We start from the raw sequence: 121,400 nt of genomic DNA on the forward strand, positions 1-121,400 counted from the left end.
GGGCGAATACGCTACTTGGGGCGTTAAATTCCAAGTGCCAAATGGGGCGATTTGTTATGTGCCAAATGGGGCGAATACGCTACTTGGGGCGTTAAATTCCAAGTGCCAAATGGGGCGATATCCGGATCATGGTCTAGTTGCATTTCATGCATTATTAGTTTGTATAAATTGTTATTAAAAAGAGTTTCTTGCATCGATTTTATTTTATTACTTTTTATGGCCGAGTATTTTATTTTTAGTTTATAACATTTACCTTCCGTTCGGCATGATTCAATTTGGATAAGGAAATTGACCCTTACATTAAATATGGTTGTAGGTACCAAAGGTGAAATATGAAGTGATGTGTTGCTTGTAAGTGCGCGGGGCTAAACAAATCTGGGTTTTATAAATTTGTAATTTAAATGAAATATTCTTTTTATTGTACAAAGATTATTTATAAGCTTAAGTAATTATTATTCTTTAAAAAAAAATTAGTTAAACCTTTTTAAAGAAAAGAAGTTTTTATGAGTGAATTCTTTATTAAAAATATGGGTTGTTTCAATTGGTGAATTCTTTATTAAAAATATCGGTTGTTTCATATAGTTCATTCAAGCTTTGCAATCAATCAAAAACTTTGGATTTACATCATTGTTTACATGATTCAATGTGTTGCAAGTTCAAAATCAATCATTCATAATCATCAAAGAATCAAAGCATGAATTTGAAATAGTCTCAAAACTCAAGTAAGATTTCAAGCTTTCCAAATCAACAAGATAATCAACTAGAATCACAATCACAATTCTCACAAGTGTTTCAACTCAAGGGTGTAATGTTTCTCTCAATCCAAATAATGTGTTCACAACAAATCAATTCAAACATACATCTCAGCATAATCACAAAACATGTTTATCAATCTTGGATCACTAAGGTCTTTCTTAAGCTTGTAATTGGGCTAGACTACAAAAAATCATTGTTTTTCTTTGGATTAAAAAAGCTTTAAGGATAAGAGAGCATAAACTTGGAGTATCTTCATTACATAAGCTATTCATCCTCTTTCACTTTCCCCATTCTTTACTTTTGGTGATTCTTTTGTTTTGACATAATTTCTATTCATTTATTAGATTTTCAATTGTGTGTCAAATGACTTTCAATGTTTTTCTTTTTCAATCACCATCTTCAATCTCATATTTTTCAACTACTTTTTTTTTTACTTTAACAAATAACCTCTTTCTCCCCAACTTGTTTTCAACCCTACTTAAACTCAATGCTCAATCATCCTAAGACTAGGGTTAAGTCATTGTTTTTCTTTATTTTGGTTCAAGGGTTCAAAATCAAACAAAATTTCCAATATTTTGGCTCAAATGGGGTAGCAAAAGGATCACACAACTTACATGGTAGGTTATATTTGGCCAAAGTAGTTATCACTCAAAAAGAAACAAGACCTTGATCATATTCACAACTTCAAACACATCAAGTAATAGCAAGATTCAATTAAAATCAACAGAGTTAAACACAATTGCCGGCTCTCAAATATATAAACAATGGAAGGTTCACACAATCTCACCCGGCTAGGTCTAAGTGATTCATAATCAATCAATCATGTTAACAAGGAATGAATGAAATCAAATTGAATAAAGCTACTTAGTTCAAATTCATCCAATCATTCAAAGAAATTCACAAAGATTTGACCTCAAGCAATGTAATTTTAAAAATTTTAATCATGCATTTGCTTTTGATCAATCACAAACTTAAGTTTTTTTCAATTCATATGCACATTTATCAATCACAAAAGTTTAAACCATGTTTGTTCGCAAAATATGTCAGTCAAAATTTGCAATGAAACATAAAATATGAATTTAATGACTGAAACAATAAAATGTCACCGTATATGGCGTGCTTTAATCATCTGCTTCTGCTTTAATCATATTGTCCATGGCTTTTGCAAATTTTTCAAAGGTTCTGATATGCTTGCTTAGCAAGAAAAGTTCTTGCTTAGCAAGGATGGCAGAAACAGAATTTCAAGTTAAATTCACACCGATTCAAAAGGACTTTGTTTTCGAAAGTGGCTGGACATGTTCAAAAGCTATTATAACATATAAGAAATTAAAAATGCATTAAATAAAAGTTAAGGAAAGAAAATTGGGTTGCCTCCCAACAAACGCTTCTTTTATGTCACTAAGCTTGACGCCTTTTTGGTTAGGGTGGCCAAAATGAGACAGAAAGCACATCATCCGTCTTTTTCCTTCGGTTAGGGAGCAACTCCATGCATTTGAGATATAGATATTGTGGAGTCCATATCCTCCCCAATTGCTTCATATTGAACAAGGCACATATTTCATCTATCACCCAATCAATCTCCGCTTTCTTCTCATTCTCCCTCTTTTCCTCAATTGATATTTCGTTGTCAAGTAATCCCTCAATTTCTTCTGCAGCCATCATCACTACTTCATTATCAACAATGCTACTCTTCTCAATACATGGCAATTCTTAAGGAAGTTCTACGTCGTGTGGTGTCTCTATTTCTTTCACTATTTTCTCTACACCACATCCATCACACATTCATTCATACTCATTGTTTTCAACACCTTTCACACTCTCTCTACTTTCCTCATTTAGAATATTATCTTTCTCTTCAGGAGTTGTTTGAGTGTTGGTTTGAATTTCCATATTTTGCTTATTAGGCATTTGTTGTGCCAACTGACTAAGCTGATTTTCCAAGTTTTTGGCCCGTGCAAGACTGTTTTTCAGATATTGTTGGTGCTGGTCTTGCATCAGTTGCTGGTGTTGTTGGTTCTGTTGCTGCTACATGTCCATGAATTTAATCATGGTCTCTTCCAATCTAGCCTCTGAAGCTTGCCCATAATTATAAGGAGGACACTGTTGATATGATTCATACTCACCCATAATATAGAAGTTGTTATAACCACGATCAATCATGATTATGCTTGTGATGGAAATCTGAAAAAGGATTTAACAAACAAGAAAAACAACTTTCTTTGTCTAGCAGGGACTGGTGCGATATCGATGTTGTTTAACAATTAATATAATTTTAAGTAAAGTGATTGAAAGTGTTTGTTTGTGAAAAAGTACGAAACTATAACGATGGTAAATAAATGGTTGAAATCATAGAGAGGTAAGTTTGCTGGGATTAAATTTCATTAACTCATACATTTGTATTTCCCTAATCAGTTATATAGATTTTAGCCATCTACCAATATTATCACGTATCGCTCGTCGTACGTCTCCGTGTCCAGATAACGCCGAGATATCTATTATACCTATTAACCTCTGATGTCTCGGATGATCAATCAATACAATAACATTAAGATTCGATACAAAAAGTGAATATTAAACTGTTGGAACAAAACTGAGATTTAATTGTTCCCCCTATAATTATTAAAGTTTTGATGATAACAAAATATTAAATGTATAATTGGAGATACTAAAAATTTATTTGTAAGTATGCAGAATTATTTTGAAGATAAGTTCTGAACACATGCCAGAAGATGACCATTCAGAAATTCTTAAAGCTCAGAGGATATCAACATCAGAAGTTGTTAGTCTTAGAGGTTGGAAACCTCGGCAGTTGATAAGTCAGAAGATGATAAACCTCTGGATTGATCTTGATCTTTGTGAAGACTGGGTTATGAAGTTTGAATCATTGCATCAACACTTCTATCAACGAAGAAAGCGACCTCACAAGTGATTCAGAATGGTTTTCTTACATAATCCCTAGTCTTAAGGAAGAAACGTGGTTTGTCTGTCTTCTTAGCTTAGAATGGAAAGTCTTCTCTGCACCAAGCCAAAGTAGCTGAAACTCTTGTTCAGTTTTGGATGCTATTCAAATTCATGTCAAGACAAGTTCAAACTGACAATCTTATCTTCATCAACGATCATCTGCAACGTTTATATTTTTCATTGGCATATAAATACAAGACAAATTGCATTGTTGCATACAATAATCCTACGCGCACAATCAAATTGAAAGAACCTCTGCACAAAAGACTTAAAGCTCTGAAGCTCTTGTTCTGTCATAATCTGATGCTATTCAAATTCATGTCAAGACAAGTTCAAGCTGACAATCTTATCTTCATCAACGGTCATCTGCAACGTTTATATTTTTCATTGGCATATAAATACAAGACAAATTGCATTGTTGCATACAATAATCCTACGCGCACAATCGAATTGAAAGAACCTCTGCACAAAAGACTTAATGCTCTGAAGCTCTTGTTCTGTCATAATCTGATAGTTCTTTAAACACTTGTAAATTATCATACTTGTGTTTATTTAAGTCTTAGGTGTATTATATTATACTTTCATTTGTAAGAAAGCTTATGAGAAGGAATCGTCAGGGAATCATCAAGTTAGTTCACGCAATGAAGGCGATGTGGTGGCAAGAGCAAGAACAAAGTCAAAATCATTGTGATAAATAAACTACACAAAATCATTCATAAATTAAAATCTACTTATGAAATTGAAGCTACAATCACTGCTCTTAGAAATTGTGTTCTAAAGCCTGAAAATCAAGTCATGGTAAAAGTGAAGTTAGATAAATTCTGTAATATCTTGCAGTTAGGAACTAGGATTTGACAACCTATGTAGGAAAAAATTAAGAACAAAATAAAAATCACTTTGATTCCTCACGTTAATAAGAAATTAGTGCTTGATTGCTTATTAAAGAATACAAACAGAATAATTTCAGCCTTACACAGACACAGACGATCCACTAATTGTTGAAACAATTCTGATAACAGAATACTCCCTAACAAAATCAAACCTAGAAGGAGATGTCAAATCTAGAGATTCCATAGGGAGATCGAGTAATCATAATAGACAAATATAGTGGAAAAATAGAAGAGAGACCTAAAACCCTTGTTCCTGTGTTGTTCAGATAGAAAGAGAGTGGAAAAGAGAGAATCACACAAAAGAGGCGCACTGAATGAAAGGTAAGGAAAATTAACTCATTAAATTACGGTAGTTTGAAACCCCCGCTAAGTTGACATATGGTTTCCTCAGCAACTACCTTTTAACGGGTGTTATACTAAACCTCCGCTAAAAAACTGCCCCTATCCTGCTCATTTTTTGTAGTGATCATTTTTTAACATGGATTACACACTCCTATATGACATGACTCACTAAGTCAAATTGCACTATTAAGTTATGGATTGTTCAAATCTAATGATTTTTTGGTTACTAATTATTTCATTCCATGAACTACTATTATATGATGTATTATATCACGCAGCCACTGTTCACATCTTAATTCATAAACTTTATTTGCACATTGATAATTCCAATAAAATCCATGACGTTGATCAACAAAACCCAAAATTTATGACAATGTAGCATACTGTGCAATTTGTTTGTGGCTTCAGTACCTCGCCATTCACTCTCATCTAACCATTATTATTATGTTGTATACTATCCCAGAAAAAGCCCAAAATACACCCCCAAAAAATGAGAATCAAAAACAATTTTAAGGGTCAAAATTCAACAGAACAATTCAGGAAAATTATAAACTTACAATGGTGTGTTAGAAAAAGATCACAAAGGGTCAAATTAATGAGTTTTCTCAGGAGACAAACCTAATTATCAAGAGACAGGCCTTTAAAACACTAATCCACACATATCAGGAGAAACTAATACCCTAAGGTACAAAACATAGGCAAGAAGCAAAAACATCCAGAGCAGCAAAACTCAACACAACAGTCTCTCTAGCACAACAAAATACAAAAAGTAAAACCCAAGAAAGAACTCACTTAAGAGTTCCAGGAAAAGCAACCTTAAAGGGACAATCTATATATCCACATCACACAGAGACCAACAAAACAGTACTGACAAAAAAAAATCAAAAATAACCAGACCAACATAGCAGCAACAATCACATAACATAACACCAACCAGTTGAACACTGCATACCATTTGAACACCGCATACTAAACGCCGATCGTAAATTTGGAATGCAATAACAAATGAGTAGAACTCTCCAGTTGCGCCACACACAACTGCAATCCAATAACCTTATTCCCGTTAATATGTTCAAATGTCACGACTCAAAGTTGAAAATCCAAGAAACAGAAAAACATAAACTACAACTTTGGAACTTTTTCAAGATTAAAATAACCAAATAAAAAATTTGAAACAACCATTTTAAAATTGAATAATTTGATTAGAGAGCTATCAAATCAACAATAATTTTTCACCAAGCATTAGACACATTTTAAAATTCTACCAGATTCTAATTATCTATGGAGAACAATATCAGTTTATCATGAATTGGAGGCGTCTAGAATTCTCAAAATGAGTTTCAACTGTCAAATCAACAAGCAAGAAAGGGGAAATGGACAATAAAATCAAACACAATAGAAGCAAATAAAGGTTTCAAGAATGAAAATCGAATTTATGTTTTAGGAATAGCAAAAAAAAATAGTCGAACACAATTTCATAGGGTTCAAGGATAAAATAGCGAACCTTGAGAGACCTCAACAAAAGGGGCTGTTAGCGGCCAACACTCGGTGGAATTTAGTCCCACATCGGATAGATAGGACTCTTGAGAAGAGTTTATAAAGAGGAGGCAATCCTCACTTTACAAGCAGATTTTGTAAGTGTTGGATATTTGAATTGGCTTAATTTTGCTAAAACAAATATGCTAACAAGATGTTGGAAAACATGTTACAACATCCTATTTGCTAAAGGAAATCTCGCGCATTTAATATGAGCATCTACAATATATGGAAATCCACTTAAGAGCACGCTTATTGAAGATTTGATCTGATCAGGTGTTTTAAGGATAAGTCAGACTTAATGGAATAGCTGTATGACTTATCTTATCTTCTAAAGTCCTTTAAACACTTATGGAAAGTTTTGATATATCCTTGATGAAGATTAAAAATGTATCAGATCAACCTTTATGGCTCTCAAGGAGCGTCCTAGCATTTGTGAAGCAAGAGGAGCGTGCTATTATGCTATATATATGGTGTCTTGGTAAGTTGTTGCCACATCATTCCCAACATTGTATAAACAACACAGGTTGTGTTTTGTGAGTGGAAGTGAGATGGGATCTCATGTCTAGAAGTTCCTAGGCAGAAGTTGCATGAGTAGTGTCGAGGTTATACGACGTAAACCAGGGGTTTGCTGGAGGTCGTAGTGTAAGGCGTAAATCCTAGGGTTTGCTGGAGGTCTTAGTAACTAGAACTATTAGTGAATTTCCTTCATGGATTGGTATCCCCCAGAGTAGGCAGTTGGCTGAACTGGGTTAAGAATTACCTGTGTGATTTACTTTCTGTCAGTGTCTTTATTTATTTACATGTTATGTAAGATGTGCCAACAATCCATTCAACAATATTCATAAAGTTGTTGTTGGGACATCTTTGACAACATCATTCTAGTGATACCAGAATTTCAATTGGCATCAGAGCAGGCACCCAGTTCTGTTATTTTGGGTGAGCTCCAGGGAAACACTTTCTGGTACAATGGATAAAGAAGGAGGGTCAGTGTCTAAACCACCTTTACTGACAGGTCATGAGAACTATGATTATTGGAAATCTCGCAATGAGGCTTTCATAAAATCAATTGACAGCAGGACATGGAAGGCTGTGTTACGTGGATGGGAACCACCAATGGTTCTTGTTGGGTTTTTGTATGTTGGCTACATTTTGCAAAAACATATTTTAACCAAGTGTTGAGACATATGTGCTGACCCCAAGTGTTGTGACAAATGTTGGTACACTTTGGAACAACACCTGTCTGTCTGACTGTGCGCGCCAGCTAGCGGGTTTTAATTTCTACTCAATCTTTTGAAGATTTGATTGAAGAATTGTTTCAAGGTTTCTTACAGAGGAAGGCGCACGTGTTTAATGTGTTTCAGGAGGCAGCCGAAACCCTAGTTATATTTTCTAAAGGAATTATATTTTTGGAAAATATATTTTTGCGTTTCAAAAATATAACTATTATTTTCAGAAATATATCACTGCTGCCGCAATTCTAGAAGCCCTAATTTTGTCTTGAAGCCCAAGTCGTTCTACTACTATAAATACGAAGGCAAGCATATGGTTTCAAGCATCTAAAATCGTGTTCTTACAAAGCGTGTGTTTTTAGGGATTTTAGAGTGTTAATTGTGAGCCTTTCTTGTGTCTCATTGATGCAAGCTTAGGACCTGAGTGTTATTGAGTTGTAAGTGTGAACTTCTCCTAAGCTTTGAAGTACGGAGATTGTTCTAGTGTGTTGTGTGGTTTGCTCGCAAGCTTTTAAGCAAGAGTGAATCCTAGTTTCATAGGAGTGTGTCTCCACCTGTTGTAATCGTTAAGGTTTATAACAACGCTGTCTGTGTTGTTAAGGTGGGAATTGGGACGGGGTCTCATATCTAGGAGTTCCTAGGTAGAAGTGTCATTGGGTAGTGATTAAGTGGGAAGTTGTAAACGGGTGAGTTTAGCTTCGAAGTAATACTGCTGATAGTGGACTTCATTCCTGGATTGGTATCCCCCAGAGTAGGCTTTAGGCTGAACTGGGTTAACAACTCTTGTGTGTTATTTACTTTATTGTTTTTATTGTTTTATGTTAAGTACTCTGTTTATAGACAAGTGTTGGCGCACCGGTAACAACATCTGTCTACAACAGACAAGTGTTGATACACCTTGATCAACATCTGTCCACTGTGTGCCAGGATTTTCAATTGGCATCAGAGCTGGCACCCTGTTCTGAATTTTAGGGTGAGCTCCAGGGAAATCTTTTCTGGCAAGGATGGACAAAGAAGGAGGGTTTGTTACCAGACCACCTCTTCTGGTTGGTGCTTCAAACTATGACTATTGGAAGTCCCGCATGATGGCCTTCCTAAAACAAATTTATAGCAAAACATGGAAGGCAGTTCTGAGAGGGTGGACTCCACCTGTGAAGATGGACAAAGATGGTAAACCAACTCTTGAGTTGAAATCTGCTGAAGAATGGTCCAAAGAAGAGGATGAGCTTGCTCTTGCAAACTCAAAAGCATTATATGCACTATATAATGGTGTTGACAAGCACATATTCAGACTCATCAAAAAGTGTGTCTCTGCTAAGGAAGCTTGAACAATTCTTGAGATTGTTCATGAAGGTACCTCTAAAGTGAAGCTGTCAAAGCTACAACTCCTAACCACTAAGTTTGAGAATCTAAGAATGAATGATGATGAAACTATTCAGGATTTTCACATGACCATACTTTATTATGATAATCAATTTGATGCCTTGGGTGAAAAGATACCTGAAGAAAAGCTGGTAAGGAAAATGCTTAGGTCTTTACCTAAGAAATTTGACATGAAAGTCACAGCTATAGAAGAAGCAAAGGATATCACAGATATGAAGCTGGATGAACTGGTTGGTTCATTACAAACCTATGAGGTAGCTACAAATGAAAAGATGGATAAGAAAAACAAAAGCATTGCTTTTGTCTCAAATGCTGAGGAAGAAGATCAACAGAGTGACACAGAGTCTGAAAACAGCATCTCTGATGCAATGGTTCGTTTGGGAAAACAATTTAATAAGGTGCTAAAGAGAATGAACAAACGCTCTAAGACAGGTGCAGCTGACACTGGTCGCAACACTTACAGGAATTTCAGAAAACCTGTAACAGATGAGAAATCAGCTCCAAATAAAGGTGTTCAATGCCATGAATGTGAGGGGTATGGTCACATTAGAAGTGAATGTGGAACCTTCCTAAAGAAACAGAAGAAGGGGTTAACTGTAACTTGGTCAGATGAAGATTCTGAAGGAGAAGCTGATACTGCAAAGGCTATACATGCATTGACAAGTGTATGTACATCTGACACTGAATCATGTGAGGAAGAACTGACCTTTGATGAACTTGCTGAATCATATAAAAAACAGTGTCTGAAGAGTGAAGAAGTCTGCAGAGTTTCTGAAGAGCAAAAAGAAACAATTACTAAGTTGCAAACTGAGAGAACTGCCAATCTATCAAGAATCTCTGAATTTAGTGCTAAATGGGAAGAAAGTTTAAAGATCATCGAGGAACAGAAGGCAACTATCATCAACTTAGAAGCAGACAAGATCAAACAACTGACAGAGATAGCCCATCTGAATGAAGAGGTAACTGAATTAAACTCTCATCTTGAGAATTTAAAGAAGCATGTTCTTAGGCTATTCAAAGGAAGTGATCTAGATGAAATCCTAGAAACATTGCCTACTCCTAGTAGATCCAAAACAGGCATTGGATATGAATACAAAAATGTTAATAGGATTATGGATTACAACAAAGAAGGGAAATATATGCCTGAGATAAGTAAACAACCTTCTCCAAAAATGCATGACAGGATGTCGCCACACCTGGCTCCTAGACAGCAGAGACAAGTGTTACCACATGTGGCACCACATCAGCAAAGATGGCAGAGACCTAGATTTATACCTAGACCCAGAAGCAGGTACCACTCATGGAGATGTCATCACTGTGGAAGAAAGGGGCACATAAGGCCCTACTGCTACAAATTGTATGGGTATCCAAGTGAAATTCCTCAAGAGTCTGATCCATTCATTACTAAAACAAGGATGGAATGGAAGCAAAAGGATGATACAACCAATATCAAGGAGTATACAGCTGAAAGCAGTGGGAAAAGTTTGATTGCCCATACGTCTCTCAGAGCCTCATCAAAAGAAGATAGGTACTTTTGAAGGTGTGAAAACACAAGAAGGGGGGGTTGAATTGTGTTTTAGTCAAGTTTAAAACTTTTTCAAGTTCTTAACTTAACTACAACGGCAGCGGATAAATAACACAATAAACACGTTAAGAGAGAGAGAGAGATCACACAAACAATTTATACTGGTTCCTCTCACAAAACGAGAGTAGTCCAGTCCCCTTGCACTTCCAAGGGATTTCACTATAATCACACAAGATTACACCTGCTCAAGCACACAAGCAAGAGACTTCTCAACAATGCTCAAGCACACAAGCTTAAGACTTCACACTTAAGCACACAAGCTTAAGTTTCCTCAAGTAATAGTAAAGTATATGAAAATGGACAAAACTTACATGCATTTCCATACATGCATTTCTTACTTTTCCTCTCACAAAGAGGTAGTTTTTTTTATTAAAAAATAATTTTCTTTTATTTTTTCAAAATGAAAAAACACAAATAACCACCTCTTTGTGAGTGGAAAAGTAAGAAATGCATGTATGGAAATGCATGTAAGTTTTGTCCTATGAAAATATACAAATGCTCTTAGATGAACCTAAAGAGAGCAAATACAAATAATTCAGAGTATTTGACTAAAGTGCAAAAACACTTGATAAGAGGTTCAGAGCTTGTATACACAGAATTCAGAGTTTGTTCAGCACACGTTCAGTCCTTGATAATTGTATATATGTTGTAGCTGGTTCTTCTAGTATATATATGACTAGAAAAGAGTCGTTGTAAAAAGAACCGTTGGAGTTGATAATCTTTTGTCTTCAAGCAGTCTGTCTTGATGCAGTTTGTTTGTATCTAAACTGAGTAAGAGTTTCAGATACTTTGACTACTTGCAGAGTGGACTTTCCTTATTCAGCTAACAATTCTGAAGACCCACGTTCTCAAGTGAGGACAGACAAAACAAGAGTAGCTGAACTAATCAGGCTTGAAAGGTCCTTTTCTTCATTGGTAGAAGAGTTGACTTGCAAAGGGAATCTTCACAGATATCACAAAGATCTTCAGAGGTTGATGAGGCTTTAGTCACTCAAGAAGTTCTGAAGACTTCATCCTCTGAAGGTTGTAACTTCTGAAGTCCAACATCTTCTGAGCGCTTGTGAACTTCTGAATTCACATCCTCTGAGCTTCACTCAGAGCTTACCTGATGCTTATATCTGCACACTTAAAATAAATTTTTAGTCCTTCCAATTGTTTATTAATACTTTGTTATCATCAAAACCTTTATAGATTTAGGGGCTAACATCTTTAAATCAATTTTGTTCCAACAATCTCCCCCTTTTTGATGATGACAAACATAAGTATTAATTGACAATTGTTGTTAAATTAATTTATCATGTTTCTCTTAGGTTTATGAGGTTTGCAAGCTCCCCCTAAGATTGATACTCCTTAAAGCCAAAACTTTAAATTATATCCATGATATTTTAATTTAGTATAAGATTAAGATAATTTGAAATAAAACAAGTTTCATATCTTTCTTCAGAGTGAGAGGTTTGCAAGCTCTCCCCCTAAGTCTCATAAGGCTAAGTTAAAATTGCACTCTTAACTTATCCTTACTTATGAAATTTATTTTAGTTTCAACTAACTTAGTCTCCGCATTGAAATACGTAAAACAACTTAAAAGTAACAACTTTTAACATAACGGATAAAAGCGAGATAAAAGTGTGGTTTCAGTTTTTGGAACTTATCACTTATCAATTAATGCGTAACTACTTCCCCTTTTGTCATTATCAAAAAGTAAAAAAAATTTATAAAACCAAGACAGTCAAAGAAGAAGAGTGGTTGTTACAAAGGTGAATTAATTTCAAAAACAAAAAACCAACGCGCTCAAAGGTTTATAAAAAGGTGAACGAGTTAACATGCCTGCTTCACGTAAAAACAAGAATAAACGAGTGAAACAAGAGAGATTAGGAATAATGAAAAGGTTTAGTCCACGCATTGCAGAGTTTAGAAGAAAGAAAGAAGATGAGCAAGATAAAGAAGACAACAAGAAACCACAAGATGCTGAGATAATAATCATCTCATCAGATTCTGAAGCTGAAGAGAATGAAGATGATGCAGACTATGTTGAGTTCTTGGCTGGCTATGTTCCAGAAGAAGAACAAGAAGAAGAAGAAGAAGAGCAAAACCCAGATCCCATAGAAATTTCATCAGATGATGCTGAGGAGAAATCAGAGATTTCTTCTGAGTATTATCCATCTGATTAGGATTAGGTTGTCTTTTTCTTTTTCTTTTTACCAATGTACTCAACATGGTTAGATCATTAATAAAAAAATTTCCGTTTAAAAACATCTTGTGTTCTTATGTTCTTATTTATCAAAGAAAATTAGCACAAGCAAAACAAACAAAAATATAACAAAAATATAACAAACCACATAATCAAGAAAAACAAAATAGCTTAAAATAAAATTGTTCAGAAGATGATAAGAAAAAGAAACTTAAAGCAAGTGCATAGAATCCTAGGGTTTCTTAAGGAAAGCTAAGAGTTGGTCAAATTTGTCATTCAGCGATCCCACATTGGAAACTAAACCATCCACCTTGGTTTCCAATGTTTGGTGAGCAGCTCTTTGCCTTTCCAAACCTTCCTGCTGTTCCCTCAGGGCTTCTTGAAATATCTGCAACTGATTAACCACCGGAGCTTGATCTTGAACCAAAGGCGCTTGTTCTTCAACCAAAGGTGCCTTGCCTTTATCAGAGGGTTCACCTTCCTCTGGATAATCAATCATCAGGACATCATCCTGGTTCAGTACATTCAGTACATCCTCTTCTGTGGCATCCTCATGATGTAGCTCATTTGCCAACTGGGCAACTCTAGCAGCAGCTTCTTCCAGACGTTCCTTCTCAACCCTGTGAGCTTCAAGACTCTGAAAAAGCTTGGAATCAATCCAGCAAACCTTGAAAGCAGATAAACGCTGTTCAGCAGCAGCAATGGCTTCAAGCTTAGCACGCTCAGATGCTTCATGATTGAAAGACGTTAACCTCTTCAACTCAGCCCTAGCCAAACTGACCTTCATAAAGCTTATAACATCCAGATCCCTCTTACCAACAACAGCCTTAATCTCTTCAGCAGCATCATCCAAAGCATTGCAAATCCTTGCCTTAATGCTTGACACTTCTAGGTCCACATCAGAAGGACAAACTAAGAACCTGTCCTTTATCTTAGATAATCTAAGTAAGTCATCATGAAGCTGAGTGGATAGATTACTAAAAGGGTTAGATGATGAGGGTGAAGGATTGGGAATGGTAGAGAGGTTTGGTGTTTCAGTAGCAGGGTTGTCAATAATAACAACTTCTGCCTCTGAAGGCTTGGGAGCACAAGTGTGAATACGCTCAGGAGAAGCATGTTCAGCACTTGGGTTAGGATTGGGTTCAGGGGTTGCTTCAGATGATGAGATGTCAGAGGTTGATTCAGGATAAATGTGTTCAGGGGATGGTTCAGGAGTTTTGTGTTCAGCTGTTGGTTCAGGAGATTTATGTGGAGAGGGTTGTTTTGTGGGAGAGATTGGTTCAGTGATTGGAATATGTGATTTTGGTTCAGATGATGGAATGGTAGGTGTTTCTTTTTGTGATTGGGGTTGAGGTGAAAGTGGTTTAGGGGGTGATGAAGATTTCTGGGTGAAGGTTTGATTATTCAGAGGGTCTGGACTAAGATGTTTTTCTAGTTCAGACAGAGGGTTATCAGAGGTTGGAATAATTGTGGGTTCAGGGAGTATAGTCCTAAGAGGTTTTGTATAACCTATCCCAATTTCAGCTTCATTAAAGACAAACTTAGAAGACTTACCTTTACCTTTAGGAACAGGAACAGGTCTTCTACGAAGTCTTTCAGTCAGTGTCTCTTCATCAGACTCAGTCTCATCTTCAGATTCAGACTCTTCAGATGAGCTGTCAACTTCAACAACTATAGGCTCTTTGGAAGCTCCTTCAGCAGCCTTGGTTGCAGTTTCTTCATGCTTCTTCTTTGTTCTCTTTTCAGCATCAGCTTGCTCCACCTTAATCCTCTTCTGAGCCAAGAGATCTGGCTTAGGTTGATCAGCTTGAGCAACAGCCTTTCTCTTAGGTCTCCTTGTAGGATTATACAAATTTGCAGGAGCAGGAGGAACCATACTTCTATCAACAATGAATCCTTCTTTTCTGAGCTCTTCCAAATAGTCCTGAATGATGTGCTCAGCATCAGCTTCTGAGATAACTGGATATCCATCCACATACAGACGATCTTCAAGTTTAGCAGATAGCTCTTGTGGAGGTGCAACAGGCTTAGATGCAATAAGACGCATCTTAGTAAGGAAACTAGCATGTAGAATTTCAGGTGTGAACTTCTTCTCCACAAGTTCTGGGTGAAATTTCTTTAAGTTCTGAACAACATGACCTTGATGCAGAAGGTCTGACAACAACCTAGGATAAACTATAGTAGTTTTCCTCTGAGATTTACTTGCAAAAATGGCTTCACATATCCTTTCAAAGAAGTAATCTCCAAGATTTACCTTCTTTCCTGTCAGAAGGAAATACAGAAGATGACGATGAGTCCAGGAGATTGTATCAGTCCCACCAACTCTTGGACTGATAGTTGCTAAGATGATTTTGAAGAGAACTCTACATTCATCAGTCAATCCCTTTACTTTCCCTTTTAAGGAGAAGTCTGTGCAGATGAGATGCAGAAGATCATCTCTGTATCTTGTATCCTTTTCAAAAACATCTAACTCTATCCCAGAGTTAGGCAGACCAAGAAGAGCATTGAAATGAATGGGCGAGAGACTCATATTCATTCCACAGATGTTAGACCTAATCTGTACACCTGTATATTCCAGCAAACCCATTTCCTTCCTAGTTTTACCCTTCAGACTAGGATCCCTTTCTATTGCAGCAAGCTCTTCCTTCTTAGCTTCATGCTTATCAAACACCTTTGCTTTCATCCAGAATTTCTTCAACAAATCTGGGTAGATAGGACCGTTAAGCATGTCGAAGTACTTATCCCAACCTTGAGTGATAAAATACGGCTTAACGTCGAAACCATTAGCTTTCAAGCCATCGAAATCAACTATCTTCTCTGACAGAAACGTGAGTTCAGATTCTGGGAATTCCATCTCGTTCCCAACAATCTGAAGGTTCTTGAACAAAAATGGTGGAATCTTAGTTGACGAAGAAGACGAAGGTCCGGCCATTGTTGGAGATTAGGGTAGGGTTTGGAAACTAACGAGAGAGAAAGAAAGTTTGTTGAAGGTTTAGAGAGAAAAAAAAATGTAGGTTGTGAGAGTGAGAAGTGTGCAAGTGTATTGTGTAAGTTTTATTTAAATGCACACAGTTAACACGAAAATAGCAAATTTGGGAAGTTACGCTAATTGACAGAAAGTTGAATACCAAAAATCATCATTAACCACCCACTACCTGACACACGTAGACCACGTGCAGAAATTTACTCGGTAGCTGCTATTTTAATGGACAACTGTTCAGCAGTGAATACTAAACGTTTCCCACTTAAATAGTTCAGAGCCTCTGAGATATTTAAAATTCTCTATCAGAGTTAGGTACTTCAGAGCTTGTGTTTCAGATGATCTGAATCAGAAGTTCTGATATACATAACTTCTTACACTTTAAAAGCCAAAAAAAAAATTTTCATTCAGAGATTGAAAACATGTTCAGATGTTTCTTTATAAAATCAAATCTTTCAACAGGTAAGGCTTTAGTAAATATGTCAGCCCATTGATTTTCAGTATCAACAAACTTAATATCTATAATGCCTCTCTGAACATAATCTCTGATAAAATGGTGTTTAATTTCAATATGTTTGGCTCTAGAGTGTAGGATAGGATTTTTAGATAAATGAATGGCTGCAGTGTTATCACAATATAAAGGAATATTGTGACTGCTTACTTGGTAATCTTCTAACTGATATTTTAACCAGAGCAGTTGTGTGCAACATTTAGCTGCTGAAATGTATTCTGCTTCTGCTGTAGACAAAGCTATAGTAGTTTGTCTCTTACTAGCCCAGGAGATAAGGTTTTCACCAACAAATTGACAATTGCCACTTGTGGATTTTCTTTCAATTTTATCTCTAGCATAGTCAGCATCACAGAATCCATTTAGCACATAATCATTGGATTTCTTATAGAGAAGTCCAAGATTAGTTGTTCCTTTCAGATACCTAAAGATTCTCTTTACAGCAGTAAGATGAGATTCTCTAGGATCTGACTGGAATCTTGCACATAAGCATACACTGAATAAAATATCTGGTCTAGAGGCTGTCAGATAGAGTAAAGAACCAATCATACCTCTGTAGACCTTTTGATCTACTTTTCCTTCATCATCTGACTTGCTCATGTTGGTAGTTGAATGCATAGGAGTGTTCATTATCTTGCAGTCATCTAGATTGAACTTCTTCAGAAGTTCCTTGGTATATTTTGATTGATGAACATAAGTTCCTTCCTTCTTCTGATTGATTTGAATTCCAAGAAAGAATTTCAATTCTCCCATCATGCTCATTTCAAATTCATCCTGCATTATCTTAGAAAAATTCTTGCACAAGGAAGCATTAGTTGAACCAAAAATAATATCATCAACATAAATTTGAATGATTAAAATGTCTTCTTTGGTTGTTTTTCTAAAGAGTGTGCAGTCAACCTTCCCTTTCTCAAAACCCTTTTCAAGAAGAAAATTACTGAGTCTATCATACCAAGCTCTTGGAGCTTGTTTCAGACCATACAGTGATTTCTTCAATTTAAAAACATGTTCTGGGTTTGAGACATCTTCAAAACCAGGAGGTTGCTTAACATACACTTCTTCAGAAATAAAACCATTTAAGAAAGCACTTTTAACATCCATCTGATACAAGGTTATTCCATGATTAACAGCATAGGATAGAAGTAACCTGATTGCTTCAAGTCTAGCAACTGGTGCAAAGGTTTCAGTGTAGTCAATCCCCTCTTGTTGACTATAACCTTGTGCAACCAATCTAGCCTTGTTTCTTACCACTTCACCTTGTTCATTCAGCTTGTTTCTGAATACCCATTTTGTTCCAATAATGTTCTTGTGTGAAGGTTTGGGCACTAGAGTCCATACATCATTCCTTTGAAATTGATTCAGCTCTTCTTGCATTGCTACAATCCAAGCATCATCCTTCAGAGCTTCATCAATCTTTGAAGGTTCCATCATTGAGATAAGACCAACTAAAGATTCCTCATTTCTCAGTTGAGATCTTGTCTTTCTTGGACTATCCTTGTTGCCTAAGATCAGTTCCTCTGGATGTGATGATTTGTATTTGAAGGTATTTCTTGGGGGCTCATCATCTTCAGACTCATCAACATCAGGTTCAGCAGTTGCTTCAGCTCTTTGTTGTTCAGAGTCTGTAGGAACTGTTATGTTCAGAGGTTCTTCAGAGAATGGATGTTCTGAGTAGTTTGGAATATCTGAATATTGATCCTCTGATACCTGAAATCTAGACAAACCTTCCACAAGCTCTGACACTTGGTCAGGCTCTTTGTCATCAAATTTGACATGCATACTTTCTTCCACAGTGTGTGTTTCAGAAATATACAGTCTGTATGCTTTTGAGCGTTCAGAGTATCCTATAAAGATACCCTTATAACCTCTAGCATCAAATTTCTTTAGATGGACTTTGTTGTTTAAGATATAACATGTACATCCAAACTGATGAAAATAAGAAATGTCAGGTTTTCTTCCTTTGAACAATTCATAAGCAGATTTGTTCAATTTAGATCTGATATAGATTCTATTTTGAACATAACATGCTGTGTTTACAGCTTCTGCCCATAAAAATTTTGCTACATTAGTTTCATGCATCATGGTTCTGGCCATTTCTTGCAGAGTTCTATTCTTCCTTTCTACAACCCCATTTTGTTGAGGAGTTCTAGGAGAAGAGAATTCATGCAGGATGCCATATTTTTCACAAAAGTTTTCAAAAGGTTCATTTTCAAATTCTCCACCATGATCACTTCTAACTTTTAAAATGGTGTAGCCTTTTTCATTTTGAATTTGTTTGCAGAAGATGCTAAACTCATCATAAGCTTCATCTTTTGTTCTTAAGAATTTTACCCAAGTCCATCTACTGTAATCATCAACAATTACTAATCCATACTTCTTTCCATTGATAGAGGCAGTGTGAACTGGCCCAAAAAGATCAATGTGAAGAAGTTCCAATGGTCTTGAGGTAGAAACAATGTTTTTAGGTTTAAAAGAAGATTTTGTAATTTTTCCTTTTTGACAAGAACCACAAAGTGTGTTTGAGTGATATTTGATTTTTGGTAAACCTCTGACAAGGTCAAGCTTGCTAAGCTTAGAGATTAATCTCCAGTTAGCATGGCCTAACCTCTTATGCCAGACCCATTTTTCTTCACTCAAAGTCAAAAGACACAACACTTTTTGTTCATTCAAATCAGAAAGATTAATTTTATAAACATTGTTCTTTCTAAGACCTTTGAATATAATGGAATTATCAGATTGTTTGGTTACAGTACATGATTCCTTATTAAAGATGACTACATAACCATTGTCGCAAAATTGACTTATGCTCAATAGATTATGCTTAAGTCCATCAACTAACCAAACATCATTAATAGATAGGGAAGAATTACCTACTGTACCTGTACCTATTATCTTTCCTTTTTGATTACCTCCAAAGCCAACAGATCCTCCTTCTTTCATAGTCAGCTTAGAAAATAGTTGTTTGTCACCAGTCATATGCCTTGAACATCCACTATCCAGATACCATGAATGATTCATGATACTTCTTTGAGTGGCAGGCTGTATGAGAAACAACTTTAATCATTGCGATAGAACTCTTCATCAAGGTTAATGATAAAGTCATCCCAGTATTCTTCCTCTTCATTTTTCAAGTTCTGATTGTTAACTTGAGAACTTGTCAACCATTTGTCTAGGACATAAGCCCTTCTTCCTTTGCATAGGACTTGTTTCCATACTTTAGGTAGGACATATCCTTTCCTAGTTGGTAAATCTGAATGATACATTATTTCAGCTTTTGGTACCCATCTTCTGGGTCCACGCTTGTTAGTCCACACATGCTTACTATGTTGTCTAGTGTTAGAGAAAGATCTTGGTTTGGAATAATAACCTTTTTGAAATCTTTTCTTTGTTTGAAATCTGTTATTGTTCCAAGATTTGGATTGTTTATGATTCCAGGGTTTGTATTTATCATCAATCCCATGTTCTGATTGATTATATCTACTGACTCTAGAATCATAAATAATCTGAGTCTTGTACTTCATCTGAGATTTGGAGTTAGAATTTTTTCTTTTAGAAACTTCTGATCTTTTAGATTGACTAGCTTCAGGTACTGAAGTTCCTTTGGATCCAGAATTTGAAGTCTCAGATGTTGAAGCTTTCAGAACTTCTGAACTGATGTTCTCAGGTTCTGAACAACTTCTATCTTCTGAACTTTTCTTTCCAGATCCTGAGGAACTAGGTTCCTCTGAGCTGTCAGCTTCTAAATCACTCAGATCATCATTGTCATTTTCAACAATACCAGGATTCTTTCCCTCTTCACTTGGTGGAACAACATAATAAACCCAAGATTTTCCAACCTTTTTGGCAAAGGTCTTCAGCTTTGAATATGTTCTACCATATTCATAGCCAAGTCCTTCTCCTCTATGTCTCAAAACATTATAAATTCTATTAGCAGCTTTGCTCTTCCCAAGGTTGAGATGCACAAACTGTTGAAGAGCTATTTCCTGCTCATCAATAGGTTTGTGACAAACAGCACAACCCTTTTCAAAGTCATTTACTCTATTCAGAGTTTCTTGATATAGACCTTGAAAATGTTCTGCTTGTTCAGTCAGAGTGTTAAGCTTTTCTTGTAAAACTTTTTGTTTACTTAACACTCTGAGATGTTTCTCAATGACCTTGTTAAGTGCAGTTATAAGTTGAGATTTAGAGCAGTCAGAAAATACCTCATCAGTTACTTCAGAATCTGATTCTGATTCATCGTCTGAGTCTGCATCTGAGTCAGTTGAAGCCATCAGGGCTAGATTTGCCTCTTCTTCTTCCTCAACTTCTTCCTCAGATGATAGCTCTTCAAAAGTAGCCATCAGACTCTTTCTCAATTTACTCTTGAATTGTTGCTTCTTTGAGCTGTATCTTTTGCTTTTGTCTTTAGCAGACATTTCTGGACAATCAGCAATAAAGTGTCCTGGCTTCTTACAGTTGAAGCAGTTCTTCTGATCATCCTTTTTGCTGACAAAATTTCTGGAGCTGTTACCTCTGAAATTTCTTTTGTTAAATCTGTTCCATTGCTGAAACTTGGTGAATAAAGCAAACTCATCCTCATTCATCTCATCCTCTTGACCATCAGCAGAAGATTCTTCTTCAATATCAAAAAGCTGAGTCTTAAGAGCCTTAGAAGTAGTCCTAGTTGACTGTAAAGCCACTGACTTGGACTTCTTCTTAGTTTCTGAATCAGCATCCAGAACCATCTCATGGCTTCTGAGATTGCTTATCAGAGCTTCAAGACTCAGAGTCTTGAGATTTTGAGCTTCCTCTATTGCAGTGACCTTGGGTCTCCAAGCAATAGGAAGACTTCTCAGAATCTTCTGAACATGGTCATAGGTGGAATAACTTCTCTTAAGAGCTTTAAGACCAGATACAAGGATTTGAAACCTTGTAAACATAGTCTCAATGTTTTCATCTTGTTGCATAGTGAATAGTTCATATTGCCTTATCAAAAGACTAGCTTTAGCCTCTTGAACCTTTTCATTACCATCATAGGTAGCACACATAGAATCAAAGATAGATTTAGCAGTAGATTTGTTCTCTATTCTGACATAATCCTCATGTCTAATAGCACCAACAACAATGTCTTTTACTCTATGATGCTTAGTGTAGGTTTTTAAGTTAGCTGGTGTGAGTAACTTTCTATGCTCAATGGACAACCTTCCATGTTCATTTAAGTTTTCAAAAGTTACTCCCAGCTCAACCAAATCCCACAACTCATGATCAATAGCAGTAATATTGCTATACAGTCTTTCCTTCCACCACTCAAATAATGATGCATCACCATTGAATATAGGGGCTTTCCTATTGCCACTATGTTCATGTGATTCATTACTTAAGTAGTCAAAACCAAAAGCATTTCTAGGACCACCACCAGCACCACTGGCCTCACCGGCTTCACCGGTTGTTCTAGTGCTACTATCGTCTCCTCCAGACATAGTGTTCTCACAAGATCTTTACTGTCTCACTGTTAAGTGAAAGTAACAGACCAGAGCTCTAGATACCAATTGAAGGTGTGAAAACACAAGAAGGGGGGGTTGAATTGTGTTTTAGTCAAGTTTAAAACTTTTTCAAGTTCTTAACTTAACTACAACGGCAGCGGATAAATAACACAATAAACACGTTAAGAGAGAGAGAGAGATCACACAAACAATTTATACTGGTTCCTCTCACAAAACGAGAGTAGTCCAGTCCCCTTGCACTTCCAAGGGATTTCACTATAATCACACAAGATTACACCTGCTCAAGCACACAAGCAAGAGACTTCTCAACAATGCTCAAGCACACAAGCTTAAGACTTCACACTTAAGCACACAAGCTTAAGTTTCCTCAAGTAATAGTAAAGTATATGAAAATATACAAATGCTCTTAGATGAACCTAAAGAGAGCAAATACAAATAATTCAGAGTATTTGACTAAAGTGCAAAAACACTTGATAAGAGGTTCAGAGCTTGTATACACAGAATTCAGAGTTTGTTCAGCACACGTTCAGTCCTTGATAATTGTATATATGTTGTAGCTGGTTCTTCTAGTATATATATGACTAGAAAAGAGTCGTTGTAAAAAGAACCGTTGGAGTTGATAATCTTTTGTCTTCAAGCAGTCTGTCTTGATGCAGTTTGTTTGTATCTAAACTGAGTAAGAGTTTCAGATACTTTGACTACTTGCAGAGTGGACTTTCCTTATTCAGCTAACAATTCTGAAGACCCACGTTCTCAAGTGAGGACAGACAAAACAAGAGTAGCTGAACTAATCAGGCTTGAAAGGTCCTTTTCTTCATTGGTAGAAGAGTTGACTTGCAAAGGGAATCTTCACAGATATCAAAAAGATCTTCAGAGGTTGATGAGGCTTTAGTCACTCAAGAAGTTCTGAAGACTTCATCCTCTGAAGGTTGTAACTTCTGAAGTCCAACATCTTCTGAGCGCTTGTGAACTTCTGAATTCACATCCTCTGAGCTTCACTCAGAGCTTACCTGATGCTTATATCTGCACACTTAAAATAAATTTTTAGTCCTTCCAATTGTTTATTAATACTTTGCTATCATCAAAACCTTTATAGATTTAGGGGCTAACATCTTTAAATCAATTTTGTTCCAACAACTTTGATAGTGGTTGTTCCAGACACATGACTGGTGTTGAAAAGTATTTGAAGGAGGTAAAATCCTATGCCAGAAGTTTTGTGACATTTGGAGATGGAGCAAAGGGGGAAATTAAAGGTATTAGAAGACTGATTGACCATGGTCTACCAAAACTTGAAAATGTTCTCCTTGTAAAAGGGCTAACTGCCAATCTAATCAGTATAAGCCAACTATGTGATCAAGGCATGAAATTCAACTTTACAAAAAATGAATGTCTTGTCAGCAATAATGGAGGAGACATCCTTATGAGGGGTGTTAGATCAAAGGACAACTGCTACCTGTGGATCCCTCTTGAAGAAGCTAATGTATCTACATGTCTCTTAACTAAAAATGAAGAGGTTAAGCTGTGGCATCAAAAATTAGGACACCTTAACCTGAAGAGCATGAAGAGAGTCATATCTGAAGAAGCTATCAGAGGACTACCAAGTTTACAGATACAGGGAGGCAACATCTGTGGTGAATGTCAGATTGGGAAGCAAACCAAAGTGTCGCACCAGAAGTTGCAACACTTGTCCACTTCTAGAGTTCTTGAGTTACTACATATGGATCTGATGGGGCCCATACAAGTTGAGAGTCTTGGAGGTAAGAAATATGTTCTTGTTGTTGTTGATGACTTCTCTAGATATACTTGGGTCAATTTCATTAGGGAAAAATCTGAGACTTTTGAAGAATTAAAAAATCTTTGCTTACAACTTCAAAAAGAGAAAGATTGTGGTATTGTAAGAATCAGAAGTGACCATGGTAAGGAGTTTGAAAACTCTAAATTTGCTGATTTTTGTGCTGCTGAAGGAATAACTCATGAATTTTCTTCACCAATTACACCTCAACAAAATGGTGTGGTTGAAAGAAAGAACAGAACCTTACAAGAATCTGCTAGAGTGATGTTGCATGCCAAAAATGTTCCTTATAAGTTCTGGGCTGAAGCCATGAATACAGCATGTTACATTCACAATAGAGTAACATTAAGAAAAGGTACTGCTACAACACTGTATGAACTATGGAAGAATAGGAAGCCTACTGTGAAATATTTCCATGTGTTTGGGTCAAAATGTTACATTTTGGCAGATAGAGAACCTAGGAGAAAATTGGACCCCAAAAGTGATGAGGGAATATTTTTAGGTTACTCAACCAACAGCAGAGCCTACAGAGTTTTTAACTCCAGAACAAGAACTATGATGGAATCAATCAATGTTGTTGTTGATGATAGTGATACAACAAGTGCAGATCCAACTGAAGAGACAGATGTCATCACACCTGTCCCAACACTAGATGATGATCAAACTGAACCTGAACCTGATCAACATTCTGAATCTACTACAGAGGCTCCTAGACCAAACAAGGGACCATCTACTAGAACACAGAAGAATCATCCTCTGGAACTTGTCATTGGAAATCCAAATCAAGGAATTGCAACAAGAAGATCAAAAGAAGCAATCTCCAACTCATGCTTCATATCCAAGATTGAACCAAAGAATGTTAAAGAAGCTTTGACTGATGAGTACTGGATCAATGCTATGCAGGAGGAACTAACTCAGTTCAAAAGAAGTGAGGTATGGGATCTAGTACCTAGACCAGATGGTATAAATGTTATTGGTACAAAGTGGGTCTACAAGAACAAAACTGATGAAAATTGTGACATTACTAGAAATAAAGCCAGACTTGTAGCACAAGGATACACCCAGATAGAAGGAGTAGACTTTGATGAGACTTTCGCTCCAGTTGCTCGCTTGGAGTCCATAAGATTACTCTTGGCCGTGGCATGCATCTTAAAATTCAAGCTATACCAAATGGATGTAAAGAGTGTATTCCTAAATGGATATCTAAATGAAGAAGTATATGTTGAACAACCAAAAGGGTTTGTAGATCCAAGCTTTCCTAACCATGTCTACAAACTAAAGAAAGCTCTCTATGGATTGAAACAAGCCCCTAGAGCATGGTATGAAAGATTGACTGAATTCCTGGTCAGCCATGGATACAAGAAAGGTGGAAATGATAAAACCATGTTTGTAAGAGAGGAGAAAAGGAAGCTAATGATAGCTCAGATTTATGTGGATGATATTGTATTTGGTGGAATGTCGCGACAAATGGTGGAACATTTTGTGCATCAAATGCAATCTGAATTTGAAATGAGTCTTGTTGGTGAACTAACTTATTTTTTAGGTTTTCAAGTCAAACAAATGGAAGACACCATATTTATCTCTCAGGAAAAATACACAAGAAACATTGTGAAGAAGTTTGGAATGGAAGGTGGTAGTCACAAAAGGACACCTGCTCCTACACATTTGAAGCTTACCAAAGATGAGAAAGGGATTGATGTGGATCAAAGTCTCTACAGAAGTATGATTGGAAGCTTGCTATATCTCACAGCTAGCAGACCTGATATCATGTTTGCAGTAGGTGTTTGTGCTAGATATCAATCTGAACCCAAGATGAGTCATCTGACTCAAGTGAAGAGAATCTTCAAATATGTCAATGGGACATGTGGCTATGGAATACTGTACTCTCATGGTAATGATTCTACCCTAGTTGGCTATTGTGATGCAGATTGGGCAGGAAGTGCTGATGATAGAAAAAACACTTTTGGTGCATGTTTCTTTTTGGGAAGCAATCTAGTATCTTGGTTTAGTAAGAAACAGAATAGTGTGTCTCTATCCACAGCTGAGGCATAATATATAGCAGCTGGAAGTAGTTGCTCTCAATTACTATGGATGAGACAAATGTTGAAGGAGTATAGTGTTGAGCAAGATGTCATGACACTTTACTGTGATAATCTGAGTGCTATAAATATTTCTAAAAATCCTATTCAGCATAGTAGGACAAAGCACATTGATATACGCCATCATTTTATAAGAGAGCTTGTGGAAGAAAAAATTGTTACACTTGAGCACATTGCATCTGAAGAACAATTAGCAGACATTTTTACAAAAGCTTTGGACACAAGTCAATTTGAAAAATTAAGGGGCAAATTAGGAATTTGCCTTTTTGAAAATCAATAGCAGTTACTGCATGGAGAGCGTGCAGCAGTTGATTTCTCTCTCCCACTTTTGGTGCACGCTAACTTAAGGGAGTTATTATTGGTTTTTCAAAACCAACCTATCTTCACGCAAACTTCTCACCTTCCTCTCTCTTTCACGAAAATCAACTCAACTTCAACTTTGTACTTTCTCAGAGAACGATCAACTTCCATCTTCATCAACCACAAATTTCACTTCATTTCACTCACCATGTCTGATTCAACAAAATCAACTCCAATTAACGACGAAATCAATCAATCTCAGTCCGCTGTGGATATGGATTCTCTTGTCATCAATGTCATTCCACTTTCAAGTATACCACCTATTAGTCCTGCTAAAAAGGTGAAGAAAGCGTCAAAGAAGGAGAAGCTATCGCAAGTGAGCCTCAACTCTTCATCTCCCTCCGCTTCAATTAAGAAAACGAAGAAGAAAAGCAAGAAATCGCGAACTGAATCGAGAAGGACTTATACAATGTCTGAACTATATATTGATCCATTGCCATCGAGTGATGTTTCTACTCCTGTTGATAATGCTGCAGAGGATAATGTTGACGCATCTGGTAAGAATTCTCTTAATCAAAACCTTGATGTTCCAAATCCTGCTGAAACCCTAGGCTTAAAGGACCCTGCTGTGTCTGGAAATTTGGGGAAAAATGTTCCTAACTCCGCTATTGCTGTTGATGCTAATATTGGTGCTTCTACTGAGACCAATAAGGATGTTGCTGATGAGTCTCTCAAGAAAACTGCTCCTGAGACTCATGTTGCGCCAAGTGCTGCAACACATAGCGCTGCGCCAAATGTTGTGCCAGATGTTACCACATCTTTGGCACAGGAAAATATTGTGGACTATTCTGAGTCTGATGAGAGTCCCCAACCTAAGTCTGCTGATAAAGAGACTCCTGCTGATAAGGTTGTTAATGAAAATCCTGAAGTTATAATTGTCAATAAAACTACAGTTAGTGATAAGTTTGTTCCTACAAATTCTGAGGCTAGTGTGGCTAGGAGGACTAGAAGTAGGGCTGGTAAAGGTGTAGAAGCTGCTAACACACCTGTCCAAACACCCAAACCATCTAGGGCTGGAAAAAGTACTGGTAGAAAGCCCCTATATGGACCTCCAAAACCTGTGAGTAAGGTGGTTCCTAGATCTGAGGAAAAGGAAAAAGCTAGGAAAAGGAAAGCTCCACCAACCAGTGACTCTGACTTTGAGCCAGAGACAGATGTGGCTGCATCTGGCAGCACATCTAGAAAGAGTATAGGAAGAAAGAAAGTTTCTCAATCTGTTCCCTATGCTCCCTTGGATAATGTATCATTCCATCTGGAGAATGGGTCTGCTAGATGGAAATTTGTATATCACAGGAGGTTGGCACTAGAGAGGAACCTGAAGGAAGACATCCTCCAATGCCAAAGTGTTGTTGAAGCTATTGAGTATGCAGGTTTAATGAAGACTGTCTGTGGTTTGGACAAGTGCTATGACAGGCTTGTCAAAGAGTTTTTGATTAATGTGGCTGAGAATTGTAATGATCCAACGAGTCCTGAATATAGGCAAGTTTTTGTTCGTGGGAAATGTGTCAAATTCTCACCAACTGTGATCAACCAACATTTGCTAAGGAGTTCTGATGAGGTGGCTGCCTTAAAAGTCACAGACAATGAGGTCTGCAAGGTCCTCACAGGTGGCAGAATAAAGGTATGGCCTACCAAGGCAAAATTGGCTGCAACTTCTCTCTCTCCATTCTATGTTGTGTTAAATAGGATTGCTGCACACAATTGGGTGCCAACAACCCACTCAGGTGATGTGGCCAGAGGATTGGGAAAGTTCATTTATGATGTGGGTACAAAGGCAAAATTTGATTATGGGTCCTATTTCTTTCAAGAAACCTTAAGTCATGCCCTGACCTATGCTGTTGAGAAACCAGTAGCCCTTCCCACTCTGTTATGTAATATCATCCTTGAGCAACACCCAGATATTCTGAGAAGCACTGATGTTCCTTGTAAAAGGAAAGGGGTGTTGGTTATTGAGCAGAGGCTGCTTGAAGGGACAAATGTTGCAGCAGGTGTTGGCACATCTGTCCAAGCTGGTGTACTTTCAAGAAAGCAGATGATTGCAGATCTAACTGAGACTAGCAGAGCTCTTGAGGTCAGAAAATTAAAAATAGATCGTGTGATTGAGGCCCTTAAGGCTGAGGAAGCTGCTGAGAATTCTGAGGGTGAGCCTGATGGACAAGAAGGTGAGGAAACTAGTGGCTCTGATGATGACACTGAGGATTTGGAGGAGGACTCTGATGAAAGTTCTTCTATATGATCTCTGATGTTCTCTTATTTGTTTTTCTGATGTACTTTTGGTATTTCTCTTTTGTTCCTTTTATGGGCAAGGCCCCGGATTTCTAGCACCTGTGTGTGCTTTATGGTCTGTAATAATTGCACCCTGATACTTCTATTGTCTGCTACTCTACGTTTTCATATGCATGATCTTTGTCAAAATTGTGGCTAAAAAGGGGGAGTAGTGTGTGTGTGTGTGACAAGTGTGTGGACAGATGTTCTTACATCTGGTGACTATTTCTGCGCTAATGATCTATGCTCGTATTGAGGGGGAGTGTGAATAATATGCATGTGTTGAGGGGGAGTAGTGAATATTCTTTCTCTATCTGATGATTGTATGCATGAATTCAGGGGGAGTGTGAGTGATATTATCTCTTGATCGCCTGAATGTATTTGATGCCAAATGTTTTGCCAAGTGTTATGGCACCTGACTATTGAGTCCACTATCCACTATGACTGAGAATTTATTTCTCTCAGATGATTATGGGAATTTATTTTTCCCTGATGTTCTTATGTTGAAGAAATGCGCTTTACACTATTAGGAGTTTATTTCTCCTACTTCTTAGCATCTACTATGGGAGTTTATTTCTCTCTTGTGTTGTTCCATGAGGCTAGTTGTGTTTTTATTCCGCTGTTGCATTGCCTCTGATGCTACTTAATTCTTTTGGAAGTAGTTTTATTATGTGTTACTTTCCTTCCTAGTTGTGTGATCATGTTGACTCGAAGGAAAGGTAATACTGTATCTCTCTATATACTGGTCTAATATTGTTTTAGCCAAAATTTGCCAAAGGGGGAGATTGTTGGGTTTTTGTATGTTGGCTACATTTTGCAAAAATATATTTTAGCCAAGTGTTGAGACATATGTGCTGACCCCAAGTGTTGTGACAAATGTTGGTACACTTTGGAACAACACCTGTCTGTCTGACTGTGCGCGCCAGCTAGCGGGTTTTAATTTCTACTCAATCTTTTGAAGATTTGATTGAAGAATTGTTTCAAGGTTTCTTACAGAGGAAGGCGCACGTGTTTAATGTGTTTCAGGAGGCAGCCGAAACCCTAGTTATATTTTCTAAAGGAATTATATTTTTGGAAAATATATTTTTGCGTTTCAAAAATATAACTATTATTTTCAGAAATATATCACTGCTGCCGCAATTCTAGAAGCCCTAATTTTGTCTTGAAGCCCAAGTCGTTCTACTACTATAAATACGAAGGCAAGCATATAGTTTCAAGCATCTAAAATTGTGTTCTTACAAAGCGTGTGTTTTTAGGGATTTTAGAGTGTTAATTGTGAGCCTTTCTTGTGTCTCATTGATGCAAGCTTAGGACCTGAGTGTTATTGAGTTGTAAGTGTGAACTTCTCCTAAGCTTTGAAGTACGGAGATTGTTCTAGTGTGTTGTGTGGTTTGCTCGCAAGCTTTTAAGCAAGAGTGAATCCTAGTTTCATAGGAGTGTGTCTCCACCTGTTGTAATCGTTAAGGTTTATAACAACGCTGTTTGTGTTGTTAAGGTGGGAATTTGGACGGGGTCTCATATCTAGGAGTTTCTAGGTAGAAGTGTCATTGGGTAGTGATTAAGTGAGAAGTTGTAAACGGGTGAGTTTAGCTTCGAAGTAATACTGCTGATAGTGGACTTCATTCCTGGATTGGTATCCCCCAGAGTAGGCTTTAGGCTGAACTGGGTTAACAACTCTTGTGTGTTATTTACTTTATTATTTTTATTGTTTTATGTTAAGTACTCTGTTTATAGACAAGTGTTGGCGCACCGGTAACAACATCTGTCTACAACAGACAAGTGTTGATACACCTTGATCAACACCTGTCCACTGTGTGCCAGGATTTTCAGTTCTTGACAAAGATGGCAACAAAACTGATGTAAAGAAACCAGACGATGAATGGACAAAAGATGAGGATGATCTAGCACTTGGCAACTCCAAAGCCTTGTATGCAATTTTCAATGGTGTGGATGCTAATATGTTCAGGCTTATCAAGAGATGTACTACTGCTAAGAATGCCTGGGAAATTCTGAGAAAAGCTCATGAAGGAACATCTAAAGTAAAGCTATCTAAGCTTCAGATGCTCAAAACCAATTTTGAAAATCTCAGAATGAAGGAAGTAGAAAGCATTCATGACTTTCAAATGAATGTGCTTGATTTTGCAAATTCGTTTGATGCACTTGGAAAACCCATTTCAGATGAGGAGCTAGTTGGGAAAATACTCAGATCTTTGCCTAAAAGATTTGATATGAAGGTGACAGCCATTGAAGAGGCTCATGATCTCTCAAGTCTAAATATTGATGAACTCATAGGTTCACTTCAAACTTATGAGATTGGCTTGAATAGGAGAAATGAAAAGAAAGATAAGAATCTAGCCTTTGCTTCAAAAAGTGTTGCTGATGATTCACAAAATGAATCTGAAAGTGAAGAAAGTTTATCTGAGTCTATGGCTATGCTAGGGAGACAGTTCAACAAGTTAATGAAGAAGATGGACCAGAGGCCTAAGTCAAATGGTCGTTTCAACAACAACAAACAGTCCAACTTTCATAAGAAGACAAATGAAGATGAAAGAGGAGTAAGATGCCATGAATGTGAAGGTTTTGGCCATATCAGAACATAATGTCCAACTTTTCTAAGAAAACAAAAGAAAAGTCTTGTAGTTTCATGGTCTGATACAGATTCAGAGGAGGAGGAATCAGCTAAGTTTGTTAATGCTTTAACTGGAGTGTGTGTATCTGACTCAGAATCATGTGATGATGAGATAACTTATGAAGAACTAACTGCTACTTACAAAGATCTCCATAGTAGAAGCATAGAGGTTTGCAAAGCATTGGAAAAACAAAAGAAAATTAATGGGAAACTGCAAGCTGAAAGAAATGACTTACTCACAAACATTGATAAGCTCAACAGTAAGGTTGAAGATCAGAGTAGTCAAATCCATCAATTGCTAATGGAGAAATCAAATCTTCTAGGTAAAATTGCTGAACAAGGTGAAGAAGTGACCAAGTTAAATGCTGACTTAGATCAAGTCAAAAAGGTAGCTAAAATGATGACCAAAGGGACTGATGCCTTTGAAGAAATGATACAAAGACAAAACTATGGGAAACCTAAACCCATTGGTTTTGAACATGAAAGAGTAAAGCAGAAGATGAAGTTCAACAGTGCCACCATACATACTCCCATCAATAGCACGTTTGTGTCAGGAGGATTGTCGCAACATCCTATGGGACATCCTATGCCAAGGTTCTATAACTGGACATGTCATCACTGTGGAAGGAAAGGACATATTAGGCCTTTCTGCTATAGGCTGCACGAATACCCAAGAAGAGTTCATCAAGAATTCCATACTCCTGCCTTTTCTAATGTTGCAACAAGAAAGGAATGGAGAGAAAAGAAGAAGATCACAAGTCTAATAGCTCATACATCCTTGAGAGCTTCCTCAAGAGAAACCTGGTATTTTGATAGTGGCTGTTCTAGACATATGACAGGAGTTGAAGATTATCTTGAAAATCTGAAGTCATATGCTACTAGTTTTGTGACCTTTGGAGATGAAGCAAAAGCAGAGATTAAGGGAATTGGTAAGCTTACAAACAATGGTTTACCAAAGCTAGATAATGTGTTGCTTGTAGAAGGTCTCAAAGCAAATCTAATCAGCATAAGTCAACTCTGTGATCAAGGCATGAAGGTTAACTTCACAAAAAATGAATGTCTAGTCACAAACGATCTAGGAGAGCTGTTGATGAAAGGAATAAGGTCTAGAGATAACTGTTATCTTTGGATTCCTAAAGAAGAAGACAATTTGTCCACATGTTTAATTAGCAAAGAAGATGAGGTAAAGTTGTGGCACCAAAAACTTGGCCACCTGCACCTCAAAGGCATGAAAAGGGCAATAGCTAAAGAGGCAATCAGAGGTCTTCCTAAGCTCAAAATTGAGGAAGGAAGTATATGTGGAGAATGCCAAATAGGGAAGCAGACAAAGATGTCGCATCCAAAGTTGCAACATCTTACCACAACAAGGGTGTTAGAATTGCTGCATATAGACCTTATGGGGCCAATGCAAGTGGAGAGCCTTGGAGGAAAAAGGTACGCATTTGTCATGGTAGATGACTTTTCAAGGTACACATGGATTGAATTTCTGAAAGACAAATCTAAAAGTTTTGATGCATTCAAAGAACTTTGCCTTCAACTCCAAAGAGAAAAGAACTCTGTTATTGTGAGAATACAGAGTGATCATGGCAAAGAATTTGAAAATGCAAACTTCCTTGAATTTTGCATCTCTAAAGGAATCAAGCATGAATTCTCAGCTCCAATCACACCCCAACAAAATGGTGTGGTTGAAAGGAAGAACAGAAAAATTCAAGAGTCAGCCAGAGTAATGTTGCATGCAAAACATCTTCCATATCAATTTTGGGCTGAAGCTATGCATACTGCCTGTTACATTCACAATCGTGTCACTCTCAGAACTGGAACCTCCACTACACTATATGAACTGTGAAAAGGCAGAAAACCAACTGTGAAACACTTCCATGTGTTTGGAAGCAAATGCTATATTCTATCTGACAGAGAACACAGAAGAAAAATGGATCCTAAAAGTGAAGAAGGGTTATTTCTTGGATACTCAACAAACAGCAGGGCCTATAGAGTTTACAACATGAGAACCAAGGTAATTGTAGAATCTATCAATGTTGTGATAGATGACTTAACATCTGCAAGAACATCAGACAATGAAGAAGATGTTGCAACAACTTTGCCAACATCTGATGAAGCTGTAGCAGAGGAAGAATCAGATTCAGATGATGAATCAAATGTTCCTACGCCTGGTCCTGTTAGCAAAGTTCCTTCAATAAGAATACAGAAGAACCATCCCAAGGATCTCATCATTGGAAATTCTAATCAGGGAATTGCCACAAGAAGGTCAAATGAGGCTGTTACAAATTCATGTTTTGTCTCCAAAATTGAGCCTAAGAATGTAAAAGAAGCTCTTACATATGAATTTTGGATAGAAGCCATGCAAGAGGAACTAACTCAATTCAGAAGAAGTGATGTGTGGGATCTTGTTCCTAGACCTAATTGTGTTAATGTCATTGGCACAAAATGGGTGTTCAAGAACAAATCCGGTGAAAATGGTGTGGTTACAAGGAACAAGGCAAGACTAGTGGCTCAAGGGTATACTCAGGTGGAAGGACTTGACTTTGATGAAACATTTGCTCCAGTAGCAAGATTGGAATCTATTAGGCTACTTCTTGGTATAGCATGCATCTTTAAATTTAAGCTATATCAAATGAATGTCAAGAGTGCCTTTCTTAATGGGTACTTACATGAAGAAGTTTATGTAGAGCAGCCAAAAGGATTTGTAGATCCAGCCAACCCTGATCATGTGTACAAGCTAAAGAAAGCTCTATATGGGCTAAAACAAGCTCCTAGGGCATGGTATGAAAGACTGACAAATTTTCTTGTTAGTCAAGGGTACAGAAAAGGAGGTCATGACAAAACTTTGTTTGTTAAAGAAAAGGAAGAGAAGCTGATAATTGCCCAAATTTATGTTGATGACATAGTATTTGGAGGAATGTCTGAAAAGATGGCGCAACATTTTGTCCAACAAATGCAGTCAGAGTTTGAAATGAGTTTGGTAGGTGAATTAACCTATTTCCTTGGTCTGCAAGTCAAACAGATGGAAGACACCATATTTGTTTCTCAAAGCAAGTATGCAAAGAATATGGTCAAGAAGTTTGGAATGGACACTGCAGCACACAAAAGAACTTCAGCTGCTACTCATTTGAAGTTAACCAAAGATGAGAAAGGCATTGATGTTGATCAAAGCCTATACAGAAGCATGATTGGCAGTCTCTTGTATCTCACAGCAAGTAGACCTGACATCACCTTTGCTGTTGGTGTATGTGCAAGATATCAGGCCAAACCAAAGATGAGTCACCTTGTGCAAGTCAAAAGAATTCTGAAGTATATTAATGGCACCAGTGACTATGGAATTCTGTACTCACAAACAAAGAACTCTACCTTAGCAGGGTATTGTGATGCTGATTGGGCTGGAAGTGCTGATGATAGAAAAAGCACCTCAGGAGGTTGCTTCTTTTTGGGTGACAATTTAATCTCATGGTTCAACAAGAAGTAGAATTGTGTGTCTCTATCTACTGCAGAGGTTGAATACATAGCTGCAGGTAGCAGTTGTTCCCAGCTAATGTGGATGAAACAGATGCTGAAAGAATATAATGTCGACCAAGATGTCATGACATTATATTGTGACAACTTGAGTGCAATCAATATATCAAAGAATCCAGTTCAACACTCAAGAACCAAACATATAGACATCAGGCATCATTTCATTAGAGACCTTGTGGAAGAAAATTGCGTGGAACTTAAGCATATTGGTACAAGTGAACAGTTAGCTGATATTTTTACAAAGGTGCTTGATGCAAATCAGTTTGAATTTTTAAAGGGCAAATTAGGAATTTGCCTGCATGAAGAAGCATAGCAGTTACTGCAGTTATGGCGTGCAAAAGGAAACCGCTCTCTCTCCAATCCATCAATGCACGCTAATTTAGGGAAATCATTACACACTTCTCTTAAATATGTCTTCACACGCAATCAATGCACTTTCTTCCAAATTCTAACTTTTGATCGTGAACCCTATGTTGGGAAATCGTTTCATAAAACACTTTTATAAACGCAGCGGAATTTTAAAATTAAGATTTCCCATCAATGGATTCTTGCGAATGAGCATGATCAGGTCTAGAATATTACCTTTGAAGAACAAATCTGTGGCCGCCTTTATCGATCACAAGCACCGCACTTGCAGCACCTCCACTTAGTCCACACGAACAGGAACCTTCGATCTCACAGTGCTAGCTGTTCTTGGATGAAGGCTGAGGGAATTTTGTGCGGTTTAGGGTTTAGAGAAATTCAGAATTTTTCTAAACTCAGTTAGGGTTTCAAAAGTGTAACTTCTGAACTTCATAAGGCTCTATTTATAGAGTTTCTTATGAGGTCTTTAGTTTACACGAAATTGGGCTTCTCAAGCCCAATAACCGTTTTTCACTAACTGCACCCCCACAATAAGTCTTACTTATTTTTCCCTTCTTAACTGTCCTTATGTGTGTGACCCTGTAGGTTCTTATGACGTTGGCAATAATATTAATCGTAGTATTATAAACAGTGAGCGGTATCTAGCAACACATCACTGTTACCCAAGTCATAGGAATGTCACGTGATCTGACTAACCTTTCCGTGATAAATATCTTGTGCACAATTACCCTTTTGTCCTCATGTCTATATTGAACACAAGGCATAGTATGTCATCCTTGTCTAGTTCAATATTGGGCCCATAGACATATCTCCCGTTATGTAGGAGGGACAAATTCCATCTAGGTCACTCATGTCCCTCAGCATGATTCGTGGGATACCCATCAATCATCTTTATAATTATCCAGTTACGGATAACGTTTGAATGACAACAAGGTATTACACTCCTGCATCTAGGGTACATAGTGGTTTCAGGTCGAAGGGTGGAATACACCTTTTATCACTATGAGAAAACTTATGACATTTCATAACACTCTATGTAGTATTCTCATGGTGGGTCAATCCGATATAAAGTTACCCTTAACATTTATATCTATGTGTAGACTTGATAACTCATTATCCATGATCAGTGAGATATGATCATCAGTCTACCAACATAATAGTCTTTATGCTTTATCGTTATCCCATTTCACAATAAAACTTGACTATGGATATGTTTAAGAATAGTGTTCTTATATTTAATGGAATCTCACGATTAAGTCATACTTAACGTTCCATAAGTGAACTGACTATTCTAGGGACTTTATCATTTTATCATATATAAAATAAATAAAGAAAAGCCTTTTATTTGATAAGTAAATTATTCAATACATCTATTATTCAATTATAAGTAATTGGCCTCTAGGGTTTACACCAACACCCTATTCTTCTACTTCTCACTACAACTCTCATCTGTTCATCTTCTCAAACCTCAAAAACCATCATCCAAATATGTCTGAATCATCACAAACTACAAAGTCTGCTCGTTCTACTCGATTAATGGCAAAGATCGAATCTTCTCAGATCATCAAGGACGCCGTTCCTGTTACAACCATACATCCCAGCAATCTCAAGCCTGTAACTGCTGCCGAGAAGAAGGGAAAGATGAAAACTGCTGAGAAAAAGAAGGAAACTATCAAAGTAAGTGATACTATCTCTCCCTCTGTTAATAAATCTGAGAAAGGGACCTCTAAAAGGAAAAGAAGGGATTATAAGTCTAGGATCCCTCTTTCTATGTCTGATTTGGTGTTTGAGTCCAATGTCAACACATCTGAGAAAACATCTTAAACCAACGAAGGAGAACCTCAGAACCCTAAACCTGCGTCTGAAGTTGTTGAAACAACCGCTGATAACCCTAGTTCTGTGAATTTGGGATCTGATGCTGAAAAGAAGGATCTTAATCCTAAATCTGTTGAAACTGAAATGGAGGACACCCCTACAGAAGTTGAAACAGAAATTGCTGATAAATCACCAATAATTGTTGAGATGGTGACTGAAAAATCAACCCATGTTGTTACTGAAGAGGTTGTCATGCCAGATGTTGAGACATCCTTGAATGAGCATGAAGAGGTTGAAACTGCTGACAAGGAAACTATGAAGGAAGTTGCTGCTGAAAAAGATGTTGAGACAACTGTCACAGCATCTGAGTCTTCTGATGAAGAAACTGGAACTGCTCAAGAGGATACCTCTGATGATGAAGAGGATACTCAGTCTGAAGAGAGCAACCAGTCTATGCCCACAAATGAAAAGGAGAAGGAAGCTGAGAAGGCTGTGGAAGCTGAGAAGGAGAAAGTAGAAACTGTTGTTGATGTTGACACTTATGAAACCACCAAACCTGCAGAAAGATCAACTGGTGGTATAACTAAAAGGCTGAGGAGCTGTACAGGCAAGGCTGTGCCCACTGCAAGCAAGACTCCTGCACCAAGAGTGAAAACAAAAGGTGTTGGACCAGTCAAAGGTTGGAGTAAAGTTTTCTCTCCTCCCAGCAAGAAGAAGGAGACCCTGAAAAGGAAGAAGGAGTCATCTAGTGACTCAGATTATGATGCTGCTGAAGATGTTGCTAACATCTCATCTCCCACCCCTAAAACAAAGGCTACTGCAAAGAAGATTCCTCAAGGTATTGAAGAAGCTCCCTGTGACAACATCTCCTTTCATCGTGCTGCCTTTATACTGAGATGAGATTACATCTACCAGAGGAGATTAACTGTGGAGAGGGAATTGACCAGAGATGCTCTGAAATGTCAAGACATCCTGGACTACATCAAGGAAGCTGGTCTACTGAAGACAGTCTGTGACTTCAGTCCCTGCTATGAGATGCTGATGAAAGAGTTTCTTGTGAACATTCCTGAAGAATGTGATAACCCACTGAGCAAGGACTACCACAAAGTTTTTGTCAGAGGTAAATGTATCAATTTTTCTCCTGTTGTCATCAATAATTACTTAGGAAGATCTGTAGAACCTAAGGCTGAATTAGAGGTTGCAAATGATGTTGTAAGTGCTGAAATAACTGCTGGTAAGGTTAAGGTCTGGCCCAAGAAAAAGCTGATACCCACTAGTAAGCTGAATGTGAAGTATGTCATCCTCAATAGGATATGATCTACTAATTGGGTACTGTTGGTGTAAGCCCTAGAGGCCAATTATTTATAATTGCATGATACTTGTATTGGATAATTTACTTATTAAATAAAGGTTTTTCTTTATTATGTTTATGTGTTAAATAATAATAGAGTCCCTAGAATAGTAAGTTCATTGAATGGAACGTTAAGTGTGACTTAATCGTGAGAGTCCATTACACATAAGAACACTATTCTTAAAACATCCGTAGTCGAGCTTTAATGTGAATTGGGATAACATCAAAACATAGAGACTATTATGTTGGTAGACTGATGATCACATCTCACGGATCATAGATAAAGAGTTATCAAGTCTTCACATAGATATAAATATTAAGAGTAATATTTATATCGGATTGACCCACCATGAGAATACTACATAGTATGTTATGAAATGTCATAGGATATTCTCATAGTGATAAGTGGTGTATTCCACCCTTCGACCTGAAACCACTATGTTCCCTAGATGTAGGAGTGTAGTACTTTGTCGCCATTCAAAGTTATCCGTAACAGGATGACTATAAAGTTGGTTGATGGGTATTCCACGAATCATGCTAAGGGACATGCGTGACCTAGATGGAATTTACCCCTCCTACATAACAGGAGATATGTCTATGGGCCCAATATTGAACTTAACAAGGGTGACGTACTATGCCTTGTGTTCAATATAGACATAAGGGTAAAAGGGTAATTATACACATGAGTTTTATCACGGAAAGGTTTGTCAGATCACGTGACATGTGCTAGAAGTTGTGCTCCCATATGTCACAACATCTTTGATGACATATGACATATGTTATGATTGATCATATTTTGCTCTGATGCCACGCTAAGATAGACATGTTAAAACATCTTTGCTAAACATGTTTTATTTTGCTCGAGGCTATTTGATGATAACTCCGCTGCTGCTGCCTCTAATGCATATATTTTTCACCATTGTGAATTTTATTTGAGATGCTCTAACATCCTTCTTTTGTGTGATCATGGTGACTTGAAGGGTTGCGCTTTTTTTATCTCTCAAAGGTGATTAACTGGCCTGAAATTGTTTTAGCCAAAAATTGCCAAAGAGGGAGATTGTTGGATATTTGAATTGGCTTAATTTTGCTAAAACAAATATGCTAACAAAATGTTGGAAAACATGTTACAACATCCTATTTGCTAAAGGAAATCTCGCGCATTTAATATGAGCATCCGCTATATATGGAAATCCACTTAAGAGCACGCTTATTGAAGATTTGATCTGATCAGGTGTTTTAAGGATAAGTCAGACTTAATGGAATAGCTGTATGACTTATCTTATCTTCTAAAGTCCTTTAAACACTTATGGAAAGTTTTGATATATCCTTGATGAAGATTAAAAATGTATCAGATCACCCTTTATGGCTCTCAAGGAGCGTCCTAGCATTTGTGAAGCAAGAGGAGCGTGCTATTATGCTATATATATGAAGACCAAGTTCAAGACTAAGCATCTCATTGAAAAATATTAGAAACACATATTGAGTCTTTGTTGAGTCTTTGTTTGTATTTGTTAATTGTGATTCTTACTTATGGATTCTATAACACGAGTTAAGAACTGAGTTTATTATTGTAAGGTTACTCCTAAGCTTTGAAGTACGGAGTTTACCGTGTGTGATTCACTTGAAGCTTTTAAGCAAAAGTGAAGTAGTGTCTTGGTAAGTTGTTGCCACATCATTCCCAACATTGTATAAACAACACAGGTTGTGTTGTGTGAGTGAAAGTGAGATGGGATCTCATGTCTAGGAGTTCCTAGGCAGAAGTTGCATGAGTAGTGTCAGGGTTATAAGACGTAAACCAGGGGTTTGCTGGAGGTCTTAGTGTAAGGCGTAAATCCTAGGGTTTGCTGGAGGTCTTAGTAACTAGAACTATTAGTGGATTTCCTTCCTGGATTGGTATCCCCCAGAGTAGGCAGTTGGCTGAACTGGGTTAACAATTACTTGTGTGATTTACTTTCTGTCAGTGTCTTTATTTATTTACATGTTATGTAAGATGTGCCAACAATCCATTCAACAATATTCATAAAGCTGTTGTTGGGACATCTTTGACAACATCATTCTAGTGATACCAGAATTTCAGTAAGGATGAGTTATACCTCAATATTCGTGACATGGTATCAGAGCCTATCGGGTCTATCGTTGGGCTTCCGACATCGTTCACGCTACAGGCCTATTGGGTCGGGCTGGAGCATAAGGGTGTGTGTTAGCGGCCAACACTTGGTGGGATTTAGTCCCACATCGGATAGATATGACTCTTGAGAAGAGTTCATAAAGAGGAGGCAATCCCCACCTTACAAGTCGGTTTTGTAAGGATGAGTTAGGCCTCAATATTCGTGACAGGGGCATGTGTTGCAGCTGTAAGCTGATGAAGACTGTGTGGGGTGCTAACCGTTCTCAGTGCAGGAGCGATGAGGGATACTGTAATCCAAGACTCCTCTCAAGGATCGCCACCATTCCATCCTTTCAGCCCTTGTGGGTTTTTACGCTCCTGTAGATATCCTTGAGAATTGTGACTGTTTAACAAGTTATACAACAAATATATAGTTTAGTGAGAGAGCTGGGAAAGGCTATACATGCTCAATCAAAGTGTGACCAATAACAACATTAATTCAATTTGATTTGATTTTATTTGAGGTTACGTTCATGCAACCCCAAGCAACCCTCTGTTTCCGCTTTTTATCCTTCATGTCAGTCTGGAATAGCTCTCGCATTTCCTCTGTCCTGGAAGAGGAAGGTTTTCTCAAAGGATTAGATTTATTAGAAAGAAGACCTTCTTCTGACATCAGTTTTTGTATGAAAATGTATAAAAGATAATAGTTTGATCAGTATTCTTACCTAGAAATAAATAATTCAGAAACTGAAAAAGAAAAAACAACTTATTTATACTTCTATTTATGCTACATTATTAAACAGCCACAATTATATTTATGTCTTCGCCAGAAATAAGTAGCACATAGTAATAGCAACAAAAAAAAAACGAAAATAACAAAAACTGATCCACCAATGAAAATTTGTTCAAAACAAGTACTTGATTCCAAAGTTTGAAACTTTGGTAGATAAAGGAGTAAAAGATTGTTTTTATTTTTGGGAAATAAGTTTGATGCTTTTTTAGTTGAGTTGAAGATATGAAGAAGAGTGAGAGTGGTGGATATGTGAGGGCATATCAAATAGATCCGAAAATTTTAGATGAACAATTACAAAGACATCTTAGTAGAGCATGCACTATGGAGATGAAGGATAAGGAGAAAGAAGAACACTTAAAGAACAACATACCATAATAGTCTCATTGTCAACTTTTGACAAAGACATGGCGCTTTAACATTTATTAGCTAACAGAGGATGCAACTCCAAAACAAATTTGATTTCAGCTGGTCAGACAAAAACAGTTTCCTTTTTACCAATTTTCTCCGTCATACATGAAAATGGAAACAAAGAATAGGTGTTAGATATTCAAGTAATTTGTTGAAGCACAATGTTGAGCAGTTAGATAAGATTAGTACCTACCTATCAATTAGCATCATCAACAAAGTTCAAACATTGGAACCAAATAGAAAATCAAACACTATTGTGTAAAACAGAATATCATATATCCAACAGCAGCAGAGAAAGATAACAATAACAAATAAACACATATGAGAAACAAAAACATTCATCTTGTTTCAAAAATATAAAATAAATTGAAATTTAATTGTCAATCAAATATACTTCTACGCTAGTTCCGTATCCCATGAATAATGTATTGACCATTAAGCGAAAAACTGTAGTAGACAAATAAACTACTAGTTTTTATTTGCATGCTAACATCATATTTTCAATTGAAATGGTAATTTAAATTAGAAGTCAAAACAATATACCTCTTTGAACACTAATATGCAGAGGGAACATATAAAAGATGATATGGTGAAATTATTATAATTATTAAAAATGTAAATATAATAGATGATAGCGCGCACACATATATATAACAAAAGAAAAAATGTAAATATAATAGATGATAGCGCGCACACATATATATAACAAAAGAATTATCATACACAAAGTATATTTCTCATACATCATTCTTGAAGAGTATTTTGATCTTTTTCTCTAAGTGGAAATGTGTATTCATGACTCGTGACAAAGGACCATATTAATTGACCAAATCATAAAACAAACAAAAAAAAATGGTGCTCTAATTTTATAAGGACCATATTGATAGACCAAAGAACCCAATTACAATTAGCCAAAGTTTTATAAAGTGGGGTGTAGTAATTAGAAACAAGAAACTCTATAAAAAACAAATACATAAAACAACTACCAAAGACGGTTTCAACTAGGTAAAGTGAACTACATGTTACACACAACCATCTAGTTGATAAAAATTCACAAAACAATTTTAGTATAATAATTGCTTTTAGGCTTAATTAATAAAATGGTCCCTTAAAGACATTTTTGGTTTCATATTGGTCCCTTAAAGAAAAAAAGGTCCAAATAGGTCCCTTAAAGAAAAAAAAGTCCGAATAGGTCCCTTAAAGACATCTCTGTTAATCAGTTTGGTCCCTAAAAAGAGGTCTAAATAGGACCAAACTGATTAACGGATATGTCTTTAAGGGACCTATTCGGACCTTTTTTTCTTTAAGGGACCTATTTAGACCTTTTTTTCTTTAAGGGACCAATATGAAATCAAAAATGTCTTTAAGGGACCATTTTATTAATTAAGCCTTGCTTTTAAAACCAGTTCTCATCATTCAAAAGAAATCACCAACAACAACAAAGACAAAATCATTGTGTTAAATAAACAGCATAAAATCATCAATAAATTAGAATCCACTCGTGAAACTGAAGCTACTAATTTCTCACTATATAATAAACAACCAAAAGATTAACCTAAAACAATAAATCCTAATAATAAAAGGAAAGAAATTAGAATTGAAAGAAGAATAGCTACGAGTTGAAATCGAAAACCCATATGAGAAACATTGAAAACAATTGAAAAGAAAATAGAATCCAAAAAAACCCAAGAAGTTGGAAGAAGATGCCTACATATTATGAGAGGGAATCATCTAAGTCGGTCACACGAAACGAATCATGTCGATCTTGTCGAATACCTTATGAAAGGGAATCATCAGGGAATCATCAAGTTAGTTCAGGCAATGAAGGCGATGTGGTGGCAAGGGCAAGAACAAAGTCAAAATCATTGTGATAAATAAACTACACAAAATCATTCATAAATTAGAATCTACTCGTGAAATTGAAGCTACAGTCACTGCTCTTAGAAATTGTGTTCTAAAGCCTGAAAATCAAGTCATGGTAAAAGTGAAGTTAGATAAATTCTGTGATATCTTGCAGTTAGGAACTAGGATTTGACAACCTATGAAGGAAAAAATTCAGAACAAAAAATCCACCTTGGATTAGATCAACTTGATTAGAAGAGCAGTTGTTTATATCTAGCTTGCAGCTATGCTAGATTGTCAGTACCCTTGAGGATTTGATATATATAATCAACACGAGCCTATCACATATAATCAACACGATTAAAAGCAATTGTGACAAGGATTCAAGACAATAAGTTTTAACAAGGATCCAAACCAAGATTGAGAAAATAAAATGGTTTGCCATTAACAAGAAATGCAATAATGCAGGTCCATATATGAAAGAAGATAAATCTAAAATCACACACTCACTAGAAGGTCATGTGACTAGTCTGTATGTTACCCTTGTCAATGACTGGACCATGGCAGTAGTAAGTTGCAGCCAACAAACATAATAAAAAAATTGATCAGGATTTGATCATTCCTATTGTTGGATATTTTCAAGGTTTATCGTTTCATTCGTTTGGTGGAAATTATTATTTAATCAATCTTGAAAGTGTTACTAACCTGAGATGCTTCTTTGCATGCTCTTGTATTAATTGTTACAAAGTTGCAGATTCTTAGGCGTACAAAAAGGTCATTTCTACAAATTATAATCTCTTTGTTATTACATATTCATGAACAAATGAAAAGTCAATAGAAGTTAGATGAAAATAGTACATCACTAGTTGTTTTGAAAATTTTACCTTGATCTGTTCCAAACTCCGTTGTATGCTTTTGGAAGTTTGAATGTTCCAAGGCTTATCAACACCTTGAATTAACACACCCTGTTATACATGGAAATTAAACAACACGGGCATACAACAAGTTTTAATTAAACCAAAACCTTAACCAAAAGAGAGAATCTATTACTATTATATTAAAATCGATTACCACTAAAGTTACTAATTTATCCTTAATGCTTTTAACCACATTGCAAGTTTTATATTCTTCATTGTAATTACACAAAAAAAAATATTGAAAGAATATAAGATAAATATAAAAAAAATATAGAAAGAATATAAGATAAATACAACAAAACGTGCTTAAAAATAGGAATAAAACATATTATAGATAGGAACAAAATAGGACAATATATTTATGCTTAAAATACGAATAAAAAACGATAGAAAAAATAAGATGAATACGCATAAAAATAGGAATATAGAAATAGAATCATAAACAATATTTTTTCATTAAAAAAAATAAACGTAAACAATATTTCTTATAAAAAAAATTACCACCAAATTTACTACTAATTTTTTATAATAATATAATAAAGTTATTATAAAAAATATATAATAATAATATAGTTTTTTTAGCAATATAATAATAAAGTTACTATAAAAAATATAATAAAGTTAATTATTATCGAATTTACTAAATTACGCTAAATATTCCTAATCAAATTTCTAATTTTTGTATAAAAAAATATACACGGGACCATTATTTGTGATTGATAATTTATTCATTTAATAAGTTTTAGTAATATTATATAAAAAACTGTTTTACAAGAAATAACACAACACAATAGTTTCATTTATATTTTAACAATATTATATAATAAACTTTTAAATATTTTATTCTAAATAAATTTTTACCGTAATATAATGACAAACTTAAATATCAAATAAAATTTGCACGGGTCTTTTAACTAGTTAAAAATTAAAAAGTGAACACCGACACGATAAAAATGTTATAATTTATTTAATTATTATAGTATTCACATCTGTATTGGTATAATTCAAAAAATCAATGTGAAATTGTTTCTACTCCCTTAATCTTCTTTAACTTTCAATCCTACTAGCACACTATATGAGATGCAAGACAATCATCTCGTTAACCTATTATCTTACATTTTATTCTTTTCTCAAGAAGCATTGCAAATTCATCCAATAAACTAGTAAGTAAACCATGACATATTCTACAATTCCAATAAAAGCTTACAATGCAACCACATACTCACCTAGACCTTTGTATCAAAAGCTTGCCACTAGAGACTGTCAAAATTAATGCGTTTAATTCCAGTTGCAGCTCTCTACGTCAACCACTGCATATTATAGAAGAAAGGCAAAGTTAACTCATTTAATTTCATATAGATTTTTAGAGAGTCTGAGAGAACATTGAAGGGTAAACAACACGACTTTGATAAAGACTTGTTGTATATCTCATTTATTCAGAGCTAACACCAAAAACATCAATTACTAATTTATATTGGGCAACAAAACAATCTAACCTGCCATGAGTCATATGTCGCATTTACAAAGAAGATTGGTGTGGTGATTTGTGATACAACATATTGAGGGAAAAATCACTGCAACATAGTTCAGAAGTCGGAAGTATTAGTAACACCAAAAATGAAATCGCAATGATAAGAAAATAGAACTATAGTTCACAAACTTACCAGCCTTGGACTGAGCCTTGAAGTACATGATCTAGGCAAATTCTTTGTAGAGCCCTATTAGAAAGAAAAGAAAATGAAAATCAGACAATAATATTTAATATTTTAGATAGAAAGTTTCATTCAAATGAAAAGGTAGAAAAGATGTGTGGCAGTTTTTTGTGTGTAGAACTGCTAGTGTTATAATATTGCAAATGATTAGAGTTAAGAAGGTTACATGTGTTGTAACAAATTGACTGAAGAATTGTTCAATGTGTTGTGTTCCAGAAAGCAACGATATATTTATTGTCAAGCTGCCACATCAAATAAAGCAACTAAAAAACAGCAGAAAATTAGAACAAGTATAGTCCATATGAATTGTTACATAGTCTCATGCTTGCTTACCATATGGTTAAAGCCACTACAAAAGTCTTTGCAATATGTAGATTTTCAGTCATCATTGTGAGTAGTTTGTCATACAAAACCTCCAAGATGTAAGAGATCCAGCCACACAACAACTCCAGTAGTACCATCACTTTGAAGCATAATAGCATATATTGAATACCTGGAATGGCTGAAACCCATAAAAAACAAGGATACTAATGAATTTCTCTCTATGTTTTTCACCCACTGCAAGTGACTTGTTAACTTGTTGTACAAGCTATTCAAACAAGCTTGCATAAATAAATTTGGCAATTGTATCTCTTGTTTCAATTGCCTGAGAATAGAATGTGAAAAAGATAGATAGATAGATAGATAGATGAGAATAGATAGATAGATAGATAGATAGATAGATAGATAGATAGATAGATAGATAGATAGATAGATAGATAGATAGATAGATAGATAGATAGATAGATAGATAGATAGATAGATAGATAGATAGATAGATAGATAGATAGATAGATAGATAGATAGATAGATAGATAGATAGATAGATAGATAGATAGATAGATAGATAGATAGATAGATAGATAGATAGATAGATAGATAGATAGATAGATAGATAGATAGATAGATAGATAGATAGATAGATAGATAGATAGATAGATAGATAGATAGATAGATAGATAGATAGATAGATAGATAGATAGATAGATAGATAGATAGATAGATAGATAGATAGATAGATAGATAGATAGATAGATAGATAGATAGATAGATAGATAGATAGATAGATAGATAGATAGATAGATAGATAGATAGATAGATAGATAGATAGATAGATAGATAGATAGATAGATAGATAGATAGATAGATAGATAGATAGATAGATAGATAGATAGATAGATAGATAGATAGATAGATAGATAGATAGATAGATAGATAGATAGATAGATAGATAGATAGATAGATAGATAGATAGATAGATAGATAGATAGATAGATAGATAGATAGATAGATAGATAGATAGATAGATAGATAGATAGATAGATAGATAGATAGATAGATAGATAGATAGATAGATAGATAGATAGATAGATAGATAGATAGATAAACATACTGAATATAGAGCATTTAGAGCCACAAAAAATTGAACGGACATGTTTGAGTAATAAACAAAACTGCAATAATGTCAAACTTTATGGCTATATAATGCCGTTATTAATTCCTGGGAACTGCAACCCATCAGCATGTGAGCTCTGGTCACAGCTGCAAAAAGAACGAGATAAATTTACTCTAAGTTCTGTGTAAAATTCCAAGTATATCCTCTTAAATTAATATGTTAGCCACAGTTCAATATAACTGGTTCAAAATCATCTCCCACACAATTCAAAAATATTTTTTGTTCCGTATACGTTTAAAATATAGTAGAAGTAGATCAAACATTGTAAACCATAGACAACATAATATGCAAAACAACTTGAGTTAGTGAGCAGATTTTGGGTTCTCAATTTGAGAACAGAGGCATATACAATAAAGTGAAAGTTTACTGAAAAGAAATATTGACATCACAAAAATTATATGAGACATGCATTGCAACCCTACCACAGTGTTATGAAACTTGTGATTGATAAAAAAAACCACTTTTATGGTAAAAATGAAAACAAAGTAAAGTTAGAAGAATGAAATGCAATAGAAATTATGTCAATTTTCCACACTGAAAATGGAAAAAAAATAACAATATAATGGGAACGCGATGAATCTCACCGTTAAATGTAGTATCTCAGATCACCTTTTTCAAATCACAAGTCACCCTCCTCTCTCTCAATCCCTCTCTTCCCCTCAAAATTCCTTCAAATTGAAGTCTCATCTTTCTCAATTTTCAGCAACCGAATTTTCAGCCTAGAGGTTAATATGTTACGTGGGATGTTGTTTTGAGTGGAGGGGTATGGAAGTATTTCAATTTACATAAAAGGGTAAAGTAGGAAAAACAAAGCAGCATCTCCTAGATGGGGACAGACAAAAATAAAACCCAAAACACAGGGAAACTACAACTATGAACATCATAGTTACTATAGGCACATAAATACAAGGGAGAGTTATGGAAGTGAATTAAATGATAAACCATATTTTTTTACACTTGAAAAGAAAGAAAATATCACAAATTTATTAACTGATATGTTCTGCTTTCTATTTAGAAGAAGATATTAAGTAAAAAATATTTTGACATTTTTTTAGCACCAAGAAAATGAAAAGGATTATATCATTATTTGTTAAGTTTCCCTATAGAAAGTCTCATTCCACAACTCCACATTAATCACAGAACAGAAACAAAAGACATTTTTATGAGTTGATCAAGAACGAAATTAATATTTCTATTGGTACCTAAAAAGATCAGATAAGAGTTTCAAAAATGAGATAGATTTTTCAATTGATACCTTGCTTTTGAATGACTTCTTCGCCTTCTTTCATGTTCCAGAACCTCTCTGTTTCGGCTTTTTATCTTTCACGTCAGTCTGGAATAGCTCCCGCATTTCCTCTAGCCAGGAAGAGTAAGGCTTTCGCAAAGGATTAGATTTATTAGATTTCTTTTGAGGCTTCTTCACAATCTTACTAGAGTCTAGTGCCCTCTTGGTGGCCTTAACTGCTTTAGCACGTTGGTAAGCAAGATCGGCAAGTGTCAATCCAGCCTTTTCATTCTTTTAAATAGGCTCAAAGTGGGCAACTAAGGATGATTTCAAAACAATAAAAGAAATACCTACAAATGCCCCAACAATTTTTTCACATGATGCAAATCAATTTTCTCTTTGACATGGTCACAAGACAAGTTCTAGAATGTAATCCCATTATAAAGGCTCAAATCTCACATTTAGAAGTTAGTTCACAAAAAGATAGTCAACATAGCACATTATCAACATTGAACAAGTCTGTCAAATAAATTTTCAAGGGTCCCTTCGAAGACATAATCTCTATTTTTAAGAAAAACTTAATTAAAACAAGCCAGAAAATTCAATCACTGAGGCGAACGACATACCCCACACTAGTTCAGAGCATGGTCTTCAATGTAAAATATTCAACCAGGCACAAAAGTAAATAAGTGAGAGTAAAAGTGACTTCCCTGAGAAAGCTTTCAATCACTGAGGCGAACGACATATCTCACTTGGAGCAACCCTTCCTCGTAATGTTTTGCATGTTGTCCCTTAACTATGAAAGTGGTGCCACCTTCTTTAGAAGCTTCAAGTGCTCCATCAAGAAAGACTTGACTAACAGTATAAGGTCAAAGCCATCTTGAGCACAACTTTCTGGGAAAAAGACGTTGAATTTCCTAAAAACGAAATCAAACATGCCAACATAATAATAAAATTATAATGATAAACTAAAATATAAAACAATGGACACGGGCTGCCACCCGCGAAACGCTTATTATTTAACGTTGTGGGCCTGACGAAAGCCAAATAATCAATCAAGGGGATCTCCAAGGGCAAAGCGTTTTTAGATGCAAAATCTTAGTAATGGAGCTATATTATATTTGAGAAAAGGAGTGTGTAATAAATGTAAAGTATTTTATTTATATTAATAAGAAAACAGAGCAGCATCTCCTAGGTAGTATAATATATATATATATATATATATATATATATATATATATATATATATATATATATCCTCATTCTCCTGCACAGTAGAAACAGTCAAGGTGATAAGGATGCGATAAATCAATAACAAAAACTTGTACGAATGCCTAAGAAATTGAAACAAAAAAAAAAAAAGTTAAATGCAATTACAATCTAATTACCTGAAAGTCATAAGAAACTTTTTATGTTTCAAGGTTACATTCTAAGTTTAAAAACATAGGTGAAACTGAGAATGGTCAATGAGAATTGAAAGAGATAGAGTATATGAAGCAAAGCAGTTAAAGTTGAGAAAGGGAAATAGAAAGGAAAAATATTTGAGAACTAATTTGCATATTCACCAAAAAAAAAATGATAAACTAAATAGAGATTGGAATATAAAAAGGAAAACTATATATGTGTTGTGTGAAAAGTAAGAAAAACAAAATATGTAAGTTGAAAAACAAAGGAAAAAATATACATACAGAATTGTGAAAAATACCTAGAGCAAGTCGACATGCCATCATTCCCACCGTACTGTTTGCAGTATAACTAGTACGTTCTACCAAAATATCATCGGCGACCTTCTTTTCATCAGTCCCATAAATATTTTTCCAGATCCCACCCCCCTTCTTTAGGACTTTCTCTAAACCGAATGCTTTTTGCATCTGCCAGCAAAATCACAAGAAATCAATTTCAAAATGGAAAAAAAAAAAATAGACATATCCGAGGATAAGACAAATGATGGAAATCTGAATTATGTCAAGACATATTATATTGATGTCTCCATGCAGGCTAGAATTGCTTCTATGGCTAGATCAATGGCTTATGACAACTAAAACCCACTGGCAACTTCATTCATGTCGTATGACAACTAAATGTTGGTTTTCCAATGCTTATCAAGATCTCCTAAAGCAAGAAGAAGATCATAATAAAACCTTCCCAAAAGATCAATTCAGCAAGTGTCGGGATATAATAGAGTAGATACTCTCCAGAAAGATTATTGTTTATTGGCTAGTGTGAAAATTGTAACTTTATAATACTTAAACCTTATGTATATCAGTCCTGATTGAATTACAACATGAAACCAGAATAGGGGGCCACAACTTAAAAAATATATCGTATGTCTAAGAACATTTCAATATTATGTTGGAGTACCAATCGCTAAATGGCCACCGAAAAAATTTCTTCAATTGTGCCATTTGCTTCCAAAAAAAGTAACAATAATTCCTAAAGTAATTAATTTCCTAGATTTATAAGCATTCACAAAGATTGAGAAACATTCTCTTCAAAAGATCTCAAATCACTCTGCCAAAAGACATTTTCAGTTACCCTGGAAAAAAACTGTCTCAAGCTCCTCTAATATTTGTTTCACATATTTACTATCAAAGAAAAAGAAACACATTCAAAAGCAAACAGACCAAAACTTTTTTCAGTTCATGTCAGAGAGTAAAGATAAACTAAACTTCTTATTTTAAGATTGAAGTGGAAAATATATTATGCAATTATCTATTGTAAGCCTAAATACACCGCAAAAACTTTAAAAATTGATGAAATACATTAAAAAAATTATATGAAGCATTGATACATGGATACCTTGGCAAACATTGAATGTTTAATCACTTTATATTTGGCGTAGTCGTGATAGATAAGGGGAGATTCTATGAAATATGACAGAGTGTGTAAAATAATTAAGAGATACATATCTTATCGCTAGAGGCCGTTCAGGATGTCCCAAGATGTGAATTGTTGATATAGTCTCAAAAATCGCCTGCCCCAATCCCTGGAAGGAAACATTGTTTTGATGAGTCTTCAATCTGTTTTGATGACTCTTCAATCTAAATGCTATTCTACTTTCTCACATCAATCTGTTTTGAAAAAATAATAAACACCACAATTTCTTAATGAATAAATAATAAATTTTATTAGGCTTTAATGCACTTTTGATCCATCTTTTTTGAAAAATCTGAACTTTTAATCCTCCTATTTTGAAAAACCTGAACTTTTGATCCCCTATTTTAAAAGCCAACTTTTTGACTCCCTATTTTGAAAAACTTTAACTTTTGATCCTCTATTTTAGATTTTTCTGAATTTTAGTCTCCGAACTCAATTTGGTCAATTTTTTGCTGATGTGTCAAGCTCATTAATGACGTGGCAGTGTCCATGTTGACAAAACATTTTCATGTCTTTAATTTTTTTACACCAAATTTTTGTTAAAGTATTAAAAAAATAAAAAATTTAATTAATTAATAATAATTGAAAAAACAGTAAAATTAACCTCTATACATATATATAATTAAAAATCCTTACCAAAAAATATATAGTATATAATTAAAAATCATTAAATTACCCAAAAGAAATTAACGATTAAGAACAAAGTCAATGAACGATTGAGAGGGAGCGAACAAAGACGAAGGATGTTAACACGAGCGTGATGATTTGTGTTTCTGAATTCTTAGGGTTCCATGATTTTCCTTTTCTGACTTCTTTGAGGAATTTACTGATTTTCAGTTATATTAATATAATGTAAAGAAGTTTATTTTAGTTATTATTATATAATGTAAAGAGGTTTATTTTAAAATATTTGATTTTTAAAAAAGATTAATGACATGGAAATGTTTTGTCCACATTGAAACTGCCACATCATTAATGAGCTTGACACATCCACAAAATTTTGACCAAATTGAGTTGGGGATTAAAATTCAAAAAAATAAAAAATAAGGGGATAAAAAAGTTGGCTTTTAAAATAGGGGATCAAAAGTTCAGGTTTTTCAAAATAGGGGATCAAAAAGTTTGCTTTTAAAATAGGGGGATCAAAAGTTCAGGTTTTTCAAAATAGGGGGATCAAAAAGTTACTTTTAAAATAGGGGGATCAAAAGTGCATTAAAGCCATTTTATTATGAATATCATTACTATGTTTATGTGTCTGACTTTTTATTAATCAGTTAATTATTGAGAAAAAAAAAAGAAATTAATTTGTATTGTAGAAGACAATAGAAAGCAAAGTGTATACCAAAAATTATAGAAAGCAATGAAAAGAAATCAACACCGAACCGATCTGCAATAGCGCCTGCAACCCCAACAGCTCCCACCGCATCACTCGTCTGCGCCGCTCCGACACGGCTAGTAGCAGTGACCTCGATTTTTCCACGCCACGCCACAATAGCGGCCGCTTTTAACAACAGAGTTCGCAACTATGCAATATGAATCTGTTCGCAACTAACAACAGAGTTCGCTTTTAACCTCGATTTTAAGTTTTGCTTTTAGTTTTACTCTAAAAATTGGTTGTATTCAAGGGTTGTCTGACAGCATATACATACATTTGACTTAAAGTTGAAAATTTAGTATTGCCTAGCTACTAACTCATGTTTAAAATAGTGCTAACTTATCTTTTTGTATACAAACCGCATAAGTGAGAATTTCAAGGAGTATACATACCTGAGGAGAGAGTCCAAGGAGTATATCTTCAAGCTACTAATTTCAATTCAAAGTCTAACACTTATTCAATTCCTAAACACTCGAGCCTAAAAGTTACAGCGCCAAAGACAAGAAAAGAAAAATAGTTGACTACGAAGTGCAGACTCAGAACAGCCACCGAACTAAATGAAAATGAAAAATGCTTGTAGTATACATTACCCAAACACTTAATTCAGATACAGGAAAATTTATTTAGTTTGAACTGAAAAGTATAAAATAGTTTAATAAGTATAGGACAAGGCAAATAAGTATGGTTAGGCTATTCAGAATTCGACCACTGTCAGCTCTATCCCTTAAAACACATTAAATACATGGCATAGCTGAGTTGAGGTGCAAGTAGATTAGCTGAGTTGACGTTCAAATAGATCTAAGGGTTACATCCCTACAAAAAAATTAACTAACAAGATGTAGCCAACAAAGGACTAGCCGTTGTCTCTTTCAGCCAAAACTTATTTCCCCTAAGTTTTAACGTTTTTCAAAGTAGGCTATACTTGACCAAAAAAAAAAAAAAAACCAGTTCACACACCTCAAAGAAAGAACAATAAACATGATTCCAATTCAAAAAACATGGCTTACCAAAAAACGGAGCAGTAGCTGCCAAAATGGCCAGAGTTGAAGCCTTGCTAGCTAAGAAAGCTGCACGTAACGAAACTGTGCTTATTAGGAATGAATGAATGAATGATAGCTCAAATATAAATGTTGTGGATATGCATTGTTCACTTGCTTCATATCCATGGAAACAAGGACTTCTAGATAAACAAGTGATCAAATTCATTCTCACTGTGATCTTATTCCCCCATAAAAATTCATCAGCCTCAATTTCTTCCGCCCTATGATCTTACCCACTGATACTATTCTGTCTCCATCTTAAGCCAGGTGTGTAATGGTTGAACTCTAGCACCACTGTGTCTGCAACATTCAACATATTTATCATCATATAAACTATAATTAAATCTTAAGAAAACCATTTCAGGGATTGGATATAAATATAACAAGGCTCGTACGATAATTCTTTAAATTTTCATCTTAGCATCCTATGTAAATTTTTTATAAAACTACACCAAAGGTCCTTTCATTTAATTTAAAGTTTCAAACAGGAAAGTGTCCACTGTGTTGGCGGAAAAGATGACATACAATAATAATGTTCTAGGCAATTATATTCTCCCCTATAAAGTAATAATAGTGGTCAATCTAGAATAGCAAGTAGTCCACATTTAGACATATTCTCCAGAATATAATAATAATAGCGGTCAATCTCAAATCAGCATACGATAATAATGTTTATTCTATCATCAAAATTCCTAGGCAATTACTTTATTAACTCACCACTACTATGCCAGCGGCTAGAATTTTCATTTGATTCCAAGTGACCAACACCAGATCACCAACCTGCCATAACGGTAGAAATTCATTTCAGGTTAATAAAATCATACTAATATGAAGTCTACAAAGTCTCTTTTACTGATCAAGGTATTGGAGAATGGAGATTAAAATTTAGAAGTGTACAAAACCAGAAGCAGAAGCATTTAAACGTGCAAAACCAGAACGTATAATTATGCAAAAATGCAATGTGCACAACCAGATACCAGAACTAAATGAATTTAAATGTGCAGAACCATAACGCAATTATGCATAAACAAGAACTCAATGAAGAACATTACTCATGCAACCAACACAACTTCATTAGAACAAAACCTTGAAGCTAAAAGGATGTTGACAGTGATAATGAGGATTGTACCTTTCAGCATGCAAATCTTTCTTTCAATTCTTAAATGTGGTTCTGCACTTCAGGGAGCACAAAAGCTAGTCAATCTAAATAGAAAAAGACAGAATTAGAAAGTATCGAACTTACAAACTCTATTTTGGGAATCTACTATATTGAAATTTGCATATACACTAAAAAATCCAAATGTGAAAATTTGAGTGAGGATATAAACGAACCAATACCAATCAATACAATAAGAGTGAAAAAAGAAATGACTTCGAGGAGGCTGAACATGCAGTATTTCTTCCTTACGTAAACACCTGAAAACATAACCATATTGTTTTTAAAGAAAAGATATATATAATCTTATCTGTTCTAAGTGGAAAGAAATAACACCAATTCTCAAAACTCGAAAATAGCAAGTATTATTCAAAGATACCCACTCTAGCTTATAAATTATGTTCAAAGTCAGAGTATTACAGCCCTATATCGATATAGAAAAAAACACACCATTTTAGTGGGCTTTTTAAGCCATTTAGCGGGGGTTTACAACCTGCGCGGATGGTTTTGCGGGAGTTTTGAAATCTGCCGCTTATTAGAATCCCATAGTATATCTGCAGGGGATTTCAAATCCAATAAAACTCGTTGAAAAAAAATCCAATCCATCCATTATGGTATTTTAATGGATGGATATTCATCCGATCCATCTACTAATTTTTTTTATTTTTTAATAGCATATTAATTTATTAATTAAATAGATTATTTCATATTTTAAAAACAAATTTTGTCATTTTTTAATGAAATGGTGTAAAAAGTAAAACAACCCAAAGACTAAGCCCAAACATTATTTAGGTAAGCCCAAATCTTTTTTCCCCCTATTTTTATTTATTTAATAATAGAATTTAATAAATAATAATTTAAGGTGGTGGTGGCAGCCGATCAACGGCCAGGTCAACGGCGGACCTCTGGCGCAGGCACGGCAGGCCACAGCGGCGGTGCAGATTTTCAGGCAATCCACGGCGGCGGGCGGCAGAGCTCCGGCGGCCAACCACCACCTTCCACCTCTCTTTTTTATTTTAATTTAATAATAAATATAATACATCAATTATTATTTTGTTTTAAAATTTAAAAAATCTGTTTTTTGTTTTTTTTATAATAAAAAATTCTGATTTTTTTTAATAATTAAAATCAGTATTTTATTTTAAACAAATAAATTAGTTTTAAAATTTAATCCTTTTTTAAATAATAAAAAAATTAAAATAAACCAATCCATTGGATTTTAAAATTAAGGTGGATGGATTCAATCCAATCCATTAACTAAATGGATGGATTTGATCCGATCTATTAACTAATTTTTTTACTTATGGATGGATTGGATGGATAATGGATAAATGGATTTTTTTGACACCCGTAGGGATTTGGATAACCGCTGGTATCCTGTTCCAACTGCGGCGGTTGGGGTCGCGGAAGTTTCAAACCCCTGCAATTGATAAATTTGTGTAAAATATTACAAAACCAGATTTGCGGTGGAAATGGTTAAATTTGTGTAAAAAAATATATATCACAACCAAAACATTGATTACAAATATAATCTCAATGACATAAAAATTAAACACTTACCAAATGATGAAGGAAAATTGAATCATTATATGGTGGTGTGTCTTCTAAGTATCATAATAAATAAAAGTATATATAACATGTACGATTTTTAACTTAAATCAAACATACCAACATAAGCAAAGAATGGTCCTGTCAAAAAAAAAAAAAAACATAAGCAAAGAATGGCAGCAACAATTGCAGGTGGGATAGATGCGAAAACTGTTCCAAATTTTCCTAAATCGTGAAGGAGATGTTAGTAATTACTGAATCAAATTACAAACTTATCGTGTTTAACTGACTCACCAAAAAATGAAGAGAAAATCATGAATCCAGCAGACATCTGCACAACTCTTCTACTGCGGTAATGGTGTTGCACTTGCTTACCTATATACAAAAATTAAAGCTCCACTAGACTGTGATCCAAAAACACAGAATATACAATTTAAGAAAATCATTTTCACAATAAAGAATAACAATTAATCAGAAACCAAATCCCATTCCAATTTTAAAAAGAGAAAATCAATGAACGGATATAATTCAATCTCATTCGCTAAAGTATAAAGACACTAGGTGGATGCAACTTGAAGGAACTCTGTCTGGGATACTAATACTAGAATATAAGCTCCGGCAGACCAATCTCTATACACTTAGCAACCTACACCCACACAAGCATCAATGTTGAAATTTTAGTTGATCAATGTTGAAATTCTAGTTGATCAATGTTGAACATGACCAGTGTAAGTGTAAATACGAGTAAAAGGCTTACCCCTGGAAAACCAATGGAACTCGTGTCACCATCCAATCACAGATACGGTAAAGCTTTAGTTCCACTCTTTACCACAGTCACTGTAAACAAAAACCAATTTCCAATAATCATCTGAAATTCAAAAGGTTATCAAAATTTTCATCTTTATTACCTTTGCAATAAGTAAATTTGAGCAGGAGTTAACAAGAGTTAAAGGCTGCTAAGAGTTACCAGGTTTGCCAATTGTCTGACACCAAATATTATTAACTTGAAAACCAATCACAAACTCAATCCTGATTCAAAATTAAACTGAACTATTAATCTATATAAAATGTGAACATTATTTAACATCTTCCAAGCAAAATCATGTTAACACAACATTATAATAACTCACCGTTCTCATGGCATGACCGAAACTTCTTTGAGAAACAACTGTTCAAATAAGGTTTGTGTAACAAAATATCTTTGTTAATAGGGGGATGACTCAGGTGAGAACACTTTGTTATTGTGAGAAATGAAAACAACTGTTCAAAGATAAGAAGTTTCTCACAATAACTTCTTTGAGAAGCAACTCGGAGACCCTCATTCCTGTTAACAAAGATAAGGTTTGTGTAACAAAATATTTTTTCAAAATACTTTTTAAAAAAAAAAAAGCAATGACAAGGAAATTATGTTTTCTAAACGCTATGTAACTATGAAATAAAAGCTAATTGAGAAAACTCAGCAATAGCAGCTTCACCTAAATATGTACCAGCGTCACATTTTCTAATCTACAATGCCACAAATGAGATGGCACTCATCAACATCCCCCCGAGTTATAGCGGCATTTACATCACAGAAACCATAATACAAACAAATTAACAACCTCAATGGCTTCCAGTGAACACCACAGGAAGGATATAATAAAAATGATTTCCACGAAGAAAAAAAAAAATTAGGTTAATGTATGCGCTGCACTGTTAAAGGTCAATGAATCTTCTGAGATTCTAGAATTTATAATAATTCTCAGTTAGCACTTCCCAGTAGAACTATAACTGACTACCCAACAGTTTTTTGACTACTCTAACAATTATAGCACATGCAAAAATATCACAGCAGAAAAGATACAGCAAAAACATGCAATACACTATCAAATACACACACAAAGATAGATACCCTCAAATTTCAAATATACAATTCATATTTGACATTAGGTAGCATCTAAAGCACACTTCAGTTCTATAATTTTTTATGCAACATTCTATAAAATATGCAGGAAAGCAGTAATGCTTGACTACCATACATACTAAGCTACTATCACACAGATGCCCATATAAAATGCAATATAATATTGTCAGTCTTGACTAGGGGTGTCAAAATGGATGGATTTGGATTGGATTGCTCTTGGATGGATCAAAGTAACCCATTAATCCATAAAAATCCATCCATTAGAGATGAAATACATTATCATCTTTCCAATGGATGGATATCCAATCCATCCAACAAAATTAATTTAAATAATTTCATAAAAAACTAATAATTGGAATTTGTAATTAAATATCATTGTTTAATTTATTTGTGCTGTTTTATTAGAAAGAAGACCTGCTTCTGACATCAGTTTTTGTATGAAAATGTATAAAAGATAATAGTTTGATCAGTATTCTTACCTAGAAATAAATAATTCAGAAACTGAAAAAGAAAAAACAACTTATTTATACTTCTGTTTATGCTACATTATTAAACAGCCACAATTATATTTATGTCTTCGCCAGAAATAAGTAGCACATAGTAATAGCAACAAAAAAACGAAAATAACAACAACTGATCCACGAATGAAAATTTGTTCAAAACAAGAACTTGATTCCAATGTTTGAAACTTTAGTAGATAAAGGAGTAAAAGATTGTTTTTATTTTTGGGAAATAAGTTTGATGCTTTTTTAGTTGAGTTGAAGATATGAAGAAGAGTGAGAGTGGTGGATATGTGAGGGCATATCAAATAGATCCGAAGATTTTAGATGAACAATTACAAAGACATCTTAGTAGAGCATGCACTATGGAGATGAAGGATAAGGAGAAAGAAGAAAACTTAAAGAACAACATACCATAACGGTCTCATTGTCAACTTTTGACAAAGACGTGGCGCTTTAACATTTATTAGCTAACAGAGGATGCAACTCCAAAACAAATTTGATAGCTGGTCAGACAGAAACAGTTTCCTTTTTACCAATTTTCTCCGTCATACATGAAAATGGAAACAAAGAATAGGTGTTAGATATTCAAGTAATTTGTTCAAGCATCAATGTTGAGCAGTTATATAAGATTGGTGCCTACCTATCAATTAGCATCATCAACAAAGTTCAAACATTGGAACCAAATAGAAAATCAAACACTATTGTGTTAAACAGAATATCATATATCCAACAGCAGAGAAAGATAACAATAAAAAATAAACACATATGAGAAACAAAAACATTCATCTTGTTTCAAAAATATAAAATAAATTGAAATTTAATTGTCAATCAAATATACTTCTACACTAGTTCCGTATCCCATGAATAATGTACTGACCATTAAGTGAAAAACTGTAGTAGACAAATAACCTACTAGTTTTTATTTGCATGCTAACATCATATTTTCAATTGAAACGGTAATTTAAATTAGAAGTCAAAACAATATACCTCTTTGAACACTAATATGCAGAGGGAACATATAAAAGATGATATGGTGAAATTATTAAAAATGTAAATATAATAGATGATAGCACACACATATATATAACAAAAGAATTATCATACACATATAGTATATTTCTCATACATCATTCTTGAAGAGTATTTTGATCTTTTCTTAAGTGGAAATGTGTATTCATGACTCGTGACAAAGGACCATATTAATTGACCAAATCATAAAACAAACAAAAAATAATGGTGTTCTAATTTTATAAGGACCATATTGATAGACCAAAGAACCCAATTACAATTAGCCAAAGTTTTATAAAGTGGGGTGTAGTAATTAGAAACAAGAAACTCTATAAAAAACAAAAACATAAAACAACTACCAAAGACGGTTTCAACTAGGTAAAGTGAACTACATGTTACACACAACCATCTAGTTGATAAAAATTCACAAAACAATTTTAGTATAATAATTGCTTTTAAAACCAGTTCTCATCATTCAAAAGAAATCACCAACAACAACAAAGACAAAATCATTGTGTTAAATAAACAGCATAAAATCATCAATAAATTAGAATCCACTCGTGAAACTGAAGCTACTAATTTCTCACTATATAATAAACAACCAAAAGATTAACCTAAAACAATAAATCCTAATAATAAAAGGAAAGAAATTAGAATTGAAAGAAGAATAGCTACGAATTGAAATCGAAAACCCATATGAGAAACATTGAAAACAATTGAAAAGAAAATAGAATCCAAAAAAACCCAAGAAGTTGGAAGAAGATGCCTACATATTATGAGAGGGAATCATCTAAGTCGGTCACACGAAACGAATCATGTCGATCTTGTCGAATACCTTATGAAAGGGAATCATCAGGGAATCATCAAGTTAGTTCAGGCAATGAAGGCGATGTGGTGGCAAGGGCAAGAACAAAGTCAAAATCATTGCGATAAATAAACTACACAAAATCATTCATAAATTAGAATCTACTCGTGAAATTGAAGCTACAGTCACTGCTCTTAGAAATTGTGTTCTAAAGCCTGAAAATCAAGTCATGGTAAAAGTGAAGTTAGATAAATTCTGTGATATCTTGCAGTTAGGAACTAGGATTTGACAACCTATGAAGGAAAAAATTCAGAACAAAAAATCCACCTTGGATTAGATCAACTTGATTAGAAGAGCAGTTGTTTATATCTAGCTTGCAGCTATGCTAGATTGTCAGTACCCTTGAGGATTTGATATATATAATCAACACGATCCTATCACATATAATCAACACGATTAAAAGCAATTGTGACAAGGATTCAAGACAATAAGTTTTAACAAGGATCCAAACCAAGATTGAGAAAATAAAATGGTTTGCCATTAACAAGAAATGCAATAATGCAGGTCCATATATGAAAGAAGATAAATCTAAAATCACACACTCACTAGAAGGTCATGTGACTAGTCTGTATGTTACCCTTGTCAATGACTGGACCATGGCAGTAGTAAGTTGCAGCCAACAAACATAATAAAAAAATTGATCAGGATTTGATCATTCCTATTGTTGGATATTTTCAAGGTTTATCGTTTCATTCGTTTGGTGGAAATTATTATTTAATCAATCTTGAAAGTGTTACTAACCTGAGATGCTTCTTTGCATGCTCTTGTATTAATTGTTACAAAGTTGCAGATTCTTAGGCGTACAAAAAGGTCATTTCTACAAATTATAATCTCTTTGTTATTACATATTCATGAACAAATGAAAAGTCAATAGAAGTTAGATGAAAATAGTACATCACTAGTTGTTTTGAAAATTTTACCTTGATCTGTTCCAAACTCCGTTGTATGCTTTTGGAAGTTTGAATGTTCCAAGGCTTATCAACACCTTGAATTAACACACCCTGTTATACATGCAAATTAAACAACACGGGCATACAACAAGTTTTAATTAGACCAAAACCTTAACCAAAAGAGAGAATCTATTACTAATATATTAAAATCGATTACCACTAAAGTTACTAATTTATCCTTAATGCTTTTAACCACATTGCAAGTTTTATATTCTTCATTGTAATTACACAAAAAAAATATATATTGAAAGAATATACGATAAATATAAAAAAAATATAGAAAGAATATAAGATAAATACAACAAAACGTGCTTAAAAATAGGAATAAAACATATTATAGATAGGAACAAAATAGGACAATATATTTATGCTTAAAATACGAATAAAAAACGATAGAAAAAATAAGATGAATATGCATAAAAATAGGAATATAGAAATAGAATCATAAACAATATTTTTTCATTAAAAAAAAAAACGTAAACAATATTTCTTATAAAAAAAAATTACCACCAAATTTACTACTAATTTTTTATAATAATATAATAAAGTTATTATAAAAAATATATAATAATAATATAGTTTTTTTAGCAATATAATAATAAAGTTACTATAAAAAATATAATAAAGTTAATTATTATCGAATTTACTAAATTACGCTAAATATTCCTAATCAAATTTCTAATTTTTGTATAAAAAAATATACACGGGACCATTATTTGTGATTGATAATTTATTCATTTAATAAGTTTTAGTAATATTATATAAAAAACTGTTTTACAAGAAATAACACAACACAATAGTTTCATTTATATTTTAACAATATTATATAATAAACTTTTAAATATTTTATTCTAAATAAATTTTTACCGTAATATAATGACAAACTTAAATATCAAATAAAATTTGCACGGGTCTTTTAACTAGTTAAAAATTAAAAAGTGAACACCGACACGATAAAAATGTTATAATTTATTTAATTATTATAGTATTCACATCTGTATTGGTATAATTCAAAAAATCAATGTGAAATTGTTTCTACTCCCTTAATCTTCTTTAACTTTCAATCCTACTAGCACACTATATGAGATGCAAGACAATCATCTCGTTAACCTATTATCTTACATTTTATTCTTTTCTCAAGAAACATTGCAAATTCATCCAATAAACTAGTAAGTAAACCATGACATATTCTACAATTCCAATAAAAGCTTACAATGCAACCACATACTCACCTAGACCTTTGTATCAAAAGCTTGCCACTAGAGACTGTCAAAATTAATGCGTTTAATTCCAGTTGCAGCTCTCTACGTCAACCACTGCATATTATAGAAGAAAGGCAAAGTTAACTCATTTAATTTCATATAGATTTTTAGAGAGTCTGAGAGAACATTGAAGGGTAAACAACACGACTTTGATAAAGACTTGTTGTATATCTCATTTATTCAGAGCTAACACCAAAAACATCAATTACTAATTTATATTGGGCAACAAAACAATCTAACCTGCCATGAGTCATATGTCGCATTTACAAAGAAGATTGGTGTGGTGATTTGTGATACAACATATTGAGGGAAAAATCACTGCATCATAGTTCAGAAGTCGGAAGTATTAGTAACACCAAAAATGAAATCGCAATGATAAGAAAATAGAACTATAGTTCACAAACTTACCAGCCTTGGACTGAGCCTTGAAGTACATGATCTAGGCAAATTCTTTGCAGAGCCCTATTAGAAAGAAAAGAAAATGAAAATCAGACAATAATATTTAATATTTTAGATAGAAAGATTCATTCAAATGAAAAGGTAGAAAAGATGTGTGGCAGTTTTTTGTGTGTAGAACTGCTAGTGTTATAATATTGCAAATGATTAGAGTTAAGAAGGTTACATGTGTTGTAACAAATTGACTGAAGAATTGTTCAATGTGTTGTGTTCCAGAAAGCAACGATATATTTATTGTCAAGCTGCCACATCAAATAAAGCAACTAAAAAACAGCAGAAAATTAGAACAAGTATAGTCCATATGAATTGTTACATAGTCTCATGCTTGCTTACCATATGGTTAAAGCCACTACAAAAGTCTTTGCAATATGTAGATTTTCAGTCATCATTGTGAGTAGTTTGTCATACAAAACCTCCAAGATGTAAGAGATCCAGCCACACAACAACTCCAGTAGTACCATCACTTTGAAGCATAATAGCATATATTGAATACCTGGAATGGCTGAAACCCATAAAAAACAAGGATACTAATGAATTTCTCTCTATGTTTTTCACCCACTGCAAGTGACTTGTTAACTTGTTGTACAAGCTATTCAAACAAGCTTGCATAAATAAATTTGGCAATTGTATCTCTTGTTTAGATAGATAGATAGATAGATAGATAGATAGATAGATAGATAGATAGATAGATAGATAGATAGATAGATAGATAGATAGATAGATAGATAGATAGATAGATAGATAGATAGATAGATAGATAGATAGATAGATAGATAGATAGATAGATAGATAGATAGATAGATAGATAGATAGATAGATAGATAGATAGATAGATAGATAGATAGATAGATAGATAGATAGATAGATAGATAGATAGATAGATAGATAGATAGATAGATAGATAGATAGATAGATAGATAGATAGATAGATAGATAGATAGATAGATAGATAGATAGATAGATAGATAGATAGATAGATAGATAGATAGATAGATAGATAGATAGATAGATAGATAGATAGATAGATAGATAGATAGATAGATAGATAGATAGATAGATAGATAGATAGATAGATAGATAGATAGATAGATAGATAGATAGATAGATAGATAGATAGATAGATAGATAGATAGATAGATAGATAGATAGATAGATAGATAGATAGATAGATAGATAGATAGATAGATAGATAGATAGATAGATAGATAGATAGATAGATAGATAGATAGATAGATAGATAGATAGATAGATAGATAGATAGATAGATAGATAGATAGATAGATAGATAGATAGATAGATAGATAGATAGATAGATAGATAGATAGATAGATAGATAGATAGATAGATAGATAGATAGATAGATAGATAGATAGATAGATAGATAGATAGATAGATAGATAGATAGATAGATAGATAGATAGATAGATAGATAGATAGATAGATAGATAGATAGATAGATAGATAGATAGATAGATAGATAGATAGATAGATAGATAGATAGATAGATAGATAGATAGATAGATAGATAGATAGATAGATAGATAGATAGATAGATAGATAGATAGATAGATAGATAGATAGATAGATAGATAGATAGATAGATAGATAGATAGATAGATAGATAGATAGATAGATAGATAGATAGATAGATAGATAGATAGATAGATAGATAGATAGATAGATAGATAGATAGATAGATAGATAGATAGATAAACATACTGAATATAGAGCATTTAGAGCCACAAAAAATTGAACGGACATGTTTGAGTAATAAACAAAACTGCAATAATGTCAAACTTTATGGCTATATAATGCCGTTATTAATTCCTGGGAACTGCAACCCATCAGCATGTGAGCTCTGGTCACAGCTGCAAAAAGAACGAGATAAATTTACTCTAAGTTCTGTGTAAAATTCCAAGTATATCCTCTTAAATTAATATGTTAGCCACAGTTCAATATAACTGGTTCAAAATCATCTCCCACACAATTCAAAAATATTTTTTGTTCCGTATACGTTTAAAATATAGTAGAAGTAGATCAAACATTGTAAACCATAGACAACATAATATGCAAAACAACTTGAGTTAGTGAGCAGATTTTGGGTTCTCAAATTGAGAACAGAGGCATATACAATAAAGTGAAAGTTTACTGAAAAGAAATATTGACATCACAAAAATTATATGAGACATGCATTGCAACCCTACCACAGTGTTATGAAACTTGTGATTGATAAAAAAAAACCACTTTTATGGTAAAAATGAAAACAAAGTAAAGTTAGAAGAATGAAATGCAATAGAAATTATGTCAATTTTCCACACTGAAAATGGAAAAAAAATAACAATATAATGGGAACGCGATGAATCTCACCGTTAAATGTAGTATCTCAGATCACCTTTTTCAAATCACAAGTCACCCTCCTCTCTCTCAATCCCTCTCTTCCCCTCAAAATTCCTTCAAATTGAAGTCTCATCTTTCTCAATTTTCAGCAACCGAATTTTCAGCCTAGAGGTTAATATGTTACGTGGATGTTGTTTTGAGTGGAGGGGTATGGAAGTATTTCAATTTACATAAAAGGGTAAAGTAGGAAAAACAAAGCAGCATCTCCTAGATGGGGACAGACAAAAATAAAACCCAAAACACAGGGAAACTACAACTATGAACATCATAGTTACTATAGGCACATAAATACAAGGGAGAGTTATGGAAGTGAATTAAATGATAAACCATATTTTTTTACACTTGAAAAGAAAGAAAATATCACAAATTTATTAACTGATATGTTCTGCTTTCTATTTAGAAGAAGATATTAAGTAAAAAATATTTTGACATTTTTTTAGCACCAAGAAAATGAAAAGGATTATATCATTATTTGTTAAGTTTCCCTATAGAAAGTCTCATTCCACAACTCCACATTAATCACAGAACAGAAACAAAAGACATTTTTATGAGTTGATCAAGAACGAAATTAATATTTCTATTGGTACCTAAAAAGATCAGATAACAGTTTCAAAAATGAGATAGATTTTTCAATTGATACCTTGCTTTTGAATGACTTCTTCGCCTTCTTTCATGTTCCAGAACCTCTCTGTTTCGGCTTTTTATCTTTCACGTCAGTCTGGAATAGCTCCCGCATTTCCTCTAGCCAGGAAGAGTAAGGCTTTCGCAAAGGATTAGATTTATTAGATTTCTTTTGAGGCTTCTTCACAATCTTACTAGAGTCTAGTGCCCTCTTGGTGGCCTTAACTGCTTTAGCACGTTGGTAAGCAAGATCGGCAAGTGTCAATCCAGCCTTTTCATTCTTTTAAATAGGCTCAAAGTGGGCAACTAAGGATGATTTCAAAACAATAAAAGAAATACCTACAAATGCCCCAACAATTTTTTCACATGATGCAAATCAATTTTCTCTTTGACATGGTCACAAGACAAGTTCTAGAATGTAATCCCATTATAAAGGCTCAAATCTCACATTTAGAAGTTAGTTCACAAAAAGATAGTCAACATAGCACATTATCAACATTGAACAAGTCTGTCAAATAAATTTTCAAGGGTCCCTTCGAAGACATAATCTCTATTTTTAAGAAAAACTTAATTAAAACAAGCCAGAAAATTCAATCACTGAGGCGAACGACATACCCCACACTAGTTCAGAGCATGGTCTTCAATGTAAAATATTCAACCAGGCACAAAAGTAAATAAGTGAGAGTAAAAGTGACTTCCCTGAGAAAGCTTTCAATCACTGAGGCGAACGACATATCTCACTTGGAGCAACCCTTCCTCGTAATGTTTTGCATGTTGTCCCTTAACTATGAAAGTGGTGCCACCTTCTTTAGAAGCTTCAAGTGCTCCATCAAGAAAGACTTGACTAACAGTATAAGGTCAAAGCCATCTTGAGCACAACTTTCTGGGAAAAAGACGTTGAATTTCCTAAAAACGAAATCAAACATGCCAACATAATAATAAAATTATAATGATAAACTAAAATATAAAACAATGGACACGGGCTGCCACCCGCGAAACGCTTATTATTTAACGTTGTGGGCCTGACGAAAGCCAAATAATCAATCAAGGGGATCTCCAAGGGCAAAGCGTTTTTAGATGCAAAATCTTAGTAATGGAGCTATATTATATTTGAGAAAAGGAGTGTGTAATAAATGTAAAGTATTTTATTTATATTAATAAGAAAACAGAGCAGCATCTCCTAGGTAGTATAATATATATATATATATATATATATATATATATATATATATATATATATATATATCCTCATTCTCCTGCACAGTAGAAACAGTCAAGGTGATAAGGATGCGATAAATCAATAACAAAAACTTGTACGAATGCCTAAGAAATTGAAACAAAAAAAAAAAAAGTTAAATGCAATTACAATCTAATTACCTGAAAGTCATAAGAAACTTTTTATGTTTCAAGGTTACATTCTAAGTTTAAAAACATAGGTGAAACTGAGAATGGTCAATGAGAATTGAAAGAGATAGAGTATATGAAGCAAAGCAGTTAAAGTTGAGAAAGGGAAATAGAAAGGAAAAATATTTGAGAACTAATTTGCATATTCACCAAAAAAAAAATGATAAACTAAATAGAGATTGGAATATAAAAAGGAAAACTATATATGTGTTGTGTGAAAAGTAAGAAAAACAAAATATGTAAGTTGAAAAACAAAGGAAAAAATATACATACAGAATTGTGAAAAATACCTAGAGCAAGTCGACATGCCATCATTCCCACCGTACTGTTTGCAGTATAACTAGTACGTTCTACCAAAATATCATCGGCGACCTTCTTTTCATCAGTCCCATAAATATTTTTCCAGATCCCACCCCCCTTCTTTAGGACTTTCTCTAAACCGAATGCTTTTTGCATCTGCCAGCAAAATCACAAGAAATCAATTTCAAAATGGAAAAAAAAAAAATAGACATATCCGAGGATAAGACAAATGATGGAAATCTGAATTATGTCAAGACATATTATATTGATGTCTCCATGCAGGCTAGAATTGCTTCTATGGCTAGATCAATGGCTTATGACAACTAAAACCCACTGGCAACTTCATTCATGTCGTATGACAACTAAATGTTGGTTTTCCAATGCTTATAAGATCATAATAAAACCTTCCCAAAAGATCAATTCAGCAAGTGTCGGGATATAATAGAGTAGATACTCTCCAGAAAGATTATTGTTTATTGGCAGAGTGTGTAAAATAATTAAGAGATACATATCTTATCGCTAGAGGCCGTTCAGGATGTCCCAAGATGTGAATTGTTGATATAGTCTCAAAAATCGCCTGCCCCAATCCCTGGAAGGAAACATTGTTTTGATGAGTCTTCAATCTGTTTTGATGACTCTTCAATCTAAATGCTATTCTACTTTCTCACATCAATCTGTTTTGAAAAAATAATAAACACCACAATTTCTTAATGAATAAATAATAAATTTTATTAGGCTTTAATGCACTTTTGATCCATCTTTTTTGAAAAATCTGAACTTTTAATCCCCCTATTTTGAAAAACCTGAACTTTTGATCCCCTATTTTAAAAGCCAACTTTTTGACTCCCTATTTTGAAAAACTTTAACTTTTGATCCTCTATTTTAGATTTTTCTGAATTTTAGTCTCCGAACTCAATTTGGTCAATTTTTTGCTGATGTGTCAAGCTCATTAATGACGTGGCAGTGTCCATGTTGACAAAACATTTTCATGTCTTTAATTTTTTTACACCAAATTTTTGTTAAAGTATTAAAAAAATAAAAAAATTAATTAATTAATAATAATTGAAAAAACAGTAAAATTAACCTCTATACATATATATAATTAAAAATCCTGACCAAAAAATATATAGTATATAATTAAAAATCATTAAATTACCCAAAAGAAATTAACGATTAAGAACAAAGTCAATGAACGATTGAGAGGGAGCGAACAAAGACGAAGGATGTTAACACGAGCGTGATGATTTGTGTTTCTGAATTCTTAGGGTTCCATGATTTTCCTTTTCTGACTTCTTTGAGGAATTTACTGATTTTCAGTTATATTGATATAATGTAAAGAAGTTTATTTTAGTTATTATTATATAATGTAAAGAGGTTTATTTTAAAATATTTGATTTTTAAAAAAGATTAATGACATGGAAATGTTTTGTCCACATTGAAACTGCCACATCATTAATGAGCTTGACACATCCACAAAATTTTGACCAAATTGAGTTGGGGGTTAAAATTCAAAAAAATAAAAAAATAAGGGGATAAAAAAGTTGGCTTTTAAAATAGGGGATCAAAAGTTCAGGTTTTTCAAAATAGGGGATCAAAAAGTTTGCTTTTAAAATAGGGGGATCAAAAGTTCAGGTTTTTCAAAATAGGGGGATCAAAAAGTTACTTTTAAAATAGGGGGATCAAAAGTGCATTAAAGCCATTTTATTATGAATATCATTACTATGTTTATGTGTCTGACTTTTTATTAATCAGTTAATTATTGAGAAAAAAAAAAGAAATTAATTTGTATTGTAGAAGACAATAGAAAGCAAAGTGTATACCAAAAATTATAGAAAGCAATGAAAAGAAATCAACACCGAACCGATCTGCAATAGCGCCTGCAACCCCAACAGCTCCCACCGCATCACTCGTCTGCGCCGCTCCGACACGGCTAGTAGCAGTGACCTCGATTTTTCCACGCCACGCCACAATAGCGGCCGCTTTTAACAACAGAGTTCGCAACTATGCAATATGAATCTGTTCGCAACTAACAACAGAGTTCGCTTTTAACCTCGATTTTAAGTTTTGCTTTTAGTTTTACTCTAAAAATTGGTTGTATTCAAGGGTTGTCTGACAGCATATACATACATTTGACTTAAAGTTGAAAATTTAGTATTGCCTAGCTACTAACTCATGTTTAAAATAGTGCTAACTTATCTTTTTGTATACAAACCGCATAAGTGAGAATTTCAAGGAGTATACATACCTGAGGAGAGAGTCCAAGGAGTATATCTTCAAGCTACTAATTTCAATTCAAAGTCTAACACTTATTCAATTCCTAAACACTCGAGCCTAAAAGTTACAGCGCCAAAGACAAGAAAAGAAAAATAGTTGACTACGAAGTGCAGACTCAGAACAGCCACCGAACTAAATGAAAATGAAAAATGCTTGTAGTATACATTACCCAAACACTTAATTCAGATACAGGAAAATTTATTTAGTTTGAACTGAAAAGTATAAAATAGTTTAATAAGTATAGGACAAGGCAAATAAGTATGGTTAGGCTATTCAGAATTCGACCACTGTCAGCTCTATCCCTTAAAACACATTAAATACATGGCATAGCTGAGTTGAGGTGCAAGTAGATTAGCTGAGTTGACGTTCAAATAGATCTAAGGGTTACATCCCTACAAAAAAATTAACTAACAAGATGTAGCCAACAAAGGACTAGCCGTTGTCTCTTTCAGCCAAAACTTATTTCCCCTAAGTTTTAACGTTTTTCAAAGTAGGCTATACTTGACCAAAAAAAAAAAAAACCAGTTCACACACCTCAAAGAAAGAACAATAAACATGATTCCAATTCAAAAAACATGGCTTACCAAAAAACGGAGCAGTAGCTGCCAAAATGGCCAGAGTTGAAGCCTTGCTAGCTAAGAAAGCTGCACGTAACGAAACTGTGCTTATTAGGAATGAATGAATGAATGATAGCTCAAATATAAATGTTGTGGATATGCATTGTTCACTTGCTTCATATCCATGGAAACAAGGACTTCTAGATAAACAAGTGATCAAATTCATTCTCACTGTGATCTTATTCCCCCATAAAAATTCATCAGCCTCAATTTCTTCCGCCCTATGATCTTACCCACTGATACTATTCTGTCTCCATCTTAAGCCAGGTGTGTAATGGTTGAACTCTAGCACCACTGTGTCTGCAACATTCAACATATTTATCATCATATAAACTATAATTAAATCTTAAGAAAACCATTTCAGGGATTGGATATAAATATAACAAGGCTCGTACGATAATTCTTTAAATTTTCATCTTAGCATCCTATGTAAATTTTTTATAAAACTACACCAAAGGTCCTTTCATTTAATTTAAAGTTTCAAACAGGAAAGTGTCCACTGTGTTGGCGGAAAAGATGACATACAATAATAATGTTCTAGGCAATTATATTCTCCCCTATAAAGTAATAATAGTGGTCAATCTAGAATAGCAAGTAGTCCACATTTAGACATATTCTCCAGAATATAATAATAATAGCGGTCAATCTCAAATCAGCATACGATAATAATGTTTATTCTATCATCAAAATTCCTAGGCAATTACTTTATTAACTCACCACTACTATGCCAGCGGCTAGAATTTTCATTTGATTCCAAGTGACCAACACCAGATCACCAACCTGCCATAACGGTAGAAATTCATTTCAGGTTAATAAAATCATACTAATATGAAGTCTACAAAGTCTCTTTTACTGATCAAGGTATTGGAGAATGGAGATTAAAATTTAGAAGTGTACAAAACCAGAAGCAGAAGCATTTAAACGTGCAAAACCAGAACGTATAATTATGCAAAAATGCAATGTGCACAACCAGAAACCAGAACTAAATGAATTTAAATGTGCAGAACCATAACGCAATTATGCATAAACAAAAACTCAATGAAGAACATTACTCATGCAACCAACACAACTTCATTAGAACAAAACCTTGAAGCTAAAAGGATGTTGACAGTGATAATGAGGATTGTACCTTTCAGCATGCAAATCTTTCTTTCAATTCTTAAATGTGGTTCTGCACTTCAGGGAGCACAAAAGCTAGTCAATCTAAATAAAAAAAGACAGAATTAGAAAGTATCGAACTTACAAACTCTATTTTGGGAATCTACTATATTGAAATTTGCATATACACTAAAAAATCCAAATGTGAAAATTTGAGTGAGGATATAAACGAACCAATACCAATCAATACAATAAGAGTGAAAAAAGAAATGACTTTGAGGAGGCTGAACATGCAGTATTTCTTCCTTACGTAAACACCTGAAAACATAACCATATTGTTTTTAAAGAAAAGATATATATAATCTTATCTGTTCTAAGTGGAAAGAAATAACACCAATTCTCAAAACTCGAAAATAGCAAGTATTATTCAAAGATACCCACTCTAGTTTATAAATTATGTTCAAAGTCAGAGTATTACAGCCCTATATCGATATAGAAAAAAACACGCCATTTTAGTGGGCTTTTTAAGCCATTTAGCGGGGGTTTACAACCTGCGCGGATGGTTTTGCGGGAGTTTTGAAAACTGCCGCTTATTAGAATCCCATAGTATATCTGCAGGGGATTTCAAATCCAATAAAACTCGTTGAAAAAAAATCCAATCCATCCATTATGGTATTTTAATGGATGGATATTCATCCGATCCATCTACTAATTTTTTTTTATTTTTTAATAGCATATTAATTTATTAATTAAATAGATTATTTCATATTTTAAAAACAAATTTTGTCATTTTTTAATGAAATGGTGTAAAAAGTAAAACAACCCAAAGACTAAGCCCAAACATTATTTAGGTAAGCCCAAATCTTTTTTCCCCCTATTTTTATTTATTTAATAATAGAATTTAATAAATAATAATTTAAGGTGGTGGTGGCAGCTGATCAACGGCCAGGTCAACGGCGGACCTCCGGCGCAGGCACGGCAGGCCACAGCGGCGGTGCAGATTTTCAGGCAATCCACGGCGGCGGGCGGCAGAGCTCCGGCGGCCAACCACCACCTTCCACCTCTCTTTTTTATTTTAATTTAATAATAAATATAATACATCAATTATTATTTTGTTTTAAAATTTAAAAAATCTGTTTTTTGTTTTTTTTTATAATAAAAAATTCTGATTTTTTTTAATAATTAAAATCAGTATTTTATTTTAAACAAATAAATTAGTTTTAAAATTTAATCCTTTTTTAAATAATAAAAAAATTAAAATAAACCAATCCATTGGATTTTAAAATTAAGGTGGATGGATTCAATCCAATCCATTAACTAAATGGACGGATTTGATCCGATCTATTAACTAATTTTTTTACTTATGGATGGATTGGATGGATAATGGATAAATGGATTTTTTTGACACCCGTAGGGATTTGGATAACCGCTGGTATCCTGTTCCAACTGCGGCGGTTGGGGTCGCGGAAGTTTCAAACCCCTGCAATTGATAAATTTGTGTAAAATATTACAAAACCAGATTTGCGGTGGAAATGGTTAAATTTGTGTAAAAAAATATATATCACAACCAAAACATTGATTACAAATATAATCTCAATGACATAAAAATTAAACACTTACCAAATGATGAAGGAAAATCGAATCATTATATGGTGGTGTGTCTTCTAAGTATCATAATAAATAAAAGTATATATAACATGTACGATTTTTATCTTAAATCAAACATACCAACATAAGCAAAGAATGGTCCTGTCAAAAAAAAAAAAAAACATAAGCAAAGAATGGCAGCAACAATTGCAGGTGGGATAGATGCGAAAACTGTTCCAAATTTTCCTAAATCGTGAAGGAAATGTTAGTAATTACTGAATCAAATTACAAACTTATCGTGTTTAACTGACTCACCAAAAAATGAAGAGAAAATCATGAATCCAGCAGACATCTGCACAACTCTTCTACTGCGGTAATGGTGTTGCACTTGCTTACCTATATACAAAAATTAAAGCTCCACTAGACTGTGATCCAAAAACACAGAATATACAATTTAAGAAAATCATTTTCACAATAAAGAATAACAATTAATCAGAAACCAAATCCCATTCCAATTTTAAAAAGAGAAAATCAATGAACGGATATAATTCAATCTCATTCGCTAAAGTATAAAGACACTAGGTGGATGCAACTTGAAGGAACTCTGCCTGGGATACTAATACTAGAAAATAAGCTCCGGCAGACCAATCTCTATACACTTAGCAACCTACACCCACACAAGCATCAATGTTGAAATTTTAGTTGATCAATGTTGAAATTCTAGTTGATCAATGTTGAACATGACCAGTGTAAGTGTAAATACGAGTAAAAGGCTTACCCCTGGAAAACCAATGGAACTCGTGTCACCATCCAATCACAGATACGGTAAAGCTTTAGTTCCACTCTTTACCACAGTCACTGAAAACAAAAACCAATTTCCAATAATCATCTGAAATTCAAAAGGTTATCAAAATTTTCATCTTTATTACCTTTGCAATAAGTAAATTTGAGCAGGAGTTAACAAGAGTTAAAGGCTGCTAAGAGTTACCAGGTTTGCCAATTGTCTGACACCAAATATTATTAACTTGAAAACCAATCACAAACTCAATCCTGATTCAAAATTAAACTGAACTATTAATCTATATAAAATGTGAACATTATTTAACATCTTCCAAGCAAAATCATGTTAACACAACATTATAATAACTCACCGTTCTCATGGCATGACCGAAACTTCTTTGAGAAACAACTGTTCAAATAAGGTTTCTGTAACAAAATATCTTTGTTAATAGGGGGATGACTCAGGTGAGAACACTTTGTTATTGTGAGAAATGAAAACAACTGTTCAAAGATAAGAAGTTTCTCACAATAACTTCTTTGAGAAGCAACTCGGAGACCCTCATTCCTGTTAACAAAGATAAGGTTTGTGTAACAAAATATTTTTTCAAAATACTTTTTAAAAAAAAAAAGCAATGACAAGGAAATTATGTTTTCTAAACGCTATGTAACTATGAAATAAAAGCTAATTGAGAAAACTCAGCAATAGCAGCTTCACCTAAATATGTACCAGCGTCACATTTTCTAATCTACAATGCCACAAATGAGATGGCACTCATCAACATCCCCCCGAGTTATAGCGGCATTTACATCACAGAAACCATAATACAAACAAATTAACAACCTCAATGGCTTCCAGTGAACACCACAGGAAGGATATAATAAAAATGATTTCTACGAAGAAAAAAAAAATTAGGTTAATGTATGCGCTGCACTGTTAAAGGTCAATGAATCTTATGAGATTCTAGAATTTATAATAATTCTCAGTTAGCACTTCCCAGTAGAACTATAACTGACTACCCAACAGTTTTTTGACTACTCTAACAATTATAGCACATGCAAAAATATCACAGCAGAAAAGATACAGCAAAAACATGCAATACACTATCAAATACACACACAAAGATAGATACCCTCAAATTTCAAATATACAATTCATATTTGACATTAGGTAGCATCTAAAGCACACTTCAGTTCTATAATTTTTTATGCAACATTCTATAAAATATGCAGGAAAGCAGTAATGCTTGACTACCATACATACTAAGCTACTATCACACAGATGCCCATATAAAATGCAATATAATATTGTCAGTCTTGACTAGGGGTGTCAACATGGATGGATTTGGATTGGATTGCTCTTGGATGGATCAAAGTAACCCATTAATCCATAAAAATCCATCCATTAGAGATGAAATACATTATCATCTTTCCAATGGATGGATATCCAATCCATCCAACAAAATTAATTTAAATAATTTCATAAAAAACTAATAATTGGAATTTGTAATTAAATATCATTGTTTAATTTATTTGTGCTGTTTTATTAGAAAGAAGACCTGCTTCTGACATCAGTTTTTGTATGAAAATGTATAAAAGATAATAGTTTGATCAGTATTCTTACCTAGAAATAAATAATTCAGAAACTGAAAAAGAAAAAACAACTTATTTATACTTCTGTTTATGCTACATTATTAAACAGCCACAATTATATTTATGTCTTCGCCAGAAATAAGTAGCACATAGTAATAGCAACAAAAAAAACGAAAATAACAACAACTGATCCACGAATGAAAATTTGTTCAAAACAAGAACTTGATTCCAATGTTTGAAACTTTAGTAGATAAAGGAGTAAAAGATTGTTTTTATTTTTGGGAAATAAGTTTGATGCTTTTTTAGTTGAGTTGAAGATATGAAGAAGAGTGAGAGTGGTGGATATGTGAGGGCATATCAAATAGATCCGAAGATTTTAGATGAACAATTACAAAGACATCTTAGTAGAGCATGCACTATGGAGATGAAGGATAAGGAGAAAGAAGAAAACTTAAAGAACAACATACCATAATGGTCTCATTGTCAACTTTTGACAAAGACGTGGCGCTTTAACATTTATTAGCTAACAGAGGATGCAACTCCAAAACAAATTTGATAGCTGGTCAGACAGAAACAGTTTCCTTTTTACCAATTTTCTCCGTCATACATGAAAATGGAAACAAAGAATAGGTGTTAGATATTCAAGTAATTTGTTCAAGCATCAATGTTGAGCAGTTATATAAGATTGGTGCCTACCTATCAATTAGCATCATCAACAAAGTTCAAACATTGGAACCAAATAGAAAATCAAACACTATTGTGTTAAACAGAATATCATATATCCAACAGCAGAGAAAGATAACAATAAAAAATAAACACATATGAGAAACAAAAACATTCATCTTGTTTCAAAAATATAAAATAAATTGAAATTTAATTGTCAATCAAATATACTTCTACACTAGTTCCGTATCCCATGAATAATGTACTGACCATTAAGTGAAAAACTGTAGTAGACAAATAACCTACTAGTTTTTATTTGCATGCTAACATCATATTTTCAATTGAAACGGTAATTTAAATTAGAAGTCAAAACAATATACCTCTTTGAACACTAATATGCAGAGGGAACATATAAAAGATGATATGGTGAAATTATTAAAAATGTAAATATAATAGATGATAGCACACACATATATATAACAAAAGAATTATCATACACATATAGTATATTTCTCATACATCATTCTTGAAGAGTATTTTGATCTTTTCTTAAGTGGAAATGTGTATTCATGACTCGTGACAAAGGACCATATTAATTGACCAAATCATATAACAAACAAAAAATAATGGTGTTCTAATTTTATAAGGACCATATTGATAGACCAAAGAACCCATTTAGCCAAAGTTTTATAAAGTGGGGTGTAGTAATTAGAAACAAGAAACTCTAAAAAAAAAAAAAACATAAAACAATTACCAAAGACGGTTTCAACTAGGTAAAGTGAACTACATGTTACACACAACCATCTAGTTGAAAAAATTCACAAAACAATTTTAGTATAATAATTGCTTTTAAAACCAGTTCTCATCATTCAAAAGAAATCACCAACAACAACAAAGTCAAAATCAATGTGTTAAATAAACAGCACAAAATCATCAATAAATTAGAATCCACTCGTGAAACTGAAGCTACTAATTTCTCACTATATAATAAACAACCAAAAGATTAACCTAAAACAATAAATCCTAATAATAAAAGGAAAGAAATTAGAATTGAAACAAGAATAGCTAAGAATTGAAATCGAAAACCCATATGAGAAACATTGAAAACAATTGAAAAGAAAATAGAATCCAAAAAAACCCAAGAAATTGGAAGAAGATACCTACATATTATGAGAGGGAATCATCAAATCCGTCACACGCAACGAATCATGTCGATCTTGTCGAATACCTTATGAGAGGGAATCATCAAGTTAGTTCACGCAATGAAGGCGATGTCGTGGCAAGAGCAAGAACAAAGTCAAAATCATACTGTATCTCTTGTTTCAATTGCCTGAGAATAGAATGTGAAAAAGATAGATAGATAAACATACTGAATATAGAGCATTTAGAGCCACAAAAAATTGAACTGACATGTTTGAGTAATAAACAAAACTGCAATAATGTCAAACTTTATGGCTATACAATGCCGTTATTAATTCCTGGGAACTGCAACCCATCAGCATGTGAGCTCTGGTCACAGCTGCAAAAAGAACGAGATAAATTTACTCTAAGTTCTGTGTAAAATTCCAAGTATATCCTCTTAAATTAATATGTTAGCCACAATTCAATATAACTGGTTCAAAATCATCTCCCACACAATTCAAAAATATTTTTTGTTCCGTATACATTTAAAATATAGTAGAAGTAGATCAAACATTGTAAACCATAGACAACATAATATGCAAAACAACTTGAGTTAGTGAGCAGATTTTGGGTTCTCAATTTGAGAACAAAGGCATATACAATAAAGTGAAAGTTTACTGAAAAGAAATATTGGCATCACAAAAATTATATGAGACATGCATTGCAACCCTACCACAGTGTTATGAAACTTGTGATTGATAAAAATAAAAAAAATAAAAAAAAAAACCACTTTTATGGAAAAAATGAAAACAAAGTAAAGTTAGAAGAATGAAATGCAATAGAAATTATGTCAATTTTCCACACTGAAAATGGAAAAAAAATTAAAATATAATGGGAATGCGATGAATCTCACCATTAAATGTAGTATCTCAGATCACCTTTTTCAAATCACAAGTCACCCTCCTCTCTCTCAATCCCTCTCTTCCCCTCAAAATTCCTTCAAATTGAAGTCTCGTCTTTCTCAATTTTCAGCAACCGAATTTTCAGCCTAGAGGTTAATATGTTACGCGGGATGTTGTTTTGAGTGGAGGGGTATGAAAGTATTTCAATTTACATAAAAGGGTAAAGTAGGAAAAACAAAGCAGCATCTCCTAGATGGGGACAGACAAAAATAAAACCCAAACACAGGGAAAGTACAACTATGAACATCATAGTTACTATAGGCACATAAATACAAGGGAGAGTTATGGAAGTGAATTAAATGATAAACCATATTTTTTTACACTAGAAAAGAAAGAAAATATCACAAATTAATTAACTGATATGTTCTGCTTTCTATTTAGAAGAAGATATTAAGTAAAAAATATTTTAACATTTTTTTAGCACCAAGAAAATGAAAAGGATTATAACATTATTTGTTAAATTTCCCTATAGAAAGTCTCATTCCACAATTCCACATTAATCACAGAACAGAAACAAAAGACATTTTTATGAGTTGATCAAGAACGAAATTAATATTTCTATTGGTGCCTAAAAAGATCAGTTAAGAGTTTCAAAAATGAGATAGATTTTTCAATTGATACCTTGCTTTTGAATGACTTCTTCGCCTTCTTTCTTGTTCCAGAACCTCTCTGTTTCAGCTTTTTATCCTTCACGTCAGTCTGAAATAGCTCCCGCATTTCCACTAGCCAGGAAGAGTAAGGCTTTCGCAAAGGATTAGATTTCTTTTGAGGCTTCTTCACAATCTTACTAGAGTCTAGTGCCCTCTTGGTGGCCTTTACTGCTTTAGCACGTTGGTAAGCAAGATCGGCAAGTGTCAATCCAGCCTTTTCATTCTTTTATGTCCCCTTACCCTGCAATTTTATGCATTTCAATGTCAGTGGAACCGAAAGTGAGGAATAACAAATACAGTTAACAAGTAAGGAGTGTGTAGAAAATAATAGATGAATAATGCTCTGTGTTATTCCTCAGCTCAAAGCTGGTTTAAATAGAAAAAGTAAAATTAATTCTCTCCTTGAATTCAGGAGAAAATAGTTAATGACAAATAAAATGAAATAATAGATAAGTTTAGAATCTCCTAGAAATAACTAACTAGGAAACTAAATATTTTCCAACAAAGTGCTTACTTTTGGTTTGTCATCTTGCTCGTCATCCTCCAACATCTCTCTAGCTGCTTCCAACTTTCTGCGCTTCTTTCTTGGCAAATTTTTCTGCATCAAAAATATTTCCATCAAATAAACACAGTGTACATACAACCTTATGTACATTTTATATGTAACAAAACAAACTGATCTGTAAATGCACAACAAGATTGGGAAACACTACTTTGCACAACAAGATTGGGAAACACTTCTTACCTATCGTTCCAGCTTCCTCTTTTCCTTCAATTTTAGGTCTGCAGCTTGCTGGGCAATAACCACCTTATGAGAAGAACAGTCTTCCTTATCCAAGGATGCCTGTTAACATTCATTTTGTTTCTTATTAACACCAGACGTGAAATATAAAACAAAAACCAAGGAAATGCATAATAAATAGGCTCAAAGTGGGCAACTAAGGATGATTTCAAAACAATAAAAGAAATACCTACAAATGCCCCAACAATTTTTTCACATGATGCAAATCAATTTTCTCTTTGACATGGTCACAAGACAAGTTCTAGAATGTAATCCCATACAAGTTCTAGAATGTAATCCCATTATAAAGGCTCAAATCTAACATTTAGAAGTTAGTTCACAAAAAGATAGTCAACATAGCACATTATGCTAATTATTAGCTTTCAAAAGACAACCCCATTATTAACATTGAACAAGTCTGTCAAATAAAATTTTCAAGGGTCCCTTCGAAGACATAATCTCTATTTTTAAGAAAAACTTAATTAAAACAAGCCAGAAAATTCAATCACTGAGGCGAACGACATACCCCACACTAGTTCAGAGCATGGTCTTCAATGTAAAATATTCAACCAGGCACAAAAGTAAATAAGTGAGAGTAAAAGTGACTTCCCTGAGAAAGCTTTCAATCACTGAGGCGAACGACATATCTCACTTGGAGCAACCCATCCTCGTAATGTTTTGCATGTTGTCCCTTAACTATGAAAGTGGTGCCACCTTCTTTAGAAGCTTCAAGTGCTCCATCAAGAAAGTTCAAGTGCTCCATGAAGAAAGACTTGACTAACAGTATAAGGTCAAAGCCATCTTGAGCGCAACTTTCTGGGAAAAAGACGTTGAATTTCCTAAAAACGAAATCAAACATGCCAACATAATAATAAAACTATAATAATAAACTAAAATATAAAACAATGGACACGGGTTGCCTCCCACGAAACGCTTATTATTTAACAATGTGAGCCTGACGAAAGCCAAATAATCAATCAAGGGGATGTCCAAGGGCAAAGCGTTTTTAGATGCAAAATCTTAGTAATGGAGCTATATTATATTTATTTATTTATATATATATATATATATATATATATATATATATATATATATATATATCCTCATTCTCCTGCACAATAGAAACAGTCAAGGTGATAAGGATGAGATAAATCAATAACAAAAACTTGTACGAATGCCTATGAAATTGAAACAAAAAAAAAAAGTTAGATGCAATTACAATCTAATTACCTGAAAGTTATAAGAAACTTTTTATGTTTCAGGGTTACATTCTAAGTTTAAAAACATAGGTGAAACTGAGAATGGTCAATGAGAATTGAAAGAGATAGAATATATGAAGCAAAGCAGTTAAAGTTGAGAAGGGATTATAGAAAGGAAAACTATTTGAGAACTAATTTGCATATTCACCAAAAAAAAAAAAATGATAAACTAAACAGAGATTGGAATATAAAAAGGAAAACTATATATGTGTTGTGTGAAAAGTAAGAATAACAAAATATGTAAGTTGAAAAACAAAGGAAAAAGTATACATACAGAATTGTGAAAAATACCTAGAACAAGTCGACATGCCATCATTCCCACCGTATTGTTTGCAGTATAACTAGTACGTTCTACCAAAATACCATCGCCGACCTTCTTTTCATCAGTCTCTTAAATATTTTTCCAGATCCCACCCTTCTTTAGGACTTTCTCTAAACCGAATGTTTTTTGCATCTGCCAGCAACATCACAAGAAATCAATTTCAAAATGGAAAAAAATAGACATATCCGAGGATAAGACAAATGATGGAAATCTGAATTATGTCAAGACATATTATATTGATGTCTCCATGAAAGCTAGAATTGCTTCTCTCCTACTAAGTCTGAGGATTCATATATCATGATACTATAAATCTACTTCTATGGCTAGATCAATCGCTTATGACAACTAAAACCCACTAGCAACTTCATTCAAGTCTTATGACAACTAGAGCTGTAAAAAGGGCCTTAAGGGGCCGGCCCTTTAAGGGGCGGACCCACTAGCAACTTCATTCAAGTCATTGACAACTAAATGTTAGTTTTCCAATGCTTATCAAGATCCCCTAAAGCAAGAAGAAGATCATAATTGCAACATTCCCTAAAGATCAATTCAGCAAGTGTCGGGATATAATCAAGTAGATACTCTCCAGAAAGATTATTGTTTATTGGCTAGTGTGAAAATTGTAACTTTATAATACTTAAACCTTATGTATATCAGTCCTGATTGAATTACAACATGAAACCAGAATAGGGGGCCAAAACTTAAAAAATATATCATATTTCTAAGAACATTTCAATATTATGTTGGAGTACCAATCGCTAAGTGGCCACCGAAAAAATTTCTTCAATTGTGCCATTTGCTTCCAAAAAAAGTAACAATAATTCCTAAAGTAATTAATTTCCTAGATTTATAAGCATTCACAAAGATTGAGAAACTTTCTCTTCAAAAGATCTCAAATCACTCTGCCAATAGACATTTTCAGTTACCCTGGAAAAAAAACTGTCTTAAGCTCCTCTAATATTTGTTTCACATATTTACTATCAAAGAAAAAGAAACACATTCAAAAGCAAACAGACCAAAACTTTTTTCAGTTCATGTCAGAGAGTAAAGATAAACTAAACTTCTAATTTTAAGATTGAAGTGGAAAATATATTATGCAATTATCTATTGTAAGCCAAAATACACTGCAAAAACTTTAAAAATTGATGAAATACATTAAAAAAATTATATGAAGCATTGATACATGGATACCTTGGCAAACGTTGAATGTTTAATCACTTTATATTTGGCTTAGTCGTGATAGATAAGGGGAGATTCTATGAAATATGAAAGTGTGTGTAAAATAATTAAGAGATACATATCTTGTCGCCAGAGGCCGTTCAGGATGTCCCAAGATGTGAATTGTTGATATAGTCTGAAAAATCGCCTACCACAGTCCCTGGAAGGAAACATTGTTTTGATGAGTCTTCAATCTGTTTTGATGACTCTTCAAATCTAAACGCTATTCTACTTTCTCACATCAATCTGTTTTGAAAAACTAATAAACACCACAATTTCTTAATGAATAAATAATAAATTTTATTAGGCTTTAATGCACTTTTGATCCCTCTATTTTGAAAAATCTGAACTTTTGAGCCCCCTATTTTAAAACTCAACTTTTTAATCCCCTATTTTGAAAAACCTGAACTTTTGATCCCCCTATTTTAAAAGCTAACTTTTTGACCCCCCAATTTTGAAAAACTTGAACTTTTGATCCTCTATTTTAGATTTTTCTGAATTTTAGTCTCTGAACTCAATTTGGTCAATTTTTTGCTGATGTGTCAAGCTCATTAATGACGTGGCAGTGTCCATGTTGACAAAACATTTTCATGTCTTTAATTTTTTTACACCAAATATTTTTAAAGTATTAAAAAAAAAAAAAAAATTAATTATTTAATAATAATTGAAAAACTAGTAAAATTAACCTCTATACATATATATAATTAAAAATCCTTACCAAAAAATATATAGTATACAATTAAAAATCATTAAATTACCCAAAAGAAATTAACGATCAAGAACAAAGTCAATGAACGATTCAGAGGGAGCGAACAAAGACGAAGGATGTTAACACGAGAGTGATGATTTGTGTTTCTGAATTCTTAGGGTTCCATGATTTTCCTTTTCTGACTTCTTTGAGGAATTTACTGATTTTTAGTTATATTGATATAATGTAAAGAAGTTTATTTTAGTTATTATTATATAATGTAAAGAGGTTTATTTTATTGTTTTAATACTTTTAAAATATTTTATTTTTAAAAAAGATTAATGACATGGAAATGTTTTGTCCACATGGAAACTGCCACATCATTAATGAGCTTGACACATCCACAAAATTTTGACCAAATTGAGTTGGGGATTAAAATTCAGAAAAATGTAAAATAAGGGGATCAAAAAGTTGGCTTTTAAAATAGGGGGATCAAAAGTTCAGGTTTTTCAAAATAGGGGATCAAAAAGTTGACTTTTAAAATAGGGGGATCAAAAAGTTGACTTTTAAAATAGGGAGATCAAAAGTGCATTAAAGCCATTTTATTATGAATATCATTACTATGTTTATGTGTCTGACTTTTTATTAATCAGTTAATTATTGAGAACAAAAAACGAAATTAATTTGTATTGTAGAAGACAATAGAAAGCAAAGTGTATACCAAAAATAATAGAAAGCAATGAAAAGAAATCAACACCGAACCGATCTGCAATAGCGCCTACAACCCCAACAGCTCCCACCGCATCACTCGTCTGCGCCGCTCCGACACGGCTAGTAGCAGTGACCTCGATGTTTCCACGCCGTGCCACAATAGCGGCCGCTTTTAACAACAGAGTTCACAACTATGCAATATGAATCTTGTGTTTGGAATAGTACTTTAGCATAAATGCTATGTGACAATTTTTAAGTTTTGCTTTTAGTTTTACTCGAAAAATTGGTTGTATTCAAGGGTTGTCTGACACCATATACATACATTTGACTTAAAGTTAAAAATTTAGTATTGCCTAGCTACTATATGTTTAAAATAGTGCTAACTTATCTTTTTGTATACAAACCGCATAAGTGAGAATTTCAAGGAGTATACATACCCGAGGAGAGAGTCCAAGGAGTATATCTTCTAGCTACTAATTCCAATTCAAAGGCTAACACTTATTCAATTCCTAAACACTCGAGCCTAAAAGTTACAGCGCCAAAGACAAGAAAAGAAAAATAGTTGACTACGAAGTGCAAACTCAGAGCAGCCACCGAACTAAATGAAAATGAAAAATGCTTGTAGTATACATTACCCAAACACATAATTCAGATACAGGAAAATTTATTTAGTTTGAACTGAAAAGTTTAAAATAGTTTAATAAGTATAGGACAAGGCAAATAAGTATGGTTAGGCTATTCAGAATTCGACCACTGTCAGCTCTATCCCTTAAAACACATTAAATACATGGCATAGCTGAGTTGAGGTGCAAGTAGATTAGCTGAGTTGACGTTCAAATAGATCTAAGGGTTACATCCCTACATAAAAATTAACTAACAAGATGTAGCCAACAAAGGACTAGCCGTTGGCTCTCTCAGCCAAAGCTTATTTCCCCTAAGTTTTAACGTTTTTCACAGTAGGCTATACTTGACCAAAAAAAAAAACCAGTTCACACACCTCAAAGAAAGAACAATAAACATGATTCCAATTCAAAAAACATGGCTTACCAAAAACAGGAGCAGTAGCTGCCAAAATGGCCAGAGTTGAAGCCTTGCTAGCTAAGAAAGCTGCACGTAACGAAACTGTGCTTATTAGGAATGAATGAATGATAGATCAAATATAGATGTTGTGGATATGCATTGTTCACTTGCTTCATATCCATGGAAACAAGGACTTCTAGATAAACGAGTGATAAAATTCATTCTCACTGTGATCTTATTCCCCCATAAAAATTCATCAGCCTCAATTCCTTCCGCCCAATGATCTTACCTACTGATACTATTCTGTCTCCATCTTAAGCCAGGAGTGTAATGGTTGAACTCTAGCACCACTGTGTCTGCAGCATTCAACATATTTATCATCATATAAACTATAATTAAATCTTAAGAAAACCATTTCAGGGATTGGATATAAATATAACAAGGCTCGTACGATAATTCTTGAAATTTTCATCTTAGCATCCTATGTAAATTTTTTATAAAACTACACCAAAGGTCCTTTCATTTAATTTAAAGTTTCAAACATGTTCATGTTTTATTTTTCATTTAAAATTCAGGTCCTTGACATAGTTGGGACTGGAAAGTGTCCACTGTGTTGGCGGAAATGATGACATACAATAATAATGTTCTAGGCAATTATATTCTCCCCAATAAAGTAATAATAGTGGTCAATCTAGAATAGCAAGTAGTCCACATTTAGACATATTTTCCAGAATATAATAATAATAGTGGTCAATCTCAAATCAGCATACAATAATAATGTTTATTCTATCATCAAAATTCCTAGGCAATTACTTTATTAACTCACCATTACTATGCCAGCGACTAGAATTTTCATTTGATTCCAAGTGACCAACAACACCAGATCACCAACCTGCCATAACGGTAGAAAGTTATTTCAGGTTAATAAAATCATACTAATATGAAGTCTAATAAGTCTTTTTTACTGATAAAGGTATTGGAGAATGGAGATTAAAATTTAGAAGTGTACAAAACCAGAAGCAGAAGCATTTAAACGTGCAAAACCAGAACGTATATTTATGCAAAAATGCAATGTGCACAACCAGGAACCAGAACTAAATGAATTTAAATGTGCAGAACCATAACGCAATTATGCATAAACAAGAACTCAATGAAGAACATTACTCATGCAACCAACACAACTTCATTAAAACAAAACCTTGAATCTAAAAGGATGTTGACAGTGATAATGAGAACTGTACCTTTCAGCATGCAAATCTTTCTTTCAATTCTTAAATGTGGTTCTGCACTTCAGGGAGCACAAAGGCTTGAGTAAATCCACCGGAGTCAATCTGAATAGAAAAAGACAGAATTAGAAAGTATCGAACTTACAAACTCTATTTTGGGAATCTACTATATTGAAATTTGCATATACACTAAAAAATCCAAATGTGAAAATTTGAGTGAGGATATGAACGAACCAATACCAATCAATACAATAAGAGTGAAAAAATAAATGACTTTGAAGAGGCTGAACATGCAGTATTTCTTCCTTACTTAAACACCTGAAAACATAACCATATTGTTTTTAAAGAAAAGAGATATATAATCTTATCTGTTCTAAGTGGAAAGAAATAACACCAATTCTCAAAACTCGAAAATAGCAAGTATTATTCAAAGATACCCACTCTAGTTTATAAATTATGTTCAAAGTCAAAGTATTACAGCCCTATATCGCTATAGAAAAAAACACGCGCTTTTAGTGGGCTTTTTAAGCCATTTAGCGGGGGTTTACAACCTGCGCGGATGGTTTTGCGGGAGTTTTGAAAACTGCCGCTTATTAGAATCCCATAGTATATCTGCGGGGGATTTCAAATCCAATCGTTGATAAAAAATCCAATCCATCCATTATGGTATTTTAATGGATGGATATTCATCCGATCCATCTACTAAATTTTTTTTATTTTTTAAAAGCATATTAATTTATTAATTAAGTAGATTATTTCATATTTTAAAAACAATTTTTTTTTCATTTTTTAATGAATTAATGTAAAAAGTAAAACAACCCAAAGACTAAGCCCAAACATTATTTAGGTAAGCCCAAATCTTTTTTAAGCCCCTATTTTTATTTATTTAATAATAGAATTTAATAAATAATAATTTAAGGTGGTGGTGGCAGCCGGTCAATGGCGGGACCTCCGGCGCAGGCGCGGCGGGCCACGGCGGCGGTGCAGATTTTCAGGCAATCCACAGCGGCGGCCGGCAGAGCTCCGGCAGCCAACCACCACCTTCCACCTCTCTTTTTTATTTTAATTTTATAATAGATATAATATTTCAATTATTATTTTGTTTTAAAATTTTAAAAAAACCTGTTTTCTTATATTAAAAAATCTGTTTTTTGTTTTTCTTTTATAATAAAAAATTATGATTTTTTTAATAATTAAAATCAGTATTTTATTTTAAACAAATAAATTAGTTTTAAAATTTAATCATTTTTTAAATAATAAAAAAATAAATAAAAAACCAATCCATTGGATTTTAAAATTAAGGTGGATGGATCCAATCCACTCCATTAACTAAATGGATGGATTTGATCCGATCCATTAACTAATTTTTTTACTTATGGATGGATAATGGATAAATGGATTTTTTTGACACCGGTAGGGATTTGGATAACCGCTGGTATCCTGTTCCAAATGCGGCGGTTGGGGTCGCGGAAGTTTCAAACCCCCGCAATTGATAAATTTGTGTAAAATAATACAAAACCAGATTTGCGGTGGAAATGGTTAAATTTGTGTAAAAAAATATATATCACAACCAAAACATTGATTACAAATATAATCTCAATGACATAAAAAATAAACACTTACCAAATGATGAATGAAAATTGAATCATTTTATGGTGGTGTGTCTTCTAAGTATCATAATAAATAAAAGTATATATAACATGTACGAGTTTATCTTAAATCACACATACCAACATAAGCAAAGAATGGTCCTGTCAAAAAAAAAAAAACATAAGCAAAGAATGGCAGCAACAATTGCAGGTGGGATAGATGCGAAAACTGTTCCAAATTTCCTAAATCGTGAAAGAAATGTTAGTAATTACTGAATCAAATTACAAACTTATCGTGTTTAACTGACTCACCAAAAAATGAAGAGAAAATCATGAATCCAGCAGACATCTGCACAACTCTTCTACTGCCAACACACGTCAAAGCCAATAGACCTGCATTTTCACTGTTGGGAAAACAAATAAAAATCACTTTGATTCCTTTACGTTAACAAGAAAGTAGTGCTTGATTGCTTAGTAAAGAATACAAACAGAATAATTTCAGCCTTACACAGACACGGACGATCCACTAATTGTTCCAAACAATTCTGATAACAGAATGCCGACTCCCTAACAAGCATAAATAAGATACTTGAAAGTGAAAGTTCTACTTTGATTACTAGGTGAAAATCATCATTACAATCAAATCAATTATGAACTTTTATCATTATTAGTTATCAAGATTATCATTTATAAAGCAAGATTTAGTCATATATTTGTACCTACCAACCAATACCCCGACTAAGAATAGAAGGCAGTAATGGTGTTGCACTTGCTTACCTATATACAAACATTAAAGCTCCACTAGACTGTGAACCAAAAACACAGAATATACAATTTAAGAAAATCATTTTCACAAGAAAGAATAACAATTAATCAGAAACCAAATCCTATTACAATTTAAGAAAATCATTTTCACAAGAAAGAATAACAATTAATCAGAAACCAAATACTATTCCAATTTTAAAAAGAGAAAATCAATGAATGGATATAATTCAATCTCATTCGCTAAAGTATAAAGACACTAGGTGGATGCAACTTGAAGGAACTCTGCCTGGGACACAAATACTAGAAAATAAGCTCCAGCAGACCAATCTCTATACACTTAGCAACCTACACCAACACAAGCATCAATGTTGAAATTTTAGTTGATCAATGTTGAAATTCTAGTTGATCAATGTTGAACATGACCAGTGTAAGTGTAAATACGAGTAAAAGGCTTACCCCTGGAAAACCAATGGAACTCGTGTCACCATCCAATCACAGATACGGTAAAGCTTTAGTTCCACTCTTTACCACAGTCACTGTAAACAAAAACCAATTTCCAATCAAATCAATTATGAACTTTTATCATTATTAGTTATCAAGATTATCATTTATAAAGCAAGATTTAGTCATATATTCGTACCTACCAACCAATACCCCGACTAAGAATAGAAGGCAGTAATGGTGTTGCACTTGCTTACCTATATACAAAAATTAAAGCTCCACTAGACTGTGAACCAAAAACACAGAATATACAATTTAAGAAAATCATTTTCACAAGAAAGAATAACAATTAATCAGAAACCAAATCCTATTCCAATTTTAAAAAGAGAAAATCAATGAATGGATATAATTCAATCTCATTCGCTAAAGTATAAAGACACTAGGTGGATGCAACTTGAAGGAACTCTGCCTGGGACACAAATACTAGAAAATAAGCTCCAGCAGACCAATCTCTATACACTTAGCAACCTAAACCAACACAAGCATCAATGTTGAAATTTTAGTTGATCAATGTTGAAATTCTAGTTGATCAATGTTGAACATGACCAGTGTAAGTGTAAATACGAGTAAAAGGCTTACCCCTGGAAAACCAATGGAACTCGTGTCACCATCCAATCACAGATACGGTAAAGCTTTAGTTCCACTCTTTACCACAGTCACTGTAAACAAAAACCAATTTCCAATCAAATCAATTATGAACTTTTATCATTATTAGTTATCAAGATTATCATTTATAAAGCAAGATTTAGTCATATATTCGTACCTACCAACCAATACCCCGACTAAGAATAGAAGGCAGTAATGGTGTTGCACTTGCTTACCTATATACAAAAATTAAAGCTCCACTAGACTGTGAACCAAAAACACAGAATATACAATTTAAGAAAATCATTTTCACAAGAAAGAATAACAATTAATCAGAAACCAAATCCTATTCCAATTTTAAAAAGAGAAAATCAATGAATGGATATAATTCAATCTCATTCGCTAAAGTATAAAGACACTAGGTGGATGCAACTTGAAGGAACTCTGCCTGGGACACAAATACTAGAAAATAAGCTCCGGCAGACCAATCTCTATACACTTAGCAACCTACACCAACACAAGCATCAATGTTGAAATTTTAGTTGATCAATGTTGAAATTCTAGTTGATCAATGTTGAACATGACCAGTGTAAGTGTAAATACGAGTAAAAGGCTTACCCCTGGAAAACCAATGGAACTCGTGTCACCATCCAATCACAGATACGGTAAAGCTTTAGTTCCACTCTTTACCACAGTCACTGTAAACAAAAACCAATTTCCAATCAAATCAATTATGAACTTTTATCATTATTAGTTATCAAGATTATCATTTATAAAGCAAGATTTAGTCATATATTCGTACCTACCAACCAATACCCCGACTAAGAATAGAAGGCAGTAATGGTGTTGCACTTGCTTACCTATATACAAAAATTAAAGCTCCACTAGACTGTGAACCAAAAACACAGAATATACAATTTAAGAAAATCATTTTCACAAGAAAGAATAACAATTAATCAGAAACCAAATCCTATTCCAATTTTAAAAAGAGAATATCAATGAATGGATATAATTCAATCTCATTCGCTAAAGTATAAAGACACTAGGTGGATGCAACTTGAAGGAACTCTGCCTGGGACACAAATACTAGAAAATAAGCTCCGGCAGACCAATCTCTATACACTTAGCAACCTACACCCACACAAGCATCAATGTTGAAATTTTAGTTGATCAATGTTGAAATTCTAGTTGATCAATGTTGAACATGACCAGTGTAAGTGTAAATACGAGTAAAAGGCTTACCCCTGGAAAACCAATGGAACTCGTGTCACCATCCAATCACAGATACGGTAAAGCTTTAGTTCCACTCTTTACCACAGTCACTGTAAACAAAAACCAATTTCCAATAATCATCTGAAATTCAAAAGGTTATCAAAATTTTCATCTTTATTACCTTTGCAATAAGTAAATTTGAGCAGGAGTTAACAAGAGTTAAAGGCTGCTAAGAGTTACCAGGTTTGCCAATTGCTAAGAGTCATTAATAAACTGAATTTCCCTATTTCATCTCAGTATTATTCTCTTCAACATACTTTACTTTAGTTTTCAATATTATTCTGCCATAAACCATCAGATAGATAAACATACTGAATATAGAGCATTTAGAGCCACAAAAAATTGAACGGACATGTTTGAGTAATAAACAAAACTGCAATAATGTCAAACTTTATGGCTATATAATGCCGTTATTAATTCCTGGGAACTGCAACCCATCAGCATGTGAGCTCTGGTCACAGCTGCAAAAAGAACGAGATAAATTTACTCTAAGTTCTGTGTAAAATTCCAAGTATATCCTCTTAAATTAATATGTTAGCCACAGTTCAATATAACTGGTTCAAAATCATCTCCCACACAATTCAAATATATTTTTTGTTCCGTATACGTTTAAAATATAGTAGAAGTAGATCAAACATTGTAAACCATAGACAACATAATATGCAAAACAACTGGAGTTAGTGACCAGATTTTGGGTTCTCAATTTGAGAACAGAAGCATATACAATAAAGTGAAAGTTTACTGAAAAGAAATATTGACATCACAAAAATTATATCAGACATGCATTGCAACCCTACCACAGTGTTATGAAACTTGTGATTGATAAAAAAAAACCACTTTTATGGTAAAAATGAAAACAAAGTAAAGTTAGAAGAATGAAATGCAATAGAAATTATGTCAATTTTCCACACTGAAAATGGAAAAAAATAACAATATAATGGGAACGCGATGAATCTCACCGTTAAATGTAGTATCTCAGATCACCTTTTTCAAATCACAAGTCACCCTCCTCTCTCTCAATCCCTCTCTTCCCCTCAAAATTCCTTCAAATTGAAGTCTCATCTTTCTCAATTTTCAGCAACCGAATTTTCAGCCTAGAGGTTAATATGTTACGTGGGATGTTGTTTTGAGTGGAGGGGTATGAAAGTATTTCAATTTACATAAAAGGGTAAAGTAGGAAAAACAAAGCAGCATCTCCTAGATGGGGACAGACAAAAATAAAACCCAAAACACAGGGAAACTACAACTATGAACATCATAGTTACTATAGGCACATAAATACAAGGGAGAGTTATGGAAGTGAATTAAATGATAAACCATATTTTTTTACACTAGAAAAGAAAGAAAATATCACAAATTTATTAACTGATATGTTCTGCTTTCTATTTAGAAGAAGATATTAAGTAAAAAATATTTTGACATTTTTTTAGCACCAAGAAAATGAAAAGGATTATATCATTATTTGTTAAGTTTCCCTATAGAAAGTCTCATTCCACAACTCCACATTAATCACAGAACAGAAACAAAAGACATTTTTATGAGTTGATCAAGAACGAAATTAATATTTCTATTGGTACCTAAAAAGATCAGATAAGAGTTTCAAAAATGAGATAGATTTTTCAATTGATACCTTGCTTTTGAATGACTTCTTCGCCTTCTTTCCTGTTCCAGAACCTCTCTGTTTCGGCTTTTTATCCTTCACGTCAGTCTGGAATAGCTCCCGCATTTCCTCTAGCCAGGAAGAGTAAGGCTTTCGCAAAGGATTAGATTTATTAGATTTCTTTTGAGGCTTCTTCACAATCTTACTAGAGTCTAGTGCCCTATTGGTGGCCTTAACTGCTTTAGCACGTTGGTAAGCAAGATCGGCAAGTGTCAATCCAGCCTTTTCATTCTTTTATGTCCCCTTACCCTGCAATTTTATGCATTTCAATTTCAGTGGAACCGAAAGTGAGGAATAACAAATACAGTCAACAGGTAAGGAGTGTGTAGAAAATAATAGATGAATAATGTTCTGTGTTATTCCTCAGCTCAAAACTAGTTTAAATAGAAAGAGTAAAATTAATTCTCTCCTTGAATTCAGGAGAAAATAGTTAATGAGAAATAAAATGAAATAATAGATGAGTTTAGAATCTCCTAGAAATAACTAACTAGGAAACTAAATATTTTCCAACAAAGTGCTTACTTTTGGTTTGTGATCTTGCTCGTCATCCTCCAACATCTCTCTAGCTGCTTCCAACTTTCTGCGCTTCTTTCTTGGCAAATTTTTCTGCATCAAAAATATTTCCATCAAATAAACAGAGTGTACATACAACCTTATGTACATTTTATATGTAACAAAACAAACTGATCTGTAAATGCACAACAAGATTGGGAAACACTACTTTGCACAACAAGATTGGGAAACACTTCTTACCTATCGTTCCCGCTTCCTCTTTTCCTTCAATTTTAGGTCTGCAGCTTGCTGGGCAATAACCACCTTATGAGAAGAACAGTCTTCCTTATCCAAGGATGCCTGTTAACATTCATTTTGTTTCTTATTAACACCAGACGAGAAATATAAAACAAAAACCAAGGAAATGCATAATAAATAGGCTCAAAGTGGGCAACTAAGGATGATTTCAAAACAATAAAAGAAATACCTACAAATGCCCCAACAATTTTTTCACATGATGCAAATCAATTTTCTCTTTGACATGGTAACAAGACAAGTTCTAGAATGTAATCCCATACAAGTTCTAGAATGTAATCCCATTATAAAGGCTCAAATCTCACATTTAGAAGTTAGTTCACAAAAAGATAGTCAACATAGCACATTATCAACATTGAACAAGTCTGTCAAATAAAATTTTCAAGGGTCCCTTCAAAGACATAATCTCTATTTTTAAGAAAAACTTAATTAAAACAAGCCAGAAAATTCAATCACTGAGGCGAACGACTTACCCCACACTAGTTCAGAGCATGGTCTTCAATGTAAAATATTCAACCAGGCACAAAAGTAAATAAGTGAGAGTAAAAGTGACTTCCCTGGGAAAGCTTTCAATCACTGAGGCGAACGACATATCTCACTTGGAGCAACCCTTCCTCGTAATGTTTTGCATGTTGTCCCTTAACTATGAAAGTGGTGCCACCTTCTTTAGAAGCTTCAAGTGCTCCATCAAGAAAGACTTGACTAACAGTATAAGGTCAAAGCCATCTTGAGCGCAACTTTCTGGGAAAAAGACGTTGAATTTCCTAAAAACGAAATCAAATAAATCTAATCCTTTGCGAAAGCGTTTTTAGATGCAAAATCTTAGTAATGGAGCTATATTATATTTGAGAAAAGGAGTGTGTAATAAATGTAAAGTATTTTATTTATATTAATAAGAAAACAGAGCAGCATCTCCTAGGTAGTATAATATATATATATATATATATATATATATATATATATATATATATATATATATATATATATATATATATCCTCATTCTCCTGCACAATAGAAACAGTCAAGGTGATAAGGATGCGATAAATCAATAACAAAAACTTGTATGAATGCCTAAGAAATTGAAACAAAAAAAAAAGTTAGATGCAATTACAATCTAATTACCTGAAAGTCATAAGAAACTTTTTATGTTTCAGGGTTACATTCTAAGTTTAAAAACATAGGTGAAACTGAGAATGGTCAATGAGAATTGAAAGAGATAGACTATATGAAGCAAAGCAGTTAAAGTTGAGAAAGGGAAATAGAAAGGAAAACTATTTGAGAACTAATTTGCATATTCACCAAAAAAAAATGATAAACTAAATAGAGATTGGAATATAAAAAGGAAAACTATATATGTGTTGTGTGAAAAGTAAGAAAAACAAAATATGTAAGTTGAAAAACAAAGGAAAAAATATACATACAGAATTGTGAAAAATACCTAGAGCAAGTCGACAATGCCATCATTCCCACCGTATTGTTTGCAGTATAACTAGTACGTTCTACCAAAATATCATCGGCGACCTTCTTTTCATCAGTCCCATAAATATTTTTCCAGATCCCACCCCCCTTCTTTAGGACTTTCTCTAAACCGAATGCTTTTTGCATCTGCCAGCAACATCACAAGAAATCAATTTCAAAATGGAAAAAAGAAATAGACATATCCGAGGATAAGACAAATGATGGAAATCTGAATTATGTCAAGACATATTATATTGATGTCTCCATGCAGGCTAGAATTGCTTCTCTCCTACTAAGTCTGAGGATTCATATATCATGGTACGTACTATAAATCTACTTCTATGGCTAGATCAATGGCTTATGACAACTAAAACCCACTAGCAACTACATTCATGTCTTATGACAACTAAATGTTGGTTTTCCAATGCATATCAAGATCTCCTAAAGCAAGAAGAAGATCATAATTTCAACATTCCCAAAAGATCAATTCAGCAAGTGTCGGGATATAATCAAGTAGATACTCTCCAGAAAGATTATTGTTTATGGCTAGTGTGAAAATTGTAACTTTATAATACTTAAACCTTATGTATATCAGTCCTGATTGAATTACAACATGAAACCAGAATAGGGGGCCACAACTTAAAAAATATATCTTATGTCTAAGAACATTTCAATATTATGTTGGAGTACCAATCGCTAAATGGCCACTGAAAAAATTTCTTCAATTGTGCCATTTGCTTCCAAAAAAAGTAACAATAATTCCTAAAGTAATTAATTTCCTAGATTTATAAGCATTCACAAAGATTGAGAAACTTTCTCTTCAAAAGATCTCAAATCACTCTGCCAAAAGACATTTTCAGTTACCCTGGAAAAAAAACTGTCTCAAGCTCCTCTAATATTTGTTTCACATATTTACTATCAAAGAAAAAGAAACACATTCAAAAGCAAACAGACCAAAACTTTTTTCAGTTCATGTCAGAGAGTAAAGATAAACTAAACTTCTAATTTTAAGATTGAAGTGGAAAATATATTATGCAATTATCTATTGTAAGCCTAAATACACCGCAAAAACTTTAAAAAATTGATGAAATACATTAAAAAAATTATATGAAGCATTGATACATGGATACCTTGGCAAACATTGAATGTTTAATCACTTTATATTTGGCGTAGTCGTGATAGATAAGGGGAGATTCTATGAAATATGACAGAGTGTGTAAAATAATTAAGAGATACATATCTTATCGCTAGAGGCCGTTCAGGATGTCCCAAGATGTGAATTGTTGATATAGTATGAAAAATCGCCTGCCCCAATCCCTGGAAGGAAACATTGTTTTGATGAGTCTTCAATCTGTTTTGATGACTCTTCAATCTAAATGCTATTCTACTTTCTCACATCAATCTGTTTTGAAAAAATAATAAACACCACAATTTCTTAATGAATAAATAATAAATTTTATTAGGCTTTAATGCACTTTTGATCCATCTTTTTTGAAAAATCTGAACTTTTAATCCCCCTATTTTGAAAAACCTGAACTTTTGATCCCCTATTTTAAAAGCCAACTTTTTGACTCCCTATTTTGAAAAACTTTAACTTTTGATCCTCTATTTTAGATTTTTCTGATTTTTAGTCTCCGAACTCAATTTGGTCAATTTTTTGCTGATGTGTCAAGCTCATTAATGACGTGACAGTGTCCATGTTGACAAAACATTTTCATGTCTTTAATTTTTTTACACCAAATTTTTGTTAAAGTATTAAAAAAATAAAAAATTAATAATTAATTAATAATAATTGAAAAAACAGTAAAATTAACCTCTATACATATATATAATTAAAAATCCTTACCAAAAAATATATAGTATATAATTAAAAATCATTAAATTACCCAAAAGAAATTAACGATTAAGAACAAAGTCAATGAACGATTGAGAGGGAGCGAACAAAGACGAAGGATGTTAACACGAGCGTGATGATTTGTGTTTCTGAATTCTTAGGGTTCCATGATTTTCCTTTTCTGACTTCTTTGAGGAATTTACTGATTTTCAGTTATATTGATATAATGTAACGAAATTTATTTTAGTTATTATTATATAATGTAAAGAGGTTTATTTTATTGTTTTAATACTTTTAAAATATTTGATTTTTAAAAAAGATTAATGACATGGAAATGTTTTGTCTACATTGAAACTGCCACATCATTAATGAGCTTGACACATCCACAAAATTTTGACCAAATTGAGTTAGGGATTAAAATTCAAAAAAATAAAAAATAAGGGGATAAAAAAGTTGGCTTTTAAAATAGGGGGATCAAAAGTTCAGGTTTTTTAAAATATGGGGATCAAAAAGTTACTTTTAAAATAGGGGGATCAAAAGTGCATTAAAGCCATTTTATTATGAATATCATTACTATGTTTATGTGTCTGACTTTTTATTAATCAGTTAATTATTGAGAAAAAAAAAGAAATTAATTTGTATTGTAGAAGACAATAGAAAGCAAAGTGTATACCAAAAATAATAGAAAGCAATGAAAAGAAATCAACACCGAACCGATCTGCAATAGCGCCTGCAACCCCAACAGCTCCCACCGCATCACTCGTCTGCGCCGCTCCGACACGGCTAGTAGCAGTGACCTCGATTTTTCCCCGCCACGCCACAATAGCGGCCGCTTTTAACAACAGAGTTCGCAACTATGCAATATGAATCTTGTGTTTGGAATAGTACTTTAGCATAAATGCTATGTGACAATTTTTAAGTTTTGCTTTTAGTTTTACTCTAAAAATTGGTTGTATTCAAGGGTTGTCTGACAGCATATACATACATTTGACTTAAAGTTAAAAATTTAGTATTGCCTAGCTACTAACTCATGTTTAAAATAGTGCTAACTTATCTTTTTGTATACAAACCGCATAAGTGAGAATTTCAAGGAGTATACATACCTGAGGAGAGAGTCCAAGGACTATATCTTCAAGCTACTAATTCCAATTCAAAGTCTAACACTTATTCAATTCCTAAACACTCGAGCCTAAAAGTTACAGCGCCAAAGACAAGAAAAGAAAAATAGTTGACTACGAAGTGCAGACTCAGAATAGCCACCGAACTAAATGAAAATGAAAAATGCTTGTAGTATACATTACCCAAACACTTAATTCAGATACAGGAAAATTTATTTAGTTTGAACTGAAAAGTATAAAATAGTTTAATAAGTATAGGACAAGGCAAATAAGTATGGTTAGGCTATTCAGAATTCGACCACTGTCAGCTCTATCCCTTAAAACACATTAAATACATGGCATAGCTGAGTTGAGGTGCAAGTAGATTAGCTGAGTTGACGTTCAAATAGATCTAAGGGTTACATCCCTGCAAAAAAATTAACTAACAAGATGTAGCCAACAAAGGACTAGCCGTTGTCTCTTTCAGCCAAAACTTATTTCCCCTTAGTTTTAACGTTTTTCAAAGTAGGCTATACTTGACCAAAAAAAAAAACCAGTTCACACACCTCAAAGAAAGAACAATAAACATGATTCCAATTCAAAAAACATGGCTTACCAAAAAACGGAGCAGTAGCTGCCAAAATGGCCAGAGTTGAAGCCTTGCTAGCTAAGAAAGCTGCACGTAATGAAACTGTGCTTATTAGGAATGAATGAATGAATGAATGATAGCTCAAATATAAATGTTGTGGATATGCATTGTTCACTTGCTTCATATCCATGGAAACAAGGACTTCTAGATAAACAAGTGATCAAATTCATTCTCACTGATCTTATTCCCCCATAAAAATTCATCAGCCTCAATTTCTTCCGCCCTATGATCTTACCCACTGATACTATTCTGTCTCCATCTTAAGCCAGGTGTGTAATGGTTGAACTCTAGCACCACTGTGTCTGCAACATTCAACATATTTATCATCATATAAACTATAATTAAATCTTAAGAAAACCATTTCAGGGATTGGATATAAATATAACAAGGCTCGTACGATAATTCTTTAAATTTTCATCTTAGCATCCTATGTAAATTTTTTATAAAACTACACCAAAGGTCCTTTCATTTAATTTAAAGTTTCAAACAGGAAAGTGTCCACTGTGTTGGCGGAAAAGATGACATACAATAATAATGTTCTAGGCAATTATATTCTCCCCTATAAAGTAATAATAGTGGTCAATCTAGAATAGCAAGTAGTCCACATTTAGACATATTCTCCAGAATATAATAATAATAGCGGTCAATCTCAAATCAGCATACGATAATAATGTTTATTCTATCATCAAAATTCCTAGGCAATTACTTTATTAACTCACCACTACTATGCCAGCGGCTAGAATTTTCATTTGATTCCAAGTGACCAACACCAGATCACCAACCTGCCATAACGGTAGAAATTCATTTCAGGTTAATAAAATCATACTAATATGAAGTCTACAAAGTCTCTTTTACTGATCAAGGTATTGGAGAATGGAGATTAAAATTTAGAAGTGTACAAAACCAGAAGCAGAAGCATTTAAACGTGCAAAACCAGAACGTATAATTATGCAAAAATGCAATGTGCACAACCAGAAACCAGAACTAAATGAATTTAAATGTGCAGAACCATAACGCAATTATGCATAAACAAGAACTCAATGAAGAACATTACTCATGCAACCAACACAACTTCATTAGAACAAAACCTTGAAGCTAAAAGGATGTTGACAGTGATAATGAGGACTGTACCTTTCAGCATGCAAATCTTTCTTTCAATTCTTAAATGTGGTTCTGCACTTCAGGGAGCACAAAAGCTAGTCAATCTAAATAGAAAAAGACAGAATTAGAAAGTATCGAACTTACAAACTCTATTTTGGGAATCTACTATATTGAAATTTGCATATACACTAAAAAATCCAAATGTGAAAATTTGAGTGAGGATATAAACGAACCAATACCAATCAATACAATAAGAGTGAAAAAAGAAATGACTTTGAGGAGGCTGAACATGCAGTATTTCTTCCTTACGTAAACACCTGAAAACATAACCATATTGTTTTTAAAGAAAAGATATATATAATCTTATCTGTTCTAAGTGGAAAGAAATAACACCAATTCTCAAAACTCGAAAATAGCAAGTATTATTCAAAGATACCCACTCTAGTTTATAAATTATGTTCAAAGTCAGAGTATTACAGCCCTATATCGATATAGAAAAAAACACGCCATTTTAGTGGGCTTTTTAAGCCATTTAGCGGGGGTTTACAACCTGCGCGGATGGTTTTGCGGGAGTTTTGAAAACTGCCGCTTATTAGAATCCCATAGTATATCTGCAGGGGATTTCAAATCCAATAAAACTCGTTGAAAAAAAATCCAATCCATCCATTATGGTATTTTAATGGATGGATATTCATCCGATCCATCTACTAATTTTTTTTTATTTTTTAATAGCATATTAATTTATTAATTAAATAGATTATTTCATATTTTAAAAACAAATTTTGTCATTTTTTAATGAAATGGTGTAAAAAGTAAAACAACCCAAAGACTAAGCCCAAACATTATTTAGGTAAGCCCAAATCTTTTTTCCCCCTATTTTTATTTATTTAATAATAGAATTTAATAAATAATAATTTAAGGTGGTGGTGGCAGCTGATCAACGGCCAGGTCAACGGCGGACCTCCGGCGCAGGCACGGCAGGCCACAGCGGCGGTGCAGATTTTCAGGCAATCCACGGCGGCGGGCGGCAGAGCTCCGGCGGCCAACCACCACCTTCCACCTCTCTTTTTTATTTTAATTTAATAATAAATATAATACATCAATTATTATTTTGTTTTAAAATTTAAAAAATCTGTTTTTTGTTTTTTTTTATAATAAAAAATTCTGATTTTTTTTAATAATTAAAATCAGTATTTTATTTTAAACAAATAAATTAGTTTTAAAATTTAATCCTTTTTTAAATAATAAAAAAATTAAAATAAACCAATCCATTGGATTTTAAAATTAAGGTGGATGGATTCAATCCAATCCATTAACTAAATGGATGGATTTGATCCGATCTATTAACTAATTTTTTTACTTATGGATGGATTGGATGGATAATGGATAAATGGATTTTTTTGACACCTGTAGGGATTTGGATAACAGCTGGTATCCTGTTCCAACTGCGGCGGTTGGGGTCGCGGAAGTTTCAAACCCCCGCAATTGATAAATTTGTGTAAAATATTACAAAACCAGATTTGCGGTGGAAATGGTTAAATTTGTGTAAAAAAATATATATCACAACCAAAACATTGATTACAAATATAATCTCAATGACATAAAAATTAAACACTTACCAAATGATGAAGGAAAATTGAATCATTATATGGTGGTGTGTCTTCTAAGTATCATAATAAATAAAAGTATATATAACATGTACGAGTTTTTATCTTAAATGAAACATACCAACATAAGCAAAGAATGGTCCTGTCAAAAAAAAAAACATAAGCAAAGAATGGCAGCAACAATTGCAGGTGGGATAGATGCGAAAACTGTTCCAAATTTTCCTAAATCGTGAAGGAAATGTTAGTAATTACTGAATCAAATTACAAACTTATCGTGTTTAACTGACTCACCAAAAAATGAAGAGAAAATCATGAATCCAGCAGACATCTGCACAACTCTTCTACTGCGGTAATGGTGTTGCACTTGCTTACCTATATACAAAAATTAAAGCTCCACTAGACTGTGATCCAAAAACACAGAATATACAATTTAAGAAAATCATTTTCACAAGAAAGAATAACAATTAATCAGAAACCAAATCCTATTCCAATTTTAAAAAGAGAAAATCAATGAACGGATATAATTCAATCTCATTCGCTAAAGTATAAAGACACTAGGTGGATGCAACTTGAAGGAACTCTGCCTGGGATACTAATACTAGAAAATAAGCTCCGGCAGACCAATCTCTATACACTTAGCAACCTACACCCACACAAGCATCAATGTTGAAATTTTAGTTGATCAATGTTGAAATTCTAGTTGATCAATGTTGAACATGACCAGTGTAAGTGTAAATACGAGTAAAAGGCTTACCCCTGGAAAACCAATGGAACTCGTGTCACCATCCAATCACAGATACGGTAAAGCATTAGTTCCACTCTTTACCACAGTCACTGTAAACAAAAACCAATTTCCAATAATCATCTGAAATTCAAAAGGTTATCAAAATTTTCATCTTTATTACCTTTGCAATAAGTAAATTTGAGCAGGAGTTAACAAGAGTTAAAGGCTGCTAAGAGTTACCAGGTTTGCCAATTGTCTGACACCAAATATTATTAACTTGAAAACCAATCACAAACTCAATCCTGATTCAAAATTAAACTGAACTATTAATCTATATAAAATGTGAACATTATTTAACATCTTCCAAGCAAAATCATGATAACACAACATTATAATAACTCACCGTTCTCATGGCATGACCGAAACTTCTTTGAGAAACAACTGTTCAAATAAGGTTTGTGTAACAAAATATCTTTGTTAATAGGGGGATGACTCAGGTGAGAACACTTTGTTATTGTGAGAAATGAAAACAACTGTTCAAAGATAAGAAGTTTCTCACAATAACTTCTTTGAGAAGCAACTCGGAGACCCTCATTCCTGTTAACAAAGATAAGGTTTGTGTAACAAAATATTTTTTCAAAATACTTTTTTTTTTAAAAAAAAAAGCAATGACAAAGAAATTATGCTTTCTAAACGCTATGTAACTATGAAATAAAAGCTAATTGAGAAAACTCAGCAATAGCAGCTTCACCTAAATATGTACCAGCGTCACATTTTCTAATCTACAATGCCACAAATGAGATGGCACTCATCAACATCCCCCCGAGTTATAGCGGCATTTACATCACAGAAACCATAATACAAACAAATTAACAACCTCAATGGCTTCCAGGGAACACCACAGGAAGGATATAATAAAAAATGATTTCCACGAAGAAAAAAAAATTGGGTTAATGTATGCGCTGCACTGTTAAAGGTCATTGAATCTTCTGAGATTCTAGAATTTATAATAATTCTCAGTTAGCACTTCCCAGTAGAACTATAACTGACTACCCAACAGTTTTTTGATTACTCTAACAATTATAGCACATGCAAAAATATCACAGCAGAAAAGATACAGCAAAAACATGCAATACACTATCAAATACACACACAAAGATAGATACCCTCAAATTTCAAATATGCAATTCATATTTGACATTAGGTAGCATCTAAAGCACACTTCAGTTCTATAATTTTTTATGCAACATTCTATAAAATATGCAGGAAAGCAGTAATGCTTGACTACCATACATACTAAGCTACTATCACACAGATGCCCATATAAAATGCAATATAATACTGTCAGTCTTGACTAGGGGTGTCAAAATGGATGGATTTGGATTGGATTGCTCTTGGATGGATCAAAGTAACCCATTAATCCATTAAAATCCATCCATTAGAGATGAAATCCATCCATTATCATCTTTCCAATGGATGGATATCCAATCCATCCGACAAAAATAATTTAAATAATTTCATAAAAAACTAATAATTGGAATTTGTAATTAAATATCATTGTTTAATTTATTTGTGCTGTTTTATAGTAAAAACAGAAAGAAAGAAAAATTATGAAGATTATCCATTGGATTTTTTAAAAATTGTTTGATGGATCAAATCCATCCATTTAGTTAGATGGATGGATTGGATGGATGTAAAATTGATGGATTAATGGATAAAATTGACACCCCTAGTCTTGACATTAAAAGTGCTTATGAAAATAAGAGCATGCAATTTTGATACCTCTGCAACAACAAAGAAATATCAGCAGCTTCGGCCTTCGGGTGCCTTTCGCTGCTTTTGAAGACCATAAATTTGGCATGATACAACATAAGTAAACTTCAAATCTGCTTGTGCCCGTGATTCACGTGATGATTCAAAACCTTGACTTGTAATGAAGTTGTTCTGAGAATAATTGTCCACTATTGATACAGCCGATGTCAGCAAATATACATGCCAAGCTTAATTAGAATAATGTTTTTATTTAATTACCTCCCAGAGATCTGCTCTCCAGAAAGCTCTGCAGCATCAAAGCCCTCCTGTAATACATCATACCACGCACTGCAAATCAAAAGAGGAGGAGATTGAAGAAACATTAGCACAGTGTTCAGGGAAGAAAAAAAATTACTGGAAATACACTATATATGCATAAAGTCATGTCAAATGGAAACACAAACTTATACAAACAGGAATTGGCAAGGAATTATAACCTGTTCTAGCCAGAGTCTGCCCTTGATAAGATGCCCAAAAACGAAGTTCCAAAGCGTCACTAGAATTTTCTTGAAGTTCTGCATCCTCAGTTGACAAATCTCGGCCAATTCTTTCAAAAAATTTGACCCACTCATCTGCAATGTAAAATAATTGAATGTCAATCCCAAAATAGCAAGGTTCATCGTAACAAACATGTCCATCTCCTATCCACTAAGAGCTATAATTTTTCAAACAGTTCCCTCTTGACAGAAAATTAGCAAGATAAATTTACTTCCCCTGTTGCGTTTTTTTTTTTGCTCCAAAATTGACTTAAGAATGGGAAAGGGGAACACGATAGGGTAATAATGAAGTTATAAGACATAACGATTAATGGATCAATCTTTTAAGAGTCAAAAGTAAATACAACTCTAACAAGGACGGAAACAGCGTGCATTCAGTCAATATTTTAGAAACATAACACTGTAATAGTGTTGTTCTTCGAGAAGAGAAAAAGTCCAATTCTATGAGGAATGAAATGATTGTATTGTTGTTTCTTTCTGTGATACAGATTATAGTATTTATACAATGCAAACGAAAATAACAGGAAATTCAACCCACACTAACTGTTTCAACTGACCTAACTGCCAGTACAGAAAGTAAGCAAAACTTTCAATTTTACATCATGAATATACTCTGATACATTGAGTACTGAGAACTCTAAGAACTCTAACATTGACATTTTCAAAAGGGGAATCAAAGAGAAAAGAAACATTACCTGGAAATATCTTTTGAAGATAGAATAGAATAGAAATTCCATCTTCATTCTCCTTTTTCAATTCAGATGTACTATAAAGCACAGTTTCAATATAGTATGGAGTGAAAACACTGACAAATAAAACACAATCAACAAATGTTAATATTAAGAGAGATAGAATTAACACAATAAAGTATAAGTATATGCATGTGCACTCATACCTGAATGGTAATGTTTCACTAACAGGTTTTGCCCTGGCTTCTAGATTTTTTGGAACATTAGCAGCAGAGTCCTTTACGGCAAGCAGAAGAGATAACCGCTTCTCAAGCTCTTTCTACAAAAAGAAACCATATAAATTACATTATATGTATAAACAGTGAAAAAAGGACTATCAAAATCACTAGTGTCTTAGAAGATCTATTCCTTGTCTGATGGGCTACAGAATGAGAATCACACAGCAATGTTAAACCTATTAATTTATGATTGTTTCCCCTATCTCATGTAGATAACTAAGTTACATATACAAATAAACATATAAATAAATTCCAAAATTCTAAATCTCTTAGACATATGAATGCACAAATAAAGAAATATGATTCTAACTCTACTGAAGAAACATGCATAATATTCTCAATTGACGAACATAAAACATTAAAACTTCGGAAACAAGTGATGACACCCAAATTACTGGTGTGATTAGATGAAGATGCAAAATGGGGGGCTGAACTGGCAACACTTCCAGCACTTCTCAACCATTGTGGAACTAAAGCAGGTTCACTTTTTTGCATAATGAACACTGAACATGATCAGAATCAACCAATAAAAAGCAAAACCACCTTCACCAGCCCCAACCCTAGAACAGCACTGTTATTATATTCTGAATACTAAACTAAACTACTCAATCCAATTCTCTCATCTCATTTTCCTCTGTCTAACCCTAAAAAATTAATCACATATTCAAGACTCCAACCATGCCGAACCGAAATCGGCACCTCAACAAACCCCAATCTTGTAACAAAAGACAATACCGTAAAAGCTTCTCTAAACCTCCATCTTCAATTAGAAAGATGGATTCAAACAAAACCTTGAAAACTCAGAATAGCATAATCTCTCTCAAAAGAGATAAAGTATTCAAGAAAACAATCGATTAAACAAACCAAACAAAACCATCCAAGAATTAAGCACGATTGAAAACCCCAAAAAAAAATTATCGCTATCGCCCTATTAGGGCGAAGAATGCTCATCGTAAACAGAAACCCTAGAAGTATACGCACGTGCAATAAAACTATTCCAACACCTAGGGTTCCGGAGAGAGAGAAATTTGGGAATTGGAAATTGAAAAGAAAAAAAGAAAAGGAGAAAATAGAAAATATTATGATGATTTATGATTATGTAGAATGTGTTTGGAAGAGCAATAGTTTTATTGCGAAGTGTTGTTGAATTAGGAGATTCTATGTTTTGGGAATGAGAGATGGAAATGGAAATAAGAAAAGAAGCGAGAAAGAGAGCGTTGTTGTTGTTGGAGAGGGTGGAAGTTAGAAAAATAGAGTTTTGTTTTTAAATTTGTTTTGTGATGAGGAGTTTTGTAGAGAAAATGGCAATCACAATTTTCTTTCATAACAAGCTGACACGTATGCAAAAGGTATATCAAGGGCTCATATTTATTCAATCAAATAAATTTATTTAAAATATAAAAAACTGTTTTTGTTTTTAAGATTCATCATTCCCTTCGATATTAGCTACTTTAAAAAGAACACGCTGAGATTTTTCTTCGGGAACTCGCTTTGATCCCTACCACTGCCATTTCTTTCTCTTTTTTGTTTTTTTTTTTTTGTATATTAAAAATTTGACTCATGAGTCGTGACTATTTTTTCCCCAAAATCTAACAATTTTTTATTTGTGCATACTATGCTTGCTTTACATAATAAATAATAATAAATTGATTGATTGATACATTTACATATTTATATTTTCGCCCTCGAAAATTACGCTACTAAAACAACTCCGGATAACTCCTGTATCCGACCCTCCAACGAAACGCTCAAAACGTTACACATTACCAAATTTGACAAAATTAGTTTATCCCATCCAACAAAATTTTTGTCTATTTATCAACAAGAGATCAAGGACGGCCAGTTCCTCAATTTGTCGATGGATAGTCAACAATCATGATATCGGCATAAACCATTCTTATCAAACCGCTAAAACGTCAACTTCGCACGAAATATCCATAGATTCTCATTCTACGGCCTAACAACGTTACCCTAAAATAGGTACAACCAATCGAACACACTCCGAAAAGATACATCCGTGGAATACTTCCACAACTCCATAATTCTCATAAATCTTTGATTCCCTCATGAATCACTTAACTGTGCTACATCACTTATTCATATTCGAATTTTATCCCAACTTATCACTCGATGACCACCATTCTAAATCTTCCCCGACACATTCTAGAAATTATCGTTTCTAACCGTCAAATTCCTTTTCTCACATATCTCCAATCATTGAGTTGAATCCCAATACGACTATTATGTTCCCAAGTAATCTTTTAACCAACATTTGCATTCCTTAACGCAAACATTTTCCAATACCACTTCTCCTTAATCTTTTAATAATTCACTACTTCAAAATTAGGCCACTGCCTAAAAATTGGTTCTCCAAACAATCATAACTTCTATTTCGTTGATTCCAAAACGACATTTTCAATTCGCCCACAATCCATCTATTCATGTTCCCCACCATCTTGCATTGCAATAAGCGTACTATTCTTCTCTGTTTATTCACCCATCGGTTTCCTATTCACCTCTGACCTCTACCAATCATCATCTCTCTATGGACAGCTATCTTTAAACTCCTCCTTAGTACATTCAATCCCAAAATCAAACTCTTGAATTAAATCCACAAAGCTCCAAATACTCGTCATACGATCTAATCCCATCCATTAAATTTTAATCAACCTTTGTCTTAGTACTCTTACTAATGACTCCTTGTCTACTCCCAATATGACATCTTTAGAAAATTTCCAAAATTCTCGCCCAAAAATACATTCTAAGTTATACACCAAATCACTACCGTTCCATCATTCCTGATGAAACAATTTAAAATCCTTTACTTCATTGTCACCGATTGTGACCATACCACATCAACATCCACGATGCATCTAACAACACTAGTCTCCACTGACCTTCCTATTCCATAAATCCAAATTTCCTAGTAAATACTTACTTACTCTTATCTTGTGGGCACTACCAATGCTCTCCGACACTTACCTTAGGCATCGCTTTCAACTCCAAACTCTATGTGCTCAAACACAACATCTACTCATGTGTGCGGTAATCCTTTTCACAACTCTCACCTAACACAAGTCACTTCCAACATGACCTCCTATTACTCATTCTCTGCACGTTCTTCAACGGCTAACTTTCTTATTTCACATCATTCTAAGACGTTACTACTCACTTAGCTTCATCTCAACCTCCAAGAATTTACGATCTCGCTCGACATGCGACACTAATTGTCCGGTCATTATCCAAATCCAATTATTTCTCTTCGACAAGCCTCTCACAAAATCCTCCGAATCGTTATCCTACTTCCGTCTTTGAATAAACTCGATTATTCATACAATCCTTACTTCAAATGATTCAACAATCATACTCATCCTATCACAATGCCTCTTAATTCCTTTCTAATCTCATTTGAGAATTCACATCTTTTTTATGATTAATTACCACCAACGGTGCACTAATTTTAATATCTATTTCTCAAGCTTCTCAAACCTCTTCTAGAAATCACCTCGCACACTAGGCTTAGAACTCCGAATTGTTCAACCAATTCAACCTACTACCATATGCACGACTCACATAAAGCTTCTTACTCAAGAATCCGGTACAACATCCGATCCACTTGGATGACAACTTACTTCAAAATCATCACCTCCTCAAGAATCTTAATCACTCCCTCTTCCTCATATTCGACTCCTTTCGATCAAACAGGTACTTCAACTTTGGTCCACAAAACACGCCTCCATACTTTTAGTGCAACACATGATCTCCAACCGTTCCGAATACTCTTCATCTTACTTAACCAATATCACCGACGCTCTTGCGGCTAATCACTTGGTCTGACAACTTCTTCTCTAGTAATTTCTCACAACTTGTTGCTCCCGTTCATTCCACTTCGAACAACGTCACCAACTCCTGAATATTCCGCTTCAAGAACATCTCTACTCATCCAATCTTCTCACGTTCAAAACATCTCGGAGGGATATAACCTTCTCCCCCACTTACCTCAAACTCACTCGTACTCTTCCACTAGAACTTCCGGTGCTCACACCTAACGGTTCTATCGTCTCTAAACATATTCTTCCTAAGAAGAAACTAGTATCGACATCGTTTACACGCATGTCGCATACAAGGGACAAAACCTAACCCACGATACCTAAACACTTACACAAAATCATGCAAGCATCCAAGTAACCTATACTTCCCTCACTTTTCAAAGTTAGGAAATCAAAACAACACAAGAAAATGAATATTGCATAGCAATAATTCATATTCACATTTATTCTAGTCCTAACAAACACAAGAAGACAAGAATCTCACAGTCAATCAACCTAGGATAAGACATCAACAAAATAAAATTCTTGCATGGCTCCCTCGCTTAGCAAAAGCTAGCGAGCTCCCGGCGAGACAAGTCAAAAACATTCACAGGATTTAGCAAGACTTAGCGAGACTCAGTGAGTTTCATTCTTCGCCTAGCGAGCACATCCAAATATCTGGGTGCTCTGATACGGTTTTGAACTTACGCTCACTAAACTCTCGTTTTCTCGACTCACTGATCCACAAAATCCAAAACATCAAGCATATAACATCATTATATACTTGAAAGTACAATTAGAATCACGCATCAACAATCAAAACATAGAATCGTGAGACCTTCACGTTTTTACTCATAAAATTTATAGTAATTCAAGTTCCTAGTATTAGTCTAGTACATGTTATAAACAACCATATAACAAACACATACCAGGACACATTAATATCCTAATCTTCTCACCATTTTGAAAAAATAAATTTTTTACTCGCTCAAAAGAAAATAACTTTATATTTTCAACAAAATCTTCAAGAAATAATACTAGTTTTTTTTTAAAAAATTATTTCAAATCATTACCACATGCAGTTTTATATCATGTCGGATCGTCACATGCAGTTTTACATCATGCCGGATCATCACATGCAGTTTATATCATGCCGGATCATCACATGCAGTTTTATATCATGCTGGATCATCAACAATTAGCAATAAGCATCAATCCATCAAGTTTAAACTACAAAAAGGTTAAACTCTAAGCATATACAACTATTATAAACATAGAAGTATAGCACTCACACCATTACTCAACAAAAGAATGGATCGATTAATCCAATTCACACCACTCATAGTTCCTAAATGAACAACATAAGTGATTTCACAAAACAAACACAACAAAATTGTTAGACAAGCACGACTGACACACAATACTCACTTGGTCTGACTGCACAGACCTGCTCTGATCGACACATAACCCACACAGTCCGAAGACAACGAGGCTCTGATACCAATTGTAACACCCGAACCCATTATTTAATAAAATTCTACCTTTATAAATCTTTTTCAAAATACTCGGCGGAAAAATCAAAGTTAATTATTATAAAAGTCATGGTTCGAGCATTACATTCTTCAATCAAAATAATACTAATGTAGTTAATTAGTAAAAATGATTGTTTATACAAATATTTGAATCAAATAATATATTTATTGATTATACAAAACAACCTAGACAATAGACTTTATATACAATATAAAACCCTTTTTCCCGTGTCACAATCAGAACAGAGCTTCACCGACGACTCGACATTGATAACCACAAAACCTGTGAAATATGGACCCCCAACGGTCCAGCACATAACACATAAAAGAGAGTTAGATAACATACTCAAATATACAAGTGTAAGTAAATGGTACTTAAACACTTCCTCATAAAAACATGCATAATCATACATTATACATATACATCACCATCATTCATGCATATTCATATATCATGCATATACTTCATTTATCACATCTAATTAGGAGTTACAACCTAATTGTTCTCACACTTCATTTATAAGCATACATCATTAATCTCATTCAATTATAAGCTACGAAAGGTTATAACCAAGTATCAATCATAATTCACCAGATATTGAAGCCAATTACATTTAAAATCATCGGACAATCAACACATTGAGCAAGTCTAATAACAAATAGACAATTATCAACAATTCCAAACATAAGTGTCACATAACAATTATCACACTTAGCAAAATATGTGTCATATACCAATTATCACATAAATGCACACATATCCTAATGCATTCTAATGCTTCAACTTCATGCAATGTCACCCTAGACATATCTAATGCATGTGGTACCGTTTCGTCTTTATTATAGTATCTCACCTCTAATATTCGTCTTTATCGGATAAATATAATCCGATATCCGTCTTTATTGGAATATCCAATATACAACAACAATTCATGAATGCATGTATATAATTCATGAATTCACACTCACACAATTTAGCATTTTGCTCGTCATTTATTAAGTGAACATAATTCAACTTATGTCTTTATTAAGATACCTCTATCTTAATATACTTCCTTTACATCATCAAACAACATCAACAAGTCATCAACAATCATCAAGAAATCATCAACAATCATCAACAATACAATTAATCAATGTTATAAACCTTTAATTGCACTTAGAAACATCAACAAAATAAGTTCTAGTCTGTCATGGTGGCTGAGCGAAAGAAAGCCAGAGAAAGCTAGCAGGAACCCGTGGCTTCCTGGCTTCAACCAGAGAAAGCCAGGCCTCGCTGCAAGGCTGGCCCAGCCAGTACGCCAGCCACAGGAGCTCTGTTTTCGGGTTTGAGCATAAATCCACCAAAAAATCCCATTTTTGATGTTCCAAATCCCAAATAAGTTTGTTTTCACGCATATAACATGTATATAAACATAAAAGGACAGTTTATTTCACAAATCTACAACAAAACACATCAAAAAGTAGTGATTCTACACTTTTACTCAAAACACTCAAGAACACAATGTTCTTGAGTTTAATACTCTATAAATCCCGTTTTTATCCATTAGATTCGTTCATACATCATGATAAGAGCATGTTAAACATGTTATGAACCTTAGATTCGATTTCCATTAAGAAAATCCATCCAAAACTAAAACGAAAATGGGGTCGAGGAAGTTCGGGTGAGGAGAAATCGACATTCTCCCCTTCCTCGAGTCACCCACGAATATGAAATCTACTCTCTTACCTTGGATCGACGAACTCACGAAGATTGCTCCTCGAATCTCTCCTCCAAGCTCTTGCCCTAGCTCCTCTTGCTCTCCCTTCTCTCTAGCTCTCCACAAGAACAAGGAAAATGAACTTCTCTCTCTCTAACAAAGCCTCTTAAACCGCCCCCCACTTGGAGACAAGGCCCATTGGGCCTCAAGCCCACTAACTTGGTCCAACTCGCGTTAACTCTCACTAACTCGCGCGTTAACTAAAACTCTCGATAAATAACTTAAAGTTACTATCTTACTTAAAAACCACGTCACCAAATAATTAAACACTTAAATAGTGAATAATAAATTTGGGTCGTTACAGACTACAAGTTCAGAGAATTTCGTAGGAACAATGAATATTTTCTCAAGGTGTCTTTGGAGGGTGTGAAATCTTAAACATCGGTCGATCTGAATATTTTCACATCCGCTACTTATGTAGCAGATTTAGTTTGTTACTTATACTTAAGTAGCGGACATGGATAATTTGATAATTTAGCAGGGCGAGAGAAAACATAGGGAGCGCCAAAATAAATTCTCACTATTTAGACAGTTAAAAGTCGGTTTTTATAAAATTGAGTTAGACCAACTCTCAATTTTAAAATAGTGCAAACAACTAATATTTTATTCCACTTTCTCTTTGGTCTTTGGTCTCGACGTTCATTATTTTGTTTCACTTGCTCTCAAGTGGCTGAGACAACCTTAATTTATTTTGCCTCTTAATTTATTCATTCACTTCAACTCAAATCCCTACTGAAGAACTCAAAAGAAAGAAACCTTGATCACAACAGAAGAACTCCTTCACTGTTACTTTCTGCTCTGTATGTGTAAGTTTCAATTAATTTCAATTTGGAGCAAAATGAATTGTGAAGTGACACTGTTTTTGAAATTGTTGAATACATTTTTATTATTTTTTTTGGGAGAGTGAAACAACTAATGTTAATTGTGTTAGTTTCGTTCCTAGCTGAATCTAAAGCTACACTTTTTAACCCTTAGTTCAAATCAGTTGTGGTGTGGTGTCCACCCAGTTTAATTATATTTTTATCATTAACCTACCTTTATTTTCTTTTTGTAATATTTCAATAGATTTAGGTATAATTTGATCCATAACTGCACCACAAATGCGATACTAATTTCTTACATGCGTGCGGTCGTGTAGTCAATTGTTAAGGACCCTATAGTAGTACTCAAATCTTATACTTCATTGAAACTATATACATTGCAACTAGACTAAAGTTATAGATGCTTATTACTATTAATTTGAATATATACTTCCTTATTTGATCTAACATTCCACAATTATGATGTAAGGTGAGAAGGCCTGTACGGCGCATGTAATGTTTTACAAACATTATTTCTCTACGGAGAAGTTATGGAAATAATTTTTGTATAATTTTTTTTAGCTGATTTCAATAGGATCATTCACTATCCTTCATAATCTCAAACCTTTTTTAATCCTATACCTAGTTTACTTAGTTAACTGATAAACTCACTATTCAATGTTTAGGGAAATTTCTAAATGAACCTATGGTACAAAAACCATCTGAATGTAAAATCAATTATGAAAATAAACAACAAAGAGTGTGTTTTAAGAGGATTACATGTGCCTTAACTCGCAAGGAAACTTAAAACGAAAGTTCATATGAAATTACAAAAAAGTGCATGTTTATTTGATGACAAGAACAAAACAACTTAAAATCCTATAATTCCTCTTGGTGCCACTACAATAGGACTTCTAACAGTGTGTGTTCCACCATCTTCAATCCAAACAAGATCCCCAAATGAAACTCTTTTCTTCTTGTACACAACATACTTTATGTTTATGTTAATGTAGTAACTTTGTTTCTCATTTCTATAACTGAAATCTAATATATCAGGTGACACCGTCACCACACAACCTTTGGGTTGTATCACTTTAGCTTTATATGTAGCAGCACCATTTCCAACATTGGTAACAGTTCTCTTAAATTTGTGAACCATTGATGTTGTTTTATTGCTATATAATGCTATAAATGAAGGGTAATTAAGATCAAAAGAAGGGTTTTCACAATCATAAGAACTTGATCTTGTAATTGTTAAAATTTGCGTCTTCGTGTACTTCAACGCACAAAGAAGATTAACATAGTCTTGTGGTGTAGCATCATATATCAAACCTGGATTCATTGCTCTATTAGGATCAATCTCACCCGCACCAATAGCTAGCGGAGAAGCATATTGAGAAGGGTACGCATTATCCCGTATAGGATTTTGCGTATTATCCATAGGATTAGCTGTGGTTACTAATGCAGATCTTATAGCAGCCGCACTCCATTTGGGATGTGTTGATTTGAGAAGAGCAGCAACACCTGAAGCATGAGGACAAGCCATGGATGTTCCTGACATGAAATTGTAGTCATTTGATAAGAACACATTTGTGCCGATTCTAGCTGATGGTTTAGTAGGAATATAAGCTGCAAGAACTCTAGAGCCAGGTGCCATTATGTCAGGTTTCAAAATCCATGGAAAGTAATGTGAAGGACCTCTTGATGAGTAATGTGCTGCAGCTGGTGCTGGATTTATTCCAACAAATGTTTGTTGAAACTTAATGCTTGCTGTTGGATTTTTGTTACTTTTTGCATATTTGATCACAGATTGTGCATCTTTTGGCTTGATTACAATAATTGGAGAGTAAACATTTCCTAAATCAATTAAATCAGGATTATCTGAGACAAAAATTGCTCCTAACACACCTGTTTCTGCAACAAGATTGATTTGGTCAAACACTGATCTTGGATTTGATATTGAGTCATCATCACAAAGAATGATAGCTTGTTTGTAAAGTTGAGATAAGAGTTTCATTGAGTTGCATGAAGATAAAGTGTTATTGTGAACAAGTGGAAGATTTTCAACTATAGTAGCATTTGATGGAAACAAAGTCCAGCCTATAATGTTTTGACCATTTCCCAAAACAAGAGTGCCAAAAGTTCTATCAACTGTGCCTGCAGCAACAGTAATGAGCCAGGGGATACCATTGTGCAAGGTTCCAAGGTCAGGTCCTGCATTACCTGCTGAAGATGAAACAACAATCCCTTTTTCCATAGCTGCAAATGAAGCTATTGCTATAGGATCTTCATAAAGTGGAGCATCATCAAATCCCATTGAAATTGAAATCACATCAACACCATCAATAATTGCTTGGTCCATTCCGGCCAAAACATCAGAAGCCAAAAGACCCTCTTCCCAAATCACTTTGTACATAGCAAGCCTAGCTTTTGGTGCAATGCCTCTTGCTACTCCTTTAGCATAACCAAAATAAGAAGCGCCGTTAACATAGTTACCTACAAGTCCCAAGACGAAAGCTCGGTTAGTGAGCTGACAGATATCGAAGGAGTAGTAACCGGAAAATCAAGAGTTCAAACTCTAGAAACTAACATAAACTACCAAGTCTATGTTTGGTATCACGGTTGGTATGTCAGAATCACGGTGATCCACTGTGATTTCATAACTTCTGCAAAATCATGGTGGATTGTCGTGATACCAAACACACTCTAACATTTGCCTATAAAAAAAAATAGTTACCTGCAACAGTTGATGATGTGTGAGTTCCATGTCCTACTATATCTCTAGCCGAGTTCATGTAGATTGATGTAACATTTGGATTTGAAGCAATCACACCTTTGTTGAAATACCTAGCTCCAATCAATTTGAAGTTACACATAGAGGTATTGAATTCTTGGCCAGATTCACATGTTCCTTTCCATTTGTTTGGAATTTTCTTTGTCATGCCATGATCTTTAAAGCTTTGACTCTCTGGCCAAACACCAGAATCAATAACACCAACAATGATATCGTCTCCGAAATTTGAAGCATGCCATAGTCCACTTGGAGAATCTAGGGAAAGAAATTCAAAGGTATGTGTGGTGTCAATGGTTGCAGTTCTGTCTTGATATGCTGCAACAAAACCATCAATGTTGTTAAGAGTCTCCAACTCATTTGAAGATAACACTGCACTAAAACCATACATGGCATTATCATAGGTGTAAACTAGTTTCTTATGTGATTGATAATCATGATCATCAAGTAGTAATGTTTTTGATTTTAAGGAATTAATGGTGGATTTAAACCATTCATGATGAGTTGTGAAGACTTTAGGAGAGAAAGATTTGTTCATGTGGATTATATATGTGGCAGTATTAGCATTGCTATGAAGGGTTAATAGAAACAAAGGAGTAATGAGAAGTGAAAACACAAAGTTTGGCTTCATTGATTATTTTTGCAACTAAACAATGAAATGTTGTTTTAGCTCTTTGATTCCTCTGATCATAAATAAGACTATATAGGACTTGTAATATTTTTGGAACTAAACAAATAAATTAGTGTTGGCTCTTGATTCCCTTATATTGATCCTTTATGAATTGAAATAACGTGAAATTTAAGGCTGTTTAATTTGTATAATTCAATATTGAAACAAAAATAAGATGTGTTGTTTCAATGAGAGTTGGGTATAGCATAAGAGTTTAGACTCCTACAATATAATAAATTAATGTAAGAATCTTAACGAGGTACTTGCATTTTGTATCCGACACACCTTAAATATGAGAAACCAACAAAATATGAGAGAGTATGAATAATGTTTTTTTTTTTTTTTTTTGAAGACAGAGTATGAATAATGTTGACATTCATAACTTACTGAAAAACAAACGATGATTTTACGTACTTCCAATGGTTAAAAAATAAAAAATTAACTTTGTTGTGAATTAATCGACAACCAAATGAATAAATTTTCTAGGTTTTTTTTTATAAAAAATAAAAAACTTTGTTGTACATTTCATTTATAGGTTTGACTCCATATTCTCAAAATTAACTTTGTTGTGCAAATTAAACAAGTTTAAATGATTACCAAATAAATAAGTTTTTACAAAAAGAACCACCTCACCCCTATATTGTTTTGTTTTTTTAACTAACGAAAATAGAATATATTACCAATTGTTAGTTGGTTTAGTGGTGATTGATGGTAAACTTGGTAGAGAGAACTACAGTTCGATCCCACAACTGCGATCGGAAGGGGTTGGAACCACTTGATGTCAGAACTAACTCTCGAACCAAATTAGGAGGTCCAGTCCTCCGGATAATAGTGGTGAAAAAAAAAGAATATATTAACACCAACAGAGTAGTCCCTAGGCATAACAAAGAGAAAACTGAAGTTTACAAAAAGCCGGTCGAGAAATACAACAATAATAGCGAATTAGCCGATGTCCAAAACAAGTAATTAAACGGGACCCATCTCCAACTATGGTAGCTATGAGACAAAATTTGCATTATTTGCCTTCGTCCCCTATTGTTTTATTGTTTTGTGTAGGGTGTCCACGTTTTGGTTTAGATCAATTTTAAGGCAAAAATTCATCCGATCCAAATATGAAATTACTTACGATTCGATTCGATTTTGGATGGCTAATTAAAAATTTTGATTTGGTCCAATTTTGAGCGGTTTAATTTGAATTAGTTTTTGGATATTCAAATTACAAATTTTAATTTTTTTATTAAATATTAATATTATAAAGGCAGTAAAATGTTAGGTTTTATATAACATATAATATATTAAAAAAATATTTTTGAATGACAACTATTAATTATATTTGAAATACATGAAATAGTAAAAAAAAATTAATTGAACTAATAAGTAGTATTATAAAATTAAAAGTCAACTATTTCAAAAAAAAAGAAGGCAAAATTACACTACAGATCCTTTATCTTATTTTTTTGTAACACTTTGGTCTTTTATCTTTTTTTTGTAACATTTTGGTCCTTTATCTTTTATTTGTAACACTTTAGCCCGTTAATTTTTTTTATTTGTAACACTTTAGTCCCTTTTTATGTAACAATTTGATCCTTTATCTTTTTTTATTTGTAACACTTTGATCCTTTATTTTTTATAAATAAATAAGATAAGGACCAAAGTGTTACAAAAAAAAAGATAAAGGACCAAATTGTTACAAAAAAAAAGATAAAGGACCAAAATATTACAAAAAAATAAGATAAAGGACTTGTAGTGTAATTTTGCCAAAAAAGAAGTAAGTTAATGCAACATTTCATACCGATAAAAAATTAAATAACTATTAAAATAAATATATGAAGTTTGATTCGGTTTGAATCGATTTTAAAATCAATACAAAATGTGAACCAATTTTGCAATTTTCAAAAAAAAAAAAAATAAATCCAAATACATCTAAAAATACTCAATTTTAAAATTAATCTGCAGTTTTTATTTGGATCAGTTTAACATTCTTAATTAATATTGAATTGCTTATATATACAAGTCAAAAGGTGTCGAATGCACCACCAAATCTCTGGGACTCTTGAGGAGTCGATTGATATATATATCACATAATAATGAGTTTTTGGTTAATGGAATAGCCATAATAAGGAATCAAGGATGACATTATTTTAATATTCTTTTTTTTTTTTTTTGGTGTACTATTTTAATATTCTTTGTGCACCAGAAAGAGAATAGAGTAATCTGAAAGCGGTGTTGTAGGTGGTTCGGTCGGTGTTGCATCGGTGGTGCCGTTAACGTTATTTTCGATGTGAGTAAAAGCTTTTTCAAGGTGTGTAGGAAAGGAAAATAAGGATATAAAGATGTTTGGAAATTAAATTATGGCGTGTTAGGAATGAGAAGATTTTTTCGGAAAAAGAGGTTGATGCAAAAGTATTATTTGAAAAAATTCAAATTACTTCATGGAAATGATCGATAGAAAAGAAGATTAATGTCTCATGTTCATTTTTTGAATGGTGTATTAATTCGTTTGATTGTATTACTCGTTAGTTTTTGTAGATAAAGTACGAGAAATGTTCACCTTACAAAGATACCAACCCAAAATCGATAAAAGAGACAACTCGAAATACAATACAGAAAACATAGATATAGATCAGTTGAAAACTTATCATTATAAAAATACTATTATACAGTTTCATACTGTATTTTTTATTTTTTTTTAAACTTGGTATCCGGCTCTAAGATCGACTAATCTAAGGGGACCAATCCCACCGCCCACTTGCGTTGACCCCATTTAAAGTTAGAGTTTTTTTGTATGGACTTAGCCCACCAAAATTGACACCAGGGGGAATCGAACCTGAGATCTTGAGAGGAGCATACTCCAAGGACCCAAGCCAACACCACTAGAACAACCCCAAGTGAGTTAGTTTCATAGTGTTTTTAATCTAAACCATTAATTATAATTATAAATCAAACGGTACATATTAATACCATTATAAAATATCTTTAAATAATCTCGATCGTACATTATAAATCGGATAGTCCTGGTACAATACAACATGGAAATTGTGTTAAAATTAGGGGTGGACAAGACCCGCACATCCAGCCCAGCCTGCTATACCCGGGAAAAAAACCCGAAACGAGTCGGTTTTGTACAGTGAACGGGTTCGCGGGTCCAACTTTGCGGTTTCAAGTGGTTTTGAATGGTCGGGTTCGGTTCACATAATTTGAACCACGGATAACCGAACCGACCCGTGTTAATACTTTAATTATATTTTTCACCTACCATAATACTCTTAAACGACAACGTTTGTTGCAACTTTTTCAACTTTGTTCAGATTATTCCCTCACTCACTTATGTTCACACACACATAAAGCTACAAACCAAACCCTAGAATATTGAAAGTGAGATCTGCCGCCCCTCTCTCACAATCACCTTCACGGTCGTTTCTGCCTTTTCGCCGCTGTCATCTTCTCATCTTTCCTTCACAGTATTATCCATCCTCTGTTTCCGTCTTCTTTGTTTTCATTCATTAGTTTTCGTCGCTGGTATTGTTAATACTTTCTTCATTTTCACCCTCTCTATTCAATTTTTGTTTGTTATACATCCTTCACAATTTTTTTTTGTTTTATGATGTTGTTCTACTCACTCATGGTTTAAGCTTTTCAATCAAAGGTAATGTTTTTTTTTTATCACTCTGTATTGAAGAACAATAATTTAGGTTTTTTGAGGATTTGTTATTTCAGTTTCTATTTTTCAAGTTTGGTTTTTTCATGTTACTATTCAACTAATTATTTTGTTAATTTGTGAGTTTGGCTTTGAGAATCTTCAATTTCTGTTTGAATTTTTCAGATCTGTGATGAAACAACATACCAAAGTAGATCTGCTTGTTTTTTTTTACTGATTTTTTTTTTCTTTATTGAATTGCAGATGCGATGAAGCAACATATTAATAACCTTTTTTTTTTTACTGAATTACTTGTAAAATAAAATATGTATGTATATTTTAATTTAAGGCAAATGTAAAGTAAATTTTTTATGCATAGTAGCGTTTTGAGTACAATGCTCCAAGATATCAGATGGGATACATATGAAAGTGATTTGATTTCATTATTAATTTGTTTTATTCGGTGACTTATATATGGAAGCATTCATTATTAATTTTTGCTTTGTTTTTTTTTTCTCCCAGGAACTCAAAGGTTTTGGAGGATTGAAGGAAGAAATTATGTCATTTAGATAGAGTTTATGGATTATAAGTGTTGTAATTATTTTTTTTTGTTATAAAGTGTTGTAATATTTCTTAATAGTGTTTTGTTGAGTATATATTGGTTATGAATGTATTTTATAATGTGTTAATTTAATTTGACTGA

General features: G+C 33.7%; 2 protein-coding genes and 4 long non-coding RNA genes across 10 annotated transcripts; 1 reads left to right on the forward strand and 5 right to left on the reverse strand.

Annotated features, from left to right (window-relative positions):
• Positions 1–5,521: 5,521 nt before the first annotated feature.
• Positions 5,522–21,291, reverse strand: LOC123893249. The gene is made up of 3 exons (XR_006803380.1): positions 21,279–21,291; positions 14,747–14,750; positions 5,522–5,987 (listed from the first exon to the last, which is right to left on the reverse strand). It is a non-coding gene; the product is annotated as an uncharacterized LOC123893249 (long non-coding RNA).
• Positions 21,292–26,504: 5,213 nt separating this feature from the next.
• On the forward strand, positions 26,505–28,331 carry LOC123892261. Its single transcript, XM_045942065.1, has 6 exons — positions 26,505–26,724; positions 26,926–26,998; positions 27,107–27,496; positions 27,575–27,966; positions 28,084–28,166; positions 28,209–28,331. The coding sequence occupies exons 1-6, from the start codon at positions 26,505–26,507 to the stop codon at positions 28,329–28,331; spliced, it is 1,281 nt and encodes a 426-aa protein (XP_045798021.1).
• A 14,421-nt stretch (positions 28,332–42,752) lies between these two features.
• LOC123888573 lies at positions 42,753–55,208 on the reverse strand. Its single transcript, XR_006802204.1, has 18 exons — positions 55,173–55,208; positions 54,964–55,037; positions 54,552–54,614; positions 54,007–54,134; positions 52,762–53,861; positions 51,345–51,531; positions 50,251–50,416; positions 48,576–49,462; positions 47,258–47,406; positions 46,159–46,327; positions 45,992–46,088; positions 45,778–45,831; positions 45,610–45,687; positions 45,340–45,423; positions 44,081–44,161; positions 43,902–43,977; positions 43,428–43,534; positions 42,753–43,315 (listed from the first exon to the last, which is right to left on the reverse strand). It is a non-coding gene; the product is annotated as an uncharacterized LOC123888573 (long non-coding RNA).
• Positions 55,209–61,272: 6,064 nt separating this feature from the next.
• On the reverse strand, positions 61,273–103,021 carry LOC123888572. 5 transcript variants are annotated; one of them, XR_006802201.1, is made up of 40 exons: positions 102,982–103,021; positions 102,826–102,863; positions 102,663–102,724; positions 102,453–102,532; positions 101,820–102,341; positions 100,331–100,408; positions 100,122–100,195; positions 99,710–99,772; positions 99,226–99,292; positions 97,918–99,017; positions 95,391–96,727; positions 93,898–94,715; positions 93,667–93,750; positions 93,115–93,393; positions 91,455–91,945; positions 91,015–91,343; positions 90,831–90,910; positions 90,391–90,719; positions 90,207–90,286; positions 89,767–90,095; positions 89,583–89,662; positions 89,081–89,471; positions 74,562–74,641; positions 74,099–74,179; positions 73,925–73,945; positions 72,437–72,514; positions 72,228–72,301; positions 71,816–71,878; positions 71,066–71,398; positions 68,198–68,363; positions 66,523–67,409; positions 65,205–65,353; positions 63,819–63,987; positions 63,652–63,748; positions 63,438–63,491; positions 63,270–63,347; positions 63,000–63,083; positions 61,738–61,818; positions 61,559–61,634; positions 61,273–61,406 (listed from the first exon to the last, which is right to left on the reverse strand). It is a non-coding gene; the product is annotated as an uncharacterized LOC123888572 (long non-coding RNA). The 5 variants fall into 5 exon arrangements; XR_006802200.1 differs by lacking the exon at positions 65,205–65,353 and having other exon boundaries at positions 63,819–63,978; positions 102,453–102,724; positions 102,826–103,015; XR_006802199.1 differs by lacking the exon at positions 65,205–65,353 and having other exon boundaries at positions 102,453–102,724; positions 102,826–103,015.
• On the reverse strand, positions 82,370–88,693 carry LOC123888574. The gene is made up of 8 exons (XR_006802205.1): positions 88,674–88,693; positions 88,503–88,523; positions 87,007–87,090; positions 86,788–86,877; positions 86,373–86,438; positions 85,836–85,902; positions 85,574–85,633; positions 82,370–83,287 (listed from the first exon to the last, which is right to left on the reverse strand). It is a non-coding gene; the product is annotated as an uncharacterized LOC123888574 (long non-coding RNA).
• An 11,301-nt stretch (positions 103,022–114,322) lies between the features above and the next one.
• Positions 114,323–117,330, reverse strand: LOC123888118 (subtilisin-like protease SBT3). The gene is made up of 2 exons (XM_045937080.1): positions 116,337–117,330; positions 114,323–116,095 (listed from the first exon to the last, which is right to left on the reverse strand). Exons 1-2 carry the CDS (start codon positions 117,019–117,021, stop codon positions 114,471–114,473), a joined length of 2,310 nt encoding a protein of 769 aa, XP_045793036.1. The 5' UTR covers positions 117,022–117,330; the 3' UTR covers positions 114,323–114,470.
• Positions 117,331–121,400: the final 4,070 nt, after the last annotated feature.

This window comes from Trifolium pratense, linkage group LG6, assembly GCF_020283565.1.
Source record: "Trifolium pratense cultivar HEN17-A07 linkage group LG6, ARS_RC_1.1, whole genome shotgun sequence".
Classification (NCBI taxonomy): Eukaryota; Viridiplantae; Streptophyta; class Magnoliopsida; order Fabales; family Fabaceae; genus Trifolium; species Trifolium pratense.

What these genes read in the sequence shown, in the direction of transcription:
- LOC123888118 (XM_045937080.1), bottom strand. Translation starts at nt 117,021, where the DNA reads ATGAAGCCAAACTTTGTGTTTTCACTTCTCATTACTCCTTTGTTTCTA. An exon ending in CACATCATCAACTGTTGCAG is followed by an intron (nt 116,096 to 116,336) that starts GTAACTATTTTT and finishes TGGGACTTGTAG; the next exon opens with GTAACTATGTTAACGGCGCT.
- LOC123892261 (XM_045942065.1), top strand. Translation starts at nt 26,505, where the DNA reads ATGTCTGAACTATATATTGATCCATTGCCATCGAGTGATGTTTCTACT. An exon ending in TGCTGTTGATGCTAATATTG is followed by an intron (nt 26,725 to 26,925) that starts GTGCTTCTACTG and finishes CTGCTGATAAAG; the next exon opens with AGACTCCTGCTGATAAGGTT. An exon ending in AGCCCTTCCCACTCTGTTAT is followed by an intron (nt 27,967 to 28,083) that starts GTAATATCATCC and finishes ATGTTGCAGCAG; the next exon opens with GTGTTGGCACATCTGTCCAA.